Source organism: Clinocottus analis, unplaced genomic scaffold, assembly GCF_023055335.1.
Source record: "Clinocottus analis isolate CAN_PGR_092001 unplaced genomic scaffold, fCliAna1.0.p SCAF_7, whole genome shotgun sequence".
In the NCBI taxonomy this organism is placed as follows: Eukaryota; Metazoa; Chordata; class Actinopteri; order Perciformes; family Cottidae; genus Clinocottus; species Clinocottus analis.
Window position 1 is genome coordinate 6,360,001 of NW_027176229.1, and position 138,649 is coordinate 6,498,649.

Below are 138,649 nucleotides of genomic sequence, written 5' to 3' on the forward strand. Positions count from 1 at the left end.
ATGTTAGTGTTTGAATAATAGAGGATGAGGTTTAATTTACTCATGCAGCAAGAGAGAGAGAGAGTGTGTGTGTGTGTGTGTGTGTGTGTGTGTGTGTGTGTGTGTGTGTGTGGCTAAAAATGTCAGGAAAAATGCACATTTTTAAAAGACAAAAATGTGAACGCATATCAGTGCACTATTTTCACACTAAGTGCAAAAATCAAAAGATCGAGCGTCAGAGGCCAAGCACTTGCAGTAACCTATTATTGAGCACAATGTCCTGCACTTCATCTCCAATTTAGATGCTGTACTTAACATGAAATGTGATCAATCCTACTGTGAAAGCGTGGCCATTAATCTGGCAGCTTGTTGGCTTTTCTGAGGCCTTTTAACACAGATTATCTACAGTTGTTACATTGATTGACAGCACTTAAGAAGCTGCAATGTGAGGAATTAATGGCATACTTTGAGTTAAAGGATATCATTAGATCTAGATTTTACAAACTGGATCAATGTGCCCCTATATTTTATTTTTGACCACTAAAGTAAATTCACGGTGTGCCACGCCCATGCACTTCCAGCTTCACAATGCTGAGAACGAGCAGCAGCCCTGCATTGATGCAGGATTTTTGATGCTGGATCAGATACTGATATTTGCATTAGCTCAACATTTTAAATAATGCACGTATGTGCTTGCTTGCACAGCATTAGATAAGATTCAAAGGCTAGCCGGACAGTTTATCTTACGAAAAACTGTAAACAGGAGGAAACAACTAGTCTGGCTTTGTCCAAATATGCAATGACTACATCTGCTCACAAGTGTCGTGGACCTCATCGGCCAGCAGTTGGCAGAGATTGGTATTATTTTAAAAGTATAAGATTATGGGCTTTAATTACTATGATTGTGTCTCTCGTATATTAGATTATAATGGGTGTAACACTATAACACTACATGCAGGGGTTGTTTGTGTGCAGTAAATTTATTTTGGTGGGCTGGTTGAGCGTTTTATTGAAACTACGGCAGTACTGTAGTCTGCATTTGAAGGATTTAGTGGGGAAAACCCTGACTGTTTAGGTTGCTGGTTATTCATTTTGTCAAATGTTTGATTAGTTGTGAACACGTTTTCTCTGAAGAATTGAAACAGGTGAACACATATCTAATTTGAGTACAAATACAGAAAGAGTACGCATCACATCTGCATTAATACAGTTGTAAGTGACGGCCATGTGTCTCGTGTTGCTTTCGGAGGAACAGGAGTGCAGCAGATAAAAACACACACCCATTGGTTCCCTTATACCACTCAAAGATTGAATTCAAGATCCCCGAACGTTGACTATACCAGGTGTATGTGAAGGTCTGCATCCTTTGAAGTCCATGATATATGTGTGTCTCTGTGTGTAAGAGTACTGCAAGTGTATGAGGAAGGAGAGCACCCCTTGTAAAATAAGAGAAGACTGATGAAATACTCTTATTCTTTCCAAAACTTAACCTACAAACCAAACTTTCCCTCCCCCCAATCAATCACTTTTAATCAATTCAATCCAGGAGGAAACCTGTTCAGCAAAGCGATGCTCCTCCTTGTGAAACCTGAGAACAAAAGCTGTCTATATGCTGAGCAGAGAGATGATTATCAGGCTGACATGGTTTGGGCCACCTGCCAGCACTACACTGTAAAAACGCACATTTCTTCCCCATTAAAGTCCCTCTCAGATACGAGAGCTGGAGGCAGCGTTTAGGCATGTCTTCTCTGCATACACAAGCATCCCTGAGCATTTAAGCCGCCCCGTTTTGTCATCATGTCATTGCGTCTGCTGCGGTGATTGGCAGCTCCGAGTGGTTACAGATGAAAGCGGGCCCCCCATGCTAATGAATAGGCCTCTGATTGCAGAGCTGCTCGCTCTCTGAATTACAGCGTCGCCCACCTAATGAGCAGATACACTGCAGTGCCTCTCGTCTCTGGGTATTCACATTTCTCTCCTTCATGCTGATGAGCTCTCCCCTGTACAACAGTCAACAAAACCTCTGTGGAAGATTGCAACGTGAGCCATCTTCATCAGTGCCCTCCTCCTCCTCCTCAAGTTTATTTCAGATGCTGCCATATGCTTCTTGTTTTGTTACCCCTCTCCTCCCCTCCCCCCTCCCCGCCTTCACTTGCTGATGAAGGCATGCAATGTAGCTGAATGGCAGATGAGCACGATGACGTCTCCGTTTCATCTCTTGAATAAAAGAATGTGGATAATACATTTTAGGATGAACTCATGCTCTCATTAATAAAGAGATATAACTGTATCACCAAACTGACAATTAAGAGGTACATTTAAGTACAGAGAGGCTTTCTTTGTGGACTGTATGACTTTGTTAGGCAGAAAGTAATGAACAGGAAACTCAACTCATCAGCCATATCAATGCAGGCGCTACACAACTTTGTATCTCACTATCTCCTGATGAGATCATCACTTGAGGAAATGTAAAACAATATTGGAGTGGGGCTAAGTCTCATGTCTCACTTTGTTAAAAAAACAAATCCCTTCCATAGGGTAAACTTGTTTCATTTAAAACCTATAGCCACTTGACATCGTCACCACAACATGCAAGCTACAGCTGATAAAATCTACGAGCAACACGCAGCCAACAAATCAACGGTTGAAGGCTAGAAAGGAGAGTACTGCTTTTATCTGACTGAATAAAAGACCCATTGTTTCAAATATTACAATGGATCTTAAAGAACAAACTCAAGACATTTCGAGCAATGTTTAGTTTTTTAATTAGTTGTAAACTTATGCGTCAGAGAATTTGAGTTGTTTTTTTTCTCGTTTTCTGATTTGTTCTGGACAAAATGAATGTGGCATGCACCTTCAAAAGGAATTGTTTTGTTGTTTTCCAGCAACAGCAGCTGCTCATCTCTGAAAGCTCTGAAAGTATCGTATCATATCCAAATGTAATGTCATCCATCAGCTGTTTTGTGAGCAACTCAAGCTCCTTTCCCACAAGAAGGGGACGACATGTGTGTTTTTCAGAACTGGATATCTGAGGCTTCAGAACATGAGGGCCACGTCGACAAACAACAGTGGGAGGGTTAACACGGCATGCGTGAACAATTCTAGGTGAAACTTTCTTTCTTTAGGCAATCTGGACCACAATGAATTTACTTTGTGGCTCAGGGTGTTAGGTTTAATTGGGGATATTGCACAGGCCTACCATTTAACCTTGCTATAAAAGCTCCCCACAGCTGGATTCAGTATCAAGTTTCCAAACAAAGCCAAAACAAAGCAAAATGAATTCATTTCACTCCGGACTGGGTCAGTACATAGTGTGCTATAGAAAGTCTGAGAAATAAACAAAGAAACTTTCTTTCATGTGTGAACTATGACTCTTACAGTAGCACACGAGAGGAGGAGGGCTGACGAAAAGCAAGGAAATAACTGAAACATATGATTCACTTCACCCAGGCTGACGGCCAACCGTGCACTATGCAAAAATAAACACAGGACTCCATAGCAGGTTCCCAGAATGTGTTTATATTGGGTTTTTGAAATATCACAGCGCTTCAATTTGATTTGTAAGAAGCTGGAGCCGGATCTAAATCACTCTCTCGAGCAGGAAGAATTGCCTGTTTGTTGTATATTGGGAATTTAAGGTGATGTTAGCGTACAACACAGTGGAAAACTGGGTATTCTGGTGGAAAGAGATGCTTTTCATGACCATTCAGCTGAACAAGAAAACATATTAACAGTGGTTGTACTCATATCTTTCACTGAGTGAAATAAGTAATAATACCAACGTGTAAAAAAAACAAAGGAAAAGTCCTGCATTAGAAATGTTCCTATTACCATTGAAATAAAGGTTAAAATAAGTATAAGTACCCCTCATGCATATCCCCAGTTTAAGAATTATGTTGAATAAAGCTTGTGAATTAATATAAGGTCCTCCACTCTCCTAAAGAGGCAGCTCATAGGTTTCCGGAAACTCTAAAGACAATAAGAAGAAGTAAGTAAAGTACATTTAGTACATTCATCTGTGTTATAGATCTCACAGCAGCCTTTTTTTTTTTTTTTTTTTTTTTACATATTTTTTACATTACAAGCATTAGCATGTTTAGTGGAAATTAGATACTGCTGGCTGTTTAAATGTTATAATTAGAAGAAGGTGATTAATTATCAAGCTGTGGTCTTTATGCTATAAGTCTACTCTTCATTACTGACAAAAAAAAGCATAAGCACCAGGTGAGTACGCGACACTTCTAAAGTAGTATAATAAAGATTTGATGAATTAAAATCACTTGCTATAAGCTGCACTAGGGTATTTTATAATAATGTTGAATCAAAGGAACTGTTCGGTAAGAAAAGGTCACTTGTGATGATGAACCTATTATAATCATGCAACTCTGCAGCCGCACTGTTTTTTTTTTATCATTCTCATTAACTATTTTTTTGGGCTTTAAGGTCTGATTTCAGAGACTGTTTTTTGAGTTTGTGGCTATCATTTCTATCAAGAAATAAGCTAAAGCGACATATATCAGGATTTTGTGGAGACCAAGTTAAAGCGACAGAAAACTTTTCAGGATTTCAATTTTCAATATAATTATTGGGCTATAATTTGGGCACTTCGGCCAACATTAATTTCTGCTGCTTTTCTACTCAGGGTATGACACAATGAATGCACATGCTGAATATTAAAAATATATATAAAGACAAAAGGCTATAATGACGTAATTAACAATTGTGATTTAACTCAGTCTTTAAATAAGTGGAGACTTTTTATCATTGAACCTCGAGCATCAGTGGATTTCATTCTCTGTCAGCCTCATTTATTCTGGACAGTGTTGTGTATGATACAGTATGTAGGATATAGACTATGTGTTGTTGCAGTTTGTTTCTTTACCACAAGGCGGCGGCACATCCATGCAGCATCCTAGCAGGTAGAGGAACACAGAGGCAACATGTGGAAATATGCTCTCACAGACACTTGAGAGGCATAACATGTGATCACGATAGATGTTTGAAAAAGGATATGGTATTAATATGGAATGACATATTCTGCAGCATGTATTTGATAATAATATTCCAAGAGCTGTTTGCATTGTTACACACACTGATATGTTGTTATGCAATTCAGCACAATAGCCCAGCAATCAACTGAACGAATACAGGAAATATGACTTTTCTTTTGTTGAGACTTCGTTGGACTTGATTTAACTTCATTGTTTACTGCTGAACAAAGTCACGGTATTCACGTTACTGTGTCAGAAGCCTGAGCGGTGATACACTCTCTACTCACGATACAAAGAATGTAATTAAAACTGAAATTACATCCCCTCTTTTATTTGCTATTAAAGTCTAAATTTGATCATGTGGATAATCTCAGGAGCTTAGAGATCATTATCGTCCTTTTTCAGTGTTTTTTTGCGTGTGTGTGTGTGTGTGTGTGTGTGTGTGTGTGTGTGTGTGTGTGTGTGTGTGTGTGTCTGGGTGTGTGTGTGTGTGTGTGTGTCTAAACCAGGTCAGTGTCACAGTGTGATCTAACCCTACAGAGAGAATAATGCTCAACAGAGGAATTTTACAAGACAGCAGCAAGAGAGGGCCGAGCGATAGTTGACACTTTTCAAATGTCTGCATGTGTGATTGAGAATATAATCCAGGTTTTTAGTTCAGCCACTGCTACGCCCTGCATTTCTCAGGGGTCTTCACTTTCTTTTCATTCTGTCCCTCCATTGTTCCGGCTTCCTCCCACCGGGCTGTCCTCCGGTGAAGCCGGTGTCTCGCGTCGCTGTGTGCATTGTGTCCACACTAAATGGGATCACTGTGGAGACAGCAGGCTGCTTGTTTCCAGCCCTGCCAGTTTGTCCTCCCGGTTTCACCATACAGATCAACGCCCGTGGAGGTTGATGTCACTGTACGATGCCAAATATAGCTCATTTTGTGTGTTACATAGACGTGCAGATAACAGGCTGCACCAATGCTTTACAGCACAATAATTGTGACTCAGGGTCAGGCTTTTCTTTTCTACCCAGTTGTCAAATTTTCATGATTATTTCTAATTTCATTATTTTATTAACTCTAATATTTAGAGTAGTACATTTTCCATCATCTACATTTCGGCCAATGTAAAAGAAACAAGGTTTAAATGCATCTCAGTACATCAATAAACATGTTTTATTCGTCCAGATAGGATTAACCCCCCTCCGAGAAAAGAGGGATTTTTGTATTATGTTCTTGATTTTCTTTCTTTTTGATAATAAAGTTAGATTTGAAATAAGATTAAATGACAGCAGATTTAGTTTCACTGTAAATTGAAGTGTCTAAATGTTACCGATGTTTTCAAACCTCCAATCCGACAGATTTTGACACTAACTTGTTCAGTTTATGTGGACCAGTTTATTTGTTTCATTCCTCTACCAGGTGTTAAGTTGCATCCTCCTCCTTGTTGCTGTGGGATTGGACACACCGACAGTGGCTCCGCCCCGACAAAGAGAGTTGCGCCTCTGCAGACAAACTCACCTGTGAAAGTAACAAACAACAGTCACTCGCACCATCAGGGCCGAAACCTGAACGAGCAGCACAGCACAAGACCTCCTGAAGAACTGAGAGCTACGTAAGTACCATCTTTCTCCTCTGCTCTTACTCGTCAAATAACAACTTAATGTCACCGAGTGAGCAACAAAAGGGGAAGCAGATAAGGTTCACAGTTAAAAGACACAGATAGAGGGATGCCTTGAAATCTAGAAGATCCTCTATATTGTTTGGTGTACTTTTTCAGATAACCTGCAAACACAAACCGAAACATAGGGTTATGTATTTAGCACTTTAACCATCGTCAAGTTCACTACAAGGTTTGTTTAGTAGCCGTCCAGAGAGAAGCATAGACTACTGAAGGACTCTGTTTGACATCAATAAAGGTCTTAAATTATGGTGAAGAGAAATACAACGGTTCACACATTTAACACCCTCATACTTTCTGTATGTATCCATGAACGTATATGTGGATGTATTTTCTTTTTTATTCCATTTTGTCACATTTTATTACATATCCACTGTATATTTTATTGTATTTTTTTTTTAAAAGCCTTCTGTGGACAAGTGTTGGAAATGAGTATTTTGCTATGTACACTCAACACAGTGCATCTGGTTTTCTTTTTGTGCATAGATATGTGCTTTAGATATTGTGATGTCCACATCAAATAAATAAATAAAGTCAAGTCAATCTCTGTCCCACAAAGAGACACAAAATAGCTACAAAGACACGCACAACCGCTGCAGTGAGCTGCAAAGCGACTACAAAAGAGATGCAAAATTATTTCAGAGAGATGCAAAAGAATGCAATGTCTTGTCCCTTTTGAGCACTTTGTCTGGTTTGGACGTTTATTGAAAGTTCATTCTTGACCTTTTTTCCTGTTCATCAATGATTCAACACACTTTAAATTTCATCAATCAATCAAAAGCATGCTCAAAGGTCTCTGACATGGTTCCTGCACATCAACACAATGTACTTCTGATCCTATCCTGTACATGTCGCTTCCTAAAAGCACCAATTAAATGCTCATCTTAACCTCCTGCAGCGGACAACATGGCCTCCACCCTCTCTGTGCGCAGCTACTCGGTGCGTCAGCCCTCCTTCTCCAGCATGTCCGTCAGGGACAGCGGCCGCAGCCTCCGCTCAAAGCCCTCCGTGTCTGTGGGCACGCTGGCTCTGTCCCGCTCCGTCTCAATGGGCAACGGTCTCAACATGCTGGGCACCAGCCTCTCCTTCAACAGCATCGGTGTCGCCACAAGCGATAAAGAGACCATGCACGGCCTGAACGACCGGCTGGCCAACTACCTGGATAAGGTGCGCTCGCTGGAGAGGTCCAACTCTGAACTGGAGGTGAAGATCAAGCAGATCATGCTCGAGAAAGCTCCAAAGGGGCACGACATCGAGGGGATGATGGCCCAGGCACATGCCATCGGACAGGAGGTCAGTGAGTTGCAACTGATTGCACCCCAGCCATGTGGATGGGCTTGATTGTGTTTGCTGTTGTATCCACACACCTGCATTCATATTGTAGTTCACTACTTTACCGCACCATGAGGAGGTCAAATGCAGGACATGTGTTTTGGCTTGTTTTATAAAGCAGAAATTAAACTTTCTTATTTTAGTTTAAGAGCAACTTTAAAGACCTCCAGGTCGACATTCACCATCACATTTGCTGAAGCAAAATAACATTTTTGCTTATTGAGACAAAAGATAAAGGAAAAAACTTAAAGGCGTTGAAGACAGAGAAGAGAGAAGTGCAATGCTCATGCAGACAGATTTTACAAAGAGCCTGTTTTATTCTACAAACCTGCAGGCTCACATTATAAAAAGCACATGTCGTCTCAAGTCCTTGATGCCGGATCTTCATTAATAAACTTCCCACCGTGTATCCGCGCAGGTGAGAAAGAAGACGCTGGAGAACGCCCGCGTCATGTTGGAGATTGATAACGCCAAGCTGGCGGCCGATGACTTCAGGGTCAAGTGAGTGTCACACAGTGGTTCCTTTCTTTGACTGGCCTGCGAGTGTTCACATGCGAGCGCCAGACCGCAAAGCAATGTGCATAAATTACCTTTATGTCAGGCTGTGAAATAAGAGGCCCATTCCCACGGTGCCCAGGCGGCCGCAGGAGATGAAGATGGGCCATCAGGGTGAACAGGATGTGATAGATTGTGCAGGTCAGAGACATCAGTTTCAGAAGTCTGGAGCTGGCAGAGGGAAGTTGAAGGAAAGATGGTGGAGTCGGCATTCACCCACCCACTGCTGGTGTTTTTCACGTTGTGTTGATGGTATGTTCTGTGGCCTGGTGTGAGGGAGTGATACATCAGCCTGCAGTAATTTATGGTGTTGGCAGCAAAGTGCATGTGTACCTCACATGCAGATCGATGCGTGAGTTTGTGTGGTAATTTTCACACGTGTGCATGCACTCGGGAGTGTTTCCATGAGTGGTTTCATGTGTCCGCTGTCTGTTTGTGCAATGTGTTGCATTACCCCCAGATTGTGCCTCTCATTTTCATGCATTATCAATGGTAGAGTTATACAATTTCAAGGTACTTGTACTTAACTTTGTTTTAATTGCATTCTACTTTCAAGAAACTACATCATTTAAATGCTGCTCATGTTAGTCAAATAATCAATATAAACAATAAAGTCAGTTTCGATCATGTAGTCAACATTTTTATTTTTGCCTTACTCTGCACAGTCTATGACATCCGCTCTCTTAAAATATACATATATATATAAATTTAACACTTTACACTATTACTTTAAAATAAGTGTTTTACAGTGCGATAATACAGTTACTTAAGTAAACAAAAGGAGAACTTTTAAATTAGTTTTGGCCTGAAAAGAAATACTGAAATTAGCCTTTAAATTTAGGCTTCAGAGATAAGTAACTGAGCAGTTTTGGCAGCCATCTTTGATTAGATTATGATGGATCACACCTTACAAAAATGGTTTATAATCATTTAAATGTTGCAGCCGATAGAATACTTTAGAGGATGCTCAATCTTGGATTAAATGGCCTTTTCTAAAGTCTGCAGGGATTTCTTTAAAACTGTAATCAATATGTAATGAAAACACATAAAAGTCACAAACTGGGACGAGCGTTGCACGCGTGTGCTGATGACCTTCCTTCCTCCCATCTGGATCCTCCACTGCATTTCTCCTGCAGATGGGAGGCAGAGGCCACCTTGTGCCAGTCGGTGGAGCGCGACTGTCAAGCTCTGAAGAGGGCAAAGTCTGACCACGACCAAATCATCGCCGCTCTGCGAGGAGACCTGGACGGCCTGAAGGAGGAGCTCTACTTCCTGAAGAAGAATCACGAAGAGGTGAGATCCCCGCCGAGGTGAAGGTCACGTCCAGACATGATCAATGAGGGTTCCCCTCGTCAAGATAATCACTTTACCAGTTGTCAAGCGCAGTCTTGTTTACGTGTTGGATGTCTTTCAGGCAGGTTTACCAAGCTGCATGGAAACCAGTTTCCTGCATCTCAATAGGATTAAAATCGTATGTTGTAAAACATTCCAATCATTTTTTGGTCAGCAAGACAATAGCAGACGGTTTTACAGTATTCAGAAGGATCATTTTAAGTGTGTGGACAAATCTCCTCTCTTTGTATCCATGGTAATCTCAGGTAGCAAGACAACACCTAGTTAAACAGACGGGAGCATTTGAACCCGTCCACAAGGATTGTGTGTGTTTGGACACTAAGGCGTGGTATCCAGGATGTGGACTGTAAACTTGACTGAAGACAGTTTGTTTTTGTTTTTAATGTTTATCTTGCACATGCAGAAGTGATACAAATAAAATATACATTATATATATATATATATATATATATGTATATATATATATATATATATATATATATATATATATATATATATATATATATATAACAAAGGAGGAGTTAAAGTCTACTGCAGCACAGCACAAACTGGTTGAATATGAAATACTGTACGACAAACTACTACTTACACTATGCTTTGACCCCTCGAGCACTTTCCCAAACCTTCAAGTACATTTTGCTAATAATACTTCAGTCTTGCATACAAAATCCTACTTAAGTACTGATATAGTTTGGCATTACTACTTAAACTAAAAGTAAAGGCTTTGAATACTTCACTAAATTAGAGGTTAAAAACTCTTTAGAGTCGTCCATGGAGTGAGGTGTAAACGAAGGGGCTGCAGCATTAAACACTGCTTTCCCTTTTTCCCTCTTTAAATGACCACAGGAGATGAATTTAATGAAGTCTCGTCTGGGCAACGATCAAGTGAGCGTCGAGGTGGATGCGGCTCACGGTCCGGATCTGGGAGCCATCATGGCTGAGCTCAGGGTCCAGTACGAGGGCATCGCTCGCAAGAACAAGGAGGAGTCCGAGGCCTGGTACCTCAAGAAGGTCCGTTGCTGCAGGAATTCACAATGTTTCCTGGCTTTATTACGAGCCTGTTTTGTGGAATTCTGTAGACTACATGCTCACTGTTACTATATCGATGTCTGCAGTTGGAAGCGGTGCAGTCGGAGGTCAAAGAAAGCAACGAGGCTTTGCGTGGGGCCCAAAGTGAGCTCAGTGAGAGACGGCGTTTCCTCCAGGCTCTGGAGGTCGAACTCGACAGTCTTCGGAAGCAGGTACAGTCTGATCATGTGATCCTCCTTCCGTCATCACACATTTCTCCAGGGATAACCTTTGAACTTCTAAGTAAAAGAACAAAAAGCTTCAGCAAAGTGTATTTTTCTCTGCAGGGAAGAATCAAAAGTCCTGTTAATTCCTCTACTTCGTAGGAGCTCAAGCCCAGCTTAAATCTTCTCTTCTGAACACATGTCATCGATAGATAACAGCTGCTTTCTCCTAGTCAACAAAGAGCCTTTAGCGGCACAATGCAAACAGCAATTTCATTGTGCTCCAATAATCAATCAGTGTGACAAGGCGTAGAGCCAAATGAGCCAATGTTTTGTCCGTGTTTCCAATGTAAGCGCAGGTTAAACGAGCATATTTAGAGCTGTGCAACGGAGGCAAGTATAGCTCATTGATGTTTGCCAAATAGAGAGCACACAGTATTGAATGCAGGGATATTATGGCGCTGACAGCCCCAAGTATGTCTGGTTAAGTGGTGAGGGGGGCGTGAATGGATGAGCTCAACAGGTAAACATCCAACGCAATAATGGATGGTAGAAATGTACATCGCCCGACAGCGGTGACACCTCTGTCAACCCAATAGAAGAATATTATGTATAATATATCATGCTTTGTGTGAGCAGTCAAGAGTTAAAACACACTCAAAACTCATCTGTGTGTGCCTATGTATTTCTTCTGCATAGAACATTTGAAAGGCTATTGATTTACTCCTTTTTTACTCCTCAATACGTTAAAAACTGCACTGTTTACATCTGTATTAGTGTGCAGTCTTTCTAATCAACGTCTTTGTTGGGGCCTTTTGGGGGGAACCCTTTATTGTTAACATTGCAGCTGTTGCCTCTTGACTACACTACTAGTAAAAACTACACTGACAAATATATTTGTAAAATAAATAATGCATTACTGTAGTTCCGGTGAGCTCTATGGAGGGTTGTAGCAACTTTCACCTCCATGTTTTGGTTTTACGCTCTGCAACCTTGATGTTTCGGTGCGGCGCTATCATCTGCATCAGTTCCAGCTCCATAAACCTGCTAAACACGCAGAATGCTCCGTGTAAAACAGCAGACACTGTTAGTAACAGGGTGAATATTCAATAAGTATTTTTGGTGCAGACCAAAACAGAACTGAAAAGAGTGAAAATATCTGCCCAAATTACATGTCCCATGCAATCTTAAACAGGCTGACATTCGGTGCTTGTCCTGCGACCCATAAAGTGTCATAAATTCTTCACTAAATATATTGTTTTATAATGTAGGAGGCTGTAGAGGTATCTGATCATCACCTGTGTGTTCTGCTGACAGACAGGTGTGCTGGAGGGGAACCTGGGGGAAACGGGGCACAAGTACTCTATGGAGATGGACCGTCTTCAGGCCACGCTGACCCATCTGGAGGACGAGCTGTCTCAGCTCCGTTTGGACATGCAGCGCAACAAGACCGACTACGAACAGCTGCTGCGCATCAAACAGAACCTGGAGATGGAGATCGCCACCTACAGGAGGCTGCTGGAGGGAGAGGAAACGTGAGTGAGGAATTTCAAATACTTAAAAAACCTTTTAACAACATATGCTTAAGCAAGAGCATTTGTACATCCAAACAATCCTAACAAAAAGTTAGTTATTTGTTACTCATAAAAGAGTTTAAGAATAACTACTATTGGACTTTATACAGGACTACATGTTGAATATGAATTTACATGTACACTTTGTAGCAGAAAGTTTGATAAGATGTGTACCACGGTCCACATAAAAGGTGCAATTAATCTTCTCTAACTCTCAGCAAGAAAGAGTGAACATAACTCCCATAACAAGGAACTATTTTCTTTAGAGTATCCTACATATTTTATATATTTATATATTTATTGAGTGAGTCTGGTATCAGCTTGCCTTCTTGGGTGACATTGTCCTGCTCTTTTGTTCAACAGGGTGAAAGAAACACCTCCACCTCCTAAAAGTAAGTTCAGATTATCTTTATGTGGAAAGCCTTTAAAAAGAACCACAGGCTTAGTATAAAAACTCGCCTCACTTTGTTTACATGTTATTCTTGCAGGAGGTTATTTGTAGGAATGTACTTGTTAGTTGGTCAGCATCGGTTTGTTAAGAGAAATACAAAAGAACATTTTTGTAGGATTGTATTTGTGACTCTTATCAGACCCACAACAGCACCAAACAGGGGAAGTTTGACATTCGATCCGTTTCCATCTCTTTTGTATGTTTCATAGTCGGTACACACCAGCATGCAGATTACTGACATTAGGTTACATTTTAAGGTTACTAATCCCCCCCCCCGGGAAATAATACCGATACTGATGTTTCGGTGGGAAAACTAATACGTTGCATTGTTGTTAGATGACTGTTCATGTTATTGTTCAGTGCTGTTCCAGCAGACCAGGCAGATTAAGTAGATCTTTTTTTTGGTTTAATTCTGTCACAGAAGAACCCGATGTAAGGACAAGGAAGATTGTCAAAGTCGTCACCCAGACCATGATCAACGGCAAGGTGGTGGATGAGTCCAGCGAGGTGGAGCAGATCGAGGAGCGCAAGAAATGAGCTGAGAAGTTGATGTCTCTTAAACCCAAAGCCTGCTGACTGAGGTCCAAGTCTCAACACGACCTTTGTGATTCAAGACACACCCTCATCTGATCCAACAAAAAATAAATGAACAATACTTAACTTAAGGTACCGTTACTATTGTAGCTTTCCCCCCCAGAGCTTTTGACCACATGATCTTCTCCAGCAGATCTAGTTTGAGCAAAAACAATTGCTGGCTTTTCCTGGATGTTTTGAATTTTTATAAACTGCTGATTTAAGGTTATAAATCAACTTTCACACTCCATAAAATTTAAAATAAAAAAAAAACATTTATCTTTTTGGGAGTAAATAAACTAATTTGTGATCTTGTTGGGAGTGAGATGAGATTAATGAAAACACTTGTCTGTATTTTGAATATGAATCTATAGCTTGAAGACTGGAAACGAGGATACCAGCCTGGCTCGGTCCAACACAGGCAGCACCTCTCAAAAGAAACTTGTTGTATCTACACTAATAGAAAAAAAACTAATATAAAGTATTCATGCCAAGCTAACCAGCTGCAGCTTCATATGTAGTGCACAGACATGAGTCTTCATCAAGCTCTCATCATGAAAGCAAATAAAGAGTATTCACCTGAATTTCTAACTTTGTGCTTTAATACCGACTGAAGCTTCTCGAATATGTTGATCCTGCAACAGCATCTACATGTGCACGATAGTTTCACTGTGAAATAGTAGTGGGCGTATTGTGTCGTGCTGTAGTTTTATTAGAAATGAACAAATCAACCAAAGCTGTACAGAGTCAATAAAAATGTTTCAAAAATAAGAGTCCCTGTTCATTTAGTTTGAATTGAGCTCAACCAGAAACTTTGACTGATACTCGAGGAACATAATGAGACGGAGCAACAAAGAAACATGCTCTGCACCAAGAGGGCAGAAACTACAAAGACCTGAACAGTTTCAGGTTTCAGGCTTTTGTTCATGTGAGTGTTGCGTTTCAGTGAGTTTCTGTGTTTTTAATGCACATGTACATAATTCGAGGAATTGAAGAAATGTTGGAAAATATAGTCTAAAAGTTGAGAATGAATGTTGACAAAGTGAAATATGACGACCACAAAAAGGGACATAAGGTCCAACAGTACGATACTGATACAAGTTCACAGTTAATAAGCCCACAGTTCAATAGCAAAAGTGACAAATGGTAAAGTAAAAAAATATTTTTAAAAACAGTTCTACTTGGGATTTTGGCTCAAGATTTTTAGAGAAAACATTCTGGTGAAACTCTTTGAAACCAAATATACAATTTTGAACCAAGAATAAATGAAAGGAGAGGAAGTTAGCGGCGCTAGAATTATGATAATTAATAAAATGCTTAAAACAAATTAATTGGCATGAAAGTTGGAACTTTGTATGTTTTGAATGTAAAATCTTAGTATGCAAAATAACTTCAAGAGTTAAAACACGCAGTGAAGTTTTAAGTAAAATATGTCCCTATGCAACAGTTGCTATACATTTATGCAGTTTACATTAACAACAATGTCAGATTTAACAGTAAGTGGGTGGGGATTTTTTAAACAATGGGTCCATCATTTCAGACAAAGGTAGACAGCAACAGCAGGGAGAGGGAGACGTCTAAGTTTTAACTGTTGGAGATTTCTTTTCCTCCCGTTTTAGACACATTTCCACGTTCGTTTTAAATCATCATTAGTCACGTTAAAATGAACATTAAAAGAGGTTTCGCTTGATGTAATTACACCTCCTGTTAAAATATCCTCCCAGTGGATGAGATGTATTTCTTCTGGACAAAAGTTGATATGACTTTAATAAGAAGATTCAGCAGTCTGAGTCAAATCAAGTGGACATGTTCCCATGTTACGGCTTTTAGTACAAAAGTCACACGTTTCCGTTCAAAGGGGTTCCTTAATGAGCTACACTGGAGGGATAATAACACAAAGGAGGAAGTCTAAAATATAAAATGACTGTTTGAAATATATTCACTAAGGACTAAAAGAAAGAAAAAAATGCTTTTAATGAACATATTCTTTTAAGACAGAATTGAAAGGACGTGATTAAACTCTTAGATTGTCTGGCTGAATGATCAATCAGTTCATTAAGAGTCTGGGCAGCATAAAATGCAATGCTGAATAGTCAGTGAACAAGAGACCGAGTAACTCCCTAAACCTTAATTTCCTCTCGTCTACTGAGATTCATTATATACTTAGAAACCTCAAATGTCTACATCTGTTCTGGTTAAGTTAATTGGGCTCATTCACTTGATTATTTTTAAAGACCTTTGTAAGGATGACAAACTTTTTTTTTTGCAATGCAGTTGTTTGAATTGTTCAACAGTTTATAATATGATTGTATTTGAGTTGCTTTTATCTAGGATTTTATTTATAGGTATTTATCTTCCATCGTTTTATAGGTGAAGAAAATAAGCATTGAACCGGCATTGTTTGTAGTCTATATTTCTGTTTCTTTAAAAAATCATTTTGTACGGAGACCCTTCAAGTCTGGCAACCAAATGATAAAATGTACACGACCTGGGTTAAAAAAAATTGTTTCACCCCAACATCTTGCTGTAATTTGGAGTTTAATGTTCTTTGAATCTCTTCCCTGAAAAGCTTATAACTCCAGTTCTGAAAGGTATTTTAAAAACATGGAAAGAAAAAACTCAGCTTTCATTAGTGCTCATTTACTGCAGTTTCTTGTCAGTGTGAATATACAACAGTCTGTCACTCTAGCGTGAAAAGTTTTACGACAATGCAGAAAGAAATAAACACATTCCTAGACACAAATGTCACTGCTAACGTCTAAGTCTTAATCTTATGCCTCGTCATCAACAGATAAAATTAATTGTCACCTTGATGACAAACTTGTAAAAGTCCAAATATAGATGTTTCACACAAAATTTTAAGAGTTCATTAACTTATGAATTGTCCCATGACGTCCTACACAAGTTACAGCCAGACAGAGACAATGATTGTTTTGTTAAAGAGAAAGAAGAAATGTGACACACACAAACCTCTACAGTGATTAATATATATATATATATATATATATATATATATATATATATATATATATATATATATATATATATATATATATATATTAAAGTGACAGCTGATGTCATTATTCTGTTGCTGCTCATATGAATCATTTACATCATATGCATTGAATGAGTTATAACTCTGCTATATTGTTCATTCTGTATACATGACATATATTGTACTTCTGTCCATCCTGTCAGAGGGATCATCCTCTGTTACGCTCCTGAAGGTTTCTTCCTTTTTTCCCCTGTTAAAGGGTTTTAGGGGAAGTGTTTCCTGTTCCAATGTGAGGGTCCTGGGACCGAGGATAAAAGCCCTCTGAGCAAATTTGTGCATTTGCGCCCGAAAAAAATAATTAAAGCGCAAACAATTACAACAGTCAGTTATTAAATCTTAATCAATAAGCCATTCAGTAACTATTTATGGAGCAATTTCAGGTCATTCAACTTGAGATCTCAGATTTAGTCAAAGAGCTCAAATTTGCTTGACATTTCACATCGTCTCATGTACATCGATGGCCGTAGAGCTTAACAAATTAAGGCAGTGGGATCAGATATAATTACATATGCATTAAACCAGGAAAACCCGCCGGGAACCCCACTCTCAACAGAAGACACGGCGACGAAACCAGCTGTGACAAACTACGGACCACCAGCACGTAAACCAGGCTCACGACAAAGCCCGGAACTGTCCACACATAGCAATTAGACCACAGGTGCATCGTTGAATTCACCTGGTGGAAAAATAGTGGGCAGGAGGAATTAAGGAAAACACATGATCTGCAAAAGAAATATAAAAGAAAAAAAAACAGTAGTGCCAATCTAGCTTCTTTTAAAATGTGAAACGAATATAATATAATAATAATAAAAAACATAAATCACAGCGAGGGAACACGGAAGTGGTCATACGGAAGTTAGCGCCAGATGCCACCTCGGTTCAACTAATAAACGTAGCGTTTATTTACCCTTTACGCATATAACACCCAGCAGGGCACCTATAAAAACGTCACCTCTTTTCAATAACGAGGTTACAAAGTGGGGCCTCAGTGAACGTAATGCTGTAAAGTACATACCCTTGAAACGGGACAACACAGAGGTCACGTAGGCCTCCTCGTCAGTGGAGACCTCAGGATCTTTTGTATCGTGTGAGAAAACTATAAATTAATACAAAACACCTCAACGCGCATGCGTTCAGGAAGTGTATCATCCTAAATAAACGATCTTTGGCTGATTGCTCATACGATAGACGTCTGTTTCTAAAAACCTAAAACACAAACAGAAAAACGTAGCGCAGTAAAAGGTATGTTGATGATGTTTCCCACAGCTTGATTATTCATGTTTATTTCTTCCATTTGTTCTGTTGGGAGTTATAGTTTCATCAAAAACATGTAATGAGTTGAAGGACGTATTGGGCAAGTGAACTAAGCTAACTTAACTAGCTAAATAAGTTAAAACGGCTAGGTAGCTCGACTGGAAAGCTAGAAACAAAAGCTAACGTTTTTTATTGTCAGTTTTTGTGAGATGTTTTCCGTTTCAGGCCTGAACACAACAGCTGCTTACCAATGCAAACCTTCCCCTCCATCAGATTTAAAGCTCTCGACTATGTTTTTGAGGTGAGTCTTTGTGGCTTTTTAAAAAATATTTACGTCCGAATATTGTCATTAAAACTTGAAGCTTTGCTGCTTTCCTCCTCTGCCCTTGTTTTTCAGACCACCACCCGTCTGAAGGTGATGAGGAACTTACTGGCGCTGCCTGAGCCTTACGTCACTGGGACCAGTGACCTGTACCCGCACGACGGCCAGCTGCCTGACGTCACCTACAGGACCCCGTGGATCAGAGGTGCAACCAAGGGGTCGACTGGTTCCTGCACCTTTTATGGGTTTTGATTACTATATGACATTGCATATGGTTTACTACAACATTGCTTGACAACGTGACACAGTACTTTGAAGTGCTGCGAAGGAAAAAGGTCAAATTACTTAATACATGGCACCCATCTAATGTTATACCAATAACATGTGAAATAGCACCAACTTTATTAGTGGATGATGTCAAGAAGTGCCTTCTTCTAAACCAGGGTCTGACGACAATATGGACAAAAAACACACACATTTAGTTTGTCTGCTTGACAAATTCCAATATATTATTGAGTCTAAAATGAGCTCAACCATAGCTTAGCTGCCATACATGCTTAAATGTGACACTGTTATCACTGTTAACGACTGTGAATATAGTAAAATACAGTAAAAAAGCTTCATGTGCTTTTATTTTAAAGAACAAACAATCCTTAAAAAATAAAAGCAGATAAATTAGAGGCACATGAGTTAGGTGTGCTAACCGCCTCTCATTGGGTTTCCCCCACGTTAGGGACCGCTAAGGTAAATATAAAGAAGTTTTCTAAAATGATTGTCAGCTACATGAGTTGACAAGAATTTTTATTTTATTGTTTGAATGTAAATACATGATAACTTGCAAATGTCTCATGAACATTATACACATTGGACATTATTCGTGGTCAATTACTGCCATCTAGTGGCCGAGTTTAGTTCCAATTTTATAAAGTTACAGTAAAAAGTGATAAAAAGGTAGATTTTTTTTTAATGAACATAAGAATAGCGAAAGCATAGAGCAAATATTAGTGATTCTCAAATAAAGAGTATTCTGACTTCTGGTATCAGAGTAGACAGAAAGCTAACAGAGTGGAAAATGTGGTACATAAATACTTACAAGTATAAAACTACTCTACTCTGAACTTCTTTTGAACTTGTTTTAGGAAAGGTGATCTCAACCTGCAAACTCTTCGTCAGTGGTTCTGTGCTCGATGACCTAGGAGAAAAAAGCCAAGCAGATATTCTACCAGAAAGGTTCAAGACGGTCTCACTGTTCATCTTCTTACTCTTATTATGGTTTATTGTCTGAATCGTGGTTTCAATATTCATATTCCAGATTCCACGTGACTCCAAGTGAGGTGAACAGGGACGTGGAGCTGATACCCAGCTCTAATCCAGACTCACTGGAGGATCTAGACCTGGATGAGAATGTCTGCCTTTTAAAAGACACATGGATCAATAATACATGTCAGGAACCATTTTTTAAGTTGACCGCTGACCAGATGAAACACGGAAAGGAAAACAGAGGTCAGTCAAATGTTGCTATAAAAATGAGCATTTTAAGAATATCTGTGACATTAATTGTCTTTTCCACCAAAAATCTGTTTACGCCTGTCAAAGATCTCCTCCTGCCAGAAGAGCTCATGGTTGCTGATTACCTGCCACACTTTAAGAGACATTTACCCACCATGAAAGCTAAGCTGTCCAGGCTGAGGACGCTTCCTGTGGCCGACCCTCTGCTGAGCTCAACGGGAGATGCCATCTCTGAGGACGCCATATTCAGGTGTGTATGTTTATCCTTTTAGTGTGTTAAATAGTTCTGTGATCAAAGTGGTTGTACTTTCCTAAAATAAAGAAAATAAAGTTATTTTACTGGCTTTATTGTACTTCAGTGACTGTACTGAGTTACTTCTTTTAGGCACAGTTGTGCGTCTTTCAAAAAACCTCCTGACGTGTACATCAGGGACCTTCAGACGTGCGCAAACATCCACGAGGAGTTTGCTAAAGAGCCACTGATGAAAGGAGAGGTAACTAAAATGAAAAATGCAAAATGATTTGCATCGTATGTTTTTAAAATGACTTCAAATGTTTGATTTTTCTTCTGCGTAGTCTCTTTTGCTTCCTGTTGTAGTGGACACACTGAATCTGAGCCAAGAAAACTGCACCCCCTTTTCAAGCATCTGTGATCAAATGATTGTTGCTCCTGAACAGCTGGATGAGCAACTTCCAGTCCTGGAAGTGCTTTGCAAAGGTAACAACAAATTATAAGTCTATGAGGAAATATAGAAATGCACAGTGGAACAGAAAAGTAAACTTATTGACTGGAGTCACATTTCTCTCAGCTCTCCTGTCAGATGGATCAGCATCGGTTGACATTTCCCAATATGAAGTACCAGAGGAGCCCGACGTGAAATGTGACATAAAGGGAGGCTTGATGGAGCTGGCAGGTAAAAGTCAGAGAGAAAACACGAAGAGTAACTTGTTAGTAACTTGTTAGTTCATCGTGTTTCATGATGTGTAAATACTTTCATGAATGTGGAGCTAATTTGATATGATATATACTGACAGAAGTTTAACCTTCAATAATGTGTCACATTTTATAAACTGGTCCAACAAGTCCTTAAGTTTAGAGGTAAAATATGAATCTGAAAAGTAACTATGACTGTTAAGTAAATGTAGTGGAGGAAAAAGTACAATATTTGTAATGGAGGAGCAGCAGTGGTTGTATGTAACAAAGTACATTTAGTAAAATACTATAGTATTTACATTTGTCTTGCTACTTTATAGTTGTACTCCATGACTGCTTATATGTAATATAATGCAGTACTAATCTACCCAGTAGTATATAAAGTATCTGAAAGATTCCACATTGACAAAGTACAACATGAACTGTTGCTAATACTTTACTTTACTTGTTATGTAGTATTTTTACACCACTTGTACTTGGCTTTGAGTACTTTGTACACCACAGAGTAGCTGTGCAAAATACTCTAAAATAGAAGTATTCAGGTGAAGAATTTCAAAATTGTACCCAAGTAGAATAAAATATGACCTCCAAATAATGCATGTTTATCTCTCAAAGGGGCTGAAAGACAAACCCACAAGTCATTAAAGTCGTTTTCAAAATATTTTAAATAGAACATAAACAATAAAACAATGTGTAATCATATGTTTTTAATCTTGGGTTATAGTTGGAATGAAGGTAGTGCCAAAGGTGACAATGTGCAAACTAATAAATCTCCCTCTCAGGACGCTTGATGCTTCCCACTGAAATGGAGCTGGACGTGACTTTGACCTCGACTCCCAAGACGAGCCGAACCCCACTATGTCCGTCCACGTGTGAACTTCAGGAAGAGGAGTTGTCCGTGATCTCCGGAGGGTGAGCGATGACACAACGGGGTCAAACTACTCGTACATCCTGGTCAGGATTAGTTTATTTTCACCGGACATGTAGATGAAGTGTTGAACATTAAGTTAAACTAACTTAAATATCCAAAACATTCAGAGAATCAAGAGAATTTAAAGTTGATACAACTTACAGTAAAATGCGTGTGTGATATAATGTAAGCGTTAATGTCATGAGCTCTTGTTACATTAATCATCACCATGTAGATCTCTGGTGTCGGCGAGAGCTCAGAAAGAGATGGAGGCGGCACTTTGGAAGGCGGAGAAGCATCCGACCTTCGTGGTGCGCCTCCTGTTGGCAGGTGAATGTTTCATTTCAAACATCTGTAGTGAAAGTAGCTCGTCGCATTTGAACATGTTGAGTTGGAGCTTTCGTCAAACTCCGCTTCAGAAAGCGCTTCGATCAGTTTGACTAAAGTTAGATTTGGACATAAATGCTGTCAAACCACTTTGCTGTAGAGTCCCTGTGTTCACTGAATCTCTAATCTTTGCGGTTTAAGTGACCTACACTCCAAAAAAAATCTACAAAGGACATTATTTAAAAACCTATTCTGCTGTATTTTCTCACAGAGCCTCAAATATATGAACCAGCTGTCGACTTCCATCCGCTGTCTGAAGCCTGGAAAGTCATAACGTCAGAGAATCAGAGCTCTGTCATCACCGATGGTGACAAACTGCAGTCAGAGATGGCGATCGCAGCCCTGCCGGCGTTTTTGTGCATCAACGGAGAGTTCACAGAGAGCATCAGGACCGAGTTTCCCTCCACCACAGAGGAAAAGATGGAGGACTTTAAAAAACTGTCCCCTGAACACATGGAGAGTGAGTGGTCTGTTCTGCGTTTTATTGAAGCTTTTGTTTTTTCAAAGATAACTGTGAATGTGACAGTTTGTTAGAGGAGGATTTCTATGTGTTTTTGTTTAGTTAGTTAACCTGAAACAATCAATTTCATAACATTACACATGGGTAACAAAATCCATATTTGATATTACATTTATTGTTTAGGTTGTTTAGTAAGTATGCCAAACATATACACACACAGTATATACAATTGTGAATATTTCCAAGTAATCAAACGTGTATTTGAGTTTTGGACTGATGGTCAGACACCATCATTATACTACTTTATAGACTCAGCAATTAGTCGATTGTTTTAGACCTTTAAAGTTCTCACACATCCTCTCCTCTGGTCTCAGTCACATCCGTCCTGATGAAACCCACAAACAAAACGCTGTTACCTCGCCCCAAGAAATGTGAAACGGCGGCTTTTCCTGCTGAAACTATTGACGTCACACGTCTTCAAGAAGAAACCGTTGCAGATGCGTCTCGGAACGGCGTCAACACAAACCATCAGGAAGGAAAACCTGCACCCTTAATATGTTCTAACTTTGCTGCTACCACCAGCACCAAATATGAGGTTTCAAAGGGCATGTTTCTAGAAGGTGCAGCCATGTTTTCTGCCCATGAGGATGCCATCAGCACAGGTCGCAACGACAGTAAGACAAAGCAGATCGCCGGGTCCGCCAGAGAGCGTCACCGATGTCCGGCGGTTTCCAGACATCCACCAGAGAAGGACGTCGACCCTCTGGCCATCTTCATGATGCTGACGGCTCCAGTTACTGAGACACCTAAGAGCTCAACTCCAGGTACTCTGTGAAGCTAGTGTGGTTGAAATGAGTGTGCTCGTCTTACAAAGCCTCAAGATGATTTTCATCAACTGTTCTTGCAGTCCTACTTTTATGCATTCTTCTCCTGATAACTTAGATTGTTGGTATATGCCTGGCACACACTATGGATATATGGATTACAGTTTAGTGGAAGGTAGAGAGCCTATAGTTATTTTGAAGAATTCAAAGTTTCCTTGACATGTGGATATAAAAAGGTTTTTTTAGGTCAAATAGAAATATGCATTACTCGTGCTACATGGTACTTGATTCAATTTGTTTTACACTTTGCCTCCATCTGGTGGTCAAATCATGAAGGGTTTCTTTTAACGTTCATGAAACTCCACGAAACAACTTTATTTATGTATTTTTGTGTTTATTTCTATTTCTAAAAATAATTAATAACACACATACCTGAAATGATTAATGTATTAAGTTTAAATTAATTCAACTTTTTTGAAAATTGATTATTTGTAATAATTTAAGATCAAATCTTCAGTTCTAGCTTTTTCAAATATTATTTTCACATTCTTAATTTTACAATGACACTGAATATATTTGGGTTTTGGACTGTTGGACATGTCATCTTCAGGCTTTGAGCTCTGGAAACTAATTTGTAGACCAAATAATTCATAGAAAAAAGAGGAAATACTTTGGTTATGTAAATAGGCGCTAGCATTACCATTAAACTACTACGGTCACCTTTGCATGGCTTAATGAATATGGATTTATTGAAAATAAAATCTGCGGGTCAGCATGGCTCCCCAATGTATACATGTTGTACTTAATCTCAGTATTGTGACACTAGTGTCTAGTTACACACTGTCACATCATCTCATCCTTTTTAGCACCAAAGGTGGACCAACAAAAAACACCGTCTGAGCATCATCAGCCTCCTCCAGCGCAGATGCAGACCAGAAGACCAGATCAGAGGCCGACGCATTTGAGTGGTGCCGTGTCAGCAAATGCTACCAGAGAGCAGAAGGCAGCTGGGCTGGCGAGGGGTAAAATCGTTCCTGCTGTCCTTCAGTCCGTCACTAAGAACAGACAGGACAGCGGAGTGGTACAAGTCCGGGCTACTGGTGCGATACCAAATAATATACCAAACATGCGTCTTAAATTTTCCTAGTTGGAGAAAAGCGTGGATGAGATGGTTCAGAAAGTGTTTGAAGTTTGTGACTCGCTCCCTCGCAGACAGCCAGCAGCGTGCTCACTGCGAGCTGCTGGCCTTCGCTCAGCCGTGTTTGAGCTCTGCCAGACAGCTGGGGCTCAACTTTCCGGTACGGGGAGACTTCAGCGGCCTGGCCCCGGACCAAACGCACTTCTTTCTCAAGCAGCAGGAGAAGGCGCTCAGCAGGACTCACGGACAGAGCGCCGAGCTGGTCAGAGGTACAAAATACCGCTCTGTAGTGCAGAACCCAATTTTTAGACTTGTTCTTTGAGATATTAATTCAGTAAATCTATGTTTGAAAAGGTGTGAAATCCCTCTGCTGGCCTTGTGTGTGCAGATCAGGAGCTGCTTTTCAACCAGGCGGCTCTGATTCATGTGCTGGTGACATTTAAGGAGCTGCTGCTGAAGTGTGACCTCGGTACTGCATTGGGTCAGTGCAACTGTATTTAAAACTTTGTTGTAAAGTCCATTTCTGTAGTTAAGATTCAAGATGCGCTTCTTAATACAGAGCAAACATCAGTCATGTATTTCAGTTTAACGCTTAAAACTCGGCAACATTGGCTTCAACAGGACGATGTGCGTGAGGTTTTATTAATTTGATTGATGGTGTTGACAAAGCAAACAACTAAACTACTGTCATTAGGTGTTGACTTTACTTACATTTTTGCACAAAAACACTTTTTTAAATGCTTTTTCCAACTGAGTCTCGCCCCAATCCAAACCAGTGAGAAAATCCATTGTAACGGAAATACTTCACAAACTTTGTCAAAAAAATGTTGGAGCTCACATCACACCTCAACTCTCATATTAAGACGCTGAAGGAGAATAAATCTGGCTCTTCAGAGATGTTTTGAGGATTTTCATGTTTGGGATTCATCAATATGCATTTATTTTTCTCCATGTGCCCTACAGAGTACCTGACCACGGCCGCGGAGGGGTGTGCAGAGCAGATTCTGGAGCAGCTGCTGAAGAGGTTGAAGGTCGTCCTCTACCTCAGCCACAAGAACCAGGAGTCAAACCTCAAACTGCTGGAGCTGCAGAAGATGCTGGCCTCGTGGCTGCACGGCAGAACAGGACAGAACAGCTCGGAGAAAGTCGGTTTCACCAGCACCAATCATGCGTCAGTGTTGATTTGTGAGGGGAAAAACTGGCTCTGATCCTGGCTCGTTTGTCTTCCTGTAGATTCTCGTCATAATATCAGTTGACTCTGACGACATCAGATCTTTGATCATCAGCAGTTTGAGCTACGTGGCTGGTGAGCAACTCTTTATCGCTTTCACATATCAGCTCCAACAGCAGCACTTCTAATACAAGCTAAACACCACCGTGCAAACACTCACCAATCACAAGAAAAAAATAAAAGTTACTGATACATAAGTTCGCTTGCATCATTCCATGTAACAATCACATGATCATGTATGTGCGCTACTGTTCAGTGTGTTTTTGTGCGTGTCGTCTCAGGTGCTGCTGTAACAGCAGTTTGTCCTGAAGATGACAAAAAAAAGCTGAATGGTGCCAGGGTGGTCAGCAGGTAAATGTGTATTAATTGCATCATTTACACACGTAGTTCAGCACATTCACATTGCAGTAAATGCTCCTTTGAAACTCTTTGAGCCCTTGTGTCCCTTTAATATGGAGATGAAGTAAAAGCCATCCCTCGTGTCACTCTATACTCTACGAGTAAGCAACAAGAGTGCTTTGGTGTAAAGAAGTAGTAATCATTTTGCTGTGTGTTTGTCACTCTGATCCTGCTCCACCAGCACGTGCGACAGCGTGTGCGTGGTGGTGTTTGAGCAGCACGTTGGCCCCGACTTCCCCTGGAGCTGTTTCTCTCTGGTGGTGGAGTACGACCATCCGGGCCCGTCCCCGTGGGCCGCAGTCTGCAGAGAGAGGAGCATCAGTCACCTCACCTTCGACACGATCCTCCCCGACACCAGTCAGCTTTCAGCACACACGTTATTTGCACTATTTGACGGCGATGTGTGATATTTTTCCTCTAAAATGTGTGTGTGTGTATTTTTCTTCCCAAAAAGCTATGTGGTGCCTGAAGGACGAGGTGCCATACGTGTTGTTTGTCACGGAGGGACTTCTCAACTGTCCACTGCTGCTGCAGACACTGGAGTCAAAGTAAATGTTCCCATTCATCCAGGGAAGTATAAATAAATCACATACAGTATCGATGACAAAAAGATAGATTATGCCCAGCGATATTATCAAAAAACTAGAATTTTACGGTAAATGAAATTGTTCAATAAGGTCAAGACTTCATGGTCATAAATTTGCACCATAATCTGAAGTTTGTTTAATCTACTAAAATCGTGCTCTAAATATGATAACCTATTCAATAACAGTAGAGAAATGTTACTCGTCTTTTAGAGGAAATCGTTTAAACACTTGCCTCCTTATGTCAGACTCAGTACACGTTTCTTCCAGCTCTGATATGTTAAATGAGTGAAAACTTGTTTTAGTTTTGTTTTCATTACTTTTAGATATTTAAAAAAGTTAAATGACCAGCATACATTCTCTCTCTCACTTTTTACTGTCACTCATTTTTTTCTGTTTGTTACTTTTAAGCCTCGATTTTTAAAGCTGAAACTAACAATTGTTTTCGTTATCTGTTTTCAATTTACAAAATGACCTTTTGATGTCGTCAAATATTGCGATTTGTCTGATCAATAGTCAAATTTACATTTGAGAGGGGGGAATCAGAGAATAAATCATTCATCCAGCAAAAAAAAAAGAATCTTAGTATGAAATACATTTTTAAGAGCTGCTGATTCATTTTCTAGCAATCACAAAATGTATTAATTGTTTCAGTTTTACTGGTTATTCTAATATATCTCTAAACTCCAGACATTTCAAGAACGTTTTTTTACAGACAGGCTCTTACACGCGGTGTTTCCACCACACTTGCCAGTGATGATAAGCTATCATCTGAACACCACATGGTGAAAGTTGTTGTCTGTGTACGTGTTTGTGTGAAAGGTTTGATATAACGGCGCTGGAGAGGAGCCACTGTCCGTCCCTGCAGATGCTCGGAGGGACCCATCACTACGCCGTGATCACAGTGGATGAAAGCACCGCTATCATCATTCAGGTATCAGGGAGATTCCTGCACACACACACTTTGTTTGTGTGTCCCTCGACTGAGCTGTGTGTGTGCGTGTGTAGGAGGAGGATGAATTGTGTCACGAGCGAGCCAGTGAAAGAGTAGTGATGAGGCTGACCGCTCTTTCTTTGCAATACAACAACTGTTGGCTCATCCTGCACTGTAGAGACAACCAGGGAGGAGGGTCAGTGTCCATGCACCATGCACGCACACTCACACACACTAACACTCACACACACACCGTCACTAAGTCTGTCTGTCTGTGTGATGGCAGATTTTCCACTGAAGCCTTCAGCAACTTGGTGTTGGTTTACTCGTCTATGGTGCTGTTTGGCAAGAAGTCAGAGGATCTTGACATCAAGGTACAACAAAACAGTTGTTTATGTTTTCTGCCCTCAACTGATTGTTCTTCTATAAGTCCTTGTAAAAGTCTATCATATAATCATGTGACGGAAACTTGTGCTATATGCTCAAATACATTACAATTATTTGGTCGACAAGAAGAAGTCAAATTCTGTTTGACCCCCAAATTGACGTGAAAAAGCAACATTCGCTGAGTGGCAAGTCGTCTGCTTCACTGATGAGTTGTGAATTTAAATGAGTGAAGGCAATATAGACCACCACGCCCACTACTCGTTTTTGTTTGTCAGGTGCTGATTGTGTCCGAGGTGATTGACATAGCCAAATGGATCCGCCAGATCTGCTTTCACAGCCTGATGGCCGGTGAGAAGGACCCGCTCAGCTACCTGGACAGAGACTGGCTGACTGTGATTCCTTCACAGGTGATCCATCCAGAGGGCGTTACATAGCATGGGCTCATATTTAGTTGAAAGGGTTTTTCTTTGGTTTCAATAACAACTACGTCGCAACTGTTACAGGGTAAAATGGCTTCTGCTGTGACAAACTAGACCTTTTCATTCAGATAATTTAGAGCAACAAATTGACCTTGCAACTGTAGATGACTTTCATTTTCAACCCCCACATGTTGTTTTTTCTTATACGAGTTTGTGTTGGGGGTTTTTTCCCCTCCAGGAGGAAAAGTGTCTGTTGCAGTTCCCGTCTATTAACCCTCTGGTAAGTCAGCTGATGCTGAGGAGAGCGCCATCCCTCCGGTGGCTCCTGGGGGCCTCTCTGCCTCAGCTGATGGAGCTGCTCCCCGAGGTCCCACAGAAAGTCCTCAAGGTGAGCACGGATATCTCACCACGCTCAAGTTCACCGCAGGCACACTGCATGTCGCTTTTCTGCCTCTGGGATGAAATATGTTAGCGGCTGAATGCACACCAGATGTATTTTTCTTTTAATCAGACAAAAACATTTCTACAGGAGAGTTCATACATTAAATGTAATTCACATAAAATAAGTGACTTATAATGAGGACGTTTAAATATTTGCAGTGACATATCGGCGGCACTAAACAGCCCCTCTCCTCTGTCTGGTTTCAGCTGTTCAGTGACACCACCTCTCTGTACACACCGACCACAGACCAGCCAAAGTCTCAGACAAACATCACTGAGACGAATCAACAAACCGATCCACCAAACGGCCCCTGGACCACCACTGCTGACCCAGAGTACATGAACTCTGACCGGCAGGAAGAAGCTCCCATCAACCTCCATCCAGAACTATTCTGCAGTGACACCAGCTTCCCGTTCGGAGCCGATCGCAGCTTCAGTGAACCGGACACAGACTCGATGGTGCAGGAGGAGAACACAGATTTCAGACTTAACCTGAGCTCCTCCTTTGGCAGCCCAGATATTCCCCTCCAGAGGAGCTGGACCAGCAGTGATCCATGGAGGGAGGAGGACAGAGGCAGAGAGGAGGTGACGTTTTCTGGCTGGAGACCCAGAGCTGGAGCTGTGGGGAGAGTTGTCGGAAGAGCGAACGATGAGTGGACACAGAGAGCTCCATCAAACCTCAGTGTCGCCACTCGCCGATTCCAACTGGAGAGTCCTTTCAAGCTGGACTCCGCATTCGGTCACAGCCGCATCCTGCAGCAGCCGGCCAACAGTCAGAGCTCCACTTCCTCTGCGGTCTTCAGTGACCTCCAGCATCCAGATATCCAGCATAATCCTTACGGTCTGAGGCCTCCCACAGAGGACACGCCGTGGGGTCGAGGTCCAAACAGCGACGACTGCCTCATGAGCAGCAGAGACACGGCAACCATTTCAGCTCGCTACGGCTCCACACGCTGGACCGGACAAGAGAGGAAGAGGCGGGCCGAGGCTGACGGCTTGGTTGAAACAGGTGAGTGGTGGACGCTTAAGGTCGGTGTCCATACACTCGTTTTTAAATGAAGCAAAATGCAACAAAGAGTTATGAAAAAAGACTTTGCAAATATGTCACGACGTACATGAGACCAAACATTTTTAGCAGACAGAACATCAGATCCTTAATTATGACATGAAACAAATATGGATTACATATTTTCAGCACACGACTACATTGTTTTGCACCCTTTGAAGTTTGACGGGTTCCTTTAATACATTGCAGATGAAATTACATAATTAACTAGAGCATCGGACTGGAGAATTAGTGCCTTCAAGTGTTTATCTTGACGAATGGCATAACGGTGGTGGAAGCACATCCCTTTACAATTTCCTTTTGGCAATTTTCTGGAACATTAGTAAAAATGTGCGTTCATTTGGATGGCTGTTTTTATTTTATTTTTTTTATTGGACAAATTGAGATTGAGATATTTCCTTGCGTTTGTTTTGCAGTGTTGACGCCACTGAAGAGGCCGAGGTTGAGCTATGAGAAGGTGCCTGGCAGAAATGATGGACAGACAAGGCTTAAATTATTTTAAGCATTAACACTGTATTCCCCTAAAGACGAAAACGTTTTGTTAGATTATAGTTAATCGCATAATTTAAGCTTCTTAGGTGTTATTCATGTTACATGATGTTTCATGTTGCCTGGTTAGTCTGCACAATGGTTTCTATTGTAAGGCAAGTTTCCCATTTGAAATATGGATAAAATGTCTATATTTTGGGCATATATTCTCTTAATAAGGCAACATTACTCCTTTCCTGATATCTTTTAAAACCAGCTGTATTAAGTAGGAACAGAAATGAAATTGGAGTAACTGCTGACAAAATTATTATTATTTATGTTCAATCTAATAGTGTAATAACATAAAATACTTATTTTGATCATCTAAAAAAAACATTTGCTTGTTATAGAGTTGTTTGGAGACGTTTATGCTTGAATTTTAACTGGTATATATGCATTTTATGTAATTAAACCTACAACATTTGTTGCTCATTTTATGTATATTTGCAATATCCCGTTTTGTTAGGCATTCAGAACTGTATTCTGGTGTATGAACAGATAATAAATGCCAATATATCACAGTTATAATATTATAACATGTTTTTTACAGGGGAATTGTAATAATAAACAGTTGAAATGCCATCCTACTATTTTACTGTGTGTAAACGGTGTATCATATATTCATATACTGCTTGTAAGAAATACAAATGTGTTAGCATATTTAGTTTATACAAAATAAGAAACCGTGCACATTTTGTTTTTGTTTTCCTCCACACAGAGCATGCTCAGTAGGGAAAAACAAATTGTGATTTATGGTTGGAGGAGTGGGATCGAGGGTCTTTGCCAGCTAAACTGATAAAGCCTCTCATTTTAGCAGCTCCAATGGTGGGGCCATTTCTTTCTTTTTTTCATTTAGTGAAGCAATCCCCTTATCATCGTCTCTCAGCATGTGGAGAGAGTGCTTATCTTCACGAGCCAGCAGAGTGAAGCCAGCTCCCTCAGGAACGATCCCCAGACAAAGGCAACCCCGAGGGACATCGACTCCAAGCCTCCCTGCCTCTGGACAGCCATACCCAGCACTGGCTAGCCACCATCAATAACCCGCCAGGTTTTTTGGCTTTTTCTTTTTTAAACATCTCTCTCTGTCCCTCCCTCTCCCTCTCTCTCTGTCTCCCTGGCCTCTGCCTTCTAACAAGCAGCGGACAAACAAAAGAGACAGACTAAATGGTTTGTTTTTTTAATGGCGCGCTGGAACAAAAGACGCGGGCAGGATGGCCAAAGGAGTCCCCGTATGAAGGCTCGGCAAACAGCAGCAGTAATGGTGGAGTAATTGCCCCAGACTATACTTAAAACCCTGAACCTGAATGGGACAGGGGAGATGTTGTGGGAATTAACAGGCTGTTTAAACCAAAGCCATCCTTTACATTTGGATTCTACGCTGACTACAGCTGTAAAGGTCACACAGCTGTGGTTATCTGTAATCGCAGGCAGCAGTTAACTGTCACCTGTGTGTTTCCTCTCCTCTGTAAATAAAACCCAACCGGCCCCAGCAGCAGGAGGAGGGGGAGGGTTCCTGTGACTAAAGGTGCACATTTGTTTTGCTTTAGCCTGAACTGATTCAAGACAGGACGCATTACATCTCAGCAGAAGCAACCCAAAGTATTTTCGACACAATAACCAACTCTGCAACATGAGATGAGCACTTTGCATAATCCTTGGAGACAAATAAGTTGTTATAACGTGTACAGTTCATCCTCCCTAAATACAAAGTATGGACAGACCCGTGCAGAATTTAGCACAAAAACACATTTACAGTTATTATTGGGACTCATTTCTTTTTGATATCAAGTCACAGTTTGTCTGCTGGTAAATATATATGTATTGACTCTTCATTTGCAAAGCAATGTCACTTTTGAGTGATAATTATTGGGAGACAAGAACCATATTTATTTCATTAATTCACCAAGGCGCCAACTTTTACATTTTTAAGAAACACCATTGATCCTTTGAGGAAAAAACCGACATCTTTTCACTCTTTTCATCCCTTATATATCAACTCGGAAGCCAATCTAGTTCACAGCATTCATGCTTCGTCAGCAGTGACTCACATGAAGGTTGTCGACCGACTAACCGATTATTGCAATGAAACAGTTGTTGCCTTTCTCCAAAGCTGCAGCACCGATTGTATGTCCAAGAATTATCTACACACATTAGTCTAATGAACACACGGTGTGCAATACAAAAATAACACAGCCGTAACCTCTGTTATTAAAGCTCCTTGCTACCAGACCTCAAGAGGCTTCACGAGTCTCTCTCAGTGTGCCAACACATCCAAATGCTACACTTGAATCCAACATAATTTATTCCAGGAGTAGCGTCATCGCTCGTCACGCTCATTCTGCCTGCAGCCCCGACCAGCACGACAGATAAATTACAACGAATCGGGTCCAAGCTTCACCTGGCCTGCTCGGTGAGATGAAAGTTAACCAACTGGTCAAAGTAGTCAGCTGAGTGCGTCTGCAGACCTTCAGCCCGCAGTGGAGGCTGGACGCAGCCCGAGAGCGGCGGCGCCTGGCCTGCAGGTGCAGCCTCACGGACGTGCAGCAGGGCCCATGAATGGCCGATTCAGAAAAACGGCCCCCATCGGGCCTGTTCTCCAGGCTCGGAGCTAATCCCGGCCCCTAATCGGATTATGTAAATTCCTACTCCACACAGAGACTTTTATGGAAGGCTGCGTCTTTGAAACAACACTTGAAGGGTGTAAAAGGAACAGTGACAATTGGTTAAACTAGACTTGTTTTTTTTTTTTAATATATCTGAACGGAGGTTGAAAGTGGGAGGCAGAATAAGGGGGAGTGTGTGTGTGTGTGTGAGTGAGAGAGAGAGAGAGGGGAGTGGTTTGAGAGAGGTGAGTCAGGGCGCCGTAATTTATGTGTGGCCCCTTGGAATGGCTCAACAAGATTACCATAGTCATGACAAAACACATATTGTTCAACTGTCAATCTGGATATGGTATTTTTACCTTTTGTGGGCCAATCAGCCTGAATTCAAAAGCAGAGCAGGCAGTGATATCAAGGTCTTTTCCACGGCGCAGGGGATGGTGGGTTGTCCATGCCTAATGTCAGAGAAACAGAAAGGAACAAGTGTCCAGAGCAGTAAGAGAGGGATCAGAGAGATGAACGTCTCAGTTTCCCTTCAATGGGAATGTATTTATCACCTTTAGTGCGAACCTTCAAGGATTAAATGAGCAATGAATCATAAAAGCAGCGACAAATAGTCACTTAAAAGGCTGTTGAGGGGGGAAAAAATACCCAGAATCCTGTCAAATGTTGCACAGAAATACCCATGAAAATCATTTAAAGTGATGACCTATGAACAATATAATCATAAAGTCACCTCCATTGGTTCTAGATGATAGAAAGGGAGGAGGGAGTGTGTTTTAACAATAACTGCTCAGTTCACTCACACACACACACACACACACACACACACACACACACACACACACACACACACACACACACACACACACACACACACACACACACACACACACACACACACACACACACACACACACACACAATGCAACAGAGGCTCCGCGACAGCACACGTCACACAATAGGGTTCACCCTGCTATAAAATGTGGGATGCGAGCATGCGGCAGTCTTACCCCATCCCTCCCTCCCTCCTCCTCTCTCTCTCTCCTTTACTCTCTCCTTCCCTCTCGCTCATAAGGATCCCTCAGCGAGCATGAGAAGACACATGTGAGTGGACATTGACAGCGGACTCCTGGACACCGATGATCTGCAGAGGACGACTCTGCAACTGAGATTTCTGCACATTTCTACACACATACAGGTGAGACGTTTGTGGTATATTGAAGCAATTATTCCCTCTTTGGGCAATGTGTTCATCAACAACGGTGTAATACACGCATGTGCATTTATACCAGACTTACATTCAGTGGTAGATCAAATTGTCTGTTTTTTAATGATAATTTTAGATTTAGTTTTGTTGCAGAATAGCTTTTATTTAACCAGAAAATATTTTGAATTTAAATTTGGTAACACTTATCATGCTCCACAATTCTAAACAGGGTGGTTGAAGTTAACATTTAATAAATGGTTTATAATGCACTATAATGAGCTAACAGAGCCTCATTAAAACACGTGTTTCACTTTATTGTCATTAATTATCTGTTCATACACCTTTGGGTGCCCACAGAGTTACATTATAGTGTTTTGTTTTTATCACCTATCATTAAATCCATTCAAAGTTGATATGCTGCTTTTTAATGACGGATACTGCAGGGGGAGTAAAAGCATTCCCCAAATCTATATTTACAGTGAAAGCCTGGTAAAAGCCAAACAACCTTTGGAATATGTCAATTCATCCCAAAAAGAGGAGAAATGTGAGGGTTGTATTTTTCATAAAATAAATACTGGTAAATATGTATTTTAGGATTTTTTAAATAACCTCAATATCAGTATTTTCTATCCCAAAAAATTAAATCATACACTAATGTGGCCCGTTTTCCTCATGACATACAGTATTAACTCTTGACAAAGGTGACGTCTTTAGTCCAAAATGTATCCAAAACCAAAAGATATTCACGTATGAGAAATACAAGCATGCAATCCTCCCAAAACCATGATCCAAATATCAAAATATTCACTTTCTGTCAATCGACTAATCACCAAATGGACTGCTCGTTGCAGCTCTCCTCGGCACCATGACCAGAAAGGTGTTCACCAACACGAGGGAGCGCTGGCGCCAGCACAACGTCAACACGGCCTTCGCCGAGCTGCGCAAGCTCATCCCCACTCACCCTCCGGAGAAGAAGCTGAGCAAGAACGAGATCCTGCGTCTGGCCATGCGCTACATCAACTTCCTGGTGCAGCTGCTGGAGAGCCAGACCGGTCAGCCGGCCAGCCACTCCCCCACCGCTCTGCTCACCTTTCTCAGGGGAAACATGGAGCAACTGCACTCCCCTCCACACGCCTGGGCCCTGACCAGCGACACGGAAGTCCCGTCACCTGGATCCAGCTGCGACAGCTCCGAGGCCTGGTAGAACCACCAGGAGAAGACTCACGAGTGGACCTTTGGACCCTTTTCCTGGGTTTAAAAAAAACTGATCACGTCCTTCCTCGGGACTCTTTCCCCCCCCCCTCCCCCCCTCTCGCTGCATTCAGCTTGTTTCAATGCAGAAGATGCAATATTGTGTGATATTTGTGGACCCCAAACGTGGCTGAAAATGTGGGCACGGCCTGCTGATCAGTGTTGAAATATGATTTGCGGGTGAAATTTAATTTGTATTCTGCATGGAATGGATGTGTAAAAACCTGGATGTACAATATTCCCTTCATGTCTTCATGTTAATATTCCTTGTCGCCGGCCAGCCTGGAACTAATTGAGTTCTGCAATGACAGGGTGTTTTGCCGATGAGGAAAATGGAGGGGATTAAGGCATTTCTCATTTCAAGCAATAGATTCAGCATTTGAATAGATAATGGCTCAGCCAATTCTCCAGACTGCAATTGTCTCAAAATAGCCGAGAACCCTATTTTTCTTTTTCTGAAATCGACATGCTGTTTTTCATTTCTCGAGAAGACAAAATCTGACCTTTATTTTCATTTACCAAGGTTATCTGACGCCAGAAGAATCAGTTCTGTGAGAGACGTTTAACACAGCAACCTTCAGTATTGGTTGACTCCAGATGTGTGATTCTTGGGATTGGGTTCAGGAATTTTGGCTAAACTGACAATCCTCTCTCAGTATTTACATGCTCCACCACAAATATCTTCTCATTTTAATGTGTTTGAGTTTTTGTAAAATACGCATGTCATATAGCCAAAGATTATGAATTGATTGTCTACTGTGAAGAGTGTGCTGATTATCTTCTGATACCTCTTTTGTAACTTATTTTGGTGTGCTTGTGAATATACAGTATGTTATTTATTTGAACTATTTATTTAATAAATTATTTGATAATAGAACACTTTCTGAATCTTCTTAATGACACGGGGTCACTCAAATCAGTCGGGATATTTACAGCAGGAAACATTAGAGTAGACTGCAAGCTATTTGCTAAATGTGAGCCCGTTTTGAACATGCAGTGTAAGAAATGAAGATTTGAATGTCTGCGGGGAAAAAACATAACTCAAATCCTTGGGAAATATCCTCAGTTAGCATGCAGTGTGAAATTGGAGCTGGCTGATGTAATTATTTCACACGGTGTAAATCAAGCTGATGTGAAGTTAAGAGCAGAGCTGCTGCCTTTTGTCCGTGCTCAATAAGCCCATAAACATTTGTCCACAAGTCCTGTGATGACGGTGTGGACACAAAGCTGACCTCTGCTCTCCGTCCACTGACCACCGGTCTGTGAGAAGAGCAGTGAAAGTGAAAGCTTAACTTGTGACCCCGAGGACCGGAGAGGTCACTCTGGAGTCAAACACCGGCCAGTTGACCAGCGTGCAGATGGAGCGCTCTAAAGAAAAATGTCACTTTGTTGATACACGCGGTATTTAACAGCACTGAAGTCATGACTATTTAGTAAAAAGGGCAGGAATATTACTTGAAAACAAGCAGAAATCACAAATTCATTCCCAATTATACTTTAAATGCCAACATATCAATTCAGAATATGACTATGCAGTTAGATGAATGTTTTTTATGGGAAGAGCCATCAAAGTATTTTAAGGAAAATGGATGAAAATGAGCTACAGTTGCAATTAGGGCTACAACTGAAGATTTTCATTGTTGATTTATTAATCTTTTTTTAAGTTAACCGATTAATTGATTAGTCAGCAAATTTAGAAAACAGTAAAACAATATAGAGTACAAAGTTGCATCTTTAATTTGACTGTTTTGTTGTACCAGCTATCCAAATTAAAAAATAATGTTCTGTTTCTCCTAAAATAAAACGAAAAAGCAACTGCTCTCAGAACATCATTCATCATTACATAAGCACCACATCGATCATCAAAACAGTCTTCTGTCAATCAGCAAACTGATTATATGTTCAAGCAATTCTCATTCCAATATCCACAGTTTTGTTTGCAACAATCTCCTTGTTTGTCATTTTAACCGAGGTCAGACATTTACATGCCAATTGTGACGGGAGGAAAATGTGCCCCGTTTTCAGGCCAAAGGCTGCAACTAACTGAGCTGAAGAGTAAACACGGCGTTGGTTCGGGGCGCTTTCACTCCGGCTGTTAAACTCCGGCTAATGGTGTGTAAACGGAGCAGAGGGCAGCTGGACATACTGACTGGAGGCCTGTGGGAACTGACAGGTGACTCATTGTAATCCTGCAGACATAAATGCTAAATAAATCATATTGAACTGGGAGAGTGAAAACAACTGTACGGAGCCGTCTGCCTCTCCCCAAGCATGAATTTGGGAGAGATTTACCTCTTGTGCAATTTCACAGTGAATTGAGCAATTTCATGGTGAACTGAAAAAAAAAATGAAAAAAAATACTGTTATTAATAGCTGTACTTCCTGGTAACACAAGAGGTAATAATAAAACATGTTTACTTCTTTGTACGTTGAATGTTTTGGTGCATTTAAAAACTAATGTTCAATTATTCAGTAATCATTTGAAACTGGATTGAAAGGCACGTTTGCTTTTGCGCTCACGCTATCAGGTTGTGAAATGCATTTTGCTGATACACCCTTATTTACAGCAACCGCCCAATGACAATGTGAGCATTACTCTGACCTCAATTTTTGAGCAGAATTATGAAACCTTGCATTGAAAATAATAACAAATCTGTACGCTTCTCATTCCCTCCACCAAGTATATTTGCCTGAATGACTATTCTCTCCCAAGTATGAGGGTAATCGTCTATTGAGAGCACATTTCCTTATCAGCGTCTAGCACACTGTCTGAATCTGTTATCACAATGGACCAGATCAGTGCAGGCAGCCCCTCGCTCTCCCGGCTGAGGCGCCCATGAAAAAGAATTTCTGGAGTTGGGTGCCAACCGATAGGCCCTGAGCTCTTTATCCCCTTAAAGCCAATTCACACTCTGCATGTTTAAATATCTCAGCTCAACCCCTGCCCTCCCACTCCCTTCGTGCACTCAGACCCCCTCCTTCTTCCCTTCTCTCTCTCTCTCTCTATTCCTCTTACCCACCCATCCACGGCTGTAAGTCCAAGCGTGGACTCGCAGCCGCTGCCGACCTGCAGCCCGGGTGGGTGGGTGGGATGCAGGTGCAGGCTTGTTGGAGGGTGAGAGAGGAGGGGACTCACCCATTGTTGGGCTGGACAGCACCCTCTCTCTTCTGGAGCACCCTCTGATGGGGGGGAGCCCACTGACAATCACGCATCCTAATCTGATTATGCAAATATCTACTTCAAAAAGCAATGCTCTGTAACCCTTACCCTGTGGTGGAGAGACACCGCGAGGGAGGACAGAAGGAGAGGAAGCAGCAGGAATGCACTGACTGAAGCGTAGATTGTGCATTTATTTAATTTCATCTGGAATTCAACATTTTAGACTGAGCGGTTCTGCGATCGTATGCAACACCATGATATACCCATCATTAGCTTCCCTCACACGTCCTCTGAACCACCAGGGGAGGTCTGAGGACGAAACAGTATACACTTACACACTCTGAATGGCCACTGACTCCCTCAACAGGGCATTGAATTCAATATTCAAATGCTTATTGTTTTTCCCAGACGCTCCTGAATCCAGTGTCAAAAGGAATCTACAATGTTAATGAGGGGGCCAAAGTGCCCAGAGTTAAGATTTAGACGGCCAAACAGGCGCATGTGACATTTCCCAAGAACAGCACACCCTCAACATCACTGATTCCTAAAGGCGTAGTCGACAACCCCCGCCTACATAACATTCACACCGAGCTGACCCCTCTGGCCCCAGCCGATATCTGAAATCAGCTGCCTCATTCGACTGCTCGATACGCCTCTAAAACAAGAGTCCAATTTGAGCTCAATGCTAACAATGACACATGCGTATGTTTAGCAGGTAGAATGGTCATGCTCAAAATGTTAGCATGCTAACACTTGCACCAACACAAAGGGCAGCAGAGGCTGATGGGAATGCACTTAGTTCTGCAGGTAATTTGCAAGAGACATTAAAAAAAATTGACCAAATGATGGGATCGGCAATCTTCTCACGACTCATCCTGAGGTGGATCCAGACATCGGATAGTTGGAGAGACATTTAACCCCGTCAGCCCTTGGTGTTCTACAGCTCATATGACCTTGATATGAATAACAGACCCTATTTTACTTGATTGTTAAAGAATCTGCAACTTCTTGCTATTAAATAAAAATAATAACAATCATTTAATTAATTATTTTCTGCATTCATTTGATCAAAAGTCAAGAGTCCGATTAAAAAAATGACTCCTCAATCGCTCCCTGAGTTTGTTTTTTTTTAATTGTATCTTTGGTGCCTTCCCATCATGCCACAGAGTAGTACTGCTTCTTCAGAAGAGTTAGGCCTAACGCATCCAAATCTGCAATAATAATCACAACAAACACAAGCACTGACCCCTTTTCAAAGTTTCTTTCTTTTCATAAATAGACGAACGACGAGCTGCATCTTGGTCACACCATGAAGTACATGTGTTTAAACTGTCTCCTTCAGCGGTGTAATCTGAGCGCTTTCAGATGAGTCTGAGGGCCAATGAGATCGCAGGACCTTGAAACGCGGAAGCAAAACGCTGAGAAAAACAACGGTAACTTCTTCGCAGCTTGAGACTTCAATATTGATCACATATTGATCACACTACTACTGCTAGATACGCACAGCCTCTACGGTTACAACCGCGGTACTTTGAGCAAAATGGCGGGTACTTAATTAGGGAAATAGTGAAAAGGCATAATCGGATTACGTAAATATTAAAATATAATGATCTTTTTTGAAAATATTAGTTAATGGTTTCTCTTCTCACAAGGGTTTAGAGTACTTAAGCCGTTTAAATTGATTCAATCAGACCTGTGGATGATGATCGAGAAGCGTTTGAGTTTTTTAAAAACTTTTTTCCTCATTTCTGTGACTATGATTGAACCTAAAACCACACAAGGCACATTCATGCTGGCGCCAGAGGAAAAGTTATTAGGATAAATTGTCTGAGAACAAAATATCTGTACAAAAAGAACTTGTGCCAACCTGTTAAAGTCATGAGTCATCCTTAAGTGCACCATGGGCATGTGAACCAAATATTCAGGTCAACATATTCAATACTGCAGTGCGATACCCTGAGCCACCACACTATGGAATAATTAAATAAGCTGTACAAACTGCTTTTGACATGTGCCTTTAAACAAGCACATCATTGGTTTCACTCCCACTCCCACACTTTGTATGCACGGAAATTCTTCAGATTCAAGCCCCCACATGCACACACACGCACACAAATTACTCCAGTGTGTCCAAGCCCACTGTAACAAGATCCTGCTACTTCCCCGGGTTCCCCCCAGCACCAATGACACCAGCATACTTGAGATCAGTGGTAACTGGTTTTATTGTGACATGCACACGTTGACAGACTGTGCCTCTGCTCTCCTCCTTCCTCCGTCCATACTGAGCTTCACACAGGGACCAGACACAAACAGCTTCACCTGTGGACAAATAGGTCCCTCCCCTGCCCTCTCCCCTCTGCAGCTGAGCCTAACCACACCCCCGGCCAACATAGCAGACATAGCTGAAACCTTTATCAGTCAGTTACTGCTCTAAATCTCTCCACAGCTAACAACTAGGATTTAGGTTAGAGACTTTGTTTCTTTAAATCCTGATAGTTAACTTTATTTACAGCCATTACCCCTCGACAGTTAACCATTGTGTGTGTGTGTGTGTGCGCGTGTTTTACAACGGGTCAATGCAGGACAAAGAAGAGATATGAGCCAGAGTTCAGCTTTGTTTAGTCAATGATTATTTTTCCAGGAGCAGCTTGTAAAGGAAAGCTTGGGAGCACAGCAAGCTTTCAAACGAGCACGATGAAGCCGTGGCAGCACCTCTCCGTTTGTGTCCTGCTGCTAATTTGTGCGCCGCCGAGCGCAAATGGAGGAAACATTTTGGTGTGGTACACTGAAGGCAGCCACTGGATCAACATGAAGCCTGTGCTGGAGACGCTGATCGACAGGGGGCACCAGGTGACGGTTCTGGTCCCGAGCACGTCGATGTTCATGAACACCAGTGAGCCTTCTCGCTTCGGCTACCAACCCTTCAACGTCTCGTTCTCAATGGAGAGCATGGAGAAGTTCATGAAAGACTTCCTTCAATTCTCCATTTATGAGATCGATCATATGAGCTACATGCAGATGTACATCAAATTCATGGATATTATGAAGGTGAACTTGAAGCATTCTTTGACGTATTTGGACGGCGTGGTGAAATCAGAATCCGTCATGAAGAAGCTGAAGGAGGGAAACTATGACCTTCTCCTGGCTGATCCCGTCTATCCCGGCAGCGACTTATTGGCAGATATTTTGGGCATCCCCCTGGTCTTCTCCCTGCGGTTTTCCTTTGCCAATAACTGGGAGAGAAAGTGTGGTCAGCTCCCTGCTCCTCCGTCCTTTGTCCCCGGGGCTATGAGCAAACTGACTGACAAGATGGACTTCTCTGAGAGAGTGTGGAACTTCCTCTTCTATGCATTGCAGGACGTCCTGTTAGAAAACATTTTTTGGAACGTACTCGATAAATATTACTCTGAAGTCAAAGGTCAGTAATAACTATGTTGCAACCCATTTTTAAAGGACTGTATAAAGTCTAATGATTATTAGATTAATTGCAATGTGTTTAAATCCAGCCACCTTTGTCCACACTTATTTTAAGCAAATACAGAATGAAAATAATGTGTATACTTCTCAATGGGCGGCTGTCATCCAGTACGTTTGTTTCATGACAGGAACACCCACCAGTGCCTGTGAGTTGATGGGTAGAGCAGATATCTGGTTAATGCGAACCTACTGGGATTTTGATTTCCCTCGTCCTTTCCTTCCTAACTTCAAATTTGTTGGTGGGATCCACTGCAGACCTGCTAAACCGCTACCAGAGGTAGGGCTGTCTCTCCCATCACAGGCATATGTCATCACACCACCTCAACAGCATTCCTAACTTAAACAATGAAGAGAATGAACCAAAATAAATAAACATAAAAAGGGAGACAAGTACATGCTGGTTTGTCTGCATTGGGACAATGTTATTCTTGCAGGATATGGAGGAGTTTGTGCAGAGTTCTGGAGACGCTGGCATTGTGGTCTTCACTTTGGGATCACTCATCAACAACATCACAACAGAGAAGGCAAACATGATAGCCTCAGCCCTCGCTCAGATCCCACAAAAGGTCAGAGGGCAATCTCTATTTGTTCAAGATAAATGTATTGTCATTGTACAACACATGGTTGTACAAAGAAATGCAGTTATTGTCCCTTTCATGCTACACAAAAAAATAATCAAAAACAGTAGTGCACTCCTGTGATGTATCCTTTGCGTCAAGAGGAATGGACACAACAGCAACAAAATACACTGGTGTTTTCATTGGGCGGATAAGATTCAGTCAAACTGGGGAAAAACAGAGTTGTTGAGCTGTTATGTCAGAGTGTGCGACGTTATCTTCTGCTATATTTCCCTAATGAGGCGACATGTGACATGTCCACCAAGGGCAGTTAAAAAAAATACTTCCTAACAGGATGTGTTGGGCCAACCTGCCCACTGCCCAAATGTTAACTGATGGATTTCTCGCCAAACATGCTGTTTTCAGGTCTGACATTGATTTTCATACCACGGTGGTGTTCAATCACCGTGTGTGTTCTTGAGACACTGAACCAAGTTGCTCACTGGGACTTTACAGCAGGCCACTGCTAGTAAAATACAGGGGTTAAACTAAATGCGGGGGTTACATTTAACAAATAAATATGTACAACAATTAATATTATATGACAATTAAAACAAATCAAATCAAATTTCAAGTTATGGTGACACAGCAATTTTTTTTTATTTGAATCAAGATAGTACGACAGGGCGTAGGACTGGGAGAAGAGATTAGGTTTAAATAAATAATGGAACATAATCACATTAAATAACTTACTGAACATCACAAGTTAATCACCAAAGACACAACGTGAAGTCGTAAAGTTTTGTTGTAAAATGCAGTTACTTTTGCCCTTAATTTAGCATGCATTATTAAAGTACTGCAGTACGTTATGAAATATAATTAGCATTGTGTTATTATGAGTCTTTTGTTTATAGGTGCTGTGGAGATACAAAGGAGAAAAACCAGCAACTCTGGGTGCCAACACCAGATTATACAACTGGATCCCTCAGAATGACCTCCTAGGTAAGCACAGCTTTTACAAAACACAGTGAGGATATTCTTTGGCACGTCACTTCAGAGACGAGGGATTTTCCAATCATAAGCAATTACAAGCTGGTATTTATCCAATGAAAAGTTAACTATGCAAGCAGGTCCCGACAATAAAGCCGTGTCCCTGTTCCATACAACATATTAACAGGATGCATCATGGATTTATCTTGGTAGTTTACCATGTTTGAAGTTAATACACAAAATTAAAAATGAACATACCAAGTCGTTTTAAAACCAACAGGAAACAACTTGAGGCCTTATATGTTACACAAACTATAATGCAACTGTCAAGTTAAAGTTATTCAACTGTTATTTGTTTTCTGCTGCATGCCCAGCTATGTCATCAATATCCATAATTAGTTTTTCATACTGTGAAAGTTTCCTTTATTTCCTTTGTTAATTACATCATGGAACATTAGTATCCCTCAACAGTTAGAGGTACTCTTGTTTTTTAGAATATTTCCTCTCACTTTAAGTATGAATATAAATCATACCAAAAACCTTACAGTTGATAGGATAAATTGTATGTAATTGGGACACAATGTATGCTCGTTTTAATCTACGTTAAGGTATCTGCATGTAAGTGCAGAGTTGGCTACGGGTCAAGATTTTGGGACTGGAAACATTCTGGTTTCCGTTTGTAGTCTGAAGAAAATTGAACAATCCCATTTGAGTGGGCTTTGATTAAATGCAGGTAAACAGTGAGTTTGGAGAGCTCATGAGGTGGAAAGCATTGGCCAAAGAGCAATCCCAGAATCCATCGGCTATGGCCTGCCAGCGCTCTAGCCTTTTATTATCTCACAATTAACTTGTAAAACAATCAGATCGTAAGGCGTTGCAGTGCAACTCAAACTCCACTCTCTCGTATCTCAAGTTGCTTATCTTACAGTAAACAATGACCAAGCACGGAAAAGGAGGTTTCGGCCTGGATATCCGGTCGCTAAACAGGAACCCCAAAATAATTGCAGTTGCTCTCAGATGCTAAACTGTTTTCAGACCAATAGCCGATGGGGTCCAAGATTAGGCCTGACTCGGCCCAACAAGGACACAGTGTCAAAGTGGTGAACTAAAAGCACAGATCCCTGAGGTAGAGTCTTGTGTGTGTAATCTATGCATTCTGGAGTTTTTTCCAGAATCTTAATGGGATCTGATCGAGCCACAATCCAATCACAATCCTTTGCCAACGTTCAGTACATGTTTATAGTACCGTGAAATTTGGGTTATGAGATGCTACTTTTTCTTTTTCTTTCCTCAACTTTGATCCGTGCGGCTTGAATATCAATGCGGCATTAGACATAAGTTGCCTTAGATTGATTGGAAGTCAGCTCATGAAGGAGACTTCAAAGGCCTTTTATTTTGTAACTAAACATGAGAATGTCTTGATTGTTTCTGAGTGACATCTTGAGGTGGTCTACTAACAATATGAGAGGGAAATAGTTTATAACTAGGGGTAATTTTCTAAATTGCCTTCATCAAAAGTGTGCTCTTATTTCGAAGTGCGTTCTCATATGCTCGTACTGTAATGCCGAAACAGGTCCCCAAAAAATACCTGCCTGCCTGCATCGGGAGGTCAGAGCATGGCGACCGAGGAATAAAGGAGTTACAGTTAAGATTTTGTTGAAGTTTTGAAATTTTGTTGAAGTTTTGTTGAAGTTTGTTCTCACGTCTCATGTGATTTTAAAAAACACGACAGCTAGCTCCTCGACAACCACTGAAGGTCGCGGGATCAGCCCCGACTCGACACCCGACGCGGGTAGCGGGCAATAGCAGCAGCAACACCGGCTAATAAACTGCCGTGGCTTGTTTAGAAAATACAACTTTTTCTTTAAATTGAATAGATACGACTCAAGGGTGTGCATTGTCACCTGCATTTTATGGTTCAGAAATAAAAAAGATGTGCTTTATCAAACAATTTTAACTGAATAAATTAGTGCATTTTTTATGATTTTTGATACCAGGTCACCCCAAAACCAGAGCCTTTATCACCCATGGTGGCGCAAATGGGATCTATGAGGCCATCTACCACGGTGTTCCCATGGTGGGCATCCCCATGTTCGCTGACCAGCCAGAAAACCTGATGCATGTTGGGGTGAAGGGAGCCGCAGTTTCTGTCAACTTTAACTTCATGAAGACTGAGGAGCTCAGAGATGCAGTCAATACCGTCGTCAATGAGAAATCGTAAGTTAATTTTCTGATTTTCATTCGTAGGGTGTCAAAAAGGCAATGAAAAACAACTGCCTTCTTGGAAAGCTCACATTAATGATAAGCAAGCGTTTGAAGACATGCTATAAATGATGAAATTCCATATGAGTTTCAATCTCACAAAGAAATTGCAAAACCACAGGAGTGACTTTTCTCCTTGTACAATGGTTTTTCTGTAAGATTTTGTAAGTTTTATAATACATGAGTTTTTTTCTTAAATTAAATAAAAAGGTATTCCCATTCTTGGTAAGGCACAAAAACACGCTTATGAAAATTCAAGATACATGGAATACATATTGCCTATTCATCCTCCCCTCTTCTATACGTCCGTGCTCATAGGTACAAGGACAACGCCTTGTGGCTGTCCAGTATCCACCACGACAGACCCATGAGTCCGCGTGACGAGGCGGTATTCTGGATCGAGTTCACCATGAGAAACAAAGGCGCCCAGCACCTGAGGGTTCAAGCCCACGAGCTCACCTGGTACCAGTATCACGGCCTGGATGTCCTGGCCTTCCTCCTCACTATTGTTGTGATCCTCGTACTCTTCTTCATCAAGACCTGCAGTTTCTGCTTCCGGAGGTGCTGTGGTGGAAAGGGAAAGACGCAGAGAAAGAGGAAGACTGAGTAACTGACTGAACATAGTTGGTAAAAACTGATGGGTGAACATACCAACAACTCACTAGTCTTACTGTCTTACTTGACCTAATCATGTAAAGTAACCACAAACCCCTGGATTGCAGTTTGTGTCTTGAGAAAACACAAGTATTATCAATTTAATAGAAACATAGCGTCATACCTGCTAAACATCAGCATGTCAACACTGTTCTTGTAAGCATGTTTGCTGACATTTTCACTCCGTGTACAGCCTCAGAGCTGCCGGCTGTAAACTCTTGTTTTAAAAATGTATTTGGAAGACGACTGAGGCAGCCGATTTCAGAAACCAGCTGGGACCAGAGGGGCCAGTTCAATGTAATAATGGTTTTATGATAGGGCCATTAATTGACTGCCGACTGCTCGTTCACTAATCTTAACCAGCCCCCGGCCGGTTTGGAGCCACTTGTGATCACACAGCTGAGTACATCGCAGAGTCACAGGCTGTTTGAACATGCACAGTAACGTAGCTACCGCATACTCTTGTACTGCACACTGCCGTCCTAAATACAGTTTTAAATATGATTTTACCAGCAGACTATTGACAATTAATTATGTTCAATCCAAAGCCGGGTCTGTTAGCGTCACATCTCTGACAACAGTGTAGCTAATTTTGAAACGGGCATTATTTGGACAACAGAACACATATTGGGAATCTAAACAGTTACTTTCTTGTATTACAAAAATGAAACGCAAAACAAGTGATATATGAACAGCTTAAACAGTTTCCTTAGTAGAATTAAAGACTACATAAATGCGTTATGTTTTAGTCATGCCAGTAAGATGAGCTAAGACGCACACTTGCACAAAGCCAATACGGACCTCAGCATGGATACATATGAGAATGTACTGTATCTGTGCAAGTGAAAAACACGTCTGATACACTTGCAGCCAAGCTAATTTTGGATTATATTAATTCAACAAAAACATTACAGCAGCAGTCGTTCAAGACAATCTTGGCAGAGATCTTCATTCTGCTGAGATCAACTTTTCACTTATGTCACCATAAAGTCAGGTTCAGTCGGCGTCGCCTGAAAAACTGAAGTGGTTAACATGGTTAACATCTATGCACACAATTACCATGCATTTGCTTTTAAATATATGTGACCAATTGTATGGTTTGCTCCAAATAAACACATAACTGGTGTTGAAGGATTTCTCATCTGTCAGTTAACCAAAGTTTGACTTTTTGTGCTTCATTGAAAAGTTCAGCACTCAACATGAAGATTTCACAATCCAAGGGGTGGACCCCAGGACAGCTGTGTTTCTGTACCTGAAACAGACATCCAGGAGCGCCCATGCACTGCCTCACAGCAACTGTAACTGGCTCTCTAAAAATGTGCACAAAGATCTGTTATTATATAGCATACATCAACACTTTGAAGCATTTGCAACGTTTTTAGGCAAAAAACTATGGTTGATTCAACTTTTTCTGTGACTCCTTTCCCAGAGGTAAAGACACTCCTGATGGACGCGTTTGACAATTTGGCTGACAGATCATATCAGAGTAAAATAATGAAAAAATAAACCCTCATTTAAAGTACTGCACAGGTGAAGTGTGCCCTCTAGTGATACAATATGAGAACGGTGTAACAGAGTTAAAACGTATATTTTCGCATTTCTTATTTTCAATTCGGAATTAAATTAATGAAAGTCCAAAGTCAGTTTTATTTGTCAATTATTTCATTCGTGCAAAGATTTTATTATGTTTCTCTTCTGTTCAACATAAAGTGAATGTAATAAAGTGCAAAAACAGTACCAAGTTCAAAGATAGAACAACATATAAACAACAGAAATAAGGAAACTATAAGAGACTATAAGTCTGTGTTATAGCAGCAGACATGGACATGAGTCTAGATGTGGGGTGGGACGGTGGGGGAGAGTTCAGCTTCCTGTCAGCCTGGTGGATGAAGCTGTTTGACAGCCTGGTGGCGCGAGCACGGAGGCTCCGGTATCTCCTCCCAGAGGGCAGGAGGCTGAAGAGACTGCGTGAGGGGTGGCAGGAGTCGCTCACAGTCGTGGTCACTTTGCAGGTGAGGCGGGTGTCGTATATGTCCTTACAAGGAGGGGAGGGAGTGAGGCTATAACGAGGTTCACCTTTCGCGGATTTTTTTGTTGTTGCTTTTAAAATTTTTTTTTTTTTACAGCGTACAGTGTTCTGCGGGTCAGAGGACCTCGTAGACTGATCATTAAAATGAAATTTGTTAAACATGTTCGGGCTTTTTTTTTTTTAAATCCGCGAAACTTTGAGTGTGTTTAAAAAAAAGACAGAAATGTGAGAACATGTTAATGCCTGTCTGAGAAAAGTGTATCAAAGTGTGGTTAGGGGTTTTACGGCCTTAAAACATGTATAATAATGGTTAAAAAATGTTTTTTTTTAAAAACCTGACTACTTCGCGGATTTCGTTTATCGCGGGTTGTTTTTGGACCTCATCCCCGCGATAAACGAGGGACCACTGTATAACAGATTTCTTTTTTTCTGATACAAGAAACATTTGTATAAAGTAAACAGTTCAGCAGTAAGGGTCCCTCACTCCTTCTTTGGTCCATGTTCAGTCTGTTGCTAACCTTTAAGATGTACGTTAAAGACCAGCCATTGATTCACTTTATACAAAAGCAACGCTTTTCATTTTTTCCAGTTCAGTTTTTCTTCCTCAGTGAGAAAAGTCCAGTCTGTGTTGGCTTGAACAAGTGCACTGAACATTTCCAAATGTGTGGAAAGTTCTGCTCTTTGAGAGAAGAGTAAAGATCCACAAGTGATGCTGACTTAAAAGTGCTCTGCCATGGTGGATCACGCTGCGAGGTCTGGAGCTCTGCGCATGCGCGATTATTGTTCAATCTGGGCTCAGAGCCCGCCGGTAGACTGCCCGCCTGTGAGCGCTTTGTAAGGGAAAGCGACCCATGGCAGAACCGCTGCACTTTGAGAACAGAAACTACAAAACAATACGTGCTTTCACGTCAGGATCAAGTCGGCAAGTTGTCAACAGTGCCGGGTCGGTGAGGCTACGGAAGCGTGCACGCATGTACATACATCGTCATTAAAGTCAAAGCAGTGGCATTGTAATGCATTTATGACGTGCATCTTATTTATTTTTCATTTTTAATGACCTCACACGGGCCGGACTGGGAAAGCCGTAAGACGCACAGGTCTGAAATACGCCGTCTGGGAGAAATTTAAAGTGCAGCACCTTTTTGCAGCGGTAATAAGACCCTCCCAATGCAAACAAACAAACAAACAAACAAACATGCAGTTAACACATAATCAAATAATTAACCCCGTTGATCGATTGAGAAGTTAACGCTGCGTTAACATGCTATTTTGCCTAGTCCTACTTATCACCCCTAACCAGTAGCTTGGAGTAGGTCTGTTATCCAACATTTCGTGCAGCACAAAGAAGAGATATGAGTCAGAGTTCAGCTTTGTTTAGTCAATGATTATATTTTCGAGGAGCAGCTTGTAAAGGAGAGGTTGGGAGCACAGCAAGCTTTCACCCAGACAAACGAGCACGATGAAGCCGTGGCAGCACCTCTCCGTTTGTGCCCTGCTGCTAATTTGTGCGCCGCCGAGCGCAAATGGAGGAAACATTTTGGTGTGGTACACTGAAGGCAGCCACTGGATCAACATGAAGCCTGTGCTGGAGACGCTGATCGACAGGGGGCACCAGGTGACGGTTCTGGTCCCGAGCACGTCGATGTTCATGAACACCAGTGAGCCTTCTCGCTTCGGCTACCAACCCTTCAACGTCTCGTTCTCAATAGAGAGGATGGAGGAGTTCATGAAAGAGTACCTTGACTTCTCCATGTATGAGATCGATCATATGAGCTACATGCAGATGTACATCAAATACATGGATCTCATGAGGGTCGACCTGCAGTATTCTTTGAAGTATTTGGACGGCATAATGAAATCAGAATCCGTCATGAAGAAGCTGAAAGAGGGAAACTATGGCCTTCTCCTGGCTGACCCCATCTATCCCGGCAGCGACCTATTAGCAGATATTTTGGGCATCCCCCTGGTCTTCTCCCTGCGGTTTTCCTTAGCCCATAACTGGGAGAGAAAGTGTGGTCAGCTCCCTGCTCCTCCGTCCTTTGTCCCCGGGGCTATGAGCAAACTGACTGACAAGATGGACTTCTCTGAGAGAGTGTGGAACTTCCTCTTCTATGCATTGCAGGACGTCGCGATTTACGATGTTCTTTGGAAAGAACTGGATAAATATTACTCTGAAGTCAAAGGTAAATTACTCAAATACACAACCCATTCTGGAACAAGTTTTTTTTTATATGGACCACTTGAAGTAAAATGCTGACATGATAGTTGTAGATTTATTGCATGGGTTTTATATCCAGTCAATGATATTTTTCGTAATTAATGAAAAATTGTCCATATCATATTCAATGGGCCGCTGTCATCTAGTACGTTTGTTTCATGACAGGAACACCCACCAGTGCCTGTGAGTTGATGGGTAGAGCAGATATCTGGTTAATACGAACCTACTGGGATTTTGATTTCCCTCGTCCTTTCCTTCCTAACTTCAAATTTGTTGGTGGGATCCACTGCAGACCTGCTAAACCGCTACCAGAGGTAGGGCTGTCTCTCCCATCACAGGCATATGTCATCACACCACCTCAACAGCATTCCTAACTTAAACAATGAAGAGAATGAGCCAATATATAAATGTAATAAATATAAAAGGGAGACAAGTAGATGCTGGTTTGTCTGCATTGGGACAATGTTATTCTTGCAGGATATGGAGGAGTTTGTGCAGAGTTCTGGAGACGCTGGCATTGTGGTCTTCACTTTGGGATCATTCATCAACAACATCACAACAGAGAAGGCAAACATGATAGCCTCAGCCCTCGCTCAGATCCCACAAAAGGTCAGAGGACAATCTCAATGATACAACTGGAATTCACTTGAATGACCTCTAAGAGCAGTTTTAGTGGCACAGTATTGCAATTTAGCTTGCAATATACCATTTTAAAGGCTCTCCTTGCAAACACGCTGGAAAACAGGTTTTATTTTACAACTAAATGCAACTACTTTTATAAAGCCACTGCTTGAAACAGCAGTGGCAAATAACTTGCATGCATTATGAAATGTACTGATGTGGCATATTATGACATAGAATTAGTATTGTGTTTAACTGCGTTTTCCTGTTTATAGGTGCTGTGGAGATACAGCGGCAAAACTCCAGCAACTCTGGGTGCCAATACTCGAATATACAATTGGATCCCCCAGAATGACCTTCTGGGTAAGTACAGCTTTTAAAATTTGGCAGTTCTCTTTGTTTTTTGAATAGGCTATCCACAAAAATGTAGTTTTCTTCCTTATTCTTTAGTCTGACACTACAACATGCTTACCACTCTTATGAGAGAAAACACATTCAGAGTGTTCTTTGACAAGAAGGAGCATGTCAATTCAGAGACAAGGGATTTTCCAACTCCTACACTAACACACATTATTACAAGCTGGTTTTTCATATCCAGGTTTTCAGACGATGTATCTTTAAGACTGGTCCTCCATATGAACTTTCCTCTAGTGCCGCCATGAGTTCGAAATTCATGACAGTTCAGCACAGATCGTTATGATAGGGGCTTGTGTTAACACAATGTTGTTTTCTGCAATCATGTTGTGAATAGAAAATATGCATTTTCAATATCCGCTCTTGACTGAGGAAAGTAATGTACGTTTCATAATTGTTCGTGCCAAATCAGGTCACCCTAAGACCAGAGCTTTCGTCACCCATGGTGGCACAAATGGGATCTATGAGGCCATCTACCACGGTGTTCCCATGGTGGGCATCCCCATGTTCGCTGACCAGCCAGACAACATGGTCCATGTTAAGGCAAAGGGAGCCGCATTGATTGTAAACTTAAACTTCATGAAGACTGAGGACCTCAGAGATGCAGTCAATGCCGTCATCAATGAGAAATCGTAAGTTACTTATTTTTCCTTCACTTATTTTCCTTTAAAAGCTAGCAGACAGACACAATTATGGCTTTGTGTTTATTTAGAAGTACCAAGGACTACATATTTTTTTTGAAACATGGATAGATTTAAAAATACTGACGTCAACGTATTTTCAGTTTTAACATTAACCATTTCACAGACTAAACCTGGGGGCTGTGTTGTAGGGAGCGAAAACTAGTGGTAAGGTCTTCCAAGACAAATTTGTCCCAGTAGAGGGGTCAGACCCCATGAAACAGCCAGCAGCATCTTGTCCAGATTAGGTAAACTGGTACTCCCTCGTGAAACCAGACCCTAGAAGGACCTTAGTGGCTGAGCTTTGTCGGTAAGGCCCAGTCCAAAAGAACAGCATGAGGGCACCGCCTTCTGTGCCCAACATCTGCAGGGACCTAGGCTTGCTGACCCCGAGCATTGCAGACACACCATCACCTCTCTGGCAGGTGAGGCGCCATAGCGGGTACAGGAGGTGGAGCGATACCAGCTTGATATAGTTGGGCTCACCTCAATGCATGGAACTGGGTCTGAAAGAGCAGATAGTGCAGCAGGGTTGCAATTTTGGACCAAAGCTAAACCCCAGGTAAGGGAGGAGTTCAAGGAGGAGATGGGACTTTTGGTTGGCCTCAAGGTAGTTCAGCCGAAAACAAAGCAAGGGGAAAACAAGGAAGTTCTGGCAAACAGTTAGACAGCGCAAAAAAGGAAAGCAGGGATACAACAGGAGTGAGAGATTTTGTTTGTGATCTTCTTGTACAGGATCTCAAGGAGGTCTCAAGTGAAGGGGTTCAAGTTGCCACGAGACAGTATGAACATATTATATCACAATTATCCTGGCAAAAACATTTGTGAATCCTAATTTTATCCTGACAATCAAACAGCGGTTTCTTAATATGTTGACGGTAAACTGGTAGCTAACGATGCCAACACCGCCAACACTGCAAACTACTCTGGAGAGATTATGCATCTGGCTCAGGAATGGCCTGGAATTTCCAGGAGGAGCTGGAAAACCTTGCTGGTGATTGGGACTTCTGTTTGGACTCGCTGCTGCAACCCTAACCTTACCCCGGATAAGCAGAAAATGGATGGCTCGAGGAATGTCTTGCAATTTGGAGCGCATTAATAATACAGGAGAAAGATTGATGGCATGCCAGAAAAGAGCTCTGGCCTAATGTGGTCTGTCAGTTCAATTAACACGACAGAGTTTCAAGGTCACAGAGAAATTACAAATCCAATGGCTTACCCTTTTCCCCTCATATATTGGCTTTCCTGTTGAGTATTTTTGTTTTTAAATACTTTATTCTAAATAGTTTACTATTTTTTATATTTATCAACATAATTGGTAGGCCAAATAAAATACATATGGCGCATTCATTTACATTTCCCCCCCTTCTATACGTCCGTGCTCATAGGTACAAGGACAACGCCTTGTGGCTGTCCAGAATCCACCACGACAGACCCATGAGTCCGCATGATGAGGCGGTATTCTGGATCGAGTTCACCATGAGAAACAAAGGCGCCCAGCACCTGAGGGTTCAAGCCCACGAGCTCACCTGGTACCAGTATCACGGCCTGGATGTCCTGGCCTTCCTCCTCACCATTGTTCTGATCCTCGTACTCTTCTTCATCAAGACCTGCAGTTTCTGCTTCCGGAGGTGCTGTGGTGGAAAGAGAAAGACGCAGAGAAAGAGAAAGGCTGAGTAACTGACTGAACGGAGATAAAAAAAATAACATAATCCACAGTTTGTCTTATTGGTTTAAACTGTGTAATTTTACGCTCTAGATTGTATTTTATGGCTCAAGACCAGTAATTGTCACAACTTTTATACAACTAATTAATTTTTTACGGCATACAATATTCTTGTGAGATAATGTACCATGTGCTGCACATTGTATTACATATGAACTTTTTATAGAAAAATCAATTAAAATCACGTCGTCGACACACACAAATACCATGTATTCGCATTTCAATACGCATGAAGTCCTTTGCTCTTTTGTCTATTTGTCCATCATTAGTAATTGATTGAATTGCAGACAGGTGTGATCTCATTTGCATAACTGCACCTGATGCCAATTGACCATTTAATGACATTCAACGACACAATGTTCATTGGCAGGCGGAACTTTGTCAATAAAAACACACACAAAAGAGTTTCATTACGTGCCTTTACTTAGATAATACTGACAACAACCCTAGCCCTTCAGACTTCCACAAATATTTATAGACACTGGCTGCAAAATCAAAACTTAGTACACAGGTATTACTGGTAAAACTAAATTATGTAATGTAATCAAAGGAAAAAAATAAACAGCCCTCCCATGTCATCAGAACACAAATAGATGTGACAGTCAACTACGCATAACAGAGTCTGCTTTTTTGGTCATCTATGCCCAGTTTGGTGATTATCATGTATTATATACATCATTTCTTCATTTTTCCATCTTCTTTGACTTTCCATAACATAAGCTCCATGCAGGCAGCAGCATCGTCCTCAGTGTCATGGCCACAAACTGGGAGAAACATTAACACCATGTATTTAGTCAGATGTACACATTGGGAAAACATGCATCAGCCATACATTACATTGTTCAAGTTTTGGTAGCATTTACACTCAGATATTGTAGACAATTATGTTACATTTCTTTATTCAAATTAGGGATTGGTGTCATTTGTATGGTTGAGTATGATTTCAATGGACATCCAAATAAAAACAGACACTTGTACAGTGGCTGCTGTTGTCCATGATGACCCACCACTCTCTTGGATGATCCTCCTGAGGTATTCAGCATTGAGGTTGTTGAGGGTCAGCTTGTGAGGGAGGCCCAGGCGGTGAGGGAAAACCACCGAGGTGTCTATCACCGTCCCATGGAGCAACTACAGAGAAGAGGAAGATCTGACACTTTTATTACTGGGGGTAGCCTCTTTTTAAAAAGGGAGTTAGTCAGTAATCAATCAATCAACTCGAGGTCAAACCAGTTGTGTAATGGTACAGTAATATCTGATGAGGACTTGGACCTTTGACCAAAGTAGGTCATATGTTAAATTCCAACTGGCATTTTTTTTTAACCCATACATAGTGTCCGAGGGTGGAAGATAGAAAATACACCAGTATGAATTTTCTCTACGGCATGAATGTTGACTGCATAGTCCACATGCCTCTTTTCTCCTCCCCCCAAACTTTAACATAGTACAGATCATTGCAGTATTGTCATCAATCCAGCAAAGCATCTGGAAAGAATTAGCCAAAGAGATGGAGCTCAAGCTTCTTTGTTCAGAAACTAAGATCACTGTCTAACACTATCCGGGGAGAGGGATCCTCTGTAGCGCTCCTGAAGGTTTCTTCTTTTTTTGCTGAAAAGTGTTTTTTGGAGAGTTTTTCCTGATCCAAAGTGAGGTCCTGTGACCGCGATGTTGCATGTGTACAGATTGTAAAGCCCTCCAAGGCAAATTTGTCATTTTGGGCTTTACAAAAACTGAACTGAATTCAGAAATGGCTGAAAGCATTGAACAAGTTTTTTTTTTGACAAAAAAGGGGCAAAAAGGCATGTGAGTTGTCGAGCAGGGAGAAAGGTTTTGTATTTTTTTCTTTCTTTAAATCAAATTGTGCAGTTTTGCACACTACATATTACCTCTCAACCTACTAAATTACATGGTTTAGTAATATGGTTAGGAGCACAGTAACGCCACCATGCAGTTGCCACAACAGCACTTTACCTTCAGAAGCACTTGTATTACAATCTGTGGAAAAACGAACATCCATAATATATATATATATATATATATATATATATATATATATATATATATATATATATATATTAGCGTCCATTCTCAAAATTATACCACGATATGAAGTTTAGGCCATACCACCCAGTCCTATGTCCATACCCGTTAGATTCTGGCCACACTTCCTCTCAGTCGAAGCAGTTTTGTGTCCTTATGATGTCATGATTAAGACGCTTACCTTGACATATTACAGCCTTTCTACTTTTATACCTTAGATTTTTTTGCTGAGAAAAGCAGTTACTTTCCAACCATGTGTTGCATTGTTTGTCAAGTTAAAATCCGAGTATGTACTTTCTTGTGAAGTATTTATAATCGTTTGTCAACATCCTGTACAGTCATCCATTATCTTTAACCGCTCACCCTGTTCAGGTTCATGAGTGGGCGTGGAGATACAAGTTGACATTGGGCGAAGCACACCATGGCGCCAGACTATCGCAAGAAATGAACTAGGACCCCAGTACACTCAGGTTATCAATAATGCATATCATAAAAAGCAAACTGCCTCACTAATCAGTCATCTAGAAAATGGCGATATTACTACATGACTAACAAAACAAGGTTTTGAAATATGCTTGTGAAAAAACAATCCTAATACTAAACATGGCACTGAAATACTGTAGTATACATGACAAGAGCATTATTTTCATACTTCTCAGAGGGTACTCCTGAAATATCAATAAAAACATCAATAAAGTATCTAAAGTATAAAGTAGCATTGAAATTGTTTAGAGTTTACCAACTGGCCCTTTGAACGTGACTGTCTTTGTTTGGTTACAGCTTCATTCGAAAAGTCCAACTAATGCATGTTGGGAAATAATCTATGCAAACAAGAATCACATAATATTGGGAGGAAAACAGAATAGTGTAGTAATAGTAGTCACCTTCAGGGCACAGAGGTCAGTTTCCAGGCCGTGTCCAATCAGAATGGTGTCGGCGCTGACGAAGCTCAACAAGGTGTCCTGCACCTCTCTGAGGGAGGTGCGGTTACCCTTCACATCTTCCTCACTGATGCCTGAAAACCTTCACAAGCAAAGTGTCTCACATGCTACTGATAAAGAAGCTAATATTATGACAGAGGGGTCATATAGAGTATAAAGTAGGTGTACAGAAGACATTTGGTCCTTAAGAAACATTACCTGGTGTTATAGTCAATGACCTCATTATCGGGTCTGACGAAGGTGTCGTAGACGACCTGCACACTTGAGTTAACCACCGTCACTCTCGACAGCTCCAGACCATGAATGGTATAACACTAAGAGGACAAATATTACTGCAATAAATGTTGCTTATAGTGTACACTCACGGCCAGCAAAATATCAAAACATTTGTTTAATAAAGTCCACCTGGAGACCTCACTCATTTGTGTTCATTAGGCACATGTGTACATTAAATAATTACACAGTAAGGACTTCATGATCTTAATTACCCAGGTCATATAAAGTGGATTGTAGTGTAAGCTATATGGTAATTGTTGGAGCCAAAATGCGGTTTATTGTTTGAGTCAATCACTGGATGAATGGGGGCATGTAGTTCCTTTATATGACCACAGGGTGGCACACTAACTTCCAAAAGGGCATATAGGTAAGTGCCTGCTCATGGAAACAGGTGTGTGGATGGGAAGCAAAATCGTCTTTGACCGGAGTTGAGCCAGGTGGTAGTGCTGTATTCGGTCTTGTTGTATCCCGTGTTGTGCTGCAACATGTAAGACTAACTTAATTCAAGTGTATTGGACATTGTTGATTTATGCTATGGATTTATGGAGCAGAGAATAAACGGATCAAAGAGACAGAGCCCTGGACATTGGAATTGTTTATGGCAAGAACACGCGTCCAAACATGTTCTCCCAGTCGCCCACCTAGTGGCTCTAAGTCTTAAATTGGGTAAGGTTGGAGCCTCTACAGTAATCCTTTTGGAACAAATAAAGGGGATCTGGTATTGCATATCTTTTCATTCTGTCAAATAAAAGTCTTAGTCTTCCAAAAACATAGTTACACCAAATTTCTTTGGTCATATATCACTATCATAATGAAACAGCCACAAATGAGTTGTGGTTTTGTGATTCAATGTAAAAACAAAAAGCTGATCACCGTTTCACAATCCAGGGAGTAAACCCCAGGACAGCTGGTATCTGAGGGATGTCTGGGGCCGGTCGACACAAACCCATCCAGGCTGATGAAGTCATGGACATGCACCTGTTGGGGAAAAAAAAAGAAACGAAATCAGACATTTACCCACCGTTTCATTTGAGGAGGTTTTAGGCAAGAATTAAGTCACAGAATAATCTCTCGCTCTGTGTTTTTCGTACCTGAAACACCTGACACCCAGGAGCACCCATGACGGCCTCACAGCAACTGTAGCGCGTCTCCACTCCACCTGGCACTGTTGGCAGTTTAAAAATGTACACAATGATCTGATGGTTTTATGCAATATAACACTTTAAAACATTTGGGATGTTTTGGAAGGCATACAACTATGATACGCTCACCTTTTTCTGTGACTCCTTTCCCATAGTGGTAATTACACTCCTCCTTACGGACGTGTTTGCCCATTTGGTTCACGGAGTATGTAGATCCACATCGACAGCAGATTCTCTTGAGGGCTTTAAGCAACAAAAACAGAAAAAAAACCTCTTTTAAAATGTGCTGAGAAAAGCAACCCCCTCATTGCATGTACAGCACGGGTGAGCCCTCTAGTGAACAAATGTGTAAATGGCATCAAAATGTCCTTTCAGGGAGCAGAGTGTTCTCACTTACGGTCTGCACTGCCTTTCTTACAGTCAATGAAAAGAACACAAGAACCAGGTTTCTCTGGGTGCTGGACAGGATAGTTGCTCTCAACCAGCCTCTCCTCAGTCAAAATATGGTCCCTCAAACTCTCATACAGTGCCATGTCATCTGGTGGAAAAATACAGTCGGTGAGAAGCTGCCATAGTATTTAAATGAAATGACAAATGCATTTAATTTAAAAGAAACTAATTCTCACCGTTTCCTTTCAACTTAAGATTAAGTGAAATATTGCCTTTGGATCTTTGGCTTTTGTCTTCATTTTCATCTGCAACAGAAAAAACTTAAGTGGATTTAATATAAACAAATGAAAATAAGTTGCATCACATTTCATGAAGAAATATTGGTTTTCCAGAAATGTTGACCTTTCGCAGTAACGGCACTTTGGTTCTTCAGCCTCTTCACTGCATTCACTGCAACACTGAGATATTTGAGTTTGTTCACACTGCGATTGTACACGACCTTCTCTTCAGCAAGTGCCTATCAACAGGAACAGCGTTAGAAATGACTAGATTGTAGTCAGACAGTGAGGATTACATAAGTGGCAAAAGGTCACCTTTTCAAAAGCATCATTAACATTTGGTGTCGTCTTGAGGAACTCCTCCGTAAACATGTTGACATAACGCTGTCGGATTTCATGGGGCACTTTCTCTTTGGCGGCCTCGCACTGCTTCAGTTTACGTTTAGTAGGCACTGGCTGAAAGAATAAGCATTCAATATTAATAATCAACAAAGGAAACATGCCTCAAGTCTTTGAAAACGGCCCTAACAAACACTGCTTTGCACTTCTCACCTTGGTATGGACAGCAGCTTGAGGAGCGGCGAAAGCAACTGGACTTGAATGCGACGATGCACAGGCCGAGGCCATCGAAGGTTTACGTGACGGCGCAGGAATGAGCACAGGTGCTGTTGTGCGGTATCTTTGCAGAGGCATAACTGCAGGTGGATGGTACATTTGTCTCATTGCAACAGAGCCTGTATGCACTTGACCGATTGGGGTAAGCACTGAAGTCACTTGGCTGGAACTGGAAGTGACAGGCAGAGGGAAGATGCCCTCCGGCAGGATCAAGTGCAAGTTGTTGTCTGCTCCAATAACGGCAGTTCCCAAAGATATGTAGTTCATGTGAGCTGCAGAATGACACGCGAACACATGAGTTACGCATCTGTGCAAAGCAACCATCATACACATTATGAAGAAACGTCTCGCATACAAGAAAACGCTACTTGATCTACACATATGAAGACAGAGTAGGGGTCTCATTTATAACCATACACATAAAACTGGTCCAGAAAGAGGCGTACGCCAGAGGAAAGCTATCACAACTCCACCAGAGAACATGTGCACCTGTAGGAAAACTGTGTTTGTTCATTATGGAAACTGGAAATTAGTAACGCAGATTATGAATTGAGGCCGGACACTCAAATGTTTAAATTCACTTAATACGACGCATAAATTGTGGATTGACATAGTCAAACAATCAAGCCAACTGTGTTATGTGTGCTTTGGAGCCATAACTATTCCATAAGCACCTTTCAATTCAAGATTCAAGCCACCTCAAATCCTCAATATTTGCAGAACAGAGCCACAATAGTTTATCATAATTTTCCGATTGGCTAACTTTGCATATATCACAAAGTAACCTTAAACAATATTTGATGTTGACAAATGAATGGTAATCTTTCTAAAAAAAATTACCTTCATCCTTTAAAGCCAAGAAATGCTTACCATTTTGTACAGGAGCAGGCTGCAAGTTTACAGGAGTCTGAGCTGAAGGAAAAGATGCACTCTGGATCTCCGGCTTCCTCTGGCCGGTGGAGGAAACAACAAAGGCCTGACCACCTTTAACTGAAGTAGTCAGCATGGAGGCTCTCTGCTGTACCTGCTGGATCTTAGAGGTGATGGAGGGCTGGGAGGCAAATCCTGACACTGCCGGCGCACGCAGGGGAACCAGCACCTGGGGCTGAGGTCTGCTCTTAACCGATGGTTGCTAAACAGCAGATGCATCATGTGGACAGTGCTCCAGTCAAAAAAGGCCATTCAGAAATATGCATCCTAAATGCTTTGATTAATATATTGTACCATTTTATCAAGAGCATGTGTAAATATAACAGATTAATTTGATTTTCTTACCTTAACATTTTAATGGTCTTAGGAAGTTTACATGAATGCATCATGAAAATTAATAAAATTAAAGTGTCCATTGTACTTGTTTAAGAATGAAAAAAACTGCAACAAATATGTATTCTACACACCTCTGTATGTTTGGCATCATGAGCCACCCTCTTCCTTCCCAGCGGTGCTTGTGGTTTGACGTTTAACTTCGGCTTCTCCACATCCATAGCGTCAACCTAAAAATGAGTGAATGTGAAAAATGGTTGAGGGGAAACTATTGTTACACTGCAAGGGTCAGAGAAATTCCTTCATCTTTGATCTGAAGTGTCGACAGCATACTTACCGACATATCAGGCTGCTGCTCCTCATTTGCCTCCATGAAGATCCTGTAGCATTCCTCCATCGGATCATCGTCGGACAGCTCGATTTCAGAATAGTTGAGCTTATCTTCATCTGAGCTGGACTCAATGACTACAACTTCATCATCTTCCGTCATGCAAAGCTGTCCAGTTGACACGGATGCCAAGTCGGCTCCGATTGCCAAACTTGATGCGGATGAATGGACTGAAAGCGGTTCTCCTGGCACAGGGTCGCTTTCAGGTGCAGCAGCTTCACCCTGAGACCATCCTTGCATTTTACTTGACGTGTTTCGTCTTTGTGGCAGCACTGAAGACCACTGACTACTATCCCGGTCTTGAGCTAGCTGCTCCGCTGTCTGGACCTGCTTGCCGTGTTGTCTGCATTGCAAGCTCGAGTTAGCCTCTGGAGCTTCATAAAAAAGTGAATTTGTCGGTGGAAAATGATGTGGATTCATTTTCCCAACACAAGGGTCACACTGAGGAAATGCCACCTGAAACCTAAGTTTATCCTTTTCCACCAACAGATTGTTGCAGTTGTTATCCCGCTGGTCTGTGGTGGCAGGAGGAATCGCAGATTCAGGAGTTTGCTCCACTATTTTTTCAGCAAGAAATTGATCATTTTTCTGACTTTTACTTTGCACGTCTTCTAAATGGACAGTTAAATTACCTGCACTCCCATCAGCTGGTACATTTGTACATTCTTTGCTTTCATAAAGATTAAACAGCCCTTCAACGTCTTTATTTTTTTCAAATTTTGATGAAGGGAGAGTTGATGCCTCGTACGTATCAGCATTTAGAAGTAAAACAGGCTCTGTTTTGACCTCCTCCAATCTCTCCCGGAGGGATTTGCCAGCAAGAAAATCAACAGATTTCAGTGCTTTCGCTCTCTTTTTGTCAGGCGAGGGAGGAACGTCAATAATCAGGACACAGTCTTCATTAGAGTCATCAAGTGGCTCTGGAGATGACGACCGGGAAAGCTCAGACTGATGTGCGACTGGCTTCTTCTGGTCACAAGGTACAGCGTTTTTTGCCGTTTTCAAACCATGCGCAGTTTTCACTTTTTGCTTTTTACCTGATGAACTGCAAGATCGCAAGCCAGCAGAAAAATTGGATAGAGGGTCATACTCCAAATCAGTCCTTGGTTTGGAGTTGTCAACAACATACATCCTTGCTTGGGAGAACGTTTGAGTAGAGTCTGTGCGTGAAGTCAGCCCATAACCCCCATCTACGTTTTTACCACCAGTCTCTGACTTGGAAACAGAGTAATTAGGTGCAGTTTTAACACCATCTGCCAGCACTGTCTGGCAGCGGGACAGTCGCCTCTGCTCCTGTTCCACCTCGTACCTCACAGTTTCAATCTCCTTGTTGATTCGCTCCAGCTCCTGGAGGGAGTCATCTTTGGTCTCATCATTCGATCGATAACCAGTTTGCTCTCCTGCACAAAAGGAATATGGAATAGGACTTGTTAGGGATTACATTACAGGATGAGATTGTATTTATTTAATTGTATTTAAACCAATTGAGTGCTGGTGTGGTGACATGAAGTTGTGTGCAGAGCACCACCATCATATGTGTCGAAGTTAAAATAGACCCCAAATAAACTTATTAAAATTAGATCTTATTTAAAAAAATTAAAAAAATACTGGCTTGAGACCAACAGAGTGACAACAACAATTCCCAGAGAAAGTGTGAAACAATTTAGTTTTAGTTACATTTCTTTTCCATTTAAATGCAACAGTGTAGAATTTAAATAAATAAATAAGTGTCACATTTTGTGAACAATTCAACACACTTAACTCTGAAATGACTTTGTAGCTAACGTTACATGCAATTAAAAGCTTTTACCAGGAAAATAAACAGACTGAGGGACACCTGAAAGTGTTGCAATCTCACGTTATGCATCAACTCACTGACCTGCAAACTCAAACGTCGACGAATGACACGAGGCACCAAACACATCCCGCATCCCTTTGGCATGTTTGTACAAACAGTAAGGCCGCTCACAAAGCCCACGTTTGGAAAAAGGACAACTTATACTAGCAAAAAGACCAGACGATGGAAACATCAGGAAAAACGTCCAATTTTACGACACGTTTAGTTTAGCTAATTGACTGTCGTGCGGCAGGTGAAGTTCTCGTGACGTCAGCCTCGTTTATAGGCTCTGTTCAAGTCGCGAGACGACCGATAAATGAAATACAAAATTAAAACTGTGTTTGTTTTTTTGCTTGTCTTTGAATATTAATATTTTCGGGAAATAAAACTAATTTAAAACAGGAATAATTACAACAACAACAAAAAAAACTATCCATGACAGTATGTCAGGATATTGCAGTTCATGGTGTCGCCGTTATTCCTCCGCGTCGGCAGGTGGCGCTGCTGCGTAAAACTGAACTGGGACCCGCAGTTCAGGACAGCACTTTCTCTGTTTGGTACACTTTCCTTCCGGCAACCACAATAACAGCGGTATTATCTTTGATATCAAAACACTTCCAGATGGACAACAGTGAGGATGAGATGGAAGAGGATGAAACCGAGTGGAATACAAGTTTCGTGGAGTCAGTCGCCGATGCTGCTGCTTCTGGTAAAGTATGAAGACTTGGGAGGTTAAAACTGACCAAACAGTTTATTCTTGCGTTTATCTGTTTTTTTGGCATGCAGATAGAAACAAAAATGGCTCTGTATACTATCTATACGTGCATGATGGTAATAGTTGTCTGTAAAATCTCTGGTTTCAGATCCAATCCTCAATAAGACATCAGGACCAACACCTGCTCACAGAGTCATCCTGCATTTCGACCTGGACTGCTTCTATGCTCAGGTGGAAATGATCAGAAACCCTGCACTGAGAGAGGTCCCTTTAGGTATAGTAAGCAGATTCACCACGAAGGATCTTAGTGTAGTGAAAAAATAGAAGTTGACAGAATACTTTTGTGGTTCAATGATGTCTCTCATGTCATCAGGCATTCAGCAGAAATACATCATAGTCACCTGCAACTATGTGGCCAGAGAGCAAGGTGTCACCAAGCTGATGTCTGTGACTGTTGCAAAGGAGAAATGTCCTCAGCTGGTGCTGGTTAAAGGAGAAGACCTGACGCACTACAGAGAAATGTCCTATAAACTGACAGGTAGGCAGGATTGTACTATAAATAAAGCTGTGTTCTAAGACAAAGTGTGAAGAAGTGAGAAAGAGATTCAGGATTTAGTATTCAGAGTGAAATCCACCTCCAAGACACATTTAATAAACAGATGTAATCTCATCGTTCATCTGTAGCTCCATTTGCTGTTAAAATAAATAATCGAGCTATAAAATCAACACAACAGAATATCAAGTTCTGGTGTCTCAGAAATAAAGAGACACTAAATTAATCTTTAAAATCCACAATGCCAGGCGAACACAAGATATTTGATATTCAAGTGAAGTGTAAAATTCTCACATGCTACCACTATTCCTACTGCCTTGCCTTCCTCTTTTACACATACAATATAGCTCAAACATTACTACATCAAGCTCACACGATTTTCTGACAATTATTTAATTACATTTTTGCTAACATCATATATATGTCTTAGTTCTTTCTTTACCTTTTCTTGTCCTCCGTCCAGAGCTGCTGATGTCCTACTGTCCACTGGTAGAGAGACTTGGATTTGATGAAAACTTCATGGACATCACAAAGATGGTAGAAAGAAGGCTAGCAGAGACACCGGAGTCTTACAACTTCACATTTCAAGGACACGTCTACAACCATTTCAGTAAGTCACTCTTGTGTGTAGCTGTACATCTGGCTCCTGGAAACCAGGAAATGAGTTCTGAAACAAACCCAGAAGCTAAAAATTTGAATTCCACTTTCAGTTTCCCAAGACATGGAACGTTTACTTTGTAGATTCGCTTGAGTGTTTTCATGACCGCAGATACATTTCTGTTTTTCCTTTCCTGCTCAGGTGCAGATGTCAAATCAAGGGATCATCCAAGGTTGGCTTTAGGTTCACACATTGCAGCAGAGCTAAGAGACGCTATCCACAGCAAACTGGGTCTGACCGGCTGCGCTGGCATCGCCACAAACAAGCTACTGGCCAAACTGGTGGCGGGCACCTTTAAACCCAATCAGCAAACCAGCCTGCTGCCTGAGAACGTCGGTGACATCATGGGCTCCCTGAGTAGTCTGCGAAAAGTGCCGGGTATACATACATGATTAGATATTGCGTAACTTTTTTGTCTTTACAAATTTTTATGTGCAGTATTGCTTGAATATTTTTCAATTAAAAAAGATTTTGAATGTGTTTTTGGCACAATGTAACTAGTTTTAAAATGTCCCTGACAATAAATCCTTTAGGAGTTGGTCACCAAACAGCAAAGCGACTTCAAGCCCTGGGATTGGTCAGTGTAAAAGACCTACAGCTCTTCCCATTGAACGACTTAGAGAAGGAGTTTGGAGGTCCCAGTGCCCAGCGCTTAAAGAATCTGGCCCTTGGTGTTGATGACTCAGCTGTCGTACCCACCGGAGCCCCTCAGGTAGGCGAGGACATCCCTAAAAGGACCGAACTCTTCTTAACCCAAAGTTGTTGTCACAGTCTGAAAAAAACTAAGTAACTGTCGAGTCACTGGTACGGGCCAGCGATCTTGTGAAAAATACAGATATTATTGTGATTTTGAGTCGTCAGAGTTCTTAATTGTTGTTTTTCCATAATCAGCATCCTCTTCATGTTTCAGTCTCTCAGTGACGAAGACTCCTTCAAGAAAATATCAACAACTAAAGACGTTTTGGAAAAGATTCAAGAGCTCCTGAGCAGTCTGGTGGAGAGGTGAGATCACTGTCATGGGGAATCTTTTAAAGCTCGAGCCACTGAATCTAACGTCAGACCGTCTGTTGAAATCTAGGATGCACAAAGATGGCAGGCAGCCCCAAACCTTCCGGCTGACCATCCGTAGATACTCAGCGACCAACAAGTGGTTCAGTCGGGAGAGCCGACAGTGTCCGATCCCCAACCACATCGGACAGAAGATCACCTCCGGTAAGCTCATGGACCAGGAAGGACGCTGTATCCCACCTCAGCATGGCTTATGTTGACACTTGATCAGGGTTTACACTCACCGTGAACATTCGTTGCAGTGTATTTATTCGTCCTTAGCATTGATGGCCATGAATGTACTCATTTTGTTCAGTTCCCATCAATATTCCTCAGCACCGTGGAGGTCTCTCCATCAAGTGTTTATACAACAGCAGGTGAAGCTCGCCGTCATTTGTTAACTTTAAATAGCCATGCGCACAAAGCCTGTGTAATAATGTCAAACTTTAACTGCTGCTCTCCTCATCATCTCTATTTCCTGTTCAAAACTGCCATAAAAAGCAATTGTTTTCTGTTGTGTTTCTGTAGACAGCGCTGATGATGCTGTGGTCCACCTGGTCACGTTGGCTATGAAGCTCGTCCACAAGATGGTGGACTGCAGCGCCGCCTTCCACCTCACCCTCATCAACGTCTGCTTCAGTAACTTACAGACCAGGAGAGCTGCCGTCAGCGGAAAGGGCTCCATAACGTCTTTCTTCACTCACAGCACATCTCCCAGAAAAACCCAAATCTTCTCGCCACAAAGCCAGGTAACACGTTAAAGTAATCTTGCATACTCTGTTTTTTAGTACAGTTACCGGGTATCTGCAGGGCTTGAAACGTTTTAAAAAACATAGTTAATTAGTGAATTAATGTTTTTGTGTAATTTCAGGCTGTCGGGAGATGTTGTAAACTAAAATAGACTTGTTGTAGGGCATTATTTTTCAAAGTTATTTTCATCATTTGTTAATCTTTAAATACTTTTTTTTCAATTAATCAATTAATTGTTTGGTCGGTGAAATGTCAAAAAATATGTGAAACGTGCCAATCATGTAGTGTAAAGCACCTTAAGTGTTCTAAAGACTAGAAAGTTTGCCGATGAAAACATGTTCTAACCCATGGGCAAATTAATTATCTTCGAATGGATACTGGTTTTCAAAAAGTCCTACAAACTGGTGAACAATGTTTACTTTATTCTGAGAGGGATCTCATTCTGTCACACCTAAATGATGCCTAGAGGAGTTTCCTTTCTTAGAAATTGTATTTTGGTACTCTGAGTTTCCTAAAATCATTTGTCATCCTCTTTCTTTCTGCAATAGGACGCTTCCTCTCAGAGTGGGAATACGGATCATCAGTTGAGCGGACACAACGTGATGACTCAATTCACCCTGCCTCAAAAGACAGTAACCACAGAAAGCCCTTGTAGCTCTGGGACAGAATTATATGGGTTCATTAGAAAACAGAGGCCTGCTGTTGCTCTGAAGGACCCTCCGCATCAGAAAGAATCCTGTAGCACAGCGACGTCAGACCCAAAAGTCACGGGGACGCATCGATTGCCCCCGAATGTTGACCCCGAAGTGTTCCAGCTTCTACCTGAGGAAATCCAGAAGGAGTTGTTATCTCCTGCCTACACAAACTCTCTCCCCGGTATTTCAACGTGCTCCCCTGCTGTCGTCAATGTCCCCAGCATGACAACAAACAAGTCTCTGCAGCCGATTAGTGACTTACAAAATATCAAAGACAGTAAAGAGGCTGTGGAGAAATCGGACCCATCTGACAGGACGACTACCGTGAATCGAAGGCCTGAGGTCTCAAGTGCATTTCTGGGAGAAAACGTCACGGAAGAAGGGAGACCGTCATTTCTTCTGTCTTCTGACTGCGAGTTCCCGGGAAATGTGGAACCAACGGTGTTTTATGAGCTTCCGCCAGACGTGCAGAAGGAGTTGATGTCTGGATGGAAGCAACAGAAGCCGGTCCTGAAGACGCCGTCATCCAGGAAACCAGGGAGAAGCGCGATGACCAAAGACAGAAAGGCTGCAGGAAAAGGCACTCAGGCAAACAATCTGTTAAAGTATTTCAAACCCAGTTAGAGGGCTTAGCAAAGCCAATCACAATCTCTTTTGTTCCGTTATTTCTCGTTCTCAGGTGATGTGTATACAGGGAGTGAACAAAAAAACTGCTTAACTGTGCAGCAGCTCTGTAGCAAGACACAATTTGGGGAGGCTTTTTTGGTGACACTACTACAAATCAAAATTTAAAAGGCAACTACACAAATATTGAGTCCCACAGGTATCCGGGGAATTATTTCTGATGCATCACTTACAAATACAGCAACATTATGTACAATAACATTTAGGGAAAAGTCTAAAAGATCATGCCAAAACTAAGAAAATTACTTTGAAAAAAAAGGAGAGAAAAATAGAGCCAGCATAAGCTAACATAATTGGTACAGTTAGTTTTTTTGCAAATGCATCTCAGTGGTTCAGTGCTTTCAAAGACGTGAACTGTCTGCTAAATCAAGAATGCATGTAGTCGCTCCATATTCATCAATGTCTCTGACAATCCCAACAAAATCATAAAAAAAGTTTGCGTTTGACCAGGTTTATTTTTGTGTTTTTCTTCTTTTTTTTATCCACCCCTGTATGTCAGTGTTAATATAATGTTGGTTGCTGTTTTGGAAATAAGAATGTATTGTTTATAAAACTTAATATTGATTTCTAAACGTCTTCAAACTGCTGCATTTGTCTCTGCCTTCAACATCATTTGCAAAATCTCCTTTTAATTTATCATGTTACCATTTGTAGACATGGATACAAAATCTTAAGGGTACCTAAATGAGGTCTTTAGCTTCAGATTTATTGTTTTGATATTTGTTTTCCCATTGTTTACAAAAGCAGGATTACTATGCTGAGCCTGTTGGGGCCTCATTAGTTGGTTGGGCGATTTCCACCTAAATCCACACAGGCTCACATTATTCCTTGACATTCACTTTTCAAAGAGCCTTTTTTTTTTTTAACCCTCATGTGAAATACCAGAAAACACAAGATCTGTAAGCACAGCCCCGCTTGGTTCTTGCTGACTTGAAACTCCTCCCTGGATCACATGTAAGTTATGGGGAAAAGGGTCAGGATGTGCCATCTCATCACGACTGTGATTATTCGAGGCCATCAGGACAAGTCCAGCGACGTCTGAATGGGTGTCGGCACGTCTTCCAGATAGACTGGCGAGGTATGTTACTTTTTCTTTTTGTTTCTTCTTCATTTTAAGTGAAACTGTTGGTCTCAGTGTTTTTTTTTTGTTGAGGAAATCATCAAGATAGTGTTTTGGAAGATGAACACTGAGCCTGCTGCAGGTTCGCAGGTCGATTGCTCAGCTCCTCATCACACTGCTGATCGCAAAGAATACAATACTGTTAAACATGCACATGGGGAATGACTCCAGATTTCATGGTGGTATCATCTGTCCTGCCACTGCTGTGAGTATAATCCTGAATGCACTCGTACGCTGTATCGTTTTGAAGATACTGAAGGAAATGGATGGCATTCTTTCAGGATTAGTTTTCTCTTACGCAGACAAATGTGACTTTCAATGCTGCCTTTTATATTGGGCTGCAAGTGTAATCCAAGCGTTGCAGAGACTCGAGTGGCGTCATGCAGTGTTGAGCCGTCAGCCCGTAGCCCTTTGACTTAATAAAAGGAGTTCTGTCTGTTTTTTTACTGTGTAAAGTCTGGGAAAAAAACTAGCGAGACATTTGACTGCTCATGTGGAAGCCAGGTCAAGTCATGTGCTCGCCCCTTCTCTGATCAGAGCCTAATGAGTTAGGAGTTATGACGTCCCGCTAAGCCTGCATGATTGTCCTGCACTCTCAGACTGAAACTACAGCTTATAGGTGGAACTATTCTTCATGTTTTTCTTGCGTTTACTCGTGCAAGCTCTCTCTAAACTCCTCAGATTCATCATCCATCAAGCCGGCACATAGCATTGTACTGTGAGTTCGACTCTGTGGCAGTGCACTCAACTGCACTATGGCTGACTGGGACTACGACTATCTGATCAAGCTGCTGGCACTCGGAGACTCGGGGGTGGGAAAGACCACTTTCCTCTACAGGTACACCGACAACAAGTTCAACCGCAAATTCACAACCACGGTGGGCATCGACTTCAGGGAAAAGAGAGTGGTGAGTGATGCTTGGTATCTAATGTGTTTAGGGGCACGCATACAAGGATGATTCTTGAGTTGAAATGGATGTAACTCTGAGGTTTGTTCTGCGGTTTGGTTCAGATTTACACGGGGAAAGGTGCCGATGGGAAGACTGAGAGGAACTTCAAAGTCCACCTTCAGCTTTGGGACACAGCGGGACAAGAGAGGTAAATCTAATCTTTGATCACAATATCTTCTACGATTAGACGTGTCCTTTCAAATCACCAAATTTCGGACTTTTGCGACTCCTAGTGGTTGACTCAAAACGGCAGTGTGAGCTGCTACTCGGAGCCACCAACAGGTTAAAACCTGGGACACTGAGAACACATAAGCTAAAAGCAAGTAACTCATTATTAATAATAATAACTTTACTTATACAGCACCTTTTTAAAAACAGAGTTTACAAAGTGCTCTACAGAGAACCAAAGCATAGTCATACATAACTTAAATACCAGTAAACAAAAAGGACTATGCCATGAAGGCAATTAATACAACAAAACCAAACAAATAACCGAAAAGAGCAAATGGAATACCAGCTTTGGCACATTTTTCTACAAACAAAAACTAATACTGTCTGAATAGTTTGCAACATGTAATAATAACACAAAACAAGTCCACATCCATGCCCGCTGTCTGTGAGGCTGCACTTCAGACTATTTAGTTTTGCATGTTGGCATGCAAACCTTTGCTGTTAAGCACTAGACACCAATTACAGCTGAGGCTGAATGGCAAAAGTATAAGAAACCTAAGTGGACCTGGTGATGGCACGAGGAAATATTTAAGCAGATATTAATGTAATTTTCAGATTTTCATCTTTACATACTTTGACTTTTTTTAACACGTCATTTTTTTGCCTGCATGTAACTTTATTGACCATCTGCCTGCAATACTCTGTTCCCAAAAAAGCCCAGTCTGCTCTGAATGATCACCAAAGTATTTGCATGTCATCTGTACCACATTTTTTAATGCCAATCCATCCAACAGTTCTTGAGACGTTTCGTTTAAAACTACAACTCTCAACCTCATGGGGGTGCTAGAGGAAAGGTCAAGGGTTTTGCCAAAGTCAGCAGGATTCACCCTCTGGGGTCCATGTCTGTTTAAAATATAATGACAGCTTTCTGAGTCATTTCTGTCGGGCTCAATGGCGGCGCTTTCTACTGTAACACATATCTGTCTTCAGATTCCGCAGCCTCACCACCGCTTTCTTCAGAGACGCCATGGGCTTCCTGCTGATGTTCGACTTAACCAATCAGCAAAGTTTCCTCAACGTCAGGAACTGGATGAGTATGTGTCATCTCAGCAGCACCGCCCTGCTGCAGATCAATTCTCTTTTGGATCAATGTTCTCTCTCGTGTTGCCACTGAGAGTGAGTTGCAAAGTAAAGAGAGACCTGAGAAACTTGACTAACATAGTTTAAAGTCCGCTCACGCGCGTCTATTTGCATTTCACGGTTTTGAGCGACTTCCTCTGTGTCGGTTCAGGTCAGCTGCAGGCCAACGCGTACTGCGATAGTCCAGACATCGTGCTGGTGGGCACCAAGGCCGACCTGCAGGATGTGAGGGATGTTCACGCCAGAGAGGCCAGAGATCTGGCCGACAGATACGGGTGAGGCATTGCAGCACTATTGTTTGTTAGTTACAGCACATGTTGAAGGCGGGGTGTGACATGTAGAGGACATGCATATCTCCCTCCTGATGTGGGACGTTAAAACTTCCTCTTTTCCTTTTCCTCAGACTCTAAATCAACGCTGAGGTAGATACCGATCGCCCTCAGTTTACGTACACCTGACCTGCTTCACACACTTACTCAGCACTCGACGGGCAAAATAACAATATAGTTACGTCTTCATGAGGCTCTGGCATTTTATTTAGATATTAATTATCTTCTAGGTAGAAACAAACTGAAACCTTGAATATATATCTATATCAGCAGTAAGTGAGAGAGCGTGCAGACGTTTTCTCACTTTTACACATTATAGAACAGTTTGAGTAATAATAATTGTCACCTGTTCTGATAATTGCTTAATTTCTCTTCTAAAACAGAATTGCACCAGACATTCGTTAAAGTAAATAATTTGTCCAAATGTTCTTAGTTTTCTTTGATGAACCAACAAAAAATATGAAGCTAAACATCATTGTTTTATACTATTTTTTGACCAGTTGGCTAGAAATGAATTTGACTAAAACATTAAAGAAGAGGAAGATCACAGTTTGCTGTTGTTTGCGTTGGCTCTCCTTTTGTTTACACGTGATCACTTATTGTGCCTTTAGCCTGTCTGGTTTGCGCTGCCTTCCCTTTTTGACGTCATGATTTTTGAGACTTTTTCCTCATGACAACAAGTTGAATATTTTCAAAGTGAGTTTATAACTTCATTTATATTACTTCCTCATAATAAGAAAGTGTACTTTTATGTATATATTTGTATGAGTATGAATGGGTGCTAATGAGCTGTTATCAACCCTCCTCCACTCGTCTTCCTCTTGAGGGTTTAGTATTTGATTGAGCACAGTGGTTCACTGAGGGGGTCGCAAGATAAATGTTGGGGGTCATCAGATTAAAATAAGTGAAAAGCTGACAATATGTTTCTGCTTCACAAACTTGTGTTTACCTTTTTAAGAGTTTTGCTGTATTTTTTTTTTATACCTCTTCAGTCCTGTAAATAAAAAATCACCTAATGTTTGAACTACTCAGGACTTTACAAATGTGCAAACTATGACAGGGGTTAAAAGTAGAAAAAAGGACGTGAACCGAACACTGAATGTCAATAAACTCCTGTCCCTCCGTTCCCGTCAGCATCCCCTACTTTGAGACGAGTGCGGTGTCGGGTGTCGACGTGGCGCAGGCGGTGACCGCCCTCCTGGAACTGGTGATGAAGAGGATGGAGCAGAGCCCTCAAGAGGGCCCCAGCAGCTCTGAGCCCAACGGCAGCACCGTCACCAGTCATGACGTCGAGGAGGCTCCTGTCAGAAGCAGGTGTAGCTGCTGATGTTACCGCCTGCAAGCACTCTTTTCACCTTTCACCCCAATGACACTGTGTTTTTGAAACGCTGCGGTTTTCCGCAGCTCGACATGGGTGCCTGCTAGGTGTGATCTTATAATCAACTCAAAGATTATCCATACATCTGCCTTCTGCGTGTTATTTATTCACGGCTTGCGCATTGTGAGAAGAGAGAGAGAAGGAAAGTAGGACAATATTTGTTTATATTAAGTGAATATTGGTATTGTTGTAAAAACAGTTTTAAATGCACAAAGTGGTTGTGATTCAGAAGAAAAAAGTAAATTCATTATCAGAGAAAAATACTGGTTTTATTTGACACATTGAGGCATTGATGGAAGGAATATGCAGGCACATAACGTATATTTATCATGGAGTATAATCAAAAAACATTTAGGACATGGTTACATTTCTTATATGAATGATTGTTTTTGTCAAAACAACCAAGATAGCAAAGTCACTTACATGATATATGACTTTTTTTACGACATGTACATAAGCAGCCAAGCTTTTTTATGCATAATGGAACAAAGTTGCCATGCAGTTTGAACACAAGTACAAGAATGTTAAAGGGTTGTTGGAACAAAACCTGTATAGTGCTGTGTTTGGAATAAAGACATTGTTTGTTTAGGTTATGTATATGTCAATGTCTTGTCATTCACATGTTATGTACTAAAAGCTATACTGGTATTCTGACTGGAAATACAATCCTCACAGACTTTGTTTCCATCAATATTGTTTACACACATTCTACACATTGATTTTGATAAAAATTCAAACAGAAACAAAAAGGACCTGCATTCATGTCAGTGGATATTTCCAACATATTGATCTACAGAAAGACATTCATGGAGTCACAAATAAAAAACATCAAATTACTTTGGCTGAAGCCGAAAAACCTAAAATGATTTGTGTGCCATAAAAAGTGTTATTTAACATCAAATTCAACATCAAAATAGGTGAAACTCCATTTTGTATACAATAATACTTGTTAGTTGTCATACATCTTCCAAAATCCCGAATAAATCTGTATGAAGCTAACTTATCTCCTTTGAACTCGTGGTCTTTGGTGTACCTACAAAACATTCCTAATGAGTACAGAAACCATCCTTAAATGAACATATCTATGACTTCAAATACATGGCCTACAATTCAGCTAAAATGCAAACTTTTGCTTATATCAGTTATGTGTTTTCAAGGTGTCGACTGCACTGTGGTTTGTAGACGGAGACGGACATAAAGAAACGCTTTGTGTGGGACGGGATGTCTAGCAAACGCCTACAATGAGCACAAAAGCACGCACTACTATTTGGTAAGTGTGAATGCCTGCATTGCCCTGTGTATTAAACCTCAGCCTTAGGCAGAGAGGTCACAACGAGGAGCACATGTTGCAGTCATGAGACGAGTCATGTGGCCGGCTTTCAATCCCCCTCCCCCGACATCCACCAGTCTGCCTCAGTCTGGCGTGACGGGGTGGACTGTTTTCGAGAACCCAAGATTATCTACAATTAGAAAAAATAAAGCTTGTTCATTTTTAAGTTTATCTGTAGAGGTTTGGTCCCATGTGGAATATATTAGGGTTCTATTTTTAGCTTTCAAACGTTTCTCATATAAAGACACTAGTAATATTCTTAAGGAATACACCAGCAGGAATACAAAGAATAGCAAAGAACTGAATTTTTTACCCTCAAAACAATCTTCAAAAAGGTTGTATAAAACTAGCCTAAAATATTTGTTAGTGCCTCACATGCAATGTAATTTAAATGGATCATGCTCTTTATACGAGATGCAGTAAGTCATATAACATTCATTCATTTCTTCGTTTTATGCCACAAATACTGGAATCAATATGGTTACACGATGAATACATGACGTTCCCTTCTTTAAACCCAAGCTGTATAATAAATAGTGTATTCTCTTCTTTCGTATTTTTTCATCATTGAAATTGTAGTAAACCTTAGTTGAAGAAACTGTCTGAAAATGTTGCATTTCCTGATGTTTTTCGCCGCACTAGCGCCATGATTTAAGTCACAAGAAACTGTGGTAACTTCTCCTCCTTGTTTAAGAACACTAAACAATTAAAACAGGTTTTACAACTAGTTCTTACATAGTAGCTGTTCGACTGTAAATATTTACACTAACTAAACTGCAGGTGTAATAGTTTTGGCATAGCTTGCTACCAACGTTAGCTTGCTGAAATAATACCTGTTAAGGTTTAAGAGTAAAAAAGAGCATATTTAATTTGACACATCTGAGCTGTGCAACAATGTAAACTTTGTAGATTTGGATGAAATTGCGCATCAGAAAAACACTTCAAATTACAAAATGATATGCCAGTTAGACCAAATGAATGAATAACATCCGGTAGACTCGCATCACCATCAGCATCAGCATCTGCCAATGGCGCTGAACCAAATGAATACCAGCCCAACTCAGAAACATTCAAATTAAAGCATTTAAAACAAAGTCATACATTTACAAACGATTTGCAGAACCAAATTACATCCAAGATATTTGATTTTTTTAAGAAATGTCAAACGTTAGTTTAGAAGATTGCTACCATGTCTGTATGTTCAGTTAGCTCAGCATAGCTTAGCTTCACAAAAGAGACCAAAAATTGGGAAAACAGCGAACCTGGCTTGGTCAAAAGGTAACAAAATATACCACAACCTCTACAGCTCACTATTAATGCTTCATACCCCTTTTTAATGTGTACATGAAATATCCGGAAAAGTGACAATTTTGTTTCTTCTATTTCTTGGTCCGGAGGACTTCCTCAGGTCTTCTTGTCACTGTGAGGTTGAAAGACAATTTCTAAACTGTCTCTAAGTTAATTCGGACTTTACACAAACGTAGGAAGAGATTTACGAATAGCTAGTGCAACTTCGGCCCCGGTTTGTGGCTCTCATGTGTCGATACATTCGACTCTCAAGTTGTTGAGCAAATCTTTTTTGCTGTTTGGAGAAATGTCTTTGCTCAATTTGTACAACATGAGCCAAACTTAAATGTAATTATCTGTTTGTCTTTGATTGATTTTAGGATTTTTGTAATAACAGGTTAACAATCTTTTTTGATTGCGTATCTAGCAGACTAAATGTTTTTGAATCCAGACAGTTGAAAGTGTCTCTGATGATTCTGGAAATACCTTCAGAACAGTGAAGTGGTGTTAAGAAACATTCTGGGTATTTCTTTTTTTTGGAAAATCACATTTCTGTGACTTAAATGCAGCCGCTGGCGTGTCAATAGACTTGTTGAAAGATATTTTTAAACGTCCTAGTCTCAAAACCTAATGTAGGCCGATACCACTTTCTAAAATTCTGCATTCTAGTGACAACACACCATCGTCTGTCCATGAATTTATGGCTTGTTGTTGGAATGTCAAACATTATTCCAAAAATTTGTAGACTCTCCAAAACATTTTAAGTGGACAGACACACTGTCTACAAAAAATAAAAGACACAAAAGTACACATATATACATACGGTACATTTTATTTGATTAATTTATTGAACTTTATATATATATTTATATATTTGGTTCAGTAAATTAATACCATCTTCCAGACTGTCTGACACCTCAGACAGGGGGGAAAATGGCCTCAAAACAGGAAAAGCACCTCTCTTGAGGCCTCGAATCTGATTACAAAAAAACACTGATCTAACTCCTTCCCTGAGATTAGGCAGTGATTTCAGTGTACAGAATCAGTATACTGTTGTAAAAGGCTATTAATCGATCGAAACTGTATGAAACCGAACTGGAAGATTTGACTTTGTGTTGAATCCTCCTGCAAACTCCAGTTACAATAGTTCTGCTCGTGCTGTTCAGCCACGGCCAGCAGCCATGCAAAGGAGAGTAGTGGAGCAACAGAGCAGCGGAAAAAGTCCTAACTGTGCAGCGCTGAAGACAACCATATACCGAATAAATGAGTGACAACGCTGTGATAAGTCTGTGACATCTTCCTGTGAAATTACAGCGTGGTGCGTGTGCGTGTGTGTGTGTTTGTCGAATGAGGGTGTCGTAAATTTGCCGTAACATTTAACATGCATCGTGTATCAGAACAGAAGTTGGAGCAGAGCGGATGTATCTGGGGTCTCTGGCGTCACCTCTGAAAAACCACCGTGTGTCTAGGAGCAGTGCGTCAGGCTGAGTTTGATCACGCCTTCCCTGTGCAGCTTGTAGAGCAGCTTGAACTCGGTGGGCAGCTGGTGGGTCTCCTGCCACTTGGTGGTGAATTTGGTCCCTTTCTTGTCGTAGTAGTGGTAAGGCAGATCCTTGCCCGTGTTGGGGTCCCAGCCGAAGGGCCAGAAGCCGTAGAGATGGATCTCGTCGCACATGGCGGACGCCAGCGTGTACATTAGGATCCCCGTGCTGAGCCGTTTGGGGGAGAGGTTTTTAGTCTTCCAGTATCTGGGGAGAAGGGGACAAGTCAACCATCCAAAATTAGACCTTATATTAAAACACCTCTGAGTGCAGGATACAAGGATTAATCTTTCATCACCTTAATCCAGCATAATCCCACTTCCCTTATGATTATATGAAGGGGCGGAAGGTAAATACGTTTACTCGAGTATAGTGCTTTGCTTAATTGCAAATTCAAATTTACATAAGTATTTCCATTTCATGCAACACGATTCTTTTCCTCCACTACATCTCAGAGGCAGAGCAACATCAGTGTTACTCTGCTAGACGTGTAAATAGTTAACAAAGTTGCCATATCAATTTTAAAGGCGATTTAATATTTCAATCTTGTGTTGCTTGTTTCTGCCGTCATCCAAGTGACCAAACATGCAACTGTCAAGTAAAATAACTACAAGTTACATTTTCCATGATGAAGGAAGCTGGTTACCGTGTTATAATTCTTTTTTTTTGGTGCCAAACAAAAGGTATGTGGAGAGTTGAGTATTGAAAAAGCAATGGTAAGATCGGAAAGAAAATCTTACCTAAATCATAAAACTTGTCAGTTTGACTTTAGACTATGTATATTAGGCAAAGCTTTATATTTAATAGATGTGTTCTACTGTAACATGTTAATATTGCTCAAAATAAAGTATAATACATCGGCAATTTTTAACTGTTAAATGTAAAATCCAAAGTTGTGACCCTGATTATACTTTCCAGGTATCGCCTTAAGACAGTTGACAAAATCTGAACTAACAATCAGATCGCCCCTCTTACTTGTTGACGTCGTGCATGATGTTTCCCGGCCAGGCCAGTTTGACCTTCAGCTGTCCCTTGTGCTCCACGAAGAAGTCCACCAGGGTCCTGGTCACTGTGGCTGAGGTATGGAGGAAGAAGGCAGGGATCCACAGGATGGCTCCCTCCAGCTTCTTCAGGTTGAGGAAGAAATTATTCCGGTCTTGAATGGTCAGCAGGTTATTGTAGTACCTCTCCAGGATGCTGGGGTTAAAGGTGGTGAGGTTGGTCTTCTTGCCCACGTCCTTGGAGTAGAACTCCGTGGGGGCGAAGTTGCAGCGGAAGACAAAGTCGGCCTGGTCGATCTCTGGGCCGCAGTGGCTTCCCGTCAGGATGCCGCTGTTGCCCACCACGGCGCACACGCTGTAGTGCTTGTTGCGGATGGGAGAGGCGTCTGGGAGCAGGGACTTCAGGTTGTTGCTGATGGAGAAGACGTATTTGTGGCTGGAGTAGTCAAAGTGCATCAGCTGGCCAACACGCACACTGTTCTTTGTGAGGGAGAAGTTGGTGGGAATGTCGATGTAGGTGAAGATATCTTTCCTAAAAAGAGACAAAAACATGTTAACGCTGTGACAGGCAAAAGTGAAAGAAGTAGTTTTAAAAAACAAAATACAAATTATTAAAAGGAGAAGCAGGAGTTTCTCACATTTGAGAAAAAGGGAACCATGAAAAATATAACTAAAAATAGTACCCATTTCATTTATTTACTAATGGATTTATAAGCTCTTGGTAGGTTTTGTATGGATACATCTTGATTTTTTTAAAGTAACTAAGGCTGTCAAAATGTTGTAGTGAAATGAAAGAGGACAATATTTGCCTTTAAAATGTAGTGAAGAAAGTACAACTCTCGAGTAAGTGTACTTAAGTTACTTTCCCTTTAACTTAAGCTCTGACAGAGAAACCCTTGCCTGCTGAAGAAGAAGAAGAAGAAGAAGAAGAAGAAGAAGAAGAAGAAGAAGAAGAAGAAGAAGAAGAAGAAGATACTTCAGAATTAAAATCTCTCACTTCTGCTGATAAAAAGCCGTCTTGTTGAACTTCCATTTGGACGGTTTTCCTTGGAGCTCCTCATTCAGGGCGCTAGTCAACGGGATGAAGGAGGGGTCCAAGAAATTCATGGCAAACTGAGACCTGTGGAGAAACATCATGAGAAATAGCCCTGCGACTCCAGTGTGTGAACCACTCTGTTGATTGTTTGGACTTGTTTTTATAGGGATTAATAGTTTTCATAAGGTTTTCTGAGGCATTTAAACAAGAGATCCACATTTATCTGTTCTGGTTACTCTGAGAGAATACAGAGTTTTTCATAATGCCAACAACAAGCATTCATGTTGGACATAATCACATACAGATTAGAAATCATCAATGAGATAGTGAAAACCCATTTTAATGTCTCAATTTCATTTACTTAATCTTTAATTTATTAATCTGATCTCTTGGGTCTTAGTTTACCAGGTTATGGAACATGACTTTGACTGGTTGTACCCTTTGGACCACTTGTACTTTTTGGAAAAGGTCTACATTGGATCTCCAACAAAAATGTGTTCATTTGAAATTTACAAACAGTCACAACGGCAGATTAGATGGATGCAAATGTAATAGACTTAAAAGTAAAATATCTCCCTCTGAAATGTTTAGTGGAGTAGAAGTATCGAGACACTTAGAACGGAAACGTACATGTATTTTTACGTTAGACTGAGCATGTAAAAAGTGCAATATGTCCTGTGAAATATTAAGAAAGTACCTTAAAAACAAAGTCCTTGAGTAAATGTTTTACAGGTACGCTTACAGGTACTTCCCTGCACGACATGCATCGCCTATATTGCAACACCAGTAGCACCTCGGACAGCTCGCCATTTGATTGACAGGAAGCATTTTGCAAAAATTGAGGAAATTTGAGGGGAAAGTGATGCGTTGAGCTGTGTACATCACATCCAGGTTGAATCGTGCACACAAGGCCCGACTCCTGTGTGTTTACCTACATTCAACAACTACAACAACCAATTGATTTGAATCACAACGGCGACTCGCACTCACCGAAACCCCGCGTGGAACATGATCCTCGGGCCTCCCATGTAATATTTCGAGGAAGCGAAGAGGCTGTCTCTTCTCAGGGACACATAGCTGATGAGCGACAGGATGAGCACGGCGACGCACAGAATAACCAAACCCAGGGCCTTGGCGATGCGGACCATCTTGGGAGCGTTTTCATTCCCTGTATGAAGCTGCAGCGAGGCGTTGGCCTATGTTGTCATCGTTACACTGCCTGTCTGCGCGGTACAGACAAACGGGCGCTCGTGGGCTCATATCATCGAGTAAAATGGACGGCTGGTGGTGGCTGTCGGCTGCATGGTGAAGATGCCGCGGCTCGCTGCGCCCTCATTCCCCCCCCGACTGCTGCTTCTTCCTCTTCCTCTTCTGCTGCTGCTGCTGCTGCTGCTGCTGCTGCTGCTTCACACTCCGAGGCGACTCCTCTCTATGCCGGTTTTTAATCATGGAGATGGAGCGGTGATGCGCGTCAACATATCCAGCCAGATAAAAGACAAGCCCCGTCCACCACCAGAAGCAGATCACCACCTCCTCTCTCTCTCTCTCTCTCTCTCTCTCTCTCTCTCTCTCTCTCTCTCTCTCTCTCTCTCTCTCTCTTTCTCTCTTTCTCTCTCTCTCTCACACACACACACACACACACACACACACACACACACACACACACGCACGCACACACACTCATATACGCGCGCGCGCGCACACACTGAGGCAGGCTTCTCCGCAGCTTGTCCAATAATGAAATGAATGGGATTGAATTGGAGAAATGGGGGAGGGAAGATTGTATAAATTTAATGTCTGGCCTTAGGTCTGTAAATCAAGCTGTACTTAAGTCAATTTGAGATACGTGTACTTTACTATATTTCCACGTGTTGTTTCTTTGTACTAGTTTTAATACAAATACAAAGACATCGTCGGTTAACATGAGACTGTAATGATCCCCAGGGAGGAGCAGTCTCAGGGTAAACACTTATACAAATGAACTCCAGCGTTACAAGCTGTAACATTAAAGTGATGCACACACCAATGCATTCATATTTACAATTACAAAAATATTGCACATTATTTCCTCAATATTTGAGGATATTTTCATGAATTTGAGGTATATTTGTACTTCACTTGAGTCATTTCGTATGGCAAAAAGAAATGTTGTACTTTTTTAACTCACATTTGTTTTCACAGCTTGTTTAAATTGTAGATTTAGATTATTAATAATAAAATATATTAACAAATTAATTCTGATGTAATATCATCATGTACTTAGATATGGAGGGGTGCATTAAGTAATTGAAATTAACTAGATTTTATCAGCTGCAACAACATAGTGATAAATCAAAAATTGTAATCCAATATAATATAATACATATTATTGTGAAATAGGCAGTTCTGCATAATGAGTATACTTATGATATTTAGAATGTGTGATGCATGACTAATACACAACTCCTAAGGATTTCATGTGTGTATTACTGCAGGATATTACACACATTTTCACCCCTTACATGTGGCTTGTGTTAGTCATGAGAATACGTGAACATTATGACATTATGACAAATATGACTAAATTCTCTTATGTGACAGTTCTTCAGTATATGACTTTTAAGGGAACTAGAATAAGTCAGAGATTCAGGTTGGTGTCGAGGTGTTACAGTGCAATATGAGTGCCACAATTTCACCACAAGTTGACAAAAGATAAGCAAGTGAATTGGAACAGAAGAAAAAAACAAGAGTATGAAAAGCTCATCTTTTATATGGAAGGATTATTTCTGACCCTTCCAACATCTTTCACATTTTATACAACACACATTATGTAGAGTTCACAAAACATAGAATTTTTTTACAACTTTTTTACATTTTATATACATTTTTTTCAACTTTTTTAAAGCTTATTTTGGTAAACATGAACAACATCCATTCATCATCACATATTTGAATGTACCATGCATAATCAGTCTTGCATTTTCACACTAAGATGTCATATATGTCACATTGGGATTGTATACATGTGTATGACATATTCTAGGAGAATACTGTGTATATGTAGATATTGAATAGAAAAACAGATTTAAAAAAGATGGAGGATGTGCTAGTGTGTTAGTCAACAGTGAGTGTGTCATCCCTAACACAAGTTATACATTGTGCTTCACTGATTTGCCATGAGTGTGCCGAGATCGGACACAAACAAAACACAAAGAGAACATCTTGGAAAAAGACATCCAGATGCACTACCATCAAGCTGCCAAGATATTGCAATTTTCCATTTCTACGATTAGTATTTGTATTTTTTTTTTTTAAACATAAAAAAAAAAAACAGACAATAAACTGAATCCACACAGGCACTTAATAATTGCAACCCGCTACCTGTCGTAAGGTTGCTCAGAAACATGGGGACTACCTTAAATCGGATACAGTTTAGGGGACAAACATGCATCCGTCGCTACACTTCACAATAAGGACACGTCACTTTTTGCGGTTGAGAAAGGTGGAAGGGAAGAAGGCTCCTTCGCCGTCACTTCCTGGCGAGCCGCATGGGCTGTCCTCACAGGAGTCCTCACTATAAGAGAAAGGGAAGCCATTAATACTCAGATGAGCTTCAGGCTAGAGCTGAAACAATAAACCGGTGACTCGAGGAGTGAATGGACAGATGTCTTCTGGGGTTCTCTGGTGTTGTCTCTGTTATGGCTTGAAGAAATGTTTAAAAAGAGTGGAGTTTAAAAGATGTGGCTATAGGGAGGGTCTAATGAAAAGATGCTATTGTGCAGTAAAAGAAAATAGCTGGAAAGCCCCTTTAAGCGACAACAATTTCACTGGTTCAAGCTTCCCTGATGTAAGAACTTGTTTTTTCCGCTGTTTTGTATGAAGAGAATCTCTTTTCTTTTGGAAGATTGTTCATACAAAACAAGACATTTGAAGATGTCAACTTGGGTTCTGTAAAACTGTGATGGCCCCTCTGCACTATTTGCTGACATTTTATAGATTAAAAGATTGATCTGAAAATAATCAATGGATGAATTAACTAAGAAAGTATTTGTTGATTGCAGCCATAGTACACAGGTATATTAACTAAGGCAATAAGTGACATACAAGGCATCTATCAAATTACAGCAAATTAATGCTTTTGGGTTGGTAAGACCCAACCATTAATGGTTCCTCAACTCTAAAATAAAACTTATTGTTTTCAATTACTGTTAGCAGCTGTGATTTTGCCGAGTAATGAATTTGAGGACTTAATTAATCTACTGGCATTCAGGAATGACCATTTCCTCAATATCTCATCGGCACAGTTTGTCCAATCACACGGAATTCAGCATGAAGGAAATGGAAAAAAACTGGACTATTAACCTCTCACACTCGTCCCAGATCCCCTCAGGAATTGTTGGCAGGCCGGGCACACTAAAGTGATTGGCCTGCAGATTTTGGGCCGTTCTCCTGGAAACGATCCAAACAAGCTTTTTGTTGTCTGGTTTGTTACATTCGCTTGAGCAGTATTCAGTCATGCATTTGGCCACAAGTTCCTTCCAGTGGAGCAGCTCGCTGTCGCTGATCTGGAATGAAAACAAACAGGAAACATCTAAGAGGCTGCAGACATAAATAGTCTTGAACTTGACTGTCACGTGATGAGACAGTGACACTGACATGCCACATTGTACAATTTCAAAGTATGTATAACACAAAGCAGAGAGATGTAAGAGATGATTGAATTAGTGGAGGAAGGAAAACAAACTTAAGCTTATTTGCCACATAAATGCCGCTCAATATTTATTAAAAAAAACAACGGGATGGAACAAAATCCCAGAACATCATAAAGAAATAATTGTCTTTAAAGTTATTTATCAAGAATATAGATTTTACACCAGACACTATGACCAAAAGAATTACAACAAATATTAATAAATTCAAATCATATTTTACAACTCTACTCTTTTTTAGTTTTTTACCTTTAGGTGTCTTTGGAATTGCTGTACAATCTTCGACAAGGTGATGGACTGGAGGGCTTTAAACTCCTGAGCAATGAGGGACAGCGCCAGCACTGATGGCTGTAAATGAGAAAAACAGCGTATGAATAAATCACTGGACTCAAAGTGTGAATGCTGCTATGATGTGAAATTGTCGCCCGAGAACCATCCTTACTTTTGCTTTAGAGAAAACAAGGCGGCATAAGCAGGCTTTAAGCTTGGCTTCCAGTCTCCCAATGCTTGGGATCTCCTCCCTTAAAATATAGAGGGAATCCTAATGTGATCCGCTAGTACAAAGCTCATAAAGTATAATCTATTTGACCAACTCCATGCCAACTGGAGCAATGCATCTGCAATAACAACAAGAGTAAGTTTAATAAAATAAAAATATTTACCATCCAGCAGACAGGAATGTGAAGGTTGGGTAGTAGAGGCGAAGAAAAGTTAAAGCTGTCACTGCTATGGGCTCTACGCTGAGCTTCTCCGAGATGATCTTCTCCATGCGACACAGGTCTGACACGGTGAACTTGCTTTGGCTGATGCGAATGAGCTCATGGGTGGGAGAAACATTGTTTTCTTCCTCAACCATTTTCGCTGCAATGTGAAGACAGCAGACTCCAATACAGGGCAAGTGTTTGGGCTGCACCTGACACAGTGACACAACAGTGATAAGTGTGAGTCAACATCCCATGATACAAGGTCAAATAAAGTCATTGTGGGCGTTTTTTTTCTTACTGGAGATACAAAACATCAAAAGTTGTAATGTGAAATAACAAATGAAATACTTTGTTAAATTCTTACCTTCATAATGGTGAGGAATCTATCAAGCAAATTGACAGCTTGAACAAATGTTTGAGTACTGTAGCCAAAGAAGCTGGTCAGACCCCACAGTTCTTCTACTCTGGTGTCCCTGCATTTTGCAGACACTCCAGTGTGATTCTGAAAATATACCACGATACGTTAGATAGACATCGCTGGGAACTGATTTTCTTTTCTTGCGATCCCATAAACCTGCACCAAAAAAAAACAAAAATGTAAAAAGTGTCTCAGCGGGTTACTACCTCTGTGGAAGCTGACTCCATCATCCTCAGGCCAGTCTCTCTGGGAAGAAAGTTGTACTCTTTTGCACGACATGACTTCAACTCCTTCAGGAGCAGGCTGTCAATTGCTTGAAGATCCCTCATCCTATAAAAAAAAAAAACATATCTCGATCCAGCTGTATTGCAATGCAAGAGAGTCTTCATATAAATATTGTGTCATGTCAGTGACACCCAGTAGGTGTCAGTGATTTCCTCAGCAGCGACCAAAAAACAACACATTCCTGACCTTAATTCTAACGTAGTTGTACAAGTATAATACACTAAACAATGATAATAGTGTATCTAAAAAATCCCACAATCAGAGTTAATGTTGACATTCATGTTGGCTAAATATCTGCTGAGCAACAGAAGCAGGCCGCCTATATTACATATAACAGGGTCGATTACACAGTTCAGACGAGGCTGAATCCTGAGACCGTCAACGTTGATCCAATCTTGAAATAATAAGTTCGAGTTGACAACAACATCTATAAATGCCAAAAAGCGGAAGGCGTCAGAAACATGAATAACAATGTCAAAATTGGCTCAAATTAATTTAGCTAACGTTAGCTTGCCAGTGTAAAAATCCACAAACCTTCGTCTTACTTCGGCCTGAAGCCGCCGAAATGCAGGAAATAATAGCGCTGCGGTTTAGCTACAGCTTCCAGCTCTTCACATCTCCATAGTGAGTCCGACGGAGGATGGTAAATGTTAAAAAAAACAAGCTACTTGATCCCTGCTGAAAATAGAGGGACCGCCCTCAATAAACAAACAACCGCTGACCTGCTCGGAAAAACCTCATTGACCATAATGCACCGCAGGAAACACCCACGTGGGTGTTTGCGTCATCAACTGTCGGGGAAGGGAAAGCGGATGTTGGTTGATTATTTCAAAGGGCCGGGCGCTAAACTTACTTTTGCTGTAATTTAAATATCAGCTTCAGTGAAGAGAGAATCGGACTAACCTTACCGGTCAAACAACGTAAGATATTGTAAGTAATAGCACCAAATTATATTATATTATGAGAGCACGACGTGAGACACGGATGCTGTTTCCATGGTGATTGTTTTTTACCTTTACAATTTACTGGCTGACATGTTGACGTTGTCTTCGAGGAGGCATAACTTCGATTTAACGTGAACCGACAGGTTAGTTACGACCTAGCTGCAGAGATGTCGTCGGAGTCTTCGTCCGATTCTCAGGTTTCCAGCAAAAATGTGTCTCACGTTTTGCAATTTAATACATCTCCATCGACCCGGATACAACTACCACAAGGAGCAACAACGGGTAGGTTAAAGTTATTAACTAACGTTAGATACGGTTCGCCATCTTGCTCAACATATTTAAACCGCTGTTATTTAATTCTTCAACTTTTCTTTCCAGAGACCCACGACGCCTCTCGCCGGCTGAGATGTAACAGCCTGACACTGGATGAATTGAGGTAAAAACCCCAAACTCTTTATGCAAAACCAAAATGCCTTACAGCCATTTGCTCATTTGATATAGCTCAACTACCAACTCAAACTCAACAGCAGCCATTGCTTTAGCTCAAGAGTTGTTTTGATTTGATGAAAACAGTGTATCTACAAAGACAATCAAAGGGACAACATACTTCTTTTTTTTGAAAACATGACACATAAAATGAACAATAGGATCAAAATACAAATTGGTCGACACTAACCAAATGATGGCAGACTGACCTATAATAATCCGTTTTGTTTTTGTCGACCCAATATTTGAACTAAAATTTAGTTTCACCATCCGGAAATAGACAGCACTTTGGATATGACATGACTATAAATTATGCTCTCCATCCCTCCTATTTTCTTTCCTTTTAATTTTTTTTTTACAGTGAGGACCTTGACAGGCGCACCAAGGAAACCCAGAGGCTCCAGGAAGAGGTGGAAAATGAAACCAAACTAACCTTGGAGAGGTTTGGCTGCACATTCGGCATCCAAAGCTCACCTGGACAAATCAGCTTTGACCACTGTAACTATAGTGAGTACAAGCAGCGTTACACAGCATTGTGTTTGAGTTGAAGCCGTCAAGGAGATTAAAAAATAACGTATTAAGTAGGGATTATATATTTTTTACAACACCTACATTACGTGATGATACAATGACTGAAAACCACCCCAAGTTGCGATACTACCCACGTTATGATACAATGACCAAAGCCAAAGGTTATTCTAAATCACCTGACTAGAAATACAGATGGCTAGGGAAAAACACTGTAAAGCAAAGTATTAAAAAACACAACTGAACATAGCAAAAGTTTAACCCATATTAGTGCTGCAAAAAAGCATGTTTCACAAAGCCTTATCTTTGACAACATACACTGCATGTATTTTAAACTCCCTTTGCTCTTTTGGCAGATGTTTCATCTTGGAATTCCACTATTTGTTCACCCCAGCAGCAGCCACAGGCTCAGCCCCTAGTCAATGATGTGGAGGGTTTGAACCAAGGGGATATTGGCTCTCCTGGAAAGGAGGCATCGGTAAATGCAATAGATGCCTGTATTCTACAGCTTTCTGACTTGCAGCTCAACAAGGTTCATATTTTTTTTCCAGACATTAAATCTTGTTAGTTTGATGCTGTCTGAATTACTAACTTTGTAATGCTTTCTCTATGTAATGTATTATTTCACTCTCTCAAATACAGACATATGATCAACCTGAACAAGAGACATTCAGTTTTAACAAAGCCATCATGGACCTGCAAGCTGAGTGGGACAGAGTCCAGAATGAGAAGGCCGATCTGTCCAACCTCAGGTGAAGACACTGATAAAATGTTACTTCTGTAAATACGTGTTTTGAATCTCTTTGACCCACAGATCTTTGTATTTGTAGATTGAAGGATTCCAGGACACACGTTGGTCAGATGGAACAGATGCTGTTCATCTTGGAGGAGCTCCGAGACGTCAAAAGGACCAAGGACCTGAAGCTGCAGGAGCTGGAGGACGAGGCGTTGGCATTTCACATGAAAGTAGATACATTGGAGCAAAATTTAATAACAGAGATTTACTCACTGTTGTCTCACGAGGCTCAATCTAAAGACAGTGCCATCACCAGTCCTAACGTCAGCACTACTTCAAGACAGCTGTCACCGGCTGCTAGTTCAACTGAGGATTTTAACAATGAGTCAAAGAAGCTAGAGGAGAGACTTTTTCCAGTAAGTACTAGAAGTCGGTTACGGATGATATTTAGTGTACTGTCGACACAGGCACACACTTTTCCTCTTATTATGTCTGATATACTTTTCTTTTTCATAGCACTCAATAGAACAACTGGGGGGTGAGGAAAGCAGTGGAGTAAATGGGCAAAATGAAAGGTAAGAGCTGCAGCGATAAATCCAATAATCAGCAGAAAATAAATTGTTTTTATTAGATTAATAATTTCTGTCACTTAGATTGTTGAATTTGAGGATTGACTCCTTTTCACTGTCATATATGATAGAAATACAAACATTGTTGGTTTAAGTTTTAATCTAGTAGAGAAAATATTTATTGACAATAGTGTCTGTTGACGGTCTATTAGAATACCTGCTCCATAGCAAATTACAGTGTTTTTTGTATTACTTCATCACTTTCAATTATTTAATGCTAAAAGACACTCTCTGCTGTTGTATATCCTAAGTATATTTTGTTTATTATAGCAGTGTTTACTCATATTGATCAATTGTAGACTGGAAAACCTGATTGGTGGTCTTGGCCAGGAGATGGCGCTGTTGACTGACAAACTGAGCTCATCGAAACACGACAGCTTCAGCCTAAGTGTGAAGTTGGAGATGCTAAAGTAAGTATAATGTTTTATCACAGAGTGTTTTTAGTCTAAGGCCACTTTACTAAATGAATATGTGTATGTATATATATATATATATACACATGCACACTTTTTTCCCAGAAAAACTGCAGAGAGGCAGACATTACTGCATCGGTGTAAAGTCAGTCAACTGGAGTCAACTCTCTGCAGCCATACAGATAAGGTAAGAAAGTTTGTACAACGTTACTATGAATCATATAATGTAAGCAATGAGCTACTGAGGTTGCTTAGTGTCAATATTATTACCAGCCATTCATTAGACGTATAGACAAATAAGACCACCGGAGCTTGAAGATTAGACAGACACAGTGGGGAAAAGCAAAACTAATGGAATGGATGCCTCCTCTATCAGAATGAGAAAACTAAAAAAAATTGGATTTGATTTGTGACATTGTAGGCTTGTTGTCTGGCGCAGGAGCTCATTCAGACTCAGTCCCAGCTGCTGGACTCCAAAAGAGAACGAATACAATCTCTACAAGAGGCAGAGGAGCTTCGATCCCAGCTTGACCAATTCAAGGTGCTGTAGCTAAGCCATGAATGTCAAAACCAGCTTTTGGTCTCCTCATAAATATGCCTGTTCGCATTAAAGCATTGCTGCTTTAATGGTGGCCATTTAATTCCATTGGTTATAGATATAGCTTATTGTCATTAGGCATTTTATATCTCCGAACCTTGATGTGAAAATTGCCTACAGGCCCTGCTGGAGCAGAGGGCCCAAGAGGCTGAGACATCCCAGGAACTCCTAGAGGAGAAAAAGAAGGAACTCCATGAAGCCCAGCATGTAATGTTCTAGTCAAGATCACGCATTATTATTTTCAATTTTTGCTTTATAATGCAACCTTATCTTATATGTATACAAACCATGATCCGGGGTCTATGTTTCCATTTTGATAGCTCGTTGTACTTAACTGATTTTTCCAGAATCTTGCTGGGTTGGAAGAGGCCCAAAGCCGATGCCAGATCCTTCTTGCAGAAGGAGAGGCACTGAGGCTTAAGCTTGATGAACGAGAGCAGACAATGGAGAGCAATTTACAGATGCACAACAGCACCATCAACGACCTTCACCAGGAGAACAGCCTTCTCAGCAACCAGCTAAACCAGCACAAGCTGGAGATTCAGCAGCTCAGGGTCAGTAGCATGGTAATTTAATTTATTCTTCTTCTTGACTTCAATACCCAACAAACACCATCATTAACCTCCCGCTCTTTGTCTCTCTTCTTCGCTCTTGCTGATTAGGCTGAATTGGAGCGGCAGAAGTCGGACCTGACTGCTTTAGAGCAGGATAGGCTGCAGCTACAGGCCTCTGTGGCTAAACAAAGTCTACGCATGCAGGAGGAAACTTCGGAGAACCAGCAGCTCACCATCCAGCTGGACACCCAGTCCTCACAGTTACTCACCCTCACAAGTGAGTTGATCTCTTCTGATGTGTTTCACCACACTTAAGACCAATACCCATCACATAAACAAAACTTTGGTTGTGAAAACAAACTAAACTGCATTTCCTCTACTATAATAATGAATGACTGAATGACATGACCAAACAAGTTATATTAATTAAAACCATTGTATTGCTGATTTATTTAGTGAATAAACAATCAAAACTCTCTGATTCACATAAAGTATGAGTCTTTAACAGATTAATTACCGTACAATACAGTATTCCATGTGGATCATATTGCATGTGTTACCTCTGGACAGCAGAATAGTGTACCCAGGGCTTTTCATTCACCAGGAATGTTTCTAGAAAGAGATCAGCTCTCTTCTTCTTGTCCTGCTGTGTTAGGAAAACAAAGAACCTTGTTTTGTATATTTTTACTGTCAACCAAGCCCTTGCATTGCTGTATGTGTTAAGTGTGTTTCACTCTGTGGATCTGATGCATGTGTTTGTGTGGGCACGATTTCAGAGGAGCTGGAGGAGCTGCAGCAGCTCCACAGCTGCAAGATTGAGGAGCACAAGGGTGCGGTGCTGAAGCTTCAGAGTCAGCTAAGGAACACCCATGACGAGCTGGACCAGTTCAGATGCACCCTGAGGACCCTGAAAGGAGTTGACGGAAACGGTTAGATTCATGCCATAGTTTAAACTGAGACTTAATTAAACATTTTAATGGACAAAGAAACATCCTTTAATTTACAGTATATCCGATTTCGGATCAAGTGGGCAGATAACGGAGATTTACTCTAGAACGTAATTAAGTCTAGGAATGCAGACGACTCCTATAGTATAAATGAATAGATCCTCTGCTGTATTCCAGTCTGAGAGATATAATCTGATATGTGGAAAGCCTGATATGTCCCTGATATGTGCAAAGCCTGTCCAAGATTATATGACCTCTGTGCCCTTGTTCTCACTCTTTGTCGCTTTGCCTTGTGGGATTATGTCAGGCCTCCAAGTAGCCATCGACATGCAGAAGGAGATCACTGCCAGGAGAGAGCAGGTCGACGCCCTACAGTGCAAAATTCAACATTTAGAGGAGATTAAGGACAAGTTGTACCAGGTAAAAACATGTAATGTACCAGTGCTTCTGTAAATAAATCTCATACCTGGAGAGATAACCCTCTCCCGATATCAACACATTTATGTTTTTTTTTAATTTTTAAAAAAATCCATTACACTCCTTTATTTTTTATCCTATCCAGGAAAAGCACTACCAGAGCCTGGAGAACCAGCGTCAGCTGCAGGATCTTACCTTCATCACAGAGGAGAAGAGACAACTTGGCAATGAGCTGGAGGCCCTTCGCTCCAATAAACAGTTGAGGGAGCGGATCGGCCAGCTGGAGGCAATCCTTCACAAGGTGATGCTAATGTGCACTTTTTTCTCTCTTCATTAAATTATCACCAAATGTTGTCTGGTGTTAAGAAAAGCCTGAATAAGATTGTGACTGAAATACATATGAATTATCCAAAAATATCTTGATATTTTTTAACAAATAAGTTTTGGTGACAATAGTGTGTAGATCATAAACTGCAAAATCTTTGGTTTGTGTTTGGTCAGCGAGTTTGAGTTGCATTTCAGTCCTCATTTACTTTCACTACGTCATAAATATGTAACAGATACAGATGCAAACAGTTAGCAAAGTGTTTGAAATGGACAGATGATCAGCAATTGTCTTAAAATCAAAATATTTACAAGGTCATAATAACAATTTTTTTTTACTTCTTGAGAATTACTATCATTTCATATTGTATGATTTTCTATCCGCCAAACAGTTATTATCTGAAATAACAAAAATAATTATGTTTTTAGATGAATAAAGAACCTAATCATCTTTCCTGTTCTGTCTCTGTTTGTGTCCGTCTCTGTGTTATTGCTTCAACTTCTCTGTATCTTCCCAAAGATGTCAGAGAGCTTGGCAGACCGTCAAGATTTCATCCAGCTGAAGGAGCAGGACATTTTCCGTCTGAAACTCCAACATGCCCTGGACTTGAAGGTAGAGCTGATTACAGACAAAGAGTCTTTTTGTAAAAAGGCAGAGGGCTTATCCACTTATACTCAGTCTGCCTATGTACTGTGTATGTAAAAATGTACCCTTATTTAGCATAAATGCGTTATGCTAAGCTTCTCTTCATCATACATGTTTAATAGTAAGGTCTTTATCTACAAATCTTGAGTAACAACCAATTTTGTCCTTTCTATAGGAGGTCCAAGGTCAAAATGTGCACACAGCTCTGAATGTACCTCCACCTGAGCTGGACTCCGGGTCCCCATCTGCACTCAATGTCCCACCCTCCTCCCAGCACGTCTCCAACACCCAGATCACGGTACAGTCAGGAACTCCTTATATTCCGCCTATATCCTAGGGTTCCAGCCCATCAGGTGCATGTGTAAAGTGTTGTTTATTTGGCCGCACTGACACAAGCTCAGCACATCTGCTCTGCCTTTAAATCAAAAACATACACAGCATTACGTTCCTGTGGCAGAGGGAGTAGCCAAACTGTGAATCATTTAATCTACGCAGTAAAACACTGATTGGTTTGTGTGGTCTTAAAATGGTTGTAGCACTAAGACATTTTAGCTTTTACTGACTTCAGAAGATCTTGTTGCTAATTGTCACAGAAATGTGAGTGATTGTCTTGTATTCCCTGGTTTCTCTGTTCAAACTCAAACTAATCGGTTCATCTCTACATAATAATAACATCACCTAAGCAGTGTGCAGTGACATCTTTCTCTCTCCTTTCTCTTTTCCAGCAGGAGTGCCGTGCCGTGGAGCTCAGGTCTCTCGCCAAAGAGCTGCGAGGAATGATTTCGGAGAACCACGGACCACACACGGATAACAGGAGGAGGTCTGCACCCGAGAGAGTGCACAGAACCACATTGTACGTCTGGCTTCATTCCCACACACTGCGAGGATTAGCTTCGATCTTAGGCTAGGTTAGGTCACATATTATAATCATGTGATGCTACTAAGTATGCAGGAAGTCATTTGGAGCGGAGGAGGATGAGGAGAAAGGGGATCCATTCATGAGTGGCCTCAAATACCACACAGTGTTTCACGACTTCTACTGTACAAAGTCTTAAAAAGAAACACGCTACTGACTTTGTTGAGTTTGAAAAAAAAAATCCTTTTATCCTAAGACATCTGTCGTGGAATCCTTGAAGTTAAATATCTCCCTCTATATTTTAATATTCCCTGTGTACCCACAGAGGTACTGACAAAGCAGAAGCTGATTCCAGATTAAGAAGAAAAACCTGCGGCAGGTAGGGAACCTAACCGACTCCGTGGCGTCTTGTTTTTGTTTGAATGTTTTGCGCATGGCTTGTCTCGAGGCTAAGAGACGCTCACACCATCTTCCTTGTGACCTTTTACCCCTCATGCAACATGCACGGCGTCGCAAAGTGCCACAGGCTGTGTAAATGTGATGTAATGCGTGTCTGTTTGTGCATACTCTGTGTACAGCGAGCCACATTTCCTGAAAGCAGCCGAGCTCAACGAAAAAAGGACCAGCAATAAATCCTCCTGTGAGAGTGAGTTTTGTCTTTTTGTCATTCACAAAATACGTTAAATAAAAAATATGTGCTTTTTTCTCTTTCATGAATGCAGTTTGCATCTGCCGTACAGTCAAATGAGTTAAACAAATTTAAACTCATATTTAATGAGTTGACCTATTGTTAGTCATTTTTTAAGCAAATATGGCGACTATTCTCATAAGGATTTCGTGCTTATTTCTGTTTAATGTCATTTGGACATCTTTCTGAAATTTGAATCCAGAAAATAATCAACAGAGTAATCAATAAATGAAGTACTCATTAGTTAAAGCTTTACACTCAATAGACAGACAATATCAAACAAATTGTGGATTTTAGTCCACAACAATATTCAATTCTCTAACATATACATTTGAACTTAGGTTGTGTTATCTCACGTCCAGCGACTGCAGTAAGGTTCACTTCCTCCCCACGGCTGCTCATACTGGGCCGCAAGTCACCCGTCTACTCCCTTCTGACCTCTGACCCAAACAGCTGACAGTGACGCGACACTAACTCCTGAGGCCAGCCTTTCGTATCAGTAAGTTGCCAGTATTGTGTATCAAAAACACACAGACTGACTCATGGGGCGCGTTTCCTCAAGATATCATTTATGTTTCAAACCAAGAGACAATTCCTCGTTCTAGTGATTTCATCAGCGTCAGCTCAGTAAGAGACGTCACACCGCACACGTTCGGTGTGTCAGGATGTAATGAGGCAACAAAATCTATTTCAGCAATTCTACAGTTCCGTGTTTAATTGTTCTTTAGCAGCTCACAGGCTTCACAGACTTCACCAAATTGTGTAATGTATTCGTTACATCATAATCTATGTAATCCTATTCCTCAGAATGAATCAAATAATCTATAACCCATTTTTTTGTCTTTCAGAAATTTCCTTTTCATAAGTTTTGAAGGCTTCCCAGAGGAAATTATCAATAAATGAAACCCCTACTCAAGTGTAGCTTTGTAATTCATTGTTTAAATATAGTTTATTTTCTTCATGAGTTTGAGTTGTTGATAACACCAGTAATCATGCTGGATGAAACATCCATGTCATATATTTCAATATTTGGTGGTACACTCACAGAACAGTAAAATAAGCTTGATCCAAACATGGAACAAGACCACAGCATCTATATTGTCTGTTCCAGTTAAGTTCAGACACCCATTAAAAAAGCTCACAGAGCTTGATTGTCCTTAATGTTTCGTTTTTATACCGGAAGAGGCACATTTAAGACACTTCTCCTTTTGCTTCTTTTAAACAGGTTTTAAATATACAAATGCTGTAAAACGCGTGCAGGTATTTTTAAAAATCCCTCTTTAAAACATGTAGTCTTGTCTTTGGCAGACGTCGTACATTGTGGATTACATAACTCCTCATAGCTACGGTTTCATACATCTGTTTCAGCTCCTGGTTCAGTCAACAAACCAACGGTTTCACATTGTCCTCATCTCGTCATGTGACTGGATCCAGCAGAAGCTCCCTGGACATGTGTGGGTTTTTACTGTATGTGTTCTTGTATTTTCATAATCTGAAGCCTTCAAAAATGATTTGCTACTCTTTGTGGGTCTAGTTTTTCTGTGCTTTAACTCTTTCTGTAATTTAATTACCTTAGTTTAATTACCTGAGAGACTTTGGAAAGTGTCCTGTCTGTGACTGTGACAGGATTGAATTCTTGACTCGAGAAATTATTTGTGTCTTCAACCTAAATGGGGAAAGGTGGCGATGAAGTGTCTTGAAGGCCCAGCATTGCAGATTTGCTAACATTGGTCTCTTTGTCCTGTGAGAGTTAAAAGAAAGTCCATCATGTCATCATTTTCACACTGTATTGGTTCTTGCGTTAGGTATGACAATCAGTTCCTTTAGTGTCTGAAACCGACCAGGAAGGCAAACCGTCTGCTGAAAGGTTTCGCGGCTACTTTCATGTCCTTTTTGATACCATCTCGTTTCATTTGTACAATATAAGGGTTTCTGGTCATCATGGCTGCTTTACAATGATTGCAAAGTAACGTGACGACATTCATGTGTCGTCATTTAAATTGTATTAATACTACCCATCAAATTGCCAGTTTACTTGTATTTTATCAGCAGGTGTTCTGTTCTCGTTTTTCTTACTTGGCTCTGTGTCGTTTTCTTCAGTTTCCTCCTCCGCATGGTCACCTGTAGGCGTAGGAAGAGCACAGGCGCTGTTTACGCTCATGTCTGGGTCCAAAATGGATACCACCTCATCAAATAACTGTAGAGAAATAAAGACAACATTTAAATGTGATTTAACGCTGGACAAACTCTCCACATTGAATACTGGCTAAATAGCAGTGTGGTAGTCCAGACTGCTGTCATCTCCACTTACTTCTGGGGTCATGTGATCCTTATAGTGCGGGAACATAGCCAGAGGATGCCGTTTGAGTTCCTTCTCCACAGCGGCCACATGTTCTCTGCGAATTTGCTTTTGGGTCATCTGCTTTGAAAAGCAAGCATGTTCTTTAGAAATACACTTTCTAGGCTTTTGACCGGACTTAGTGGAGTTGTGTTTTGGAGCGTCATGGAAAATGACCGGTGAGACACCTCCCCTGTCTCCAGAAAAGACTGACGAGCAAACGCTGAAGTCATCGAGGCACACTGTTGCATAACGGCAACATGCACCGACCGAGGAGATCTTGTTTGCCGGGGCTTTAAGATACTTGGTCTGCAACCGCTCCTTGTACCTGAGGATTAAAAAAGAAAATAAGAACTTTTCTAATGTTATAAAGCAGTTTCAGACACTTAAGTATCTGTTGAGATAATATGGATACAAAATAAGTTTAAGAGAATGATAAACAAGAGTACTTTGTAAGTAAACGTCAGTAATTACTACGTATGATGGAGAAGTATGGCCTTGCCACAGGGATATTATGCCAGACAAAAATGGCAGACCGTGTAATAAGGTCACTGTAAATGCTGCTGAGCACCACAGTTCTAGTTTCCCGAGGAATAATGGCTTTACATCAGTCACACACTGTTAAGACGAGTGTGTATGTTTGACATAATGACTGAAACTGAAAAATGTAGATTTGATTTAAAGACAAAATATAATATATCTGACTGCAAATAACATATTTCTTTGCTACCTGGAGAAAACCGTCTTTTGTTTTCTTTCATTGAAGTGGTATTATAAGCAGACCTTTTCTGTTCTGGAGCAATTTTCCATGTTTGAGTAAAAGTGCTTTTCTATTTCAACCACATGCACGTCGCTCTCCGAGTTCTCTTTTTATATCCTCCTTGAAGTCCCGCCAATTGGACACTCAGCCCGTACTTGACTGAGGATCAGTCAATGTGTCATATCTCTGATAAAATATGAGAAGAAGATGAGACCATTTATATTCTCTGTCGAGGGCCTGATAATAATACTGTAAAGCGGCGGCTCTTCAAGTTGTTTCATAACTGGGTTCATTCTGTTAGGACCCCACAGAGAGAACATGTTGCATGTTGATATATCTCTGTACTCACACAGGCAAGTATACTGTAGTTATTGGTCTTATTATATTTTACAGCGTCACAGTGCAGTTTAAACTAAAAGAGTCCTCTGCTCTTCCTGTTTACCTGTTTCCACTGGCTCGTAGTTTCCCTTCACAAAGGTGCTATTAGTTGCACGTCTATTGTATTAGCTGCAAACCATATCCAACTTTTGTTAAATCAGGTTTTTTTTTTAATTTTAATGGAGATTTTACAGAATTTCTGAGACGCTTGTGTTTAGAAGAATTGCTTCCATTTGTTAAAAGAGTGGCTGATAGCAAAACAAATGTCTTTACCCATGAAGTAAAATGGCAATATAAAACTAAGATTAACATGCTACTACTCAAATTTTGTGGCGTATTAGGCCATCGCTAGTTATGTTACACACAGTTCTGATTATTCTTGATGAGACTTTATTCTGGCTCACAGCTCTGATCAGCATTACATATTTCTTTTGTCCTGTTAGTACTTTTGACAAGTTTAAAATAGAAATGTATTTTTGTAATCTCTTTGACTCCGCCTTCACTTGGCAGCAGGCTGATAATGACTGTTATGTCTTTCAGAAACCACCTCAGAAGTATTTAACCTTAAATAATTGAACATACACATACTGTATTGTCTAGATGAAGCAGCTCAGTGACTATTTTAAATAGCCGTCTGTATGTGTACGCATTACTACAGTAACATGTTTGTCTTTCTGCCTCCTCTGAATTCTAAGTATTTTTAACCTTCCCTCATCGGCGTCTATTTGTTCGTCCAAACAACAATAGCTATGAATGTTTTGCATGAAGATAAATTGCATTTAAATAAACACAATATTAAATCCTCAAGTAGAAGACACAGAGATACTTCTTTATCCTGGTGTGCCATGAAGTACATCTACTACTGCATTTAAGTGAGAAACCATGAATCTGACAGCTGTCGTTGGTGATTCAAAATTGACAAACAATCATTATTAGTTTTCTGTTAATGTGATGCAACGTCAGAGATGAAACTGACAAAAAAGTACCCAGAGTACAAATAATTAGCTACAGCTACGTTCACGCTGCATGCCTGAGTGCTCAATTCTGACTTATTGCTCAGATCTGCTGTTCATATAATTGTTTTAATTGGCCAGTATCAGATTCCAGTGTGAACCGGTCACGGTCCTCAAATGACCCGCATGCGCAGCAAAAGACAATGATTAAGACATCCTGGGGAAGTAACCACGGAGGTCACGGAAGTTGGTGTTTACAGTTTCATTCATAAATTGATGTGCAGTGGAAGTCAGTGAATTTGTGAACAGATGATGTTTACATGGCTTTTTGTGCCGTATTGGCTGCTCCGTCTTTACAGAGGTGTGTGTGGGGGTTGAATTGCAAAACCCAAAAGCCCAAAGCCCAAATCATAATTAAAAAGATTAGATTCAATGTGATTTGTCCTGTTCACACTGTTGTTAAAAAAATCTAATTTTGGCCACTTTTGACTGCAGTGGGACCAAAGGCGATATAATACATTATGATATTACTACCGTAATCCTAATCCGAAACATTTTGAAATATATAGAATTGGACTTTACATCAGTTGAAGTACCATGGTTAAAATACTCTGTTACAAACTATGGGCCTCGTGGTTTAGTGAAATTACCCACTGCGCGTTTCAGAACCATGTATTATATGATATATCCTATCGATAAATCTATCCAATACATGTTAGTAAAAGAACAATAGTTGCTACCTAAATCTGACGGAGTGACGTCATCGTTCGAAATTGAAAGTAGAAAGTAGCAGACAACGGAAACGCGTCTAGTAAAGTACAAGTCACGCGACCACCACTGCTATGTTTTCAACAAGTCACCAAAGAAACAACAGCTCACGAGGTATTTAATATTTACTCAACATGGAGACGCAGCCGACTGTTAGTGTCACTCACCAAGGGAAAATGGGCCTCGCGTTTTTTGTCTCCATTCCTTGTTATTAATATCATTTATTTTAATAATACGGTTGTTGAAAAAAAAAAAAAACTCCAGTCAACTTCGATGACGTCACGTTTGCAGCGTTTTGTCTACCAAAATCTAGCTCGCGACTCGCTAGTAGTTAGTTTGTTGCTGTGTGACTATGGCAACCTGGCACCTGCAGAGTTTCCTGCTGGAGTCATGAGTGAAAGAAGAACGATGAATAATCATTTACTTAATACACTAAATGAAATAAACATGTCTCTTCTACAGTCGACCAGTATACGACTGTAGGAGTGACATATACATACATACATACATACACACACACACATATATATATATATATATATATATATATATATATATATATATATATATATATATATATATATATATATATATATATATATATATACACATATATATATATATACACATATGTACATATGTAACACATCCCACCTGAAATATATGTTTCACGTATCACTGTTACTCTATGTGTGAACTTTAAATGGATATGGAGCGGTGATGATCACCTTTAGCGTTAAATGTATTTATAGAGGGGTTAACTATGTGCTTACAGCTGCTGTGTTGTTTGAGTGCCAGTTATGTGCCCTGTGACATTACAGTGCTGCTGGGTATCGTATAGTTTTTAGGTAAACTTGTTCACCTCATCCCTCTACATGGAGTCAAGTGAGAAGCACCTTTATATTTTTTTTATTGTCATTTAATGAGTTAAAATATTTCTGTGTGGCCCTTTCTAGTTGAGCACTAGGGGGCTCTCCTTGTTAGAACATTTGCAGTTCAGCTTATGCCAGCCTGTACCACAGCACCATCATTGATCTTTAACCTTTTAAGTACTGGTAATGCACACTATTTAAATGCTGGAATGTACTGAGGGATTACTTAATTCAGATGTATTTAGTAGTAGTAATACCATAATAATAAACTACAAAGGTAAACGCCTTGCATTCATAATTTTACTTAAGTAAAAGTGCAAATATATAATCAGCCAAATATACTTCAAAGTATCACAAGTAAAACGAGACAGTGTTGTATACATATTGCTCGCAGTGGAAGCGGTTTTCTAACATTGTTGCTGGTCGAAGTGGAAGTGGAACCAATATTCACTGTTTTATTTACTTTTGTGATTTGAATCTATTTCTAGTTTCTTAAAGTCTAGCTATAAAAACAGTAGTTGTGTAAAAAGTACAATGTAAACCTTTGCCTCTGTTGTGACTGTTCTTACTGTAAACGGATGTTTACTTCTGACATAGCGGTAGTTTACTTTAATTGTGTGAATCGCCACAGAACTGAAAGCAAACTGAACGATTCAGAAGTAATTCAACTTCCTTTGCACAGCAAGGTGATTGCTGACTGCATTTAATCACATGTCGTTCCCTTCTGAGCTAATTAATTAGCTAATTAGCCCTGAGTTCAAGTCCCCAGACTCTCCTGCTGTTCAAACACCAGGGGAAAGGCCGCAGGTACAGAGAGACTACTGTTTCCTCTCTTGCAGCGCTGATGTTCCCTATTTATAGCAACAAACTAACTTAGTAAACCATTTGAATGCAGTCAGTGAACTGTCTAACGTGCTGTTTCAGTTTGTTTGTTTGTTTGCCAGCGGAACAGTCAGCTTGAGTGCGGCTATGAAACAGACATTTTCATGCTAATTAGACAGCTCTAAGTCTTTGTATACTTAGTTTAACATTTGACTCTGTTCGCCTTCAACATCCTGTTGTTGATGGAGTTGTTACAGCAGTTGCACCTGTTGAGTTCTTACAAAAGAAAAAAAACTCATAACTTCTAATAAGAGCTATGTTTTTATGCTTTAGAAGAGCCTTGAATAACACACCATCAGCTGATGGAACGAACTGACAACTGCCTTTTGTAGTTCGTCACGAAGCCAGCAATAAAATCCAATAATTATCCAGCAGTCTGGGATTTGGATGCCAGCAGCTTCCAGTTCGATCTATGTCTTTGAGCGTCTTCAGGCCGTGAATGGCTCTATTTATCTCTCCAGCCGTCCTGCACCTCTTCCTCTTGCCTATGGTTGCCTCGTGGTGTCACAGGAACGCTCTGAGCCGCTGACGTGAACGCAGCAACACGGACATATGAATGCATAATGTAGCCATGGCAATGTTACGTCAGTGTAGCACCATTTCTCTGAGGAATTTCCAACTTCATATTGGGGAGGGCGTTTCACTCATGTGAAACCCAACACAGTGTTTTAACAGCTTTCTTCCACATACCCACGTCAGACTGGGTGACATACAGTGACCTGCAAAGGTCAAGTGTCAGGTCAGGCGTTTTAAGTCTCTTTTCTGGTCTGTTGGTGACTTGGATTTTCTACTTCTTTTTTTAAAACGTCAGCATACGTCAACACTGGCACCCGTATGGAGATAAACTGTGTCTTCACTGTGAAACTTGCCATTTAAGTACCCAAAATATGCTTCTTGCAAAGGAAAACCAGCAAACCCAATTCTCTCAAAACATATGCTTCTAATACATTACCTTTAGCTGATGCTTTTATCCAAAGCGACTTTCAATAAGAGCGTTCAACTGCGAGTACAAACTCAGAACAACAAGAATCAAGAAAGTATAATTTCTTTAAGAAAGTCAAACTATCAAGGTCTCTCAGTAAGATACATTCAAGTGCTACTAAAGTGCTACTGTGGTGCTACTTTTCTTATCCAAGGTGTTGTTGAAAAAGATGTGTTTTTAGTTTGCGGTGGAAGATGTAGAGACTTTCTGCTGTCCTGATGTCAATGAGGAGCTCGTTCCACTATTACGGAGCCAGGATAGCAAACAGTCGTGACTTTGTTAAGGGTTTAATACACAAGTTATTTGTATGATTTTATTGAACATTAAAGTTATCTGGCCTTGTATTGGGCACATCCATCCTTGGGCCAATATAGGTGATTTATTCCTACCTGAATAGACTTAAACACACAGGATGTGACAACAAGGAGTTCCAGATCCAGGGTCTTATCTATCTCCTTGATTACAGTCAGGAAACGCCTGACAACGTTGTGTACTCCAATTTTTACCGCACCTTTCTTTCCACTTCAGAAGGATTTCCTTCTCACGCATCCTGATTTATAAATATTGAAATATGACACTGTAATTTGTCATTGTCTACAAACAGCTTTCTAAATGGTTGCCTTGAAATGGCCTGACTTGGGAAAGCTCAGCCCCTTTGGAGAAAAAAAAAACGAGAGTAGATATTAGGAGGTGGAGAACCAAATAGTTTACACATGCAGACTGGTGCAAAAGTAGATCCACTTTTATGAATTATTTCATGAACAAATCCTAAATTACATGGATTTTACCAACTTAGATTTAATTTAGGGCTTTATTTGCAATTGTTTTATCCAGAAAGGTTATAGGGAAGCTGATTTTGTTTATTTGTTTGATGATTTGCGTTTATTGATTTTGTTTATTTATTCCACACTAAAATAAAACAAAACAAAGCAACAGCACCACATTAATGTCCCTCCAGGGACTTTCTCCTCCGCAAGATAGTACAATTGGGGGAAACTAGTTTAATACACAGGAAATGTTTTTGTTTGTGGTAAAATCAGAGAGGTTGGCGGCACCCTGGTTTTCCAGAGTTTACTGCCATTTCAACAGTCTTTTACAGTCTTTAGGATGTTGAGCAACTGTAGAAAACAATACACCAGAGAGGATGTGCAACCCCACGGCCCAACAAAGGAAGCCATACAGGTGTGGCACGACAGGTTTTGATTCTACTTCACTGTTCTCAGTGCCCCATGGTCAAGGTCCTGTGAACTTTGTGATCTGATCTCATTTATTTGATGGACTCTTAGAGAACTTTCCACATGTCCTATTTTTTGATAGACTGGGTGAAAAACAACTTTCTTGTCACAGAAATGTAATTTAGTACATAAACATTCAGGACATGGTTAAGCTATGTTTGTACTTCTTTTTAACAGTTCTTCTTTTTGTCATTTTGGGTGTTTTATGTGACTGTGTCTTTATGTAACTATCCAGGTTGACTGATTATATATAATCAAACACCAGCACTTGGTTGTCCATCATAATTTCCCAGAGCTCATGTTAACATCTTCAAATTGATTATTTTGTCTTTACCAGGAGCCTGACAGACAATAATGCTCAGTTTACAATAATATAAAACAGACATCAGCAACAAATTGCTACATTTGAGAAGCTAAAATATCATAAATAACAATTAATCAATTATCAAAATCCTGACATTTATTTTTCTGTCAATAAAAGGATTAATAATTACATATATTTTCTGCAGATGTTTTAAAGACTTGCATGAAAGTGTTTTTATTTGATAATAATCTATCCTTTTTTGACCATCCCTACTACCTCCACATGCCTTAATGCTCTGTCATTGTTTACAGCGATCGAGCCTCCAGCCAGAGTTGGCTGCATCTCGCAACCTCACTTTTCACTTCACATTTCAATGAGTGAAGCAAAATTGTGGCCTGACTCGGTCGGACAATGTCGGTAATGCACAATGAACACATTGTGGCATAACTCTCCTCTCAAGCCTTGGGACAGCTGAGCTAAACGGGGTCACTAGAAAAAAAAAAAGAAAAAAATCACGATGCACATGTTTTCACAATATGTTGTTGTGGACATTTTTGTACCATGGTAATGTGATGATAGCAGAGCCTCTTTGAAATCCTAAATGAACACTTTATAGCTCCATGTGGGAACAATGAGTCGCTTTCTCCTGTTTCAAAACCCATTAGTTGAATGGTGGGAAATGAACCACACCTACACGGACAAAGGAATTCTACGGTCCGTCCATCACTTAACTGCTGTTGAGTAAATACACTAAAAGTCATAGCATGAGAAAATACCATACAATGACAAAAAAAACCTTGATGTTAAGTAAAGTGCAAGTGCCTCAGAATGATATCCATGCACAGTAATTGGGTAAGTGTGTTGTTCTGGATCTTGGATTTGTCTTATTGCCTAACATTTCTTCTGCTGCTGCACAGCAAGTTCTTTCGGCCTCCGTGATCCTCTCCAAGGAGAGCAAGGAATGGTTTAACCCCGAAATAAATTCAGTGTAGTGTACTTTTCCAACAGCACTTTATGGCCCGGTTTGCATTCATCACCTCCAGTGAAAAGGTCTGCCACTCCTCACAAGTCTCTACTCCCACAACTATGCCTGTTTATCAGTCTGTGGCCTTACAAAGGCTCCCTCAGCCTCCAAAGTACCGTGACTTAATGTTCAGTACCAGGCTCCACCGTGGTGCAGCCTGGGGGTGGTGGACACCGCTTACCATGTCCGGCAGTATTTACAGAAAGAGTTAATGTTGTTTCTATTGTGTTTATAGAAGGAGCGAGCTGCAGATAGGGAGGACAGATGATGGAATGCGACTGGTAACATATGTGGTTGTTTTTCACATTTTTACTTCATCTTACAAGCAGATTGTTGCTGTCAAGTAAAAAGTATCACTCCTCTAACATTTTAGAGAAAATCTGCCTTTATTTGTGCTTGATTATCGTGCAGTTTTGAGGTGATTTAACCCATAGGTTGTATATTATATGGGTTGAACAAAGTTGCAAGGCTTTTCTTTTTCAAAGGTAGATTTCATCCAAACCATTGTGAAATAAAGTTGAAGTTGCAACATTTAAAGATTATAGTGTTACAAAGTAAACTGCTTTTTTTTTGTTTTCAGTAGAGATAATACGTTCATTACATCTTTTATTTAAAAAAAAGAAGTCAACTCTAGGTTCACTGAAATATCTTAACACCTACTGGGTTGATTGCATGAATACATTGGTGTGCAACATTAATGATATTCCCATCAGCCTCAGCTCTACTTAGCAAATTGAAAATATAGTTTAGCAAATTAGAAAAAGTTAGCATGCCAAACTAATATAGTGCAAATGGTAAAGATCATACCTGCTAAACCATTTAGCTCAAGCACAGCTAACAAAGCCACTAGCTTGGCTGTAGAGTCTTTATGCTCTAATTAGTAATTATATACATTTAAACACACCTATTTTTCCTTGTTGCCTCGTTTACACACACATATCACACCTCAGATAGAAATTGTTACCCTGGGCATTGGCAGTCTTATTTGTACAGTGATGCACGCACAAATTGTAATTTGTAGGATGTGTTTGCACAATGTGTGTGTTTTGGGATATATTATTAAACAGGTTTCATGTGTTTACATTGCGCCTCTGCAAAGCTGACAGTGAATCCACCCATTGAACCTCAAACAGGATTTACTTTTGAGTTGCGACTATATCTGCTGTCAAACTACACTTTGTCTTATCTGGACAAGAACTTCATGCTCACCAAGTGAGCGACGGACTCTCAATTTAACTCTTATTGTAAATGTAGGGTGTTTGTGGATGGTGACCTTGTATTGCTAAGCAGGATGTGAAGTGATCCTACATGATTGTGCATGTAACCCATCCCCTACGACTCTGAACAGCTGACTGTGCAGAATGTTTGACACATTCAGAGGATACTTTCTTTCCATAAATGAATGGACATTTGTGTCTCAATAAATGTGCTTGCTGTTGAGCCACATTTGCACTTTAGCCGTGTGAAAACCCAAAGCTATTGGTGCAATATTTTGATGGGGGTCAAAATGTGTCGGAACACAATGAATGATTTGTGCGGACTACAAACACGAGTTCGGAGAACTTGTCCGAAATTATTTACCCTCATGATAAAAGTCTCCTTGTTGTGGTATGCATGAATGCTCGCATTAATCTCACCATGAACCCCTTTCATGATGCTGTACATAGAGATATTCACATAAAAAAACAATCTTTGGTCATCAAATAGCTTTGTGTTGGCCTTCAAAGCTGGGTGTCTTCAGCCTCCAACAAGTCCAACAACAAAAAAAAAAAAATCTGTGTCGCTCTGCTGACCAAACATAAAAAGAGACCATCACAAAGGTTGAACTGATTTACCCCTCTTCAACCCTCCCGTCCTTTCTTTTGGCAGAAACAATGTTGCTGCATTACTTGACTGTTATCCTTCCCCCCTGATGATTTTCTTTAGCATTTTTTACTTCTCTTGTTTGAACAGATGCCGCCCCCCTCCTGAAGCCCCCATCCTTTGGGATTGCTATAAGGCTGAGCACAATGAGGTAAAACTCAATTGCATTAATGCTGAAAGTCCAGCCCAGGCAGTTCCTTCCAGTAAGCAACATGAAACAATATGATGTATATAATATCCTCAGGAAAATGTGTGGTCCTTTGTTACACTTTATTTACGAATGGATTATGAAAGAGGTAGCTGCACGACCTTGCTCACCCTCAAATGCGTCCAGCACTGCCCAGTGTTTTATAGCTTGACGTATCCTAACCTGTTGGCCATCAACCAAATCCTAAATATACCACTGTCGCTGAGTTTGGTGAATCTGTAAAAGACAGGGGAGCGAAGACAGATTTAGCCAGCCTTCTTTTTTTCTGCTAATCTGAACCGTCATCGCGTCCACTACAATTGTGGGTGAAAGCTCTTGAGATAAGCAGCTGGTGCTGTCTGTAAACAAGGAAGGTGGTGGCTCTCAATTCCCTGTGTCCTGTTTCAACCTTTAGCAGGTTACATGCTTTGAGTGTAAGGGAATCCAAAAGGTTCCAAAGAATCACAGAAAAAAATGGCACCTTGAACCTTTGGTGACATTAAAACTTGATTGTATTTCAATCAAATTCTTGGAGCCCATTCACAAGCTCAGTGTTGTGAATAGCATGATGCTAATTGGAAGTGTGAAACCCATTTAGCTTCAGCATGTTTTGACGGACGTTTAAGTTCATTTTCCCCTGCTTGGTGCAACACTATGGTGACATGCTACAATATATTCCTATTTAAAAATCTGGATTGCGTTTAATGCGTTTGCCGTTGTGAACAAAGTATCACTGTATTAATGTACATCTGCTGTTGGGACCACGGTAAAAAATTAAAAATAGCTTTGAACAAAAATCAACCACTGTGACCGCAGCTCTGAGAAAACTGTCCAACCAGCAGTCAAACACTCCGGATGCTTGTTTGCTGGGCTGAAAAAAATGGATTTCTTAAAATGGAGCTGCAATGTCATTGCTGTTTTTCCTTCTGCATGTCACAATGAAAATGTACACCACCTCCATTACTAATTGCAGCATGTTTGTCAATGAGTAATTGCTTTCACCAAAGCCGAATGACTAGGGTCGTGTACACGCTTTATTTTGGATTCAGAACATACTGCATCCACAGTTATATTTCACATATTGAATGCACACGGATGGATTATTGGGCCCCCGGGCACAAACATGTGCAGAGAAGCAAGCCGGCAATATTTGTAGTTGTTACGGTTCTCTTACAGTGGCACTGTGTAGGTTAAAAAAGCCTAATGATGCAGGTACTATTTGTGAAAGCAGATCTACTCAGCACTGTCAAAACTGCTTTGTTAATTCTTCTGTATTTTAAATGTGAAGTGCTGCACAGAATGACACAACGTCACCTTTTTAAACCTGAGCCCAGTTCACTTCAAATCAGGGAGAAGAGCGCAGATAAAACACAACATACCGTAAAATCTATCTTGTAAAATATTCAAAATATTGTGTCTGTTATCATTTAGAAGGAGCAAACTGACAAAATAGGTTTCCAGAGCTTTTAATGAAATGTTCGCTGTACAGCTTTAATATGAAGCCCAAAAACAAACAAATATGGAAGATACTCAATATTGAACTTAATGTTCCTAAAAGAAATGTCAACTTTCACTTCATACCAATAAATTCTACAACATCCTGTTTGTAGAATTGCGTGCATGCAAATGAGTGGAAGTCCCCTGAAATAGTCGTTTTTGTTGTTGTCTTGAAACATATTCTTGTGTATTTTACTTGCCGAGTGTTAGTCCTGTAACACCTTGTGTCAAGGTTAAATTCAGTTTAGTTAAGTTCACAGTTAAACTGCTGCTCTGCAGTGACATGTTTCCGTCCACGAAGAAGACTTCAGATGCTCTTACGGACATGTAACTTATGCTTGTCAATATTTAGTGGTAGCTCGCCTAATGAAGGCCATAATGCAGGCCATTTATCGTCCACTTTTGTTTCTGTTATTCCTCCTCAGCATCATGTGGTTAACGCGGGCTCCGCGGCAGCAGCTGAAACGTCCCCCTCTCTGTCGGCGGAGAGCATCACGCCGTCGGTTCCCCTTTTATTGGAGCCCCGCCTCGAAATCAGTCGATCAAATTCAGCATCGCACTCGCCAGGGTCTGACCAATCAGCGCGCGAGGGGATGGTCTTGAGACGGTGGTCCGGGATGCCAGCAGCCAATGAGAGCTCGAGCAGCTCGGACAAAGAGCTCGCGACGGCGGCCGTTGGCTGCTCGAACGGGACATTATTCACGTCCACGCTGAGCTTATTTAAAGAGACGCGATGAGGCGAGGTGGCCGAGCCTTTATAAAAGGTAACGGACCTCCTCAATCTTCTTCACTCTTTCCGAGGCGCGGTGAGTGGTGCACGACAGGATGTAAATAGTTTCAAATTCAAAGTGTCATTTTCAATACTTCCCCCCTCCATAATGTGCATTTAAAACACTGTCCGCGTAGTCTCACTCAACGATTGCTCGGTTCAAATACTACCATGTTTAATCTTGAGCCGGCTGCTGCTGATTCATTCACAATCCTCTTGCATGCTCATACCTGCCAGTAAATTACACAATTAAACGATCAGTGCAACAAAAGGCGCTTTAAAGTAACCTAAAGCCCAATAAGTTGAGCTGAAGGGCATACAAAAAGGACTATAAACGTGGAACATCATTATTTTTATATTGCTACACGATTGATCATGTGTATTATGTTTAACGGTGACATCGTCCGTGTTAGGAAAGTACCGTCAATGTCCGTTTTACGCACACCCATGGCCCATGCAGCCTCCCTGAAGGAGGCTTCTCGCCTGACTGGGTTCATTAATTCGTAGAGGAAGGGGAGGAGGTGGACAGCTCTTCTTCTACGATGTGCTGAGCGCTGCTGTTTCACTTCTCCGCCGCCTCCGAGCAGCTCAGTCCTCCCTCTTTTTTCTTTCGGGGTTGAAGGACGTTATCTCAAATTTCGATGAGAAGTGCCAACGGTTTTTATTGTTTTGTTTGTACCCCCAGCCTCACCGGGAAGACCACTCCACCGGGCGACGAGAGAAGTTTAAACCGCCCAGCTGCTGCTCCCGAAGACGCCGGATCCGAGCTCTCACGATCCTACACATCGCTGTGTTTAGTTTAATTTTGTAATTTTGTAAAAAAAAAAAAAAAAATTGGGTGGGGCCCAAGTTATCGTCGACTTCAGTGAAGTTGTTTTGTATTATCTTCCTCGAGAGGACCGCTCATCCAACCCGGCATCATGACTCGGAGATCCTGTGCCATTTACGCCACCGGGATCGTGTGCGCTCACCTCCTGATAGTGGGGATCGCCCTGGTCGTGGCTCAAGTCTTCCAAACAATGATCCACAGCCGGTTAAAAAAGGTGAGTTGTAGACGCACACACAAAAAAAAATGCTTTTCAATGCTTCCTCCTGCTGTCACACTTCTTCCATCTGTCACACTTCGGGGGGTTTACATGTTGAAGCATGTCATCTGCAGTGGTCAATCCTGCGCATTCAGCGTCTCTCTAATGGCAGTGAGCTACATGCAGGGTCACAGTGTGTACTTAATTTTTTACTGTTTAGATGAGAAGTAATTCGTATGTTTGCTGCAATCTGCAGCTTCAGCTCAGCGCGATGATCCCAAAGCCTTTTTTTTCTTCTTCTCTCCCCTTCATGAATCCGCATGATCCGAGTCTGTGCAGCGTACAAGTCCCATTCATTACACTATCGTGCAGCTTCAGGGGGGTTTGCTCGAGATTGCATTAAGGCATGAGGATTAATCAGCATTGAGCGTTACAAGCTAACCTTAAAATATACAAACAAATGCTTTTCTTCTGGTAGAAATCGCCTCACATGATGATGATGATTGTTTGACTCCCATAGGTGAGGTTATCGTGACCTTACCCCCATTTTATGATATTTAAAGAAATCTCCTCTCATATTCTCAGGCAGATCTTACGCGTTTATGTGATCTGACACCACGGCATTCAATGAGCTTTTAATGAATGGAAAGCAGCAGTCGGGAGAAATGAGAGTAAATGCACGATATGCTCTCGCTGGTGTCTGTCAGTGCAGCGTTTCGACAACCTGCCCGGCGCTGTGCGCATGACGTGGTGACTCGTTTCTGTTGAGAAAAGCTTGTTATACTGACTTCATCAGGGTTGACCACTCGGAGCACTGTTACTGGTGGTAGTGGTAGTAGTAGTAGTAGAAATCTAAGCCAGAGGGTAAGGGGGAGGTGTGCGGTCTGAAGGAATGGGGGAAGGGAGTCTTGGTGAGTTGACAGGGAGTCCCTGACTTCCAGTGGTGGATCTGTAAAAGTTGTACATGGTGTGTTGAGAGGAGGATGAGAGGCATGCATCCTGCCTTCTGGCCAACTCGTGTAAACCAGACAGACCTGCATTAATTTGACTGATATGTTCTCACGTTTCTCCACTGAGATGATGCAGTTCATTCAGTGCGTCGCTAAACTCCACCACAACCCTGCCTATTTAACAAAATGAAACTATTAAAACACTCCCATTCGGATTCTTTACTGCTTCGCAAATCATTTTGGAGAAAAATGCTGTAAGTCAGTGAACCAAGGATTCAATTTTGGTGGGTCGGTTGACTTTATGTAATGATTAACGTTGATGTTGATATTTTTGGGAAAAGTTGCTGTATAGCCGTTGTTTTTTTGTTTTTTTTACTGGAGCTGGATTTAAAGTCACATAGAAATGTGGAGCCACTCATGGACCTGCACAGTGGCAGGTCGACACATCGGGGGACTGGTGCCTGAGTTCAGGGGTGAGGGGGGTCGGGTTGTTGGCAGCTGACACTCTCTCCCACCCTGCTGCTCTCTTCCCTTCAAAATACCTTGCATTCCTCTTGCTGGCATGAAGCACTGAGCTGGATGCTCTGTGCTACTCCCTAATCTGTTTGTTTGAAATGTCTTTGATTCGTTTTACAGTTTCTTGCCCCCTTCCTGCTTAAGAAGAAAAAAAAGGTCAACAAACTATTTGTCCAAGTTCTGGACTGGAAAACAGCGTCCCCCCGGACACGGTTTCCCCCTCCTGTAGTTAAATTTAGGTCGGGCGGGTCATTTTTGTCTCATTTTGAATCACAGCAGCGACCCAGGGGACCCAAATTAAAGGAGTTAGTCTAAGTTCATCAACGGGGGGGGCATAATTCTGATACGGCTGGCGATTACATGAAATGACAGCGTAGCTAATCCGCTTTAGCCAGAGTCTTTCTCATTGAATTAGTCGGGGCCCGGACATACTGAACTGACTCCAAAAAAATCTACCTAATCTGATGTCTGAATGTGGCTCTTTGTAATAATGATGTAGCCCGGTTGTTTGGGACAAGCTGCCTCGGGTTAAAGACTCTGTGCGTGGAAGCCAATGCGAGGAATTTTACAAACTTCTTGGCCTCGGGGGCATGGTTTCTGCCTACGAGCCACCTTGTTGTCTCTTTGTTGTTGTTCCAGCCTCGGCCTATCCCGAGTTGCTCTGCTCAGACGAGGAAACTAGACAAGAGAAACACCCACTCATGCCACTCCTCTCGGCCCAGTTGGGGAGCGGAGACTTTTCAAGGTAGAACCAATAGAGCATTAAAGAGTTCAAGAACAAGGTCATGTCAGTGTAACATTGAAGCGTTACTTGTGAGAAAGATTTCACGTTTTCAATGGTGTGTTTTTACTTTTACCTTCTTTTTTTTTCTACTTTTCTTTTCCCCTCCTTCGTGCTGTTCAAAGCCAGATCTTGTCACACCACGCGTGTGCTGTGCCAGAAGTTGTTTAACTGGGATCTGGTTCACTTTGTTTAGCTTGAGTCCCTCAACCAGCATTTCCACTAACACATGAATAACAGTGTTTGAAATGAATAGACAGTATTTTCATTGCCCTGACAAACTCCTCCTCTTTATCCCTCATTTGTTTTTCTGTTTGTCACAGATCAAGGTTGGTTTTTTTTTGAGAGATAAATGATGTTCACATAACTTTAATGAAGGCCTTTTGAAAGACCTTTGTTCAAGGTGGGCAAACACGGGCTTCATGCAGGCTGCAGTCACACGTAATGCTGCAGGGGAAAACCAGGCGAGGCAAACGCCCGTTTCGAAAGGGACAGTTTTCGTTTGGTGTTTCTGAAAGGGAACAAATTGTGTAAACGTTGCAGACGAGTCCTATAGACGCCCTGTTATGGTCGTGTGCTTCGGTTGCATTACCGGCTTTAACTTCAGCTCTTAATTAAGACTCATAAAAAAAGGATCCTGAGGAGAAATACTCTGCTCAAATACCTCAAGTTCCATATTTTGGAAGGTTAACTGGAAGTTCAGTACTTCAACGAAACTGATGATTTCCTGGGTTGAATCTGGGATTGTGCAATGTCACATCTGTAATTCTAGATTGTTGGGAATAAAAAAAAAAAAAAGACAGACATGCAAAGAAACTCTGGGCTCATTATGCTGAACACGGCACACCCTTCTCGGGCTGCAACTAATAGTCAGTAAATTCAGCAAATCCAATTCAATGTGAGCATTTGCTGCTTTTCTGTTTCATCTCTTTGTCAAATGATATCTTTGAGATTTGGCCGGTTTAGTTTTACAAACTCATTTCAGTGTTTTTGGACAATTTACATACTTCACATTTAAGAGACTAGTTAAAAAAAGAAAGCGGAAGAATCAACCCATTCATTGCTCATGGAAATCATCTTTAAATGCAGTCGCAAACCACTAGTGTATTTGCATAAGGGTATGGTTCATAATCACATACTCAAATCAACCAAATTTGCCTTTATTCCCCCTCCGCTGCAGTGCGTTTGAATGCTACGCTTCTCCTCAGACGATCAAAGTAGATATTTTTGTTGAGATCTAACATGATGTTTTGTAAAGCAGCAAAGGGGAGACGATGCAACAAACCCTGTGGAAACAATTCTATAGAGCAAAACATGTTTGAAGGTCGGAAGCTCAAACCCAAACAGGAAGTGGAGGCCACACCTTACACTACATTTTCTCCAACGGCAAACCGTTTGCAGCAGACAATGTATGGCCTCTCAAGTGCGCCTCGCCATTCTCCAGATGGAGAAGGTTTTCAGGAACTCTCCATGAGAAAGACACGAGAGGAAATGGGCCACTTTATCCTTTCTCAAGTTTAAAAATACACTTCAAGAAAAGAATAGAAATAGCCTGCTCATTCCCCTCTGTAACAACACCTTCAGTCAACATGCGGGAAACTGTTGTTGAGCTGGTTTCTTATCCAGCTGAATGATGGAGGTTACGGTTTCTGTTGTTCACGTGCAGAAATATGGCAGCCGGGTTTATTATCATACAAGGTTACTTACAACCGACTAAAACCTTCAAGCTTGGTTTTTTTTTTCCTTGACACGATCACAGCCACAACATCTATGAAACCGCTCGGAGTGAAACCAGCCCCTTTTTTTTTGTGTTTACGCTTTGCGTAGTCTGAACACAAAAAACTCACCTAACATGCAGCTTGACGCAGATACGTCATGTTTTGTTCTGGCAGCGTGTTGCTGTGTTGCGTGGCTGGTAGCCCACAGTCAGATTCTTGCCTCGGCTTGCTGAGGTCAAAAACTGGGTGTAATGTTTGCTAAAACTTTCTGCCTGTCCTGACATATATATTTTATAGCGGTATGTATAGCAGTACCAAGGAGTTTTCTCTGCCACCCTCCGGGTTATGGGGCTTTTGGCACGGCATGAACTCCTTGTAGAAACGTGCCATGTGTGCTCTCAGATTGCCCTCATTCAGAACGGTGAAGAGCTTTGAACGTGCCCAAATGCGCTGAAAACATTGTTAAACCAAAGTGTAAAATATGAGTACCACTGCTCACCAATCGTTTCTTTGCTGTTTCTCAATCTGATTGTTTCGTTTTCTTCTCCTTGTTGTTGTTGATAGGAAATAACTTTGACAGAGAAGAGCCAAATGTTTGAATCATGGAAGAATCCACCTCCACCTGTTTATATGGAGTATTACTTCTTCAATGTGACCAATCCAGAGGTGTTCTTGGCAGGCGGGAAGGCAGCTGTTAAACAGATCGGACCATACACGTACAGGTAGGTTTGATACGAAGATCTGCAGCTGTAAATGTGTGTATTATATAGTCATGGAAACCCATGTCCCTAAAAGTCCTGTTTAAGGAAAGATATCTGCGATCCTTTTGTGACTGCTGTGTGAAATGAAAACAAAAGACATCTGGACTAACAGACCTTTACCACACTAGGGAATACAGGCCGCGGGAGAACGTAACCTTCCTGGAGAACGGCACCAAGCTCTACGCCCTGAACCCCAAAACCTTTGTGTTCGTGCCGGAGAAGTCAGCCGGTAACCCTGAAGTCGACATCGTCAGGACTGTGAACATCCCGTTTGTGGTAAGACGCCGTCTGGACGGGATAATGTCTGTTATTATGACACGCAGCAGCCAGTCATCACGTCCCCTGGGTTTAAGTTTAAGTCATTTGATTGGCATGTCTGTTTTTGTTTTCAAGCCTGGGTCCATAACACACGCCAAGCCGTTGTCCTCCGAGTTTTATTGTGACATCTTGAAGTCATATTAGGGGAAGACTAACAAGCCGAGTGAACTCAAATCAGAATTGACCATGAGACTTTCCACGAAAAAGACATGAAGTATTGCAAACAACCGAGTCCACCTTTCCGTTCCCTGACTTGTTTTTCCGTCCGCAGGCGATCATGAGCGAGCTGAACTCCTACTCCTTCTTCCTGAGAACTCTGGTCTCCATGTACATAAACAGCCTGGGCGTCGAGGTGTTCATGTCCCGCACGGTCCACGAGGTTCTGTGGGGCTTCAAAGACCCTCTGCTCACCAAGGTCCACTCTATGAAGCCCGAAGTGGACGAGTTCTTTGGGCTGATGTGGAAGGTAAGCTATACTCTCTCGCCTGAATGTATTTTTAGAGTCAAGCGAGACGTTATTGGAGTTCAAAAACCTGAAGGAAGCATGTTGCGTGTTCGTTGCCAGGGGTTATTAAAACGACAGACCAGCTTGCGGCAGCGTCACACAAGAGAAGTGAGATTGGCCACATGCTGATGGAAGACGCTTGTACTTCCCATCAATAGAGCAACGTCTGCAGTGTGACCTACTCCGTGACAATAGCAGCCTTGTGATCCTGAGCACAGCATTTTCCCCCCAGTTGATGTATGGATCACTTGATCAGCGGAAAAGTTCATAGATTTTTATTACATTTTTCAAGCAAAGAATTACAGCTCCCAGCCTCTCAAAATGTGAGAATCGGATGCTTTTATTTGTCATTCATGATTATAAAACTGAATGTCTCCATGGTTTTGAATAGAATAATACTCAAATATCTTTATGTGTTCCTCCACTGGTTACTAAAGCCTTATTGTGTCTGGTGATAATACACAAAGTGACATGCTAAGGGAAACCAACACAAGCAGTATTTCTTTCTCAATTCCCAACGTCCTTTGCCAACAAACACAAACACTTTTTCCGATGTATCCTCTGTATACTGAGCGGTTGTCTGTCCGCAGCGTTTCTCTGAACCTCATCTTTTTTTTTTTCTACAGAAAAATGGCACCCACGAAGGAGAGTTTGTGTTCCACACCGGCGAGGAGAATTACCTGGATTATGGCAAGATCGACACGTGGAACGGCATGAGGTACAAACTCATGTCGGATGGATTTTATTTAATATTTCCTGCTTTCCTCAATTATAGGAAACCCTCCCTACTGTCAGCTCGTGGCTTGCTATTCACATTCACAGACAGGAGTTACACAAGCTGAAGGTCTAAAGGGCAAAGCCTTTGACCCCTGGCATCAGATACAAAGAACAGTGTTGCAAATCTAATGTTTGGATATCCGAAAGTGACTTCGCACTTTGAGGTCAGCATGTGCTGGTCGTGGAAGAGGTATTCAGAGCCTGTAAAACAGTGTTAGAAATACTGCAAGTAAAAGTATCGCACAATAAGAAAAACTGAGGTATTGGCAGCAAAATGTCCCTTTTTTAAGAATTAAGTAAAAGTACTTATTCTGCAGAAAAGTGGCCGATGTGAATGATAATATTCTCAAGGGCTAAATGAAGAATCTGAGATATCCTGAGATGATTAATTTGGTGTGAAAGGATTGGCTAAATGTACACCTCCTTTTCAGCCTCAGACAGTACGGTAAAAGATAAATGATTATTTGTACCTGCTAACAAAGGGAAAATTTAAAAGATGGAAAATTGATCTGCAAATACTTCCACACACAGTTTTCTTGCTTTAATTTTTATAATCTGGTTGTGTGAAATAGGTGTAGTAGATTAAAAACTACAATATTTCCTCTGAACTCTGGTTTGATTTAGAAGTATACAATGTCATGAAATGAACGTCGTAACGTCGAAGTTCCTCAAAATTGTACTTGAGTGCAAAACGTGGGTGTAACTGCCACTAAGTACATTTACTAACATCGCCAGTCTTCTTCTCCATCTACAGGGAGATGTCGTGGTGGTCTTCAAAGCAGAGCAACATGATCAACGGTACAGACGGCGCCGTCTTCCACCCTCTGATAAACAGAAACGAGCTGCTCTACATCTTCGCTGCGGATCTCTGCAGGTATGCACGTGCCGCTAATGTGGTTGTTCACTTGTTTACAGTCAAAGCATCACGGCTGGGCGAGGATCAGGACGCCCAGGAAATTGCTGCAACTGAGTCATACACAATATGCTTACAAACCCAATGATAAGGACCTGCGGAGTTGTGGTTATTACGACCTCTGATAAGGCTGTTGAACTCAAAACACATGTGGGAAAGTCAAGATCATGTGAACGTATTTGGGAGGCTTTAAGGAATGATTAATACAGGAAGTGGTCATCTTGTACATGACACATTTACTTTTACAGTCCTAACTGCCGAAAAGATTGAAGAACCTGATTTGGTTGTTGCCTTCTTCTTGATGACTCGCAGTTTAGACTTCTTGACGGGACTTAGTACATAGACTCCTTAAGGAGTCACTGAGCTGTATTTGTCTTTCTTTTCTTAGGTCTATCCATCTAGCCTATGTGGAAGATGTGGAGGTGAAAGGCATCCAGGCGTACCGCTTCGCCCCCCCTAACGACGTACTCATGAACCCCAAAGAAAACCCCACTAACGCGGGCTTCTGTGTGCCGGCTGGAGACTGTCTCGGCACCGGGGTGCTTAAAGTCAGCGTTTGTCGTGAAGGTAAGGCACTGCCCGGTTTCTCCCCCTCAGTTGCCACAGAGTCTGACCCAGTTATCCAGTTACCCCCCCTCCCCAAAATGTCCTTTCAGTCCCCAGCCACGGCCCCTGCCTGGTATCTGACAATCCCTACTGTTTGAACTCGGCACACGGTTCAATGATTAACTGTGCTGTCTGTGTGTGGAGGCCATAGAAGTATTTATGGTGGTCATTGAGTGGAGTGTGATTGCTCTGATAAGGCTTGACACATGAGGACAGACGGACTATTATGACTACAGATATGCTGCAGCAACATCACGCTGTTTGTATAATTAACATGCAGTTCTTTTTTTTTATAGCGAATACAGTCGTAGTGGGAGAAAACACTTAAGTATACGCATTGATGCATGTGCTAAAACCTGATAGGCTGCCTGCATCAGCTTCTCTGATTCACATGAGACCAAGGCGTCTGATTGGGAGGATTTTTGTGATGCTTCTGCGAGAGCCAATCACAACCAAGAGCTGTTGTCATGTCATGTGCAAAGTGGCGTCATTCTCAAACTGCCCATGTGGTCAAAGAGTCGGATCATCTCCGTGTCTTTTCCATATGATCCATCATAGCTTATACATATATCCCAACAGTTTTTAAAATCCTGTTTTTATTTTTGTGTGAAATATCTGCTGGAACAGTTTAGTACAAAATATAAGGTTGCTTCTAAAAAATATTAAAAATGTGGTTTTGTCAGTAGCAGTATTGTTAAGGCTGAAGAGTAAAGTTTCAATGGGTTTAAATTTGATAACTTTCAGGCCTCACAATAATACATTAATACACGTTTCAACATATTTATTTCTCTTGCTATAAGCAGAAAGCTTTTAAACAACATTTAGACCTTTTTGTATTTGGGTTTGTAACTTTACAGAAAGAACAATTGGGCAGTTAAATTAATAATTCAGATGTAAAAAAGGCAAAAACAGAGCTGCAGGGTCACTCTTGTTTTTACTGTCAGCTAATTCTTATTCAGGGTCACATGCATGTGTTTACTTCATGTTAAAATATGTCTTTTTATCTTATCTCGCGTTTCTTTAATCTGTTTTCAGCCCTTGTTGTTTGTCAGCTCGGGATTCGAACACTAATTAACTTGTGTCTGTCTCACTTGTTTCCTTCAAGGTGCTCCCATCGTGGTCTCTTTCCCCCACTTTTATCAAGCCGACCCAAAGTACATCAACGCCGTTGAAGGGCTCAGCCCCAACAAGGAGGACCACGAGACGTACCTCGACCTGCAACCGGTACGACTAAAGCGCGATACCCCGACGAGATAAAGCCTCGCGGAGGAATCTGTGTTGGCCCTTGCTCAGTTGGTTAATGACCATCTTGATCTAAATTACAGAAGCTGTTTGGATTTCTATTTATGGGGCTGCCTGGATATCCGGTCTGGTCCATATACGAATAACATGAATCAGTTGTTTATCAGTTTAACAATTATAAAGCCAAAGGATGTGTAATACGGGTGTCTGTTTGACATTTCATCTGTTCATAGAAAACAGTACAGTTATAACGGTAATAAGAACAAAATAAACTGAGAAGGGGAACAAATAATTCTCACCCCGTCACGTTAATTCATCGCTGTTTACTTCAATAGCCAGTTAATTGAATTCTCTCTGCAAATGTAAGGTGTAAATTGAATCATCCAGCCACATTTCTCTCAATATGTGAGGAATCCAGGAACGAAAAGGTTCCCGGTCTGTTCTGAGTCTGTTTTTCTTTCAATTGTTTTAGACCACAGGGGTTCCTATTCGTGCCTGCAAGAGAGCTCAGCTCAACATCATCCTGAAAAGAGTCCAAGGCTTCCCGTGAGTCAATCTTTGTCAAACCTTGACCCATTTTGCTGTTGCCACACGCATGTCCTCATTTTCCCCCCCGCATGTCGAGCCACGCAGGTGTCATCCCTGACCTCCATGTCTCTCTTTCTCTTTCAGCAAAACCAAGTTCATCAACGAGACCATTTTCCCCATCATGTTCGTCAATGAGGTGAGGCTTTCATTCGGTGCCATCTGTGAACGAACCCAGTTCTCATAAACCTGTAAGTGGTTCACAGATCAATAACCATCTCTCTGGAATATAGACGGCGACAGTTGACGATGACTCGGCGTCCCAGATGAGGACGCTGCTCCTCATCGTGACTCTTGTGTCGAACTTCCCGTTGCTCATCGTGGGCATGGGCATCATCCTGCTGCTGGTGCTCGTGGTCTTGTTCTGCCGAAACCGCCAGAAGAAGGTAGGAACTTGGCCCCCATTGGTTGCCGCGGACTGAACCGTAGTATTAATCCGCACAGTTCCCTTGGTGTGTGTGCTCGCCACTGACATTAGCTCACATCGTAAATGAGTCTGATAATCGATAACGGGAATATGTCACAGTAAAAGCTGCAGTCTTTTGAATGAGGTTTTTGCATGGTCAACGAAGTTTCCTCCCTGAGCTGCTGCTGCCCCGAGTTTCGTGCATGTTAACTAACACAAAGCATGTATCCTGCTCAGCAAAGCCAGCATGATCAGTTTTTTCCCAAAATTTCTGGATCACATGGTGCTTTTATTTATTTTTTCCTTGCTGAAAGTTTTCTAACCGTTGATGCATCTTTGTATTCAGGATCTCACTTCCCCACTGGTCAGCGTAGCTATGAGCTAGCTTAGCACTATTCACTAGCATTGAATTGGAATGGCCTCCAGAATAATGTTTGGCACATGTTCACCTCTTATCTCTCGTAGCAGAGGACTGTTGATTTGAACCCTGGCTGTCACCGCCCTCGGATTACTGTAGTCAAGGTCATTCACTGTCCAAAGAGTCCATGCAATATTGGAATAGTTCTATTTGTTAGTATCGTAATGGTTAAAATTTTGATCATATTTACTCTTTTTTTTCTTTCTTGATAGTTTGATGAGAAGATTGATACCACTCTCATCCCAGTATGTTGAATATTCGACAGGAGACGTTGTCTAAGCATAGATTAAAGTCTGGGGGACAACCCTTACCCTGGCTTTGTACTTACACTTTTGTTTTTTAATAAGTACAACAAGCAGACAGAAGTTGTTCAGGAGTGAGCTGTATCGATGCTGAACACAGCCAGGATGGCAGCTTCCAGTCTCTAAAGTAAGCCGAGCTGAGCGGCTGCAGCTTCATATTTCTCATGCAGACATGAGTGGTGTCAATCGTCTCATCCAAAACTCGTTAGGAAAGGAAGTATTTCCAGTTCAGACCGTTAGCTACGCATTGAGAGGATGTTTAAAAAAAACATGCATAATTGCAATGTAAAGTATTGTATTAACAATGTTCTAATTTTAATTTTCTGTAACCCTCCCTTTTTTCCTTTTCTGTTTTAGAATGAAGTAAAACGTATTGATTTTACTGAAGCTTTTCATTCTTTTACTGTAAGTCTTAATTTTTGCCTTGTTTGCTATTCTCCTTTTTTAATTTGTGGTACATCATCTCTGATTATTATCATTTTTAATTCACCTTATGGGACATGATATTCCTTTTTGAGTTCTCGCCTCAGTGTAATTTCTTCATTTTAGAAGTTTATGCTTTATTGTGGTGGTTGTTTGTGAATATTTTCGATAAATGTGGTTTACTGTGAACATTTCACTCCAAAAACATTTATTCACATTTAAATGTCAGCGTTGGGTGTTCAAGAATATTTGTCCGTCTTGCCACTTCGATGGTTTGCACTGACACCCTCTGTCCTCCCGTTCAGACGGTGAAAGACGACACGGCCTACACGCAGGTCAGCGACAAACCCGACGAGCCGTCACAAACGCCGGCCAACCAGCCAACGAGGAACGGCTCCTACATTGCCATGTCTCCAGTGGAGGCCCAGAAGTGTTGATCGAGGGTCCCCTCCCCAAGTGAGGAGCTCAGGAAGGGGGCTGAGGGAGCAGCACTGGGGTGTTACAATACCAAGGGTGTGGGGTTTGCAAACACAGCGGGCTAATTTCTACTTTTTCGGGGGTGGGACACGCACCCCATTTAATGTTTAGTCAACAAAGACATTGCGCCTCTCACTGAGCCTCTTATGACTGTCTGTCCTCCTCTGCTCTAGCTGCTGAGCATGACCCTCACTGCCGGCCGTACTGCAAAGCAAACTCCCGCACTCGTATTCCTCTTTTCCATCCCGGCCGGCCTTGAGGGACTCTGGGCGGGCGCGGCCAGGACAAGCCTTTTTTTCCATTCTACTTCTGAGGGAACACGTAGCATAGTTGTCGCTGTCGCACACGGACGCATGAGCCTCCAATCAGACTCTGCTAGCTGATACTGCTCAAAGGGTGTTTTTAGTATTGCCCCGAATAACAATGGGTGTTGTTACCGACGTATTCCCGCTCTCTTCTTTGGCATCAGCGGAGGAAATTCAGTTTTTTAAAAAGCCCCCTCAAAACCCAATCCTTAGGACAAAGCTCTGGGCTTCTTTGCCCAGATGATAACATGGTTTTGCTAATAAAAACAGAACTTGGCATATCCTTTTTGTAAAAAAATAAAATAAAAAATAGGAAAAAACACTGCGCCAAACTATTTATAGCATTTTTGCCTTTTTTTTTTTTTTCTCCTAAGGTGAATTATTGCGCACACACACACCACACTTCAGCATCAGTTAGTGAAAGTGTGTGTGTGTGCTCCTTTATCGAACACTTGGTGTCCGGTTTTGATGGGAAATGATTTTTGATCCCCCTCGTCCCCGTACTTCTCCAGAACACTAGTTAAAACAATATTTAGCTGCATTTCTGAGTCATCATCAGTGAAGGTGATGCGATTACTAAGGTTGCCACAGATAGCTTGATAAAGTTGCACCTTTTTTAGGCTCCATCACGCATTCATGACAACACCTACAGAACTTACAAGGGAGACTTGAACCTGCTTTCTGCCTTATAATGGTTCAGCGTGGTCTTTATGCTCATACGTTGCTCACATAAGCTGAAAATCTCTTCTGTCGTTATTGTACATATGTGAAAGGGGAGATGTTGAGATCCCTCCTGACCAAATCCAGCAAGCAGTCCTTCTAGGTGTGCGGAAAGACACTAACTTTGCTCTGGTGTCGATCGCTCCTGCACGTCTACACTGTTACTTATTAGAGAAAGCACAATTTGGATTGCTAAAACCAGTCCTCACACAAGACTACCAGGTGTTTTTCTGTGTCCTACTATGATATATATATAGTTACAGCTGATTTGTCAAAGACACTGTCAAAGTGCTGTGAATATTTAACAACAAAAAAGTGGAATCATCGCGGGGGTTTTGAGGAAGCCCTTTGCGCCACTCGCCGCTGTGCAGTCATTCAGTTTGCCAAGGAGCTGGAGGCATTCAGGCAAAGCGCAGCACACAGCACTTGAATCACTGTTTTGTCGTATGTTTCTTGTGTTCTCATTTTTCTGTCCACCCCGTCAAAACCCAGTGGTAGTTTCCAATGGAAAGTGAATTTAAGGCCATAATACTCTCAACGTGGAAAGTTCCCTGCACTTTGCCTGGAAATTGTGCCCTGTGTCTTTGCATCGTTTCATTTTTGTTTTTGTCCCGTTCATTTCAATGTTCAATACATTTCAAAGGTTTGTTAGTCTTGGTTATGAAGGATGTCGATCCACACATTCATGCCTCTGTTACTTGCTTTTCAGCACATGGAGTGTCTTCTTTTGATATACTTTTGTATTTGTTATTGCTGCTAAAAAAAAATGCCATAACCTATGGACTTGTATTTGTACATAAAGTGTACATATATGCTCATATTCTATTTCAGGTTGATCCGCAGAGGCTTTTTCTTAAAGGCTTCTGTGTTACCAACCCCTTTGACACCTGAGCACAAGATACAAAGCCCAAAGCTTGCTGCCATGTATTGGAATTAGCAGTTACAAGTATCACTAGCAACACTTTTTGTAAATGTAGTTCACTTAACACACTCATTCCTCTTATTAGCAAATCGTGACCATATCACATGTATTGTTGGTCCATTTTAGGAGTAGTAAACTTAACAGTTCGCTGGAGGCGCCCAAAAAGGGCGAGCCGCTTTGTCGAAGATCGGTGTCAGAAGTCTGACTCCGGGATTAATAACACTGTGGTGGAGAGGTTGGACGTATTGCTTTTAAGGTTAAATCAATTCACTGAAGGCCTTTTTTATTCCAGCTACATGCAAGTAACCACCGCCTTGTGCAAACTCGCAGACCATCCTTATCCACCTTTTTAAAAACTTGAACCTTAGAGACCTTAATCCCGAGAGTCGTGTGTGTGTGTGTGTGCGTGTACAACGTCTGTTCAAACACACACCTGAGCCATCCTCTGTCTGACTTCTACCACACCGACCTTTGGGTCCAATCCTTCGAGCCTATTGGCTCGTCCCTGCTTGACCAAAGATAACCCAATAGATCTGCCCCAGCGCCGTGTTTACTCTCCTCTGATAACAGTTGTACCAGAAAACCACCACCCACTGAATTCTTTTCCTTGAAAAAAAATGTGCCACCACTTATGTGAAGTATTTGCAGCACTGTTGTGTGAGCGTTAACATGCGTATATGTGCCTTTTTACATTAAGGCAAGAAAAAAAGAAGACATTTCACAAGTTGGATTGATGGGTATTGCTTTTTTTGTCAGCCAGTACAAGAGCAAAGAAAAGTAATCGATGCTCTCTGTGAGCAAATCTCAGTATTATGTAAGACGAAGCAATACGGAGTTGTGTAAAATAAATTTATTTGTAAGGGTCCCACACAATATTTGTGTCTTTTTGTTTTTCCCCTTGACTTTGTTATTTTTGATAGTTGTGTAGAAGTATTTCCTTTTTCTGTAGCTTCATTCTTTTGTTTTTTTTTTGGTGGTTCTATTCAGTATTTCAAGATTGATCATTTCATTGTTTTTTTTCCCCACACTGAAAATACAAAAAAGTGTAAAAAGGTGGACCAGTATGTGACACTGGGACCTGTCAGAGACTTGTAAAAAAAATGTCTGTAAGAGTGTTTATGAATGGCTTAAGATTTGGGTATTTGAGAACTTGTGTGAGTCAATTTGTTTGTGGAGACGATGCACCATTTCCGTCAAACTGGAATGATTTTTTTACTGGAAGGCTGATTATCTTGATGACTGAGTAAAGTAACACGTTGATGCTGTGTAAACCTCTCTAGATGAATGACGCCCTCCTTCAGGGATGAGCACTAGTGCCATACCATCCTTTATTATTGTTTCCTTTGCTCTTTGGTGTAACAACCGCATCTTCCCATGTCGATGTTCTGAAGTCACTAACCGACGTTTCCTCTTGAGATATACTAATTTGTTTTGCTGCTGAAAATGACAATCCTTCTTGTCATGTGAGGTGCAAAATGAATAATAAGTAATATCCATTTTTAGTTTTGATAATTTACACTGCACAGATGTTTCTACAGTGCTTTTGTAAACATTTATAGTGTATTTGCAAAAAAATAAAAGTTGCAGTCAAGTGCAAAGTTCACAGTCGTCTGCTGTCTTTTGATTCACTGTCAGAGAGAAATGTGAATCAGTTTGTGGAGAAATGACTGCTCATCAGAGGAGTTTGTTGATTGTAGGTAGGTGTACATTATAAGCTACTAAACACGTTGTTGAAGAGTTTAATCTCTACTAGATACTTTTTTGTTGAAATTAACTTTAAAGCATTTGAGATCGAGGTTATGTAAATAATGTGTAATTTTGAAAAACCTGATCCTTCAAATAACTATGAAGTTGAGATAATAAGTGAAGTTCAGATGGGCCATGCTAACATACATTTTTCATTAGAATTTGCACCCTGAAGAAAAACTGTAAAACTTGGCAGAATCTTAAAATTGAAAATAACACACAAATTCAGATTTTCCAAATAAAATATTTCAATGCTACAAATCCAGTGTTTGTTTTAATATCCAGTGATATTTGGAGATTTGCAGAAAGATTGATGCCGCTCAATATGAAGCTACAGCTTTTTAGCTCACCTTAGCGTAGCATAAAAGAAGGAAACAATCCGAGAAATAGTCCGGCACAAAACCAGCAATGAAACCACAACATCACAAATTCACACTTGAGTTTTTGTACGGATGAAACAAAGTGATTTATAAGTTAGTGAGCATTAGAGAAGCCAGGCTAGCTGTTTCCTTTTGTTCCCAAGTCTTTATGCTAAGCTAAACCGACCGGCTGCTCACAATCGCCATGAGCAAATTACCGTATTTCCCCAAAAGTTGCATAAACATTCAACACATTCAGGGGAAAATCCTTCTCATATATGCGCCGTAATAACCCTTCACTGGTTTGACGCATTTCTCCCACGTGTGAAAACCACCAGTTGAAGTGTAACAAGCCCCGTCAGGTTTTTAGTGAGAACAGGAGGTCACACGCTTCAGTCATTCATAACAGATGAATCCACGAGGGTGTTCCTTGTGGAGCTGCAGCTGTATTCAAACTCGTGCCCTTGGGGGGGGAGTGAAGCTACGTTCTCCTCGTTTAAACTCTTTTGAGAACTTGCATCATTTGCTGCCCTTGATATTATCTTTTCAGGGTCTGCTGGCTTCATACGTGCACGCTCTCCTTCAGTGTTTCCATGAGATGCTCAGTGTTCACTTCTTCTGGGACTTAATCGACCTTCAGGAGAGCCGGCGCTCGTGCTGGCTGACGCTTCGACTACGACTCTTCTCCAGGATTCTCGTGCAAGTGCGTTCTTGTACCCTCCGGAGTCTGGGCTCATTTGAACTGTCCTCCTCCTAAATGAATAAAACAATAACAACAAAATCAGCTATGAGTGTGACTTCAAATGTTCAATAAAGCTGGCAGGAAGCCAAAAGAGAGAAAAGGAATGACACGGGGCCTCAAAAAGAAGAAAATCACTCAAAAGAACAAATAGTGGTATAAAATAATGTTCCAGTTTTCATATATAATGCAGAAACATTTAAGAAAACAAACAATAACACGGTTTAGTTATCTTTAACATGATTTTATCCCAACTTAAGTTTGTCCACAATGTTATCGTCACGTTGCAAACTACAACAAACTACAAAAATGTTACGTTAGCGATCGGAGTTCACGGCATACAACCTGATGAGTGTTGAGTCTGATGTTAAAAAGTTGAAAGCAGATACAGAACATGTTTCACAGTGCACGTGTTTACAAGTTGCACGCGCCAAATGTTTGAGTTTCTCGTTAAAGTTTTTTCGGAAAAACCCTGAATCAATAATTATAGACACAATCTTTTCAGCTATGCATGTGACTGTCAAACCATGAGTTCAGATGATCAGTCAAACTCACCCCTGCGGGCCTTTTCACTCGACATACATAGTTGTACAGTTCATGTAGATTCTGCCTTTCTTATAATTGATGGTTGTCTGTCAACACAGTGTTCAGTAGGCCGTGGAGACCTCATCTATCACAGCAAGGGCTTTTAGACGCTAGCCGATTGAGAACCTTTCGTTAAGGCAACGCTCCAGCAGCTTTACAACTATGAGACCACCTGCAGGCAGTCAACAATAGATGCACCCCTCCCTCCTCCAATACACTGGAAAAATAGGTCTAACTGCCTTTTTCATTGTCTCACTTGTCACCATCATGTGAGTCTTTGTGGGGGCATGGTGGTAGCTGGATGTGAAAAGCACCAGAGGGAAGGAAATTCCTGTTTGTTGTTGTTTAAGATTCTCCGTCTTGTTTGTTAACGGATGAAACTCCAGCTTGGAGACATTTAGCTTTGCTTGACATACTGGGAAAAGGGGAAACAGGAACTAGGCCAAGTTGAGAACAAAAATCCAGCCTACCAGCACCTTTAAAGCTCACTAATCAACACTTCATCTCTTGTTTAATTTGTACAAAATGTAAAAACTTCAACTTTGACGTTATGAGTGAGACGAGTGCGTTCAAAAAGGATGCTCTGCAAACCAGCAGAAAAAGAAGCTGTTGATTTTTGCACTTGAACACAGATATACATGATAAACCAGATATAACGTGTTAATGAGCCAGCTTTAGAGGTGAGGATCAGTGGACTTTGGACGGAGCTGTCTCCACCCCTGTTACCGGGTCCCTGTTTCCAGCTTCAAGCTGAACTAAAATAAGATAATTGCTATTCGGCTGCTGTAACACTTGCCTCATAATATTTACTCTAAATTACAAACAAACATTATCAATCTTCCCATGTAAGTGAGTTATTTTTTGGCAAGGAAGTGAATAAATCTAATTGAAAAAATGTTGACCAATTGCTTTTATTTATATTCACAGATATGTGCTGACTGTCTCCCCAAATCTACCTGAAAACAAGTCTTCTTTTGTTTTAGGACAAACTCTCCTCACCAGGTAAACGTCGACGATGCGTGCAAATGTTATTTAATATACCGTAGTTAAAACTGCAGGCAGCTCCGGGCTTGTTTCAATATCCACCCACTTGAAAGATTATCATTTGAAAGGAAAACTACTATCCGACCACAGAGGCTTGGGGAGATAAAGCCGTTAAAACCCCAAGAATTTCTATTAACTGCTGCAGCTGAAAGTCGTGGTGTAGTGTGTACCTTCAGGAATCTCAGTTCATATAATATATATAATATTATATAATATTCTTGGCCAGTTTGTGTGGATAATTGTTATGTTTTAAGTTACACTGTCAGTCAGTGCCGGTTCAGATAAGCTGGTGTCCTGGTGAACACGTTGTACTCAGTGGTCTGCTCTGCCCCCTGCTGGTGGTGCTGAGAACTACTGAGACCGTCCATGAAGTATACTACTCATAATTTGATGTGAGCTGAGACATTCAAAGCCAAAACATGAACAGAAGGCTGTTCATGATAAGATCAGATGATTTAAATGTACTTGAATATGTAATTAAATGTTGCTCCACTATCACTTTTAGGAAAATGTATATTATTTTTTAAAATGGACAATTAGCTCAGTTTTTATATTATAATATGTAATATTTTGTTGAATAGTACAGCTTTTTATTGTCGAGCTGATTTGATTTACATTGATTAGTTAGTAAAAAGCTAACAACAACACATTATTTTTGAATGTTCTTATCACTCAGTTATATTTAGCTATATGAAATTACAAAGAACCAGAAAAACCTCCAAAGAAATTGTAGACCTGTAAAATGAAGCATTACCGACTGACAAATTCGTAAGTATACTTTTAAAAAATCATATCATTAAGTTACATTTTCTCTAATTTCCAACTTTAAGATCAGCTGTTGCTCTTTAAATTGTAATTCATAAACAGCCTCAAGCAGACACACACACAAATGAAAGCTATGAATTTGACTGAGCTCAGATGTATTTACAGAAAAAGTTTTACATGGTCGGTATTATAAAATAACACAAAATAACATTTACATTTTACAGACAACACAACTTTACACATATGCACACTGACGTCCTCATCGACTCATGGTTGAGTTATAATCAGGGGCGGAGTGGGAGAAAAAAGTGCCCACTCAATGCATCACTCGTATCAACCAGTGATTCACTTGGAAATATACTCATACTTAACATTATTTTGGACGATTACAAAGAAATCATAACATATATGTTTTGTTTTTTTTACAACATTTGGCTCCACCAATTTGCCTGGATGGACACATGACGTAAAATGACACTCGCTTTATTGTAACACTCAAAGATAGGTACAGTTTTCTAGATTAATATGCTTAACTCTGGGCGAGTGGTCAGATGGTTATACATATAAACTACACAGCCTTAAGGAATGAATGTCAGCAGAGGAAGCCCACACAATAAAGAAACTGGAATCAGAGAGTAGACCTATATGAACTATATGGTAGAACAGGACATACGATGGGGTGTGAACATCAGTGGTGTCAGTAGTGCTGCATGCTGGGTGTGTGATTGTGTGTGTAGGAGTGTTGAAGGTGCATAACAAAACAATAAGTTTAGTATCAGACCTTAAACTAACTCTTCCGGCCCAGGTGCATTATAGTCACATGGTAATAAAAACCATATCAGTATACTCCTTTACGTCTTGGTGCCATGCTGTTAAGTCACGCTCTAAAACGGCTTCGTCTGCAAGTGAGTGACGCAGCGTCGCCTTGCAACCGGGCCGCACAGGAAGAATGAAAAAACAAATTAAGGCTGGAAAAATGTTTCATTTTGAAAAATAACCGGATACATCCGTCTGTACGTCTGAGCTTCTTAGTCTTGACGCATGTCAAGAGGCTACGTGATAACATCGCTCCAAAAATTAAACTTAAATGTACTTTTCAACTCTGCCGGAGTGCCGGTGTTCTGGATTCAAAACAAGGCAGAGTGTCCTAAACGCTCCGAAAACAGGCAAGAAACATCCAAACCATGAGTGTGAGGACAGATCGTGATCAGTGGTGTTGCATGCTGGGTGTGGAAACCACAAGAGTGAGTAGAGATCGCGAGGATAAGTATAAAACTCAGTCAGTGAGCAGAGATTATTAACTTTGAGTATTAGAGAAATTGAACATGTTCTGTGGAGCGTAAAATGTCATAAAGACGGCTGGTTGATGATGGAGGTGGGCCGGCCCAACCCTGTCGGAGCCAGTCCGTCCCTGGTTATAATAATAAACAATATGGGAACTTTATCTATCAATATAAACTTAAGATTGAACAAAAAACACAAACTAAAACATCTTGTCTCCATATCTTGAAAGAATAGTTTAACATTTTGGTTATTACTTGCTTTCTTGACTCTACTTAGGTAAGAAGATCGATACCTACTCGATTGAATATGATGCTACAGCTAGCCTAGCTCTGCCCAAAGGGAAAATACATCCGCCACCACGATCTCTGGAATTAGTTTTAGTACAGATTAAACATAATAAAACAAAATGTCAATCAGAGAGCTTTAAAGGTTCCAGTTTTGGGATTTTGTGTCTTTCAGACAGAGCCAGGCTAGCTGTTTCCAGTCTTTATGCTAAGCTAACCTTACCCCCCTGGCTCGAGTGTCAGATTAAACAGACAGACATAACTCTCAGCAAGAAAACAAAGAACCACATTTCTCAAAAAGTATCCTCATCTTGTCCTGAAAGCAACAATTTGGAGGTAGACAAACATCCTTAAAGTCAAATAAATAAAAGCATGAGTTCTCAGTTCTGGACAAGGAGAGGGTCGAATCCCACGAGACGAGGAGTGAATCGTTGGCAGTTGGCACTGATACAAAACATCATCAGTGCAGACTTAACTTCTTCTCTACAAGATAAAATGCTTCTACTGCAAAGGCACCAGCAATTTTGAAGTTGTATTAAATGAGTGCAAATGAAGAGCTGCACAAGTATTGCCTGTTTTATCCTGTAATGTTATTCATGCTTAGTTTCTGGAATCTAGTCTTTAAGTGGAGTGCACATCACATGCACACCAAAATATATTAGTTGATTGATCAATTAGTGAATCCACAAAAACCCACAGGAGAAATGATAAATTCACTGTTTCCTGTTATCAAAATTGGAGAATCACCCCCTCGGTTTTATAGCATTATACACTAAATATGGTTGCTTTTTGGATTGTTGCTTTTTGGATTGTTGGTTTAGCAAAACAAGTCATTTGAAGAGGCATTCAAGATATTCAGAATACAATTATATAGAAAATGTACTTTTTACCTATTTTGTTATTAGTTAATTCTAGATTGTTTGAGTATTTTTTTTTAAGTAAATCACGTGAACATTTGCTCTTTTTTTAAAATTGTCTAATTGTCTGTTTAAAGTGATCATTTTTGATTTTCTGGTTGGACAAAGCAATTAGACATTTCATAACATCACCTTTGGATCTCAGAAAGGACACTGGGCATTTTTCTGATTTTACACTGGTTAAACGATACATTTATTAATTTAGAAAATAATTGGCAGATTAATTGATTATGCAAATAATCCACTTCAGCAATTAACAACTAGGTTTTGTATACTGTTGCAGTATTACTTGAATATATTCTCTCTCTCTCTCTCTCTCAATCTCTCTCTCTCTCTGTTAACCTACTGATATGGGTTTGATATCATAAAATAGATTTATCAATACTACTACGACTCATAATAACCATAATAATACTAATACTAATATTGTGGATAATATTAATGGCGCCTTAATATGATACTTTCTTGTTTCTGCTTTTGTGGATTTTTTTTTAACAACTCTAACTCTAATAAAAGAGACAAAATGAAGTTGTGTTCCCCCCACACACTTCCTCATTGGATAAACAACATGTGAAATGAACATTTGCTGTCAAATACCCTGAGCTCTATCCCCTCTCTAATCCCATGTGATCTACACGGCTGTTGCTCGGCAGCGTCCTACGTCTCAAAGTGCGTCATTGAAGCAGCTTGCGTTGGCTTCATCTCCCCCTCATGCGCTCCCTCCCTCCCCTCTGCTGGAATCAGAGCTGAGGTCACTCTCTGTCTCTCAGTCTCTCGCTGCTCAAATGTTGGGGTCTGCCTCCAGCTTGGTGAGGTCCGTGGTCGTTCCCATGAACATGCTGCGTCCTCGCTCCAGCCGGCTCTTCTTGTCCGTGAGTCGGAAGGCCTCCATGAACTCGTCGATGTCGATGCTGCCGTCCTGGTTGCGGTCGATGGTGACGACCAGGTCGGAGATGGTGTCGTCGGTGATTTCCATCTTTAGGTAGACGCTTAGCAGCTTCCAGGTCTGCTGGAAGTCCTGGATGGTGATGAAGCCTAGGGAGGAGGAGGAGGAGGATTTAAGTTCAAAGATTCAGGGTGGAAAAGAAGAAATTAGACATTTTAGAAACAGGCTGACACTGAGGTTAGATGAGGGGGATGGGGTGGCCAGTAGATCAGTGGGTTAATCCTTCTTTTAACTGGGATGGCTGTAACCTTATGTTGCCTTTGGGCATGCTACAGATTAACAGAGGCTGAACTCTGTAAACATCTCCATCTGGACACGACAAACACTTCACAGAGCCCTGACACACTTTACACCTCCACTTGTCTCTCATTGGATTGTCTCTGTGAGTCAATACACTCATTTTGACACAGTCTTTGCCCTCAGTGTATAAACCACACGAGTTTTAGGTGAAGAACAACACAATATGTTGAAGACGGTGTATACATGTGCAGTATACATGAAAATACATGAAACCAGTTTCAGGGATCAATTCATTGTTTTACCTGAGTTGTCTGTGTCTATGATTCTGAAGATGGTCTCCACGGTGGAGCGGTGACGATACAAAGTCTCAAGCAGACTCTGGTCAATGTGCTGCAAGAAAACAGAGTTATTTATGTTTTATTCAAACTGTAGTTGAGTGTTTTTTGATGAGTGTGTCTGGCTCAACAGGACATATGGACTTCATATCTTTAAATCAGAAACTATGAGTCCGCAGCTGTGTCTGCAGTCGGGTTACTCACATCCGCGTTGGATCCTTTGATGGCGAGCTCATCGAACCACTCGTAGTAGTTGATCATGCCGCCAATGGTCTTGCCGGGGACCAGCTGATAGCGCAGCATCCTCCAGGGAAGACCGAGGTGCATCACGCTCTCCACTGCAGAGGCCCAGTCGTTCAGACACACGAGACCTGATGGAGGTGGACATGATACCGTCATCTGACTTCAGCCACATCCTCACGTAGAGCTGCTCGTCTTCTAAGCGAGTCAGTGAACTCCCAAAACATCTTTTGGGTCTCTATAGTGTTTGCAAACAGTTTATTTTTCCATTGATACAAATGTTTGTTATGTGTTCATTATGTGTTGTATCCATTTTAACACAATGCTGGATGTCATTTGCAGAGTTTTTTCATTTCAAACGTCGATAACAGAATCAAGCTCAAACATTAGTCGGATTCAGATCCAATCAATCAGATCGTCTATCTTAATAAATCAACCTTCACTCTGTGAGAAGATTAACATATTTGTTTCTTTATCTTTTCCGTGCTCAAAAAAATACACTAAATACACAAAAGAAAGCACAAAAAGACACTTTCACCCCCCCCCCTTTTTATTACAGACATAACAAAGACAAGCACCTCCCTCCACTGTGACCTTTTAGTTTTCAATGCACGAAAACCTCTTGTAAAATAACTAAATGTGAGGCGCTGAATTACATGAAATGTCATACGTCAGTACGTATTTGAGAAACAAGGGCGTTGAATTAAAGTAAACCGCTGAACAACAGGAGTTTCTGTGAAACTCTTGTTGTTCCTGGATGGACTTTTGGTCTTCCCACGTTTAAAAAAAAATCTGAATCGGGATTAAAAGTTTGGAGCTCACATTCCTCCCTTCCTTTGAAAACCACGGGGCGACGTACACAATTGATCTGTAACAGAATAAGGCAACACCTTATCCGCCGAGGACTGAACTGCTTCTACACACCTGTGTTGTCGCTGTCGAACGTTTTGAAGGCACAGATGAGGTCAGATTTGTGTGCATACACCTGCTCCCGCAGGACTTTCAGGGCTGAGCGCTCGGTTCGCCCGACACTGTAGGCAAGATATAAGACGGGCGATAAGCAGGATTATGTTGTTTTACACAATCTAAAAAAAGCTTTGCTATGAGACGTTGTGTCTGGGAAGTTCTTCTTTCATTCAGTCTGTACGTTCATCAATGAAGCCACACCCGGCTTAGCGCAAAGACTGGCTCTGTCCAAAGGTAAACAAAGCAGGTAAACAAACCGGATATAAAGTGTTTTAATCAGGAGCTTGCTCCTGATTGCTGCTCGGAGGTTAATTGTCTTAACTTTGCACAGAGCCAGGATGTCTGTTTATAGCTAAGCTACGCCGCTATTTATAGCAAATAGGAATATTTAACAAAATGCTGAAACGTGAGCTAATTTCTTTTCAATATTTTATATAATTGAACATTGCAAATGTGTAGCTTATTGAATCGTTTGTTGAACATAAATATTGGAGATGTCTTCAGCTCTGTGAAAATATAACAGCCATCTTTCACACTTTTTTTTCTGACATAAATGGAAAAATTGCAAAAGATGAATTAGTTGCAACCCCAGTGGAGCGAGTCATACTGTGAATTAATATTCTCTGGTGGTTGTTCGGTACCTTTGTCTCACGGTGAGCTCTCTGATCATGCTGCTGGCCTGGTATTGAACCAAATAAGGCACAAGGTCTGGACCCAACTTCACGTAGGCCCCCCTGTTGCTTCCCACGTCGTAGTAATTGGAGGCGGAGAACAGAGTGAGGACCTAGGTGAGATGAAGGACAGCTTGAGTGTTTTAGTGAAATCATCAGAGCGTCCGTGGGCCGCCGGTGTCGGAGCTCACCTTACGGTTGTGGCAGAACTCGTAACCTTCCTGTTTACACTCGTGGGAGCGGATGATGAGTTGCATGCTGTGTCTGTTCAGGAATTCCTCGGTGACGTCGGGGCCCCAGTAGCAGCCGCCGCCCCGCACCTCGTTGGGCACGCAGCCGTCCTGGATCATCGGGTCGCTCCACAGCAGGTCCAGGATCTGTAGACGCACGGGGAAGACAGGAGGGATGGATTTACACCTTTAAGTTCAAATGAACATGATCGAACTCAACTTTTAAACAACATTGATTGAAGCCCTCAAAAGTACTCAAACATGGAAACATGAACATCTACAACTCTGACTGCTGAGGAAGATCATGTGATTTGAAGTTGTAGAATAACATCTTTTGATTATATATATATATATATATATATATATATATATATATATATATATATATATATATATATACTTTACAATTCATATATTTGCCATTCATAGTTATTTGGACCTGAACAAGCACCAGAGTAAAATGAGTCCATGGACTTCTACAGCCTACTTAAAATGGTGACAGTAGTGGGGTTAATGGCGCGGCGGATTACAGCGCGTTAAAGCCCACGCTGGCAACAATACACAGCAGGTGAATGTCGATCACTGACGGAGTTCATCAGACTGAGACTCAGAGCAGAGCGGAGACACAAAGGCCACAACTTCTGATCAAAACATCGCTTTTCTTTCTGCGGGACAAAGTCACCAAATACACATCTCACATGTGATGTACTTTTGTAGTTTCATAGTGGAAGTGTTGAGCGTATGAAATGGCCAATAAGAGTAATCTGATCTAATGTAGTAGACTTAGGAAACAGTCATGATTTGGAAGAAAAACGTATTCACTCTTAATCAATTACTGTTTCACTGTTATATACAGACTTCTCATTAAACTGTCTCTGTTTAATCTTACAAGCACACTCAGCATGTCTCCTGATAGCAGTGAAACTGGAGAATCTGTAGCTTTCTGTCTGAAAGAACGAGCAGTTCCTTTGTTCTCGTCTGAGCATTTCTTGCAAACCGCTCTATGGGACGAGGGGAAAGGTTCACGGTTAGACGGAGACATCATGAAGGTTTCTGTAAGTGGGTCTTGATGTGTATTTAAGAGGTGGTCCTGTGAGAGACCCTTGAGCAGTCTTGCTTATGCAATTTGTCTATCACGTTCTGACTCTGCTCCTTCCCTGCAACGAATAAATGTTCCTGTTTTAATGATTTTACTACAAGGTGTCGAGTGACTTTTTCTAACAGTTTCCCTTTATGGTTGAAATGGAGAATTCAGCCGCAGAACAGCAACTCAAAAGTAATTTAATTTACTTGTAGAAGATAGAATCAACAATTGCTTTTAAAATACCAATGAAGTGTGACAATGTCCTGATGTAATGCATTATTTTCTGAGTATGTATCTCTGTTGTTCTTTTTTGTGGCCCTGCTTGTTTTAATGGCCTCATTTCTCAAATGTTGCCGACTTTTTAACCCTTTTAGATCACATCCACGTCATATTTGATGCAACTATTTAACAATACATGCAAACAACGTTAACAATTATCTTTACTTAAAAACAAAATACGAAAAGTGTTTACAAAAGCTAGCATCAGCCAATTTTAACCGATAACATGACATATAATATATTAATGCACCTGAAAGTCTGTGAAAGTGTGGAGCCACAGTCATCTGCAGCTCTGTATCATACTATATTCAAACCTTTTAGCAGCCCAATCAAAGGATTTGCTTTAAATCCCTCTTATAACTGCACATCGCTCAAATATCCTGTTCCTCCGGGCAATGTGTCACAGCACAGAATCTAAAGACGTTTCGTTGGGACTTTAAAGCATTGTCTTTCAAATAAAATGTATCATGTGCACGATTAAAGTTAAATGGATGGATATAAAAAAAAGGATAAATGCAAAAAGGAGGACTCATGTGGCACTTAACAAAGCTAAAAACAACAACTTAAATCAAAGTTTATGTGGATCAGTTGAGTTTTTAGGAAAGGAGAGCAGAAGTATGTGAGCCGGCAGCTCTCCTCCCGACCCATTCGTCACCTGCTTCCACTCGTCAATCCCACTTTGGCTGTTCATGGAGTCGGTGGACACGGACGAAGCCGCCTCATTCTCCAGCGTGCCGGTTGCCAGGCTGTAAATGGACTGTTTCCTTCTGCGGCGCTCCGCCTCCTCCGCCGTGTTCTCTTTGATCCGGTCGGAGAAGTCTCGCAGCGAGCGGTTCTGGAAGCTGTCGCGAGGCACGGTTTTGAGAAACGTGAGGGATTTCCGACGCAGGAACATCTTGTTGGGGGACAAGATGTCCTCGTCCATGTCCGAGTCGATGGACAGACCGGCGGCGCTCTGGTGCCTCTTCTTCGGAGGCCTGAGCGCCGACACGTACTGTTAAAAACAGACAAACGGGGAAGAGCAGAGACGTCAGGGAGCTTCCAAGTCATTTACACAACAAACCGAGAAGCAACATGTCTGCGTTGGACAGCTCACTTTGTGTCTGTCCACTCTGGCGAGCAAACCGAGGTCCGTGGTGTCGGAGATGCCGCCGTGGAGAACCAGCACCTTCTGGTCGATCACCGTTGCTAAGGGCAACCAGCTGAAAATCTTCTGCAGCAGCTTCAGGATCCGTTTGCCGTGCATCTGAGGACCGAAAGGACTTTCTTCATCCTCCTGTTTCTCTCTCAACCTCAGTTCTATGCAAGTGTGTTGTCAACAACACGTAAAGTGAGCCACAGTGTGTTTTATAGGCTGTATTTAAGTTTGTACTCTTTTTATGGGACGCATTTGTGTTAATATTCATTATTTGTTCATTAATTAGCATAAACCTTGTACCTCACAAGGGATATTTATGGCTTTGGTCATTTTGGCTGTGTAAATGCATTAGGCATGCAATATTTGGAAGTTCAACATCAGCTCCAATAATAACTCAATAACAAGCTGTGTAGCCAAGTGAAGACAAAGTCATACATTATATTATATCGGACTTTAAATCCAGAGATTTGGCCTCAACATGTTTCCTATTGTACACCCGGTTGAGCCATTTGGAAACTAGAACTCATTTTGTTGATAAGAATCACTTATTTTGCACTATCCAGT

The 138,649-nt window shown here is 41.0% G+C and overlaps 14 protein-coding genes across 28 annotated transcripts in view; 9 read left to right on the forward strand and 5 right to left on the reverse strand.

The window, feature by feature from the left end:
- Positions 1-7,543: 7,543 nt before the first annotated feature.
- On the forward strand, positions 7,544-13,671 carry krt1-c5 (keratin, type 1, gene c5). Its single transcript, XM_068605412.1, has 8 exons — positions 7,544-7,930; positions 8,388-8,470; positions 9,661-9,817; positions 10,724-10,888; positions 10,993-11,118; positions 12,427-12,644; positions 13,047-13,075; positions 13,556-13,671. Exons 1-8 carry the CDS (start codon positions 7,544-7,546, stop codon positions 13,669-13,671), a joined length of 1,281 nt encoding a protein of 426 aa, XP_068461513.1.
- Positions 13,672-17,918: 4,247 nt separating this feature from the next.
- On the forward strand, positions 17,919-30,707 carry LOC137804922 (protein shortage in chiasmata 1 ortholog). Of its 2 annotated transcripts, XM_068604424.1 has the most exons (28): positions 17,919-18,004; positions 18,242-18,317; positions 18,414-18,543; positions 19,478-19,568; positions 19,651-19,841; positions 19,935-20,097; positions 20,233-20,341; positions 20,424-20,565; positions 20,657-20,761; positions 21,564-21,693; positions 21,927-22,021; positions 22,290-22,538; positions 22,913-23,362; positions 24,229-24,462; positions 24,575-24,769; positions 24,889-24,981; positions 25,464-25,645; positions 25,734-25,806; positions 26,013-26,082; positions 26,312-26,487; positions 26,585-26,678; positions 27,537-27,648; positions 27,723-27,844; positions 27,935-28,022; positions 28,311-28,442; positions 28,693-28,842; positions 29,103-29,904; positions 30,378-30,707. In XM_068604424.1, the coding sequence occupies exons 2-28, from the start codon at positions 18,267-18,269 to the stop codon at positions 30,461-30,463; spliced, it is 4,515 nt and encodes a 1,504-aa protein (XP_068460525.1). In that variant the 5' UTR covers positions 17,919-18,004; positions 18,242-18,266; the 3' UTR covers positions 30,464-30,707. The 2 variants fall into 2 exon arrangements, with proteins under 2 accessions (XP_068460525.1, XP_068460526.1); XM_068604425.1 differs by lacking the exon at positions 17,919-18,004 and having other exon boundaries at positions 18,243-18,317; positions 18,379-18,543.
- A 3,407-nt stretch (positions 30,708-34,114) lies between these two features.
- tal2 (T-cell acute lymphocytic leukemia 2) lies at positions 34,115-36,371 on the forward strand. Its single transcript, XM_068566591.1, has 2 exons — positions 34,115-34,290; positions 35,151-36,371. Exon 2 carries the CDS (start codon positions 35,165-35,167, stop codon positions 35,501-35,503), a length of 339 nt encoding a protein of 112 aa, XP_068422692.1. The 5' UTR covers positions 34,115-34,290; positions 35,151-35,164; the 3' UTR covers positions 35,504-36,371.
- Positions 36,372-41,404: 5,033 nt separating this feature from the next.
- Positions 41,405-46,931, forward strand: LOC137779272 (UDP-glucuronosyltransferase 2A1-like). Its single transcript, XM_068566894.1, has 6 exons — positions 41,405-42,128; positions 42,316-42,464; positions 42,622-42,753; positions 43,659-43,746; positions 45,732-45,951; positions 46,315-46,931. Exons 1-6 carry the CDS (start codon positions 41,405-41,407, stop codon positions 46,604-46,606), a joined length of 1,605 nt encoding a protein of 534 aa, XP_068422995.1. The 3' UTR covers positions 46,607-46,931.
- A 3,207-nt stretch (positions 46,932-50,138) lies between these two features.
- On the forward strand, positions 50,139-54,296 carry LOC137779273 (UDP-glucuronosyltransferase 2A1-like). Its single transcript, XM_068566895.1, has 6 exons — positions 50,139-50,862; positions 51,063-51,211; positions 51,375-51,506; positions 51,794-51,881; positions 52,345-52,564; positions 54,001-54,296. Exons 1-6 carry the CDS (start codon positions 50,139-50,141, stop codon positions 54,290-54,292), a joined length of 1,605 nt encoding a protein of 534 aa, XP_068422996.1. The 3' UTR covers positions 54,293-54,296.
- A 461-nt stretch (positions 54,297-54,757) lies between these two features.
- Positions 54,758-63,744, reverse strand: zgc:152968 (uncharacterized protein LOC564848 homolog). Of its 2 annotated transcripts, none has more exons than XM_068566393.1 (16): positions 63,548-63,744; positions 61,618-63,068; positions 61,415-61,510; positions 60,888-61,149; positions 59,955-60,289; positions 59,718-59,858; positions 59,527-59,641; positions 59,361-59,429; positions 59,132-59,272; positions 58,864-58,977; positions 58,684-58,757; positions 58,466-58,570; positions 57,515-57,630; positions 57,260-57,398; positions 55,346-55,466; positions 54,758-55,102 (listed from the first exon to the last, which is right to left on the reverse strand). In XM_068566393.1, the coding sequence occupies exons 1-16, from the start codon at positions 63,696-63,698 to the stop codon at positions 55,014-55,016; spliced, it is 3,519 nt and encodes a 1,172-aa protein (XP_068422494.1). In that variant the 5' UTR covers positions 63,699-63,744; the 3' UTR covers positions 54,758-55,013. The 2 variants fall into 2 exon arrangements, with proteins under 2 accessions (XP_068422494.1, XP_068422495.1); XM_068566394.1 differs by having other exon boundaries at positions 55,346-55,485.
- Positions 63,745-64,083: 339 nt separating this feature from the next.
- On the forward strand, positions 64,084-69,117 carry poli (polymerase (DNA directed) iota). Of its 2 annotated transcripts, XM_068605292.1 has the most exons (10): positions 64,084-64,214; positions 64,369-64,494; positions 64,594-64,758; positions 65,237-65,383; positions 65,573-65,809; positions 65,965-66,143; positions 66,342-66,433; positions 66,510-66,643; positions 67,007-67,227; positions 67,777-69,117. In XM_068605292.1, the coding sequence occupies exons 1-10, from the start codon at positions 64,127-64,129 to the stop codon at positions 68,545-68,547; spliced, it is 2,160 nt and encodes a 719-aa protein (XP_068461393.1). In that variant the 5' UTR covers positions 64,084-64,126; the 3' UTR covers positions 68,548-69,117. The 2 variants fall into 2 exon arrangements, with proteins under 2 accessions (XP_068461393.1, XP_068461394.1); XM_068605293.1 differs by lacking the exon at positions 64,084-64,214 and having other exon boundaries at positions 64,405-64,451.
- Positions 69,118-70,403: 1,286 nt separating this feature from the next.
- On the forward strand, positions 70,404-74,253 carry LOC137805182 (ras-related protein Rab-27B-like). Its single transcript, XM_068604986.1, has 5 exons — positions 70,404-70,635; positions 70,740-70,825; positions 71,839-71,942; positions 72,140-72,263; positions 73,452-74,253. Exons 1-5 carry the CDS (start codon positions 70,483-70,485, stop codon positions 73,642-73,644), a joined length of 660 nt encoding a protein of 219 aa, XP_068461087.1. The 5' UTR covers positions 70,404-70,482; the 3' UTR covers positions 73,645-74,253.
- LOC137805181 (alpha-N-acetylneuraminate alpha-2,8-sialyltransferase ST8SIA3-like) lies at positions 73,943-81,420 on the reverse strand. Of its 2 annotated transcripts, none has more exons than XM_068604984.1 (4): positions 80,881-81,420; positions 79,852-79,974; positions 78,829-79,386; positions 73,943-78,060 (listed from the first exon to the last, which is right to left on the reverse strand). In XM_068604984.1, the coding sequence occupies exons 1-4, from the start codon at positions 81,036-81,038 to the stop codon at positions 77,778-77,780; spliced, it is 1,122 nt and encodes a 373-aa protein (XP_068461085.1). In that variant the 5' UTR covers positions 81,039-81,420; the 3' UTR covers positions 73,943-77,777. The 2 variants fall into 2 exon arrangements, with proteins under 2 accessions (XP_068461085.1, XP_068461086.1); XM_068604985.1 differs by lacking the exon at positions 80,881-81,420 and adding an exon at positions 80,588-80,788.
- Positions 81,421-82,619: 1,199 nt separating this feature from the next.
- On the reverse strand, positions 82,620-86,720 carry LOC137778947 (cyclin-G2-like). Of its 2 annotated transcripts, none has more exons than XM_068566344.1 (8): positions 86,531-86,720; positions 85,907-86,030; positions 85,647-85,784; positions 85,241-85,491; positions 85,021-85,099; positions 84,828-84,926; positions 84,232-84,434; positions 82,620-83,443 (listed from the first exon to the last, which is right to left on the reverse strand). In XM_068566344.1, the coding sequence occupies exons 2-8, from the start codon at positions 86,027-86,029 to the stop codon at positions 83,350-83,352; spliced, it is 987 nt and encodes a 328-aa protein (XP_068422445.1). In that variant the 5' UTR covers position 86,030; positions 86,531-86,720; the 3' UTR covers positions 82,620-83,349. The 2 variants fall into 2 exon arrangements, with proteins under 2 accessions (XP_068422445.1, XP_068422444.1); XM_068566343.1 differs by having other exon boundaries at positions 86,520-86,718.
- Positions 86,721-86,761: 41 nt separating this feature from the next.
- On the forward strand, positions 86,762-95,667 carry LOC137778945 (coiled-coil domain-containing protein 158-like). 7 transcript variants are annotated; one of them, XM_068566335.1, is made up of 24 exons: positions 86,762-86,915; positions 87,073-87,211; positions 87,308-87,365; positions 87,777-87,922; positions 88,300-88,475; positions 88,586-88,695; positions 88,774-89,095; positions 89,196-89,254; positions 89,608-89,718; positions 89,827-89,908; positions 90,143-90,262; positions 90,440-90,526; positions 90,667-90,873; positions 90,982-91,150; positions 91,650-91,802; positions 92,128-92,240; positions 92,383-92,538; positions 93,082-93,174; positions 93,383-93,505; positions 93,933-94,060; positions 94,389-94,442; positions 94,642-94,709; positions 95,093-95,250; positions 95,600-95,667. In XM_068566335.1, the coding sequence occupies exons 2-23, from the start codon at positions 87,097-87,099 to the stop codon at positions 95,206-95,208; spliced, it is 2,766 nt and encodes a 921-aa protein (XP_068422436.1). In that variant the 5' UTR covers positions 86,762-86,915; positions 87,073-87,096; the 3' UTR covers positions 95,209-95,250; positions 95,600-95,667. The 7 variants fall into 7 exon arrangements, with proteins under 7 accessions (XP_068422436.1, XP_068422435.1, XP_068422433.1 ...); XM_068566334.1 differs by having other exon boundaries at positions 86,773-86,983; positions 95,114-95,250; XM_068566332.1 differs by having other exon boundaries at positions 86,773-86,983; positions 93,936-94,060.
- zgc:158260 (uncharacterized protein LOC571389 homolog) lies at positions 95,469-100,218 on the reverse strand. Its single transcript, XM_068566345.1, has 4 exons — positions 100,116-100,218; positions 97,063-97,417; positions 96,828-96,948; positions 95,469-96,492 (listed from the first exon to the last, which is right to left on the reverse strand). The coding sequence occupies exons 1-4, from the start codon at positions 100,148-100,150 to the stop codon at positions 96,473-96,475; spliced, it is 531 nt and encodes a 176-aa protein (XP_068422446.1). The 5' UTR covers positions 100,151-100,218; the 3' UTR covers positions 95,469-96,472.
- A 9,246-nt stretch (positions 100,219-109,464) lies between these two features.
- scarb2a (scavenger receptor class B, member 2a) lies at positions 109,465-125,834 on the forward strand. Of its 4 annotated transcripts, none has more exons than XM_068566339.1 (14): positions 109,465-109,600; positions 110,249-110,606; positions 115,118-115,275; positions 115,443-115,590; positions 115,904-116,098; positions 116,764-116,855; positions 117,669-117,788; positions 118,216-118,394; positions 119,539-119,657; positions 120,148-120,221; positions 120,348-120,399; positions 120,494-120,646; positions 121,744-121,791; positions 122,115-125,834. In XM_068566339.1, exons 2-14 carry the CDS (start codon positions 110,484-110,486, stop codon positions 122,244-122,246), a joined length of 1,593 nt encoding a protein of 530 aa, XP_068422440.1. In that variant the 5' UTR covers positions 109,465-109,600; positions 110,249-110,483; the 3' UTR covers positions 122,247-125,834. The 4 variants fall into 4 exon arrangements, with proteins under 4 accessions (XP_068422440.1, XP_068422441.1, XP_068422443.1 ...); XM_068566340.1 differs by having other exon boundaries at positions 109,541-109,558; XM_068566341.1 differs by lacking the exon at positions 109,465-109,600 and having other exon boundaries at positions 109,663-110,606; positions 122,115-122,265; positions 122,460-125,834.
- A 6,903-nt stretch (positions 125,835-132,737) lies between these two features.
- The window catches only part of ppef2a (protein phosphatase with EF-hand domain 2a), a 9,405-nt gene continuing 3,493 nt past the window's right edge, over positions 132,738-138,649 (reverse strand). Inside the window, exons 10-17 of the mRNA XM_068566395.1 lie at positions 138,044-138,193; positions 137,603-137,941; positions 135,546-135,731; positions 135,325-135,467; positions 134,642-134,748; positions 133,682-133,848; positions 133,445-133,532; positions 132,738-132,991 (exon numbers count right to left, since the gene is read on the reverse strand). Coding sequence (XP_068422496.1) covers positions 132,738-132,991; positions 133,445-133,532; positions 133,682-133,848; positions 134,642-134,748; positions 135,325-135,467; positions 135,546-135,731; positions 137,603-137,941; positions 138,044-138,193 — 1,434 coding nt within the window. The remainder of the gene's footprint in view (positions 132,992-133,444; positions 133,533-133,681; positions 133,849-134,641; positions 134,749-135,324; positions 135,468-135,545; positions 135,732-137,602; positions 137,942-138,043; positions 138,194-138,649) is intronic.

What these genes read in the sequence shown, in the direction of transcription:
- LOC137779273 (XM_068566895.1), top strand. Translation starts at nt 50,139, where the DNA reads ATGAAGCCGTGGCAGCACCTCTCCGTTTGTGCCCTGCTGCTAATTTGT. An exon ending in CTGCTAAACCGCTACCAGAG is followed by an intron (nt 51,212 to 51,374) that starts GTAGGGCTGTCT and finishes TTATTCTTGCAG; the next exon opens with GATATGGAGGAGTTTGTGCA. An exon ending in CCCCCAGAATGACCTTCTGG is followed by an intron (nt 51,882 to 52,344) that starts GTAAGTACAGCT and finishes GTGCCAAATCAG; the next exon opens with GTCACCCTAAGACCAGAGCT.
- poli (XM_068605292.1), top strand. Translation starts at nt 64,127, where the DNA reads ATGGACAACAGTGAGGATGAGATGGAAGAGGATGAAACCGAGTGGAAT. An exon ending in CGCCGATGCTGCTGCTTCTG is followed by an intron (nt 64,215 to 64,368) that starts GTAAAGTATGAA and finishes CTCTGGTTTCAG; the next exon opens with ATCCAATCCTCAATAAGACA. An exon ending in ACACGTCTACAACCATTTCA is followed by an intron (nt 65,384 to 65,572) that starts GTAAGTCACTCT and finishes TTTCCTGCTCAG; the next exon opens with GTGCAGATGTCAAATCAAGG.
- tal2 (XM_068566591.1), top strand. Translation starts at nt 35,165, where the DNA reads ATGACCAGAAAGGTGTTCACCAACACGAGGGAGCGCTGGCGCCAGCAC.
- scarb2a (XM_068566339.1), top strand. Translation starts at nt 110,484, where the DNA reads ATGACTCGGAGATCCTGTGCCATTTACGCCACCGGGATCGTGTGCGCT. An exon ending in CTGTGAACATCCCGTTTGTG is followed by an intron (nt 115,591 to 115,903) that starts GTAAGACGCCGT and finishes TTCCGTCCGCAG; the next exon opens with GCGATCATGAGCGAGCTGAA. An exon ending in GCCGAAACCGCCAGAAGAAG is followed by an intron (nt 120,647 to 121,743) that starts GTAGGAACTTGG and finishes TTTCTGTTTTAG; the next exon opens with AATGAAGTAAAACGTATTGA.
- LOC137804922 (XM_068604424.1), top strand. Translation starts at nt 18,267, where the DNA reads ATGCAAACCTTCCCCTCCATCAGATTTAAAGCTCTCGACTATGTTTTT. An exon ending in CAGTTTGAGCTACGTGGCTG is followed by an intron (nt 25,807 to 26,012) that starts GTGAGCAACTCT and finishes GTGTCGTCTCAG; the next exon opens with GTGCTGCTGTAACAGCAGTT. An exon ending in CACGATCCTCCCCGACACCA is followed by an intron (nt 26,488 to 26,584) that starts GTCAGCTTTCAG and finishes CTTCCCAAAAAG; the next exon opens with CTATGTGGTGCCTGAAGGAC.
- zgc:152968 (XM_068566393.1), bottom strand. Translation starts at nt 63,698, where the DNA reads ATGTTTCCATCGTCTGGTCTTTTTGCTAGTATAAGTTGTCCTTTTTCC. An exon ending in GCCTGCTCCTGTACAAAATG is followed by an intron (nt 60,290 to 60,887) that starts GTAAGCATTTCT and finishes GTCATTCTGCAG; the next exon opens with CTCACATGAACTACATATCT. An exon ending in TAAGAAAGGCAGTGCAGACC is followed by an intron (nt 58,978 to 59,131) that starts GTAAGTGAGAAC and finishes TGTTGCTTAAAG; the next exon opens with CCCTCAAGAGAATCTGCTGT.
- zgc:158260 (XM_068566345.1), bottom strand. Translation starts at nt 100,150, where the DNA reads ATGGAGACAAAAAACGCGAGGCCCATTTTCCCTTG. An exon ending in GCGAGGCCCATTTTCCCTTG is followed by an intron (nt 97,418 to 100,115) that starts GTGAGTGACACT and finishes TTTAATCCTCAG; the next exon opens with GTACAAGGAGCGGTTGCAGA. An exon ending in AGGATCACATGACCCCAGAA is followed by an intron (nt 96,949 to 97,062) that starts GTAAGTGGAGAT and finishes ATTTCTCTACAG; the next exon opens with TTATTTGATGAGGTGGTATC.
- LOC137778945 (XM_068566331.1), top strand. An exon ending in ACAGTTACTCACCCTCACAA is followed by an intron (nt 91,151 to 91,649) that starts GTGAGTTGATCT and finishes GCACGATTTCAG; the next exon opens with AGGAGCTGGAGGAGCTGCAG. An exon ending in AACATGCCCTGGACTTGAAG is followed by an intron (nt 93,175 to 93,382) that starts GTAGAGCTGATT and finishes TCCTTTCTATAG; the next exon opens with GAGGTCCAAGGTCAAAATGT.
- LOC137778947 (XM_068566344.1), bottom strand. Translation starts at nt 86,029, where the DNA reads ATGAGGGATCTTCAAGCAATTGACAGCCTGCTCCTGAAGGAGTTGAAG. An exon ending in TGGAGTCAGCTTCCACAGAG is followed by an intron (nt 85,785 to 85,906) that starts GTAGTAACCCGC and finishes GTATATTTTCAG; the next exon opens with AATCACACTGGAGTGTCTGC. An exon ending in ACATTCCTGTCTGCTGGATG is followed by an intron (nt 85,100 to 85,240) that starts GTAAATATTTTT and finishes CTATATTTTAAG; the next exon opens with GGAGGAGATCCCAAGCATTG.
- LOC137779272 (XM_068566894.1), top strand. Translation starts at nt 41,405, where the DNA reads ATGAAGCCGTGGCAGCACCTCTCCGTTTGTGTCCTGCTGCTAATTTGT. An exon ending in CCCTCAGAATGACCTCCTAG is followed by an intron (nt 43,747 to 45,731) that starts GTAAGCACAGCT and finishes TTTTGATACCAG; the next exon opens with GTCACCCCAAAACCAGAGCC. An exon ending in ACCGTCGTCAATGAGAAATC is followed by an intron (nt 45,952 to 46,314) that starts GTAAGTTAATTT and finishes CCGTGCTCATAG; the next exon opens with GTACAAGGACAACGCCTTGT.
- LOC137805182 (XM_068604986.1), top strand. Translation starts at nt 70,483, where the DNA reads ATGGCTGACTGGGACTACGACTATCTGATCAAGCTGCTGGCACTCGGA. An exon ending in GACACAGCGGGACAAGAGAG is followed by an intron (nt 70,826 to 71,838) that starts GTAAATCTAATC and finishes ATCTGTCTTCAG; the next exon opens with ATTCCGCAGCCTCACCACCG. An exon ending in CAACGTCAGGAACTGGATGA is followed by an intron (nt 71,943 to 72,139) that starts GTATGTGTCATC and finishes GTGTCGGTTCAG; the next exon opens with GTCAGCTGCAGGCCAACGCG.
- LOC137805181 (XM_068604984.1), bottom strand. Translation starts at nt 81,038, where the DNA reads ATGGTCCGCATCGCCAAGGCCCTGGGTTTGGTTATTCTGTGCGTCGCC. An exon ending in ATGTTCCACGCGGGGTTTCG is followed by an intron (nt 79,975 to 80,880) that starts GTGAGTGCGAGT and finishes GTTTCTCCACAG; the next exon opens with GTCTCAGTTTGCCATGAATT. An exon ending in ATCATGCACGACGTCAACAA is followed by an intron (nt 78,061 to 78,828) that starts GTAAGAGGGGCG and finishes CCTTCTCCCCAG; the next exon opens with ATACTGGAAGACTAAAAACC.
- krt1-c5 (XM_068605412.1), top strand. Translation starts at nt 7,544, where the DNA reads ATGGCCTCCACCCTCTCTGTGCGCAGCTACTCGGTGCGTCAGCCCTCC. An exon ending in CACATGCCATCGGACAGGAG is followed by an intron (nt 7,931 to 8,387) that starts GTCAGTGAGTTG and finishes GTATCCGCGCAG; the next exon opens with GTGAGAAAGAAGACGCTGGA. An exon ending in GCCGATGACTTCAGGGTCAA is followed by an intron (nt 8,471 to 9,660) that starts GTGAGTGTCACA and finishes TTTCTCCTGCAG; the next exon opens with ATGGGAGGCAGAGGCCACCT.